Source organism: Bombyx mori, chromosome 12, assembly GCF_030269925.1.
Source record: "Bombyx mori chromosome 12, ASM3026992v2".
Classification (NCBI taxonomy): domain Eukaryota; kingdom Metazoa; phylum Arthropoda; class Insecta; order Lepidoptera; family Bombycidae; genus Bombyx; species Bombyx mori.
Genome location: NC_085118.1, coordinates 7,776,428 through 7,920,606, shown reverse-complemented (window position 1 = coordinate 7,920,606; position 144,179 = coordinate 7,776,428). Strand labels below are relative to the sequence as shown.

At 37.8% G+C, this 144,179-nt stretch overlaps 7 protein-coding genes and 2 long non-coding RNA genes across 36 annotated transcripts; 4 read left to right on the top strand and 5 right to left on the bottom strand.

Moving 5' to 3' along the window:
* Positions 1–24,698: 24,698 nt before the first annotated feature.
* On the bottom strand, positions 24,699–54,777 carry LOC101746257 (chitin deacetylase 1-like). Of its 2 annotated transcripts, none has more exons than XM_038014313.2 (12): positions 54,352–54,777; positions 52,093–52,199; positions 44,055–44,166; positions 42,441–42,568; positions 42,056–42,198; positions 41,349–41,391; positions 40,223–40,399; positions 37,581–37,719; positions 37,023–37,126; positions 26,861–27,003; positions 26,309–26,530; positions 24,699–25,517 (listed from the first exon to the last, which is right to left on the bottom strand). In XM_038014313.2, exons 1-12 carry the CDS (start codon positions 54,431–54,433, stop codon positions 25,436–25,438), a joined length of 1,482 nt encoding a protein of 493 aa, XP_037870241.1. In that variant the 5' UTR covers positions 54,434–54,777; the 3' UTR covers positions 24,699–25,435. The 2 variants fall into 2 exon arrangements, with proteins under 2 accessions (XP_037870241.1, XP_062527411.1); XM_062671427.1 differs by lacking the exon at positions 54,352–54,777 and adding an exon at positions 52,645–52,693.
* Positions 44,203–56,034, top strand: LOC134199838 (uncharacterized). The gene is made up of 3 exons (XR_009974481.1): positions 44,203–51,886; positions 52,112–52,344; positions 54,777–56,034. It is a non-coding gene; the product is annotated as an uncharacterized LOC134199838 (long non-coding RNA).
* An 854-nt stretch (positions 56,035–56,888) lies between these two features.
* LOC101744417 (protein sly1 homolog) lies at positions 56,889–67,702 on the top strand. Its single transcript, XM_004929442.4, has 11 exons — positions 56,889–57,062; positions 57,143–57,302; positions 57,868–58,169; positions 60,376–60,465; positions 61,024–61,282; positions 61,437–61,595; positions 63,556–63,731; positions 63,818–64,088; positions 65,063–65,192; positions 65,635–65,841; positions 67,481–67,702. The coding sequence occupies exons 1-11, from the start codon at positions 57,035–57,037 to the stop codon at positions 67,589–67,591; spliced, it is 1,893 nt and encodes a 630-aa protein (XP_004929499.2). The 5' UTR covers positions 56,889–57,034; the 3' UTR covers positions 67,592–67,702.
* LOC101744568 (calcium/calmodulin-dependent protein kinase type 1) lies at positions 67,693–72,695 on the bottom strand. Its single transcript, XM_004929443.5, has 2 exons — positions 71,637–72,695; positions 67,693–71,263 (listed from the first exon to the last, which is right to left on the bottom strand). Exons 1-2 carry the CDS (start codon positions 72,506–72,508, stop codon positions 71,053–71,055), a joined length of 1,083 nt encoding a protein of 360 aa, XP_004929500.1. The 5' UTR covers positions 72,509–72,695; the 3' UTR covers positions 67,693–71,052.
* Positions 72,696–75,124: 2,429 nt separating this feature from the next.
* On the top strand, positions 75,125–118,594 carry LOC101744274 (disks large 1 tumor suppressor protein). 26 transcript variants are annotated; one of them, XR_005245280.2, is made up of 23 exons: positions 75,209–75,378; positions 75,934–76,065; positions 91,381–91,496; positions 93,301–93,402; positions 94,573–94,617; positions 97,456–97,485; positions 98,482–98,727; positions 99,406–99,486; positions 100,489–100,737; positions 101,078–101,219; positions 101,734–101,999; positions 103,165–103,298; positions 103,857–103,976; positions 104,383–104,512; positions 105,268–105,376; positions 105,934–105,975; positions 107,147–107,215; positions 109,289–109,438; positions 110,335–110,507; positions 111,750–111,859; positions 111,966–112,057; positions 113,845–113,972; positions 115,523–115,661. XR_005245280.2 is itself a non-coding variant. In XM_038014340.2 (22 exons), exons 1-22 carry the CDS (start codon positions 75,360–75,362, stop codon positions 115,627–115,629), a joined length of 2,664 nt encoding a protein of 887 aa, XP_037870268.1. In that variant the 5' UTR covers positions 75,125–75,359; the 3' UTR covers positions 115,630–118,594. The 26 variants fall into 26 exon arrangements, 25 of the variants coding, with proteins under 25 accessions (XP_037870268.1, XP_062527391.1, XP_037870271.1 ...); XM_038014340.2 differs by lacking the exon at positions 113,845–113,972 and having other exon boundaries at positions 75,125–75,378; positions 115,523–118,594; XM_038014343.2 differs by lacking the exon at positions 113,845–113,972 and having other exon boundaries at positions 75,142–75,378; positions 98,500–98,727; positions 115,523–118,594.
* LOC134199833 (uncharacterized) lies at positions 76,087–77,852 on the bottom strand. The gene is made up of 2 exons (XR_009974475.1): positions 77,678–77,852; positions 76,087–76,366 (listed from the first exon to the last, which is right to left on the bottom strand). It is a non-coding gene; the product is annotated as an uncharacterized LOC134199833 (long non-coding RNA).
* Positions 118,595–123,236: 4,642 nt separating the features above from the next.
* RpL9 (ribosomal protein L9) lies at positions 123,237–125,809 on the bottom strand. Of its 2 annotated transcripts, none has more exons than XM_012693091.3 (3): positions 125,709–125,809; positions 125,260–125,508; positions 123,237–123,592 (listed from the first exon to the last, which is right to left on the bottom strand). In XM_012693091.3, the coding sequence occupies exons 2-3, from the start codon at positions 125,498–125,500 to the stop codon at positions 123,261–123,263; spliced, it is 573 nt and encodes a 190-aa protein (XP_012548545.1). In that variant the 5' UTR covers positions 125,501–125,508; positions 125,709–125,809; the 3' UTR covers positions 123,237–123,260.
* A 950-nt stretch (positions 125,810–126,759) lies between these two features.
* On the top strand, positions 126,760–134,221 carry LOC101744135 (kinesin-like protein costa). The gene is made up of 6 exons (XM_038014465.2): positions 126,760–127,212; positions 127,302–129,238; positions 129,685–129,903; positions 131,044–131,180; positions 132,413–132,554; positions 133,844–134,221. Exons 1-6 carry the CDS (start codon positions 126,936–126,938, stop codon positions 133,961–133,963), a joined length of 2,832 nt encoding a protein of 943 aa, XP_037870393.1. The 5' UTR covers positions 126,760–126,935; the 3' UTR covers positions 133,964–134,221.
* A 2,466-nt stretch (positions 134,222–136,687) lies between these two features.
* On the bottom strand, positions 136,688–143,978 carry LOC101743844 (T-cell activation inhibitor, mitochondrial). Its single transcript, XM_062671423.1, has 13 exons — positions 143,741–143,978; positions 143,546–143,666; positions 143,258–143,375; positions 142,957–143,095; positions 142,750–142,854; positions 141,537–141,654; positions 141,210–141,316; positions 141,033–141,120; positions 139,581–139,681; positions 139,070–139,216; positions 138,478–138,609; positions 137,390–137,534; positions 136,688–136,861 (listed from the first exon to the last, which is right to left on the bottom strand). The coding sequence occupies exons 1-13, from the start codon at positions 143,761–143,763 to the stop codon at positions 136,775–136,777; spliced, it is 1,431 nt and encodes a 476-aa protein (XP_062527407.1). The 5' UTR covers positions 143,764–143,978; the 3' UTR covers positions 136,688–136,774.
* Positions 143,979–144,179: the final 201 nt, after the last annotated feature.

Here is a 144,179-nt window from a genome sequence, read left to right as displayed (position 1 = left end):
GTATTTTTGATTAATATACAGACGTAAATGAACATCTTTTTCCTCTTGCGTTAGTTTATTGCCGTTTGAGCTTCGGAGTCCGGTACTGCTTTCGGGCCAGTATTGAAACGCTAATCTTCACATCTCAACGGGTAATTTTTTTTATATTCGTTAATCAACTGACCTTTTATTAAATTTTACATAAGACACCACTCATCGCCCGGATTCAATAATTGTTATCCAACCTTTAAAACTAGAATGCATCATAAGCATCACTGAAATATACGTTTTCAAACATAAAATCTAACAATCTCAGACAGCCCTGTTAAATGTAAAATTACTTAATAATTCTTCATTGCTTTAGTAAGATTTTTATCCAATAAACGCGAACAGTGAAATCTCATAAAAATATTTTTAAATTCAAGTCGTATTCACAAGCTCAGACAGAGCTAAGCGTTTGTTGAAGCTGATTCGCCGCGCGTGCCAGCTGTATGTCCGTGTACAGGACCGTCAGCTATTTGTCATTTTATTAGTCGAGAGCTCCGCAATATTCTGCAAAATAACTCGGTAGCCGGTACGGCGAGATTGCTTCCAAGTTTACTGCCTCGCTCGAGACGGGGAGTCGAGAAAAAGTTGTAAATTTGACGCCAAATCGCGCGTTTATACAACCCAACTGACCCCAAACTCCACTAGCTTTCGTAATCCGACCCAGCCAGAAATTGAAGTCACCTGCTTATGGAGCCACCGACAGTTTTAATAAAGTCCTCAGAATACCGTTATCATCCCGATTTGGACCACCCCAATCTGTACGTATTACAAGGAAAGTTTTTAAAATGCATTCATAATAAGATGTGTCGAACACACTATTATAGTTTTAACTAATTATTACATCAAACATCACATTAACTATTTTTATAGTGTCTAACACCACTATGGCTTAAAGAAGAAAGAAAACGGTCGCAAAAAAAATTCCAATATCCTCCTGAATACTTTTAAGCAATAAAAGTCGAGAAACAAATTATTATCCGTACCATAGCCATTAGCAAATTGTGTAATTTTCCTTTTTCAAGTTTCTGTTGGACCCGAACAAAATTACTTCAGCCTCGCAACCCGCCATTTACACAGAGAAAATGATGAAAATTGACTTTAATAATAATTACTCGATTCAAATTATTTCATTGAATTTTGCGCTTCTGGACTACGAGTATTAAAATAGATTATTTTAGATCGTCATTCTTTTGTTAACCTTTGTTGAATTTTATCAAATTAAAAAGCTATGTTGAGTTACTTTTCTTTTGAGCCCCAAACGATGTTTTTGATGGAAATGCTACGGTGTTCCCTTAATACTTCACTCTAAGCATTTCACATTGTAATAGATTAAAAAGATGCCCAAATTATGACTGCTTTTATCTTATTCAAGAAAATATGTTACTTTTCTCGACAGGCGAAGATAAGGTAAAGCTTTTTATTCATGAAATGCCGTCACATTGTTATAAGTCTAAAGAGTCACAAACACATATTCACTCAAAAAAAGTCTCTGATTTATAGTCATGTCAAGAGTTGATTTATATATAGAGAACACAACTCATTGAGCTTGTCGCTTAATATATTATATATACAGTCAAAATCTGTTATAACGACATCGAAGGGACTGCTCATATTCAGTCGTAAAAACCGATAGTCGTAACAACCGGTGATGTTTAATGTGTATCGTGCAAGTACAAACAAATCGATAGGGAATTATTGGAAAAATATATTTACATAATACGCGATTTTTCTTCAATATTAATTTGTTTTCTTTTTCTTTGCAACATTTTGAAAGTTTCACGAATAACTCCACAAAGTTTTGGTGCGTCTTTTGTATAGATAAGTAACAAACTAACTGAAGAGATATGAAGAAGCGGGCTTTGACTACCGCATGCACGTGTTTTGTTTCTAAGAATTAGAAAAGACCCTACACTAAACTGAATCCTATTGTTTTCTTTACTGATTTTAAAAGCCATTGAAGACAAATGTGGATACCTATTCAAATTGTTTACAATACAGCTTAGCCGGTCGTTCTAACAGATCTAATTCTCCGAAATATTAGTTAAATGTGGTCGTTTTATGAGGTATGTCGTTATTACCAATGTCGTAGAAAGCAATATTTTTAATAAGGCGGTCATATGGCATTCAGCCGGGACCTTTGTTCCAGGTTGTTATAACCGGCATGTTGTATTAAACGATGTCGCAGTAAACGGTTTTGACTGTATATGGTTTTTTTTATTGCCTTTGTAGGCAGACGACATACGGCCCACCTAATGGTAAGTGGTCACCGTCGCTCATGGACGTCAGCAATGCCAGGGGCAGAGCCAAGCCGCTGCCTACCATTAGTACTCTCCGCAAGCCTCGTTTGAAGAAAGACATGTCATAGCGCTCGGAAAACACCGTGGAGGGGAGTTCATTCCTAAGCCGGATGGTACGTGGCAAAAAATAATTTATAATATAATACAATATATAAAATAATATAAAAAATAATAATAATTAACCACTATTGGTAAATACAATTACGTGTTTATAAATTTGATATATAAATGTAACCGTTAGTTTATTTCAGCTGTATATTTTTAGTTTTTTACTCATACATTCCCGAACCAAATTCATAGGATTATCTTTAAATTCAGTATCAGTTTCTGTCAAATTACTTCCCTATTAATTTATAACAGTTTCCACATTAACTCCATAATTGGACAACTTTTGCGAAATGTGTCACAACCCGTTTCAACGTTGATTCATGGCTTAATCTTTTACATTCCGGACACTCCAACTACACAATAAAGTACTACACAAACTCCATATAATAACACTCCAATTCGACTGAGTCGAATGCGAGAGCATTTCCAAAAAGAGGCCCATAACTTGTTGCGAAGCCTGTAAAACGTGATGAAAACCGACGGTTTTGGAGCAAAGCCAACGGGTGGCGGTCACTCCTTTTTCTTTGGCAACTGTCGAAACTTTTACATACTTTGATTACGGCAAACGTGTGGCAAATATCTAACATGAGGTGCAAAAGTGATCGCGACGGCAAACGATTTCAGACTTTACCACAAAAGGGAGACGGAATATCTGCGTTTTCCTCATTTAAATTTTAATGGATTGCAAAAGCTATGTTATGAGAATTGCCTAACGACCTCATTAGGAAAAGGCGAATAAAAAAAAAAAAGTAACTATTCTGGAGTCTATTGAGTTTTACATTTGTGTTGATCTTACAAATATGATCGAAAGAGAAAAACACAGTTTATACAAACATTTGCTTACACACCCTTTACCAAACAAAGTTGTTTGTATCCAAACGTACAGAGCAACTGACATTTCTAATTATTCTAAGAAAATACATTCCGTAATAAACAACATCGTCCTAAATTTGCCGTAAATCAAAATTTAAGAAAGGTATTTTCCCTTATTTACTGAATATTTTAGTGGAGCGAAGTACAATACACAATGCGGCTTTCTAAAGTATTAAACCAAAGCGAGCTAAAGCATTTCGACAATAGGAGTAAAGGAATTCATATTTGCTACTGTTCTCTCTCACGGGCACGGAATTTAAATGAACTTTGGCCAACAACAATGACACTAGAGACTTTTGTTCCATGAACAATACATTTTACCGGTGAAATTAAAAACCGTGGACAAAAGAGTACAAATTCATAATGCAGCTACAGCCGGTTGCTTGCGTTGCATTGCAGGCATACTTTGTGGTGTTTGCTGTACGATATATTTATAAAGTTAACGATTTAAGAACATGTTAAATTTACAAGGGAGAGGACCATACGTGGTAATGTTTTATCCGATTATAAGTTCGAAAATATCCGCATAATTAATGTAAGTCCGGACGGATATGGACTGCTATCTGCGGCGAAGAAGTCATGCGATCCTATTTGAAGAACGGGGACAGCCGTCGTGCTATATAATTTAGACTTCGATCTCATGTCTCAATGTGGATAACAAACAGTATTCACGTTGTGATGTCGATGTATTTCAGTAATTACTTAAAATCAGTTCGGCCCATAGCGCGTTCATATTCCTCTTGTTTTTCTTCTTTTTCTCCACCTTATTCCACTAAGTGGGGTCGGCACAATTATTTTTTCTCTTTCATCCCTTCTATCAGCCGTCGTCTCAACACTCACTCCTCTCTCTTTCATATCGTCATTCACACACTCCATTTATGTCTTCTTTGGTCGACCTCTTCCCCCTCTACCTTGCACTCCTACACTCCTAGTCATATGCATATTTTCTCTACGTATCACATGCCCATACCACGCTAACCGTCCGCTCTTTAATCTGTTAATTACCGGGGCTTTCACACTTTCACACTTCCTCCGATATACAAAATTAAATCATCGAAAATACTGTACATAATTATGTACTACGCACGTAATAAGTTACATTTCTTAGACGTAATTCATTAATTGAACAATATGACATTCACAACATAATATTATATTATGTATTATAAAAAAATGAGCTACCTCGGCGCTATAAAATAAAAACGTGATTCCCAGACGCGTCAAAAGCAGAATAGCTTAAAAAATAAATATATTTGTATTACACGTGGTAATTTTATTTTCCTACCTAATTCCTCTCTTATTTCTGTTTTGAGTTTTTCAATGTAATTGGAACTTCAATACATCATGGCTCCAGTAACCCTAAACGCTTAACACAGGTGCTCATCAACCTACATCAGGATTAAATAGTAATATTAAAATTTAATAAATAAGCTATTTGGTGCAAAGCCTCCCCATACTTTACGATACGAATTGCGTGAAGATTCAATTTTATTATCTGAAATCGTAAATCTTAACGATCATTAACACAGTCGTACTAAGAATATTTATTATATATAACCCGAAATCAACAAAAGCGAACATGAGCGATAATGTACTTAATAACATTTTCTTATCCAAGCGCGCAAAGATAATAAGACTTTTAGAAATAAACACGCTTCCAAGACTTTCGCAATAAAAACAAAATGGAATAACATGAAATGTCCGCAAAGCGATTGGTTCCGCAGACAGACGAGCCGACGACAGCCTCTTATCAGATAACATGTTATTTATGTTAGGAAAAATACAAAACCGAGAGCCAAATGTCTTGGCTCGGACAGCTGAGAGCTTGCTATTTGCGCATACACAACCTTACCACGTAAACCCAAATAATTCAACAATGATTAACAAAGAACAAACAGTTTGATGAAATAAATTCAGAAATCCGAAATATGTATAGATATATTATAGATAGCCCTAGTAGATAGATGAGCATGCAGCCCACCTGATGGTGATTGGTTACAGCCGCTCATGGACGTCAGCAATGCCAGGTGCAGAACCAAACTGCTGCCTACCGTTGAGTACACACAAGCCTCGTTTGAAGAAGGACAAGTCATAGCAGTGGAGAAACACCGTGGAGGGGAGCTCATTCCAAAGCCGAATGGTACGTGGCAAAAAAGGCCTTTCGAAACGCACTGTCGATGAACGCAGCGGTTCCAGATAATATGGATGAACTCTGCTCCGATGGCGGAAGGTGCGATGATAAAAAGGAGATGAAGTGATCTCATCTCACACAATTCCTCAGAGCACTCCCCATGGAACATACGGTACAGAATGCAGAGAGAAGCGAAGTCCCTCCGCAGATCCAGAGGCTCCAAACGATCCGTGAGAATGGGATTATCGACAATCCGAACGGCCCTCTTGTGTATGGAGTCAAATGGAAGTAGCTGGTATTTGGGAGCCCCAGCCCGGAGGTGGGAACAGTACTCCACGCGAGGCCGAACTTGTGCTTTATAAAGCAAAAGTCTTTATCCAGGCTTGAAGTACCGCTTCGCTCTGTTGAGGACTCCCAGCATTTTGGACGCCAACTTGGCTTTGCCCTCCAAATGACTCCGAAACTGGAAATGAGATGGTAAGATATAATTGATGAAAAAATACTACGATTGATTTCATTTCCAAATACAGACTAACTCTTCAATATACCTAGTATTTCATTCAGTCATTATTGAACCCCGCATAAGAATAGCTTGCGCGAAGAGGTTTTTTTTAATGCTTTACAGGCTTCACAGAACACAAACATTCACGTAATATTAACGTCAAGTACTTAGCGGTAAGTAGTTTCATTATTGTGCCCTATGTACCCTCGTGTTTACCAATGTTAATTGGCGACAATAGCCAGGTATCATCAGATGAGCCATACATATTGATTGGCTCGATGATGGAGTATTTAGCGCCCCCTACTGCTACGCCGAAGGTCTTGGGTTCGATTCCTACGACGGGCCAACATTTATGTGATGAATACGCTTGATTGCTCTTTGTGTGGGTGTTTATTAACTACATATGTAAATATTTAAATGTGTGTATCAGTCTTTGGTTCCCATAACACAAGAAATCCTAATTTGGAGCCAGACGACCATGCCTGACTTGTTCCCGGTATTTATTTATTGTATCTAGAACGAAGACAAGAAATTTTCAAAGTTAGATTTGAATAAATTGCTTTAGATTTTCTTAGGTCTTTCGTGAACGAAACATGATCTCTTTTGAAATTGTCCTCCTGACATCTCTAGTTTCTCGTTACGATTTATGCTTCAAAGCTTGGGGACAAAACTTTTGTAAATACTGAAAGGCTTAAAATCAAAATGAAAATCAGGAATTCTAATACTGTAATAATTTTAGCATAGGCAACATCTGTCTGTGTGAGCACCTAAATCTTTGACGTTATAAAATAAATAGGGATGAGATGAATACAGAATGCCTGTAGCATATTGTAGATATGTAATTGGCTCCTAATATGTTTCATTACATTATTTATTATTAATACACAAAATATTATTTTAATAACCTAAAATTACATGTTATTATCCGCAACACGCTTCGTCAGATTACAGAAATAGAGTTATCAGCAACATACTTCGTCAAAAAGTACAATACTTACTTTCAGCTACAAGCGTCGTCATAAGTAAGCCTAATCTGTTATGTTTTTTGTCTTTTTATATTTATTTAGGCAATAATAAAGCTAAGCAGATAAACGGATGTAAAGAATGTTATGTTTTTATGTTAATGTCCAAAACATGAATATCAGTATCCACTTTGAAAGTTTTGAAACAAGAGGGGACTGTAATTGAAGTACATTCATACTGTTTTTTTTCAACAATTACTTATTACAAAAATTATTAGAATTTTAAAACGAGCAATAAAGCCTTTTTATTAAATAAGGAGTATACATTAATACGATTGAGTATACAAGACCAGCTCGGAATTTTTCAATGGCAGCCCCGCATAGAACTCCGAAGCACAATGACGAAGCAAGTCTGAATCCAATCTACCAAATGCGTTTTCCTGCATTTCGCAGTCCGTGTGTCCCTACCTCAAAGCCTTTGCCTTCGCATTCTTCTGTCATGCCAACTTCACTTACATACCTACCTATTTACCTACTGCCGACATTTTCGCAGTCACATTTCTTAGCGAAGAACATTGACTCTTATCTCACAGGCAATGGCTTGTTTATCGTCCAACACTCATTTATGACTTCGTTATTACCCTATTCTGACGACATAAAACGTCCATAAGAATAACTCGATGCTTTTATCTTTGTATGAACGTAGATAAAGGGAAAATAATGAGAAAACTACGCATCGATTGCGATTAGCTTGTTGTCTTGGTCAAGTTAATTTAGTTGTGTAATAGAGACGAAGAATATTTGAAATACAATAAAGTATAACCATACTTATGTTCAAAACGACATAAGACAAACTTTATTGCTATAAAATTTGGAACGTACCGACTATAATTTTACAATTGAAATAAAACCGCACATACAATATCTCATTTCAGCAATTTGTCACTTTATAAAGGTAATAGCGGTTCTGTAAGTAATTTTCTGTAATACGTGTCGTATCACAAGCCGTAAATTCCGTCGCGGTCTGTTTCCAATGTTTCCATTTACATATTCTTGAAGTCTTACTGTCGAATTTATAGTCGACAGATGAGAATCTGGATAATTTTCACATGAAATAAATCTTTGCTTAAGACAGCATGTCCCTTCAGGGGCACACCATTAGACATTCACTTTACATTTCACGCTCAACGCAAATCTTGGGATCATTACTATATTTCCATGTGGCTCTCAATCTTACAAACCTTTTTTTTTTTCTATTTTATTTAATGGAAGTACGTATTCGCAAACATTTAGTTAAAAAACTAAACAAACACCACGTATACTGAGAACCGCGAAAAAAACCTACGTTTCTCGAAGCTTCCATGTTGTGTTCCACGCGGTTGACCTGCTTTCATCATGCGGGTAATAGGGTAGTCTTATTATATTTTATGAAGCCTCTTGCATGCCTGAGGGGTCCTGTAATGTTCAGCACTCGGTGAAAACGCCCCCGGCTCTTATTACCACCTTGCTACATTACTGACTATTGTTGATGTTAACGTCCGTAGCCGTAACATAAGCCAAGTTACGCCTACATCAAATTATTTTGATAATTGACGTTGCTGTAGGCGTGTTCCTGATATTAGACTCTGTACGTTTATAACACACGCCATCGTAAATTTTGACACATATTATTGTGATTTGATAAGAACAAATTATCTGGGAAACAGATTTCAGTTTTTCAGAAATATGACTATAGAGAAATGAAAATCCCTAATAAACTTAGCTAGTTAGACTCGATGAAATAACACAAAAACGTGCAGCTCGATTGCTTAAACCAAATTGTAAATTGTATATAATAGTCAAAACTGTAAAATATTTAAACCGTCAGAAATAATACAATTACAATGAAAAACGCTAGATTAAATCGCCACAGTAGTTTTAATTATGTCTAGGACTGACGATAATCGTTGAAAATTATATGTTTATGTAAAAAATCAAGGGCCGACTCTGAAGTACTTGGTAGTACACTGCCTTCGCACTTATTTTTTCTGATTCAACCTAAAGACCTTTCACATAGGGTCTCTTTAATGAAACATACTTATCTATATTATATTATATAGTACACATTTATATTAATGTCTCGATCAGATTTTATTTAAATATTAAATGTATTAATATCATCTATGGTTTTTATAAAAGCCTTTTACATGTTTTTTTCTTCTTCCGTTGTTTTTATTTTTATCTTTCTTAATGGATACATTTTCATTCCTAAATATTAAGTGATTGTTAAATATAAATCTTATTTATTAGATTATATGTATTATCAATGATTTTCACTATGATTAACTTACTAAAACCCATAGAAACAAAAGTGATAGACATTTTCTGAAGCAACTTGTCATACACGTTCTCAGTAATAGGTCTCAAATATATTAAGTGTATAATCTATGGTAATAGGCATCTGTCATAGTAGATGCGACTTTTTGGCGGGAACGCGAGGAGTGAAGTTGTGTGATTTGTTTTATTTTGTCTATTTAGTGTTTCTTCAGGTTTAAATGTGTAATAATGGTGGTTTATTAACCGTTTAATATCTGTGAAAGTGCACAAATGTGGGAAAATGAAACAAAGCTGCTGGACGTAACTTCTCGTGTTCCTCCAAAAAGTCCACTGAAAAAATCTCAGTAAATGACCACCATTTTACTGCGATTATATTTCATCCCATATCATTTCGTTTCATTAAATTTCATCCCAGTTGATTAATGTCTCAAATTAATCATCTTCATTTCATTTCACTCCATATTATCATTTTTCATAAAATTAAGAATTTAAAGTAAAATAAGACATGACTTAAAGGTCTTAGATACCAGGTCATAAAATCTCTTAAAAAAAAAAAAAAACATAGTAGATGCAAAGAAATTTTATTATCAACGAAGCACATATTAACACTCAGCCAAATTTAGAAAACACACCAAAACGCCGTGTTGACATCCCGTGAACTACCATTGAGAATATTGGTTCTTGCGTGAGGATATTTCGAATAGGGCTATAACAATTCCGACGGCGTATAACAAAAGTCTCAGTAATAGAAGCTAATGCATGTGAATATGGAGAAAGTTACCAAGAACACATTCCCGGCGCAATCTCAAATTAAATCTACGCCGGCGGCCCGAGTCGCGAACTGCCAGACGTCCTCGTTATAAAACATGTATACTAGTATCTTTACGTGTTTTATTATGTAAAATGAAATGATTGTCGCGTTTTATTTTTGTTAGCTTCATTCATAAGAAATGATGGGAGTTACCGTTGATAGAGTCGATTAATAGTACGCTCATAATGCTGTAATTTTTATTTATTTATTAACTAAGTTGCACGTCATTACGGATCCTCCTGATCCATTAACGGTGCTTTTAGGTACCACAAGCACCGGTCACCGTCCTCGTCCAACCCGTCACTTGCGACAAAGGGCTCGACGAGTGAATTCACCCATAGACGCAGCCCACTGAGTTTCTCGCCAGATCTTCTGTGGGTCGCGTTTCCGATCCGGTGGTAGATTCTACGAAGCACTGCTCTTGCTAGGATCAGTGTTAGCAACACTCCGGTTTGAGCCCCGTGAGCTCACTTACACACGTTAGGGCGAAGTTGAATTAGCCTCTCAAGGCTATCAGCATAGGTAGTAAAAAAAAAAGCTAAGATGAGTAGACGAGCTCATGGCCCATAAGGTAATAGTGGTTACTGAAACCTACAACACGAATGCCAATGACTTCATTGGATTAAAGCTCGGTAGCTTCAATAAAACTAGCGTTCTACCACGCTATTAAACGTTAAACGGATGCGATTTTTATGTTTGTGAATGTCTCCACAAATAACTAACATCAATTATTTTAATTATTATCATATTACTACTTTCAGCTCAATAAGACGGTACATGTATGTACTTGGTCTGGCCATAAATACTGTTACAATTAAAAATAAACAAAATATTACATTTGAATTTGGAATCTGTCATTTTTATATGATTGCTCATTGAGTTTTCTCATTTTGGCGCCAATACATTGTACAATATTTTGCGATATTAAAATGGAGTGGGGTGATAAAGAAAACCGAATCGCTGTGATTGCATTACATAAAGTAGGTATGGAACCAAATGCAATTTTTAAAACTCTCCATACGCTTGGTATTAGTAAAATGTTTGTGTACCGGGCTATTTATAGGTGCAATGAGACCTCCTCTGTTTGTGACAGAATGAGATCTGTTCGTACGAAAAAGGTGGTCAAAGCAGTAAGAGAAAGAATTCTAAGAAATCCTGTCCGAAAACAAAATATTTTATCTCGGGAGATGAAGATAGCACCTAGAACCATGCTGCGTATTTTAAAAGATGACTTAGGACTGGCAGCCTATAAAAGACGTACTGGTAATTTCTTAACTGATAATTTAAAAGAGAATAGGGTGGTAAAATCGAAATAACTACTGAAGCGGTACATAGAAAATTTATGTTTAGAATGAGAAATTTTTTACAATTGAGCAACATTTTAACAAACAAAATGACCGTATTTATGCTCAAAGCTCTAAGGAAGCTTCCCAATTAGTCGACAGAGTGCAACGTGGGCACTATCCGACTTCAGTGATGGTTTAATGGGGTATTAGCTATGAAGGAGTGACTGAGCCATACTTTTGTGAAAAAGGTATCAAAACATCGGCACAAGTGTATCAAGATACCATTCTTGAGAAGGTAGTGAAGCCCCTTAACAACAACATGTTCAATAATCAAGAATGGTCCTTCCAGCAAGACGGCGCCAGGTCATAAAGCTCGGTCTACGCAGTCTTGATTGGAAACGAACGTTTCGGACTTCATCAGAGCTGAAGACTGGCCGTCGTCTAGTCCCGATCTTAATCCGCTGGATTATGATTTATGGTCAGTTTTAGAGAGTACGGCTTGCTCTAAACGCCATGATAATTGTTAGATATGAGGGATACACGAGTGAAACACTTGCCTGCTGTTAACACACTGTCCTATATTTGTTGAAATACCCCGTATGCGTAGGCACACGCACACATACTTAACATTCCTCCCCTTAGCTTAGATATAATATGTACATAACTACTCTAAACAAAACAAAAGATTATACTAAACTTAAAAAGAAACTTATACTAAAAAAACTGCTTATAGTTAACCCTAGGCCGATTGCGTTTATTCCTTGATGTAAACTCAGGTCTGCTGGCGTTTTGTCGTGCGGGTATGCCATCAGAGCCTTCTTCGACAGACGGGTCTGGTAGGGCCTCAAGAAATTCATCCTCCTCTTCTGCTAACTCGACACCTTGCCGCTGCGGCGACGGTGACGTGATGAGAGGTACTTCGACCGGTAAACTAATATCATCACAAGCGTTAGAATTGATAGCTTCCCCCCTTTCTGAGCTGCCCTCCATCCCAGACCTGTCCTCTTCCTCGTCCCCTGTGTCTATCGGAGTCACTTCATTCGAGGATGATTGTTCTTCTGCTGACAAATTGCCTCTCCATGAAACCGGTTCTACATCCACATCTTTGTATTCGTGAATACTGCAATCGGTACCCTTATAAGGTATTAGTTGATTTTGGTGTTTTTTAAATAACAAGGAAGACTTACAGTCTTTGACTAAGTACAACACCTTCCCAATTGTCTTTTCAATGCAGCCTTTGCACCAAATAAACTTTCCGTTGACCGTATGCTTTTTATATAGAATGAAATCTCCCTTGGTAAAACTTTGTTTTTTATTTACTTTGGTCTTATTTTGCGAACACTGTTTAAATTTAACGACATCAGCAAGGGCTGTGGATGAGGGCGATGACGACTCAGGTATAATTTGATCAAGACGCATTCTGAGTTTTCTACCGTAAACAAGCTCTGCGGGCGAAACCCCAGTCAGAGTGTGTACGGAATTCCTGCAATCAAATAAATATTTTAGTAGTTTTTTACTAAATAGACTCGCTCCACTTCCACTAAGCAAGGTCGTTTTTATACCCTTTTTAATAATTTTGACGAAGCTTTCAGCCTGTCCGTTGCTAGCGGGATGATAAGCCGGTGACTTCAAATGTGAAATTCCGTTCAATGTACAAAAATTTGCAAACTCATGTGATGTGAACGATGTACCATTGTCACTAACTAAAGTATGAGGAATACCAAACCTAGACATAAACTCACATAATCTTTCAATCGTGGCTGAAACAGATGTACTGGATTTCATATTGTAAACCTCCACCCACTTAGTATAAGCATCTACTATTATCAAAAAGGTTTGACCGTATCGGTCCCAAGAAATCCATATGCACTCTGTAAAACGGTTGTGGGGGGTGTTCCCAATGCGCGATCGGGCCCCGTGCTGGAGTCGGTCGCATTTGAATACATACGTCACACGAAGCTATCATGCACTCGAGCGCGGCGTCGATCCCGGGAAACCAGAACCGTGAACGTGCTTCAGCTTTAGTTTTAACAATTCCCAAGTGAGACTGATGTAATTCTGATAAAATATCCTTTTGTAATGACTCCGGAATTACAACCTTGTGTCCCCGCATCAGACAACCGTTTTCATAAGATAATTGCAACCTACACATGTGATATGGCTTTAACCGTTCATCAGACCATTTTTTTGGCCATCCCTTTAAGACATATAGAATAACTTTACGTAAAATTAAATCCTTATTTGTTTCGTCTTGTAATTTGACTAACGATACAGGTAAATTACCTTCCACAACAAAATTTATATAAGAAGCTCTATCCAAATCGGGTATCATAGCATCTACACTGTCCCTGCCCTCCGCGGCTGTCCCCGCCTCTCCTAGGCTGGCGCGCGATAAGAAGTCTGCGGTGTTGTCTGTGCTACGAACATATTCAATTCTATAATTATAGCTACTTAAAAACATCGCATACCTCTGAAGTCTGTTCGCAGAAACTTCTGATATACCTCGATAAAGGCCAAAAATCGATAAGAGTGGCTTATGGTCTGTGCGTAAGATAAAGGGAACCGTCCTGCCATATAGGTACTGGTGGTAACGCCTAACTCCAAAAATAATGGCGGTGGCTTCCTTTTGGATCTGAGAATAACGTTTCTCAGCAGCATTTAGGGTTCGCGACGCAAACGAGACCGGTCGCTCAGACCCGTTTGGTTCTATCTGAGATAAAATGGCCGAAAGACCTGACGGCGACGCATCGACAGTTAAAATGATGGTCGCGTTATGATTAAAATGAGCTAATACTTGATCCGACGCCAAACATTTTTTAATCGCGTTAAAAGCGTCCTCATGTTCATGTCCCCAGTACCATTTATTTCCTTTTTTTAAAAGCTCATATAACGGCTTTAAAATTGCAGACGCATTAGGAACAAAACTTCTGTAATAATTAATTAACCCTAAAAATGATTGCAACTGCTTAACATTAGTCGGAACCGGCGCATCAGTCATCGCCCTAATTTTCTCTGGCGACTTATGAAGGCCATCTTTATTGATTACATACCCTAAGTAATTGATATCGTCCTTGAAAAATTCACACTTTTCCCTTTGAAGGGTCAAACCCGCGTCTTGTAATCTCTGCAGTACTTGATGTAATCGTAGCAAATGTTCAGTTTTATTTTTCCCCGTTATTAAAATATCGTCTAACAGGCACAACGTGCCGGGCACGCCAGCCAGCACGCATTCGATAGCGCGTTGAAAAATAGCCGGTGAACTGGCCAAGCCAAAGCAAAGGCGGGTATGCTTGTTAACTCCCCTGTGAGTATTTATACAAGTTAATTCCTGTGATTCCTCATCTAACACGAGTTGATTGTACGCACTAGATAAATCCAGTTTACTAAACTGTTGTCCACCATACAACCTAGTAAAAAGTTCAGTTATCGTCGGCAAAGGGTACTGGTCAACAACTAACTGTTTGTTTACGCCCGTCGAATAATCTGCACAAATACGTACGGAACCATTCCGCTTTAATACCGGTACGATTGATGACGCATACCGCGCGTGGTCAACTTGTTTTAATACTCCGGCCGCCACCAAACGATCTATTTCCTTATAGCCCGAGAGCCCGTGGGATCTACCTGTATGTATTTGACCAGACCTGAATTTTCGTACATTGAGACCCCTATACCTACCATGCATGAGGTGGGGACTCATTAAGCTCAAAGTGGTCGACGCGCCGAGCGCTCAGGTAGGACAGGTACCGATTTTGACGGATTTTAAATCCATTTGACCACGTCTGCCGTTTTGAAATTTTGAAAATATATGATTATTATTATCGGAAAATAAGAATGGCAGACCATTATCGCGCATTTTACTTTGTGGCAGACCACTTTGAAAATGCTAAATTGCATTGAAAATGCAAAATTTTGAAAGTAATTGACTAGATCTGCCATTGATTTAATAATATGTTGTTTATTGTAGTCTTAAAAACTTATATTGATCACGGCAGACCTCTACATTGCGTACATACATCAACATATAATAAAATCTTAGCTACTACCCGGCCAGATGTATATTATGTTTTCCGTTCACTGTTTTAGAGGAATATAATTTACTTGCGATTTACTTTAGCAATGTATTTACCGAAATTAATATTTTTTTATATTCTATATACTAAACTTCATTAGTTAGACAATAAAGAAGTGAATTTTTTATGGAATAATTATAAATAATACGGTATAATGCTGATCAAAAAAGAATTCAATTCCTCATTTTTATTTCGTCAAGACAAAATTTAAAAGTGTTAAATCAGTTAAAAAATATATCATGCATGCATTACATATTATATATATATATATATCAATCTTCATTCATCATCATCATCATCGGAGTCATCTTTATCGTTAGGCGACTCGTCTTCATCAAGGCAGCGGCTTGGCTCTGCCCCTGGCATTGCTGAAGTCCATGGGCGACGGTAACCACTCACCATCAGGTGGGCCGTATGCTCGTCTGCCTACAAGGGCAATAAAAAAAAAAAAAAAAAAAAACCATTGAATCAAATACTGCAAAAATAAAACATAAATTGTAAAATGAACGTAAATTCATCTGAACATGTTCGAGAAAGTCACTCACAAAATATGGAAGTTGGTCACCTTCGAACCCTTTGAAGGCATATATGTTGTCCTGCTCAATCCAACCATACTCCAATGGGTCTAAAGTTGTGAGTTGCTTTTTTTGACTTAATCACCAATGTTCCTGGTAAGTTGATAACAATTCTTTCTCGAACATGTTCAGATAAACTTACGTTCATTTTACAATTTATGTTTTATTTTTGCAGTATTCGATTCAATGGTTGATGAAGACGAGTCGCCTAACGATAAAGATGACTCCGATGATGATGATGATGAATGAAGATTGATATATATATATATATATATAATATGTAATGCATGCATGATATATTTTTTTAATTGATTTAACACTTTTAAATTTTGTCTTGACGAAATAAAAATGAGGAATTGAATTCTTTTTTGATCAGCATTATACCGTATTATTTATAATTATTCCATAAAAAATTCACTTCTTTATTGTCTAACTAATGAAGTTTAGTATATAGAATATAAAAAAATATGAATTTCGGTAAATATATTGCTAAAGTAAATCGCAAGTAAATTATATTCCTCTAAAACAGTGAACGGAAAACATAATATACATCTGGCCGGGTAGTAGCTAAGATTTTATTATATGTTGATGTATGTACGCAATGTAGAGGTCTGCCGTGATCAATATAAGTTTTTAAGACTATAATAAACAACATATTATTAAATCAATGGCAGATCTAGTCAATTACTTTCAAAATTTTGCATTTTCAATGCAATTTAGCATTTTCAAAGTGGTCTGCCACAAAGTAAAATGCGCGATAATGGTCTGCCATTCTTATTTTCCGATAATAATAATCATATATTTTCAAAATTTCAAAACGGCAGACGTGGTCAAATGGATTTAAAATCCGTCAAAATCGGTACCTGTCCTACCTGAGCGCTCGGCGCGTCGACCACTTTGAGCTTAATGAGTCCCCACCTCATGCATGGTAGGTATAGGGGTCTCAATGTACGAAAATTCAGGTCTGGTCAAATACATACAGGTAGATCCCACGGGCTCTCGGGCTATTATCTACTTTGTCTTTTAAAGCGAAAGCTAATGGTCGCGCTCTAATAAAAACCGGTTTTGCATCTTCCTTTAAATGTAATTTAACTTTAAATTTGTTAAACGAACCTAATTTATCGGAAAAAACCATAGGATAACGAGATTGCAACGCGTTAATTATATTGTTTTCATCTACTTGTTTACAATATTGTATCGGCAATAATTCTAACTTAAACTTAGAAATGAAATCGCGACCGAGAATTGGCGGCCCTCCGTCTCGTATGACGCAAACATATAGTAAATGTGATTCATTCGCATAACTGACCTGTAATTGTGCTACTCCAATACAAATAATACTATTACCCGTATATGAAAATAATCGTTTTTTTGTTTTAGACAATGGTACATTGTTAAAATATTTTCTGTATGTCTGTTCAGAAATCGCAGTAACGGCCGACCCGCTATCTATTTCGAATTTTAATTCGACCCCCGAAATCGTCACCGTCTCTGTCATGGCTTCCCCTTTAACAGACCTAATATTAAAACATTCACCATCGTCATCGCCGTCATCCACCACATTTGCCTCCAGGTAATTAATTTTTTTGCACATCCTACGTAGGTGCCCCGTGACATTGCACTTTTTGCATTTTAATTTAGCGAACCGACACTGAGACGTATCATGATTACGATAACCGCACACTTGACACTGCACTTTATTGCCGCCATCCTTCAGCCGAAGCGCCCCCGACCGGCCTGCCGCCGTCGATTGCGTCATCTTGAACAGCTGATCGTGTGTTGCGACCTGTACTGCTGCAGTGGTTGCTCCGACTCGCGCGCTGCGCACGCTTTCTGCCATTTCAACCGCCTTAGCCAGCGATAGGGCCGTTAGATCCTGTGCAAATAACTTTTCTCGTTCAGGTCCTGGTAACATCCCCATAACGAATCGGTCTCTGAGAGCTTCCTCCACATTGGCAAACCCACAATGCCCGGTCAGCCCGCGCAACCTGGCCGCCCATTGAGGGTAGGTCTCGTCTTCTTGTTGTACCGCCACGTAAAATTTATAACGTTCGCCGAAACCACAACGCTTGGGAGTAAAATGATCGTCCAATAATCGGAGTATGTCTTCATATGGAACATCGGTCAACGTCTTCGGCACCGCGAGATCCGCCGCTAATTTGTACGTGGCGTCCGTGAGTGCGCTCAGCAATATCGCTCGTCTTTTTATCCCTGCAGGATCACTTGTTCTGCTAATGTCGTTAGCTACGAACCACTGAGAAATTCTGCATTTGTACGTTTCCCATGACTGCAGATTGTGGTCAAAACTGGATAATAATCCGAACATTGCACCGGACATTTTTTGTTAATTTGTACAAAACGGGGTAGGTTCGTATTTCGTCGCCACTGTTAGATATGAGGGATACACGAGTGAAACACTTGCCTGCTGTTAACACACTGTCCTATATTTGTTGAAATACCCCGTATGCGTAGGCACACGCACACATACTTAACAATAATTTGGAGTCCCTAAAACAAACCGTACGGATTGGCAGTGAAAATTTTTCCCATGGAAAGAGTGCGTGCTTCTATTGATAACTGGCCTCAACGTTTAAAGGACTGTATTGAAGCCAATGGAGACCACTTCGAATAAGCTTTTTATACTTTAAATTGTTTTATATTTATGTATTAAACTAACACACTGTAAAAGTAATAAATGTTATTTGCAATAGATTTTTTTTTCCTTTGTCTCAGTATTTATGGCAAGACTAGGTATATACTTACACTATTTCCTTGTTGCATTCAAATCCCATAAGGCGTATTGCGTTTTTCTGCCGCAAATAGTTATGAATTTCGATTTGAATAGTGGGATAGCCGTTATACAATACAAGAGATACTTGCACGTCACGTATCGAAGCCAGTGCGGCATTTATTTTTGAATGCTCTATGAACCTCGATGAGCACTTTACACCAGATAGGCCCTGAGCTCGTTTACCATTTAGCAAAACCAATATATTGGATAAATTACTAATAATTGGATAAATACTTGGATAAATTAATAACTCAATCTTAACACATATTCTCATTGTCAATAAAACAGATGGAACAATTGTTATAATTTAGATGCTTAAAATTTAAACGATAAATACAAAATATTATTGTATTGACTTAAATATAAAAAGAGTGTTTAAGTTGAGAGAAACTCAAAATTTACTTATAATATTTTATTTTACTCTAACAACATACCTTACAATTTTTCCTAAATAATCAACCAGCAATATTTTTGCAAAACATTTGTTTTCTGTCAATAAACCTATTTGTATTGCGTTACTATTTTTGTGACATCACAACTTTTTTTCTCTATATAGGGAGAAAGATTCTTTATACATACATCCGCAGATAAACATTAGTATTAGAGGTAATTATTTGTTTTGGTAGATACACACGCTACCCACATTTAAAAATTTATATATATTTTTACGAAAATACGTTCGAAATAAACTTTTGTTATCAAACAATGTTCATAGTTTTACAATTTTGAAAATCTTAATACAACTATGGTTACTTGACATAATAAATAAGTTTTATTTATTATATCGATTAACAGCAAAGATGCTACAGAGTATTACATTGCGACGACTAGTCATCGTTACCTTAATTTTTAACTTAAAAATAATAAAATTACACATACATAAATACATATACATATATGTTACACGCAGTACATTGATATTTGAGTACACAAACATCGCCACTAATATTTACAAATGGTGAAATTATAATCTATTCAGTATATTTATAGACACGAGAATAATATTCAAAACACTTGATGGATAACTTTTATTGATATAACATTAGAAATTGAGACAATCGTTCAAGCGATGATGCGATTTTTTTTTTTTTTTTTTTTTTTTTATGATTGAAAGTTTACTGGTGGCCCGAAGGCCTTTCCAGTTTCACCAGGACAGGTGGGCGAGCAAAGGCTCAGCCAAGAGGGGTGGGATTTGCTAACAACTGCCCGAGCGCCTCCGAAGGAGACCTAACAACTCAAGAGCAATTGTTTCGCGAATGAATCTACTACCGGATCGGAATCGCGACCCGCTGAGAAGATCCGGCGAGAAACTCAGCGGGCTGATGCATGGGTTAGGTTGCACGTCGACCTCTTTGTCGAGTTCGACGAGTACGGTTACCGGGGTCCCTAAGCCTGCCCCTCGTATTAGAGCTGAAGGCCTCTAATGCAAAGGTTATTGGATCTGATGAATCCGTAAGGACGTGTCTAGGGCGTCGACGGTGACTGGCTCCTGCATGATCAGGATTCGGGGAGTAGTCAGCGGCGGCAACGATAAGGCGATTATCATGACGCATAGCCTTATCGAAGTATCGTTCCGACGCTGACTTCATGTATTTCCGAATTGATTCGAGGCCCAGGTCGTCGTGTAGGTCAACGTTCCTTACGAACCACGGAGCCCCGACAGCTAACCTGCAAAAGCGGGATTGTAGGGATTGGAGGGTGTCTATGTGTGTGCGGGCCGCGTGAGCGAACACCACACTCGCGTAAGTCATGACGGGCCTTATGCAAGTTTTGTAAAGTGTCACCTTGTTCCGAAGGGACATTTTACTTCGCTTACAGATCATGGGGTAGAGTCTACCGAGAATAAACGCGGCACGGTCACGGACTGATTTTATATGCGGGCGGAATGTCATCGATGCATCCAGGGTAACGCCCAGGTACTTGACCTTCCTGGCCCAGGGTATGGGTTGTCTAAAAAGAGTAATCGGGGGTGTGAGATTCCTCCTCCTAATCCGGGAGGAAATCCGTGTGGAGCTTCCCCTCTGAAATAGCACCGCAGTACTTTTCGCTGGGTTGATGTCTATGCGCCATTTTCGGAACCACTGTCCTAGGGCTAGGGCTGCGCTCTGAAGCTTCTTCGCGATTAGGGACTTATTTCTACTAGAATAGTAAACAGTCGTGTCGTCGGCGAATAAAGCTAAATGGGTCGGCGGCGACCGGGGAATATCGTTGACGAATAAGCTAAATAGGAGGGGTGAGAGGACAGAGCCTTGCGGGACTCCAGCTGTGAGAGGTCGTGGGGAGGAGCGGGTTCCCTCGACTCGATATCGAAAAGAGCGGTTCGACAAGAAGTCCCGTATGATGAGCACGAGACTATCCGGCACGCCCATGTTGAATAGTTTGAAAATCAAACCGTTGTGCCAGACTTTGTCGAACGCTTTTGCGACGTCGAAGAAGAGAGCTCCCGTGTATAACGGTTTTGGTCGATTAAGCCCCACAAGAATGTGCTCCGTGAGGCGGTGCACCTGTTGAACGCATGAGTGATTTGTACGGAATCCGAATTGTTCATCGATGAGAATGCCCTTGGATGAGACGAAATCTCTGAGGCGCTTGTAGAGCAGACGCTCATACAGCTTGCCTAGAGACATGAGGAGGCTAATCGGGCGGTAACTCGTCGGATGATTTTTTGGTTTACCGGGTTTATGTATGCCGATAACGTCCGCTTCTTTCCACACCGCGGGAAAGATACAGTTCGCCATAGCGGCATTGAAAATAGATGCCAACATCACGATGAGTTGGACGGGTAGAAGTTTAATAACGCGGTTAGATATACCGTCGGAACCGGGAGCCTTGCGAGGACGTAGGTCTTTGATCAAGTCTTTAACTTCCATCGGGGTGACGGGTGGTAACGCATCCGAGGGTGGCAAGGAGGCTCTGCGTTCTACCTCACTGTCTACTAATTCTACATGAACAGGGTCCACGGATTGAGTGCTGGGCGTGCACTGGGTTTGCAATGTATCGGCCAGCAGCTCTGCTTTTTCCTCATCATCAAAGGCCGCGAGTCGGCCTGAGGGGCCTACGAGGGGGGGCATAGTTACTACCGTATCCGATTTGAGAGTACGAGCTAAGCGGTAGTAAGACCTTTGGGAGGGCGCGAGTCCTTCTAAGAAATCAGACCATCTGGCATCTCGGACTTCGGCGATGCGAGACTTTACGTCGCGTTGTAGGGCACGCATTCGAATACGTTTTTCCGCGGTAGGATACCTGTCGTAGGCGCGTATCGAGGCGTTCTTAGCTCTAAGGAGTTCCCTAATATCGTCGGACAATTTGAAGCGGTGAAGGAAGTCCTCCGCTACAACTTGTTTCGATGACCTATCTAATGTCGAGGTGATGTGTGATGTTAAGATGTCTATGGCTTCAGCGGTATCCTGAGGAGACGGGGTAGAGTCCGGGTTAAACGGGAGCGATGGTGGATCAGATTCAGCCAGACTGGTGCCCAGCGTGTGCCAATCCACCACAGTCCTCGTGACGGGAACGGAATCGGGAGCGCGACCGAGCTTCATAACGACGGGACGGTGGTCTGAATCTAACTCTGAAACTACTTCGATCGAGTGTAAGCGCAGAGTTACGTTTTTTAATAACGCTATGTCGAGTATATCCGGGCGATGCGCGATATTTAGCGGGTAGTGAGTCGGGGTTAACGGAGCGACGATATCGAAGGCGAGATCATCGACTAACGCGTCAAGCCGCCTGCCATTCGGGGTTGTGGTGTGTGAGTTCCACCTGATGTGTTTACAATTTAGGTCGCCCGCCAGAATGACAGAGCTCCCCATACCGAGCAGCGCCTCGATATCACTGCTTAGAACAATCTTATCCGGTGGAAGATAAACGGACGCGATAACGATTGGCGCGTGTCCCGTCAGTGAGATTCGGCACACTGATGCTTCGATATTAGCGAGCGCGGGAGGATCGAGCGGGACGCAATGCAGGGCTCTTCTATAGTAAATGACGGTACCACCACCACGGGCAGAGAGCCTGTCGTTCCTGACCATGTTATAGTTCGCGATTTTAGGGTCACGGCGCGCGGGCTTAAGTAGGGTCTCCTGCACTAAAAAGATATCAATTTGATGGTCACGCAAAAAGTCAGAAACCTGATCACGTTGATTTGCGAGACCGTAAGCGTTAAAAAATCCTATCGTCACGGATAGGGGCTTTATTCTACTTATATACGCCATTGATTACCGGCGGAGTGAGGGGAGGACGTACGTATTTAATGACGCGTATACGTCGGCGTATTCCTGCACAACGGCGATAAAGTGTTGTGCAGTGGAGGCAGCGCGAATGGCGTCGCCCAAAGCGTTAACGCGCTCAAAGTTGATCGACTGAAAGAAGTCGATCGCTAAAGCGAGATTTTCGGACGCGGTCGGAGGGCAAGTCGCGGGAGAGGGACGAGTCGCGGGGGCAGGACGAATCGCGGAGGAGGGAGTTGTAGCCGTGTTCGTGTACGGCAGCGGTTTCGCCCAGGCCGAGACACTGGGCACCGCCGCCGGAACGAACGCTGGCTTAGCCTGCGACGCAGAGGGTGCCGAGGCTTTGATGTCTGGGCCGGAAGCTCGAAGGCGGTTTTGGCGGGCGACGCGGCGATTTATTTTCGGGGCTCGGGGGCATCCGCGGTAATTTGCGGGGTGACCCTGTGTTCGACACAGGACGCAGCTAGGCGGTTCCGTCGCGGTTTTTTGATCGCGAGTGCATAGGGCCGTGGCGTGATCGCCTAAACATTTGACGCATCGGGGGCGCGCGTGACAGTTACGGGAAGAGTGCCCATACAATTGACAGTTATGGCACTGGCTAGGAGTGCCTTTTTTGTGGGGGGCTTCGACAGCGATACCAGAGAGCCTACAGACGGTCTGTGTGTTAAAGATTTTCTTACCCTCGGGGGTAGGCTGGAGAGCGACTAGAACCATATTATATGGCTCCCTACCGCGACCGGTGTGCATACGGTGCACAGAATTCACTGGTAGGCCTTGTTCTAACAGGTCGGCTTTTACGAGCTCTACATCTAACTCTTTAGGGATTCCGCGTATTACAACGCGGAGTTCGCGCTCCTCCTGAAGCGTATAAGTGTGGAAGCTTATACGCTCCTTACGGAGGTAAGAGGTGAGGGCCCTATGGTCATCAGATGAATGCACCTTTATTTGGATGCCGTTCGCGAGGTTACGGGCATTCGTGAAATTGATATTTTTGGCCTTAAGGGCCAGGGAAACTCGATCCCAAGCTGCCTTCTCTTGAAGGATTACCGGAGGAGGGGACTGGGTTTTATTTTGTGCCACCTGACGCGGCGACGGACTGGCACGGGCTGGAGGCGCAACGGGAGTCTGGGGGCGGGGGCGCGACGCGTTCGCGGCTTTGCTAATTTTAGCGGCCGCGGGAGCTCGAGACTCCGCGGCACGCTTCTTACCCTTTTGTACCAGGGTAAATCCATCCGTCGATGAGGCGGGGGCGAGGTCGACCTCCATCTCCGAGTCAGAGTCGGAGGACGAGGAGGCGGGCGCCGGTGACCTACAAGCAGGTGTTTTGGAGGGCGCGACGGAGGCCGCGGATGATCGCACAGCTGGAACAGTGGCCACGGCGGACGACGCAGCAGTTTTACTCGCCAGTATAGGCGACGCGGGAACGGCAGGCACGACGGAGGTTGCGGTGCTCGATGTAGAAGCTTTGCACGCAGGTACAGGCGACGCAGGAGCAGCGAGCACGGCGGAGTCTTCGAGAGAGCTCGCAGTGTGGTTGGCCTTGAAAGCCAGAAACTCTGAGGCGAGCTGTGGATGACGAAGTCGGAGGAATTCCGCGAACACAGCGTCCATGATCGCTGAGTGCCCAGGTGGGGCGGCCCCGGGTCTTGAAACCACTCGCCTTGCGGCGAGGCCCCAACTTCTCGGACCTGAGCGGTTCTATTGAACACAGGTGGCGATGCGGCACGATTACTACAGGACAAAGAAAAAACACAACAAAACGGAAATAACAAAAAGAAACAAAACAATTAAACACTTCCAGGAAAGCAGTTTGTCGGCAGATGTACCACGAACACAGAAATAACGAAAGGAAACAAAACAAATAAAAACTTCCAGGAAAAAACACTTGGTCGGCAGATGTACCACGAACACAGGCCGCGCGAACAATGGCCGGGCTAACAAAAGCCGGGCGAACAAAGACCGGGCGATCGAGTGGTCGATGGGCACGTCCGCACGTGACGGGTGCCTCTATCGGAATGGATGATGCGATGTGACAATGCTCGTTTGTTTTTCAACATTTCAATTTATTGTACAAAAAATAGTCTAAAATACCTAATATGTTAAAAAAAATCGACATGAAAACGACCGTATTCGTCAAATTAAAATACTAGTTTATGTTTAATGAATAAACATCCAACGCACAAATGTTCATTCTGTCTGTTCACAAGCCTCATTTTAATAGCAATATTTCTGTTCCTCTCAAAATACCTATTATATATTTTAATGGGATCGTATACGCAAAATATATTTTAAATTAATTTGAGGTGATTATTCGAAGCTTCCAGAACTTTGTCCACATAACGTTTGTGTTATGAGGGAGGACCCCTTTGGGTTCCGGAAGTGACGTAAAATTTCAAATATGCCGAATAGATTATAGTCGGTACATTTATAGAGGGCTATTATGCTAAAGGTCTCCTACTTCCTCTTAAGGTTCTCGGGTATATAATTATCCTTACCGGGTATTCCGGATCCACCAGAATCACCTAGCCACGGGTACCTGAGAATTAAGATTGCGAATTAAGTAGATTAAAGCTGGATGATAAGAATTATATTATCTGCGTAAAACTCCTTACAGTTTTAAACTAACTTCCAATTTTGTCACAGTGTTTTTGAAAATTTGCATAATTACGCACAGGTAGGGAGATACGAACTACGAATCAGTAATGCGTTCACATAATTGACACCTCGACCTCACGTCTCAAATGTGGCGGAATTCGGATTGTGGTGTCTATGTGCTTCAGTAACCACTTACCTCCTGAGCTCGTCCACGTATCTGGGAAAATGAAACGTGCTTAAAATATTTCAGGGCTCAGGTTGTGATGTATATGAACTCCTGTAGTCACTTATTAGCAGGTAGACAGTGAGCACTATCGTGATTCAAAGCTAGTATAAAAAAGATGTGTGGTGTCGTGGGACACCGGATAGGAACGAAGTTCCTTATTATAAAAATATTAATTTTAAGTTCTATTCGAGGTATCAATAAAATAAAACTGGAGGTTTCGCAACCCACGGTCATTCGGTAACGTGCGAAATTATTGTGGTACACTTCATTCACGGTTGTTTGCATAAGAGTTAGTGTATTGCGCAAACAAACGCTCTGAGATCGTGGTCAGTGAATGATAAAAAAATATGTAATTATTTGTACGTTATTACAAAATTAAGTCGTACACTGTGCGCATTACTAATAAAAATCTTACGTTACGGGCGTTTTTTCCCGGTTAGGGTACCCCTCCGCATCGTCCCATAAGGAACATCGTTCCAAAAATCTGCACAAAATAATATACTCACTGGTTAGGGCACTCGCTGCAAGTCTCCATGTACCTTGTATCAGTGAAATTGCTATCCGGTTGTTTGAACGAAAGAGCACACTTATTAGGCAAGTTGCAGGGAGCGGAAGGCAGCTCTTTGTTGTCACAACGCCACGCTTCGTAGTTGTTGAGCGCCTTCACTGGTCGTGGATCCGTCATCCATGTTAAACTTTGTGTCATTGTTACAAACCATACGTCTTCCCTGTAATAAAGTTTGCATTTATTTACGTTTACAAAAAAATATATCTTACGATGCAATAGTAATGTCAAATAGAAAGGAAATCATATTCAAATTCCAAGGAATCTCTTCCAACCGATCCTAACGAAATAAGAAACGAGTGTCGCTAAAGAAACTGAAATTAAGGATATATTTTAATGATTATCGTGTGATTATTCGATTCCGATTCACGAATACAACATTAAATATCACATTGGGAGATAAAGGAATTTTAAAACTCGCTTAGTTCTTTAAAATACGACAGATAAATTAAACAATGTGATGTTTGATAAAGAAAACGTAAAATTAACTTACAGATCTGCCGCCCATTTCAAGAACTTATGTAGACCAAGCTCAAGTTCTTTGATTTGGAACCAATTGGTGTGAAGCGGCATCATGTATGGGGCTCTGTTCTGCTCGTAATAACGACTGAAGTCTTCTTGTAACCATTCGAATACCTAAAGCATTACGTATATAAAGTTCCTTAATTATTTTTTATTGCATAGTTGTGTGGATGAGCTCACAGCCCACCTGGTGTTAAGTGGTTACTGGAGCCCATAGACATTTACAACGTAGACGCGCCACCCACCTTGAGATACAAGTTCTAAGGTCTCAGTATAGTTACAACGGCTGCCCCACCCTTCAAATCGAAACGCATTACTGCTTCACGGCAGAAACAGGCAGGGCGGTGGTACCTACCCGTGCGGACTCACAAGAGGTCCTACCACCAGTAAAAGTAATTTATATATCTAAATAGAATTGATCTGATTTATAAATAAAATCCTCTTTTTTATTAAAAAATTTATTGCCTCTACTAAGATCAGATTATTTGTATCTTTCGAAACGTTCTTTGTCTGCTTTCGCTAATTTCCGTATGCACTGGACCGATTATGACGAGAGTTTTATGGACAAGTAGCCTCACCCACCAGTCAGGATAAAGCTAGAACAGCACCTGGAGGCTACTGCCAGATAGTTAGACAAACAATACCATTAACTACAACTTGTCGTACGTGTCTTAAATACCGTTGATAAATTAACAAAAAATATATATGCGCGAACACATTATTCAATCCTTTACACTTTTTTTTTTATATTGCCTTTGTAGGCAGACGAGCATACGGCCCACCTGATGGTGAGTGGTTACCGTCGCCCATGGACTTCAGCAATGCCAAGGGCAGAGCCAAGCCGCTGCCTACCAGTGTAAATGCTTAACTTTTTTCTTTAAGTCACATAAATATCCCGAACCGCACGACACAAAACGGAAACTAACTTATATGAGTACATGCGCTCGCTCGCTGATACTGACACACGCCGAAAATACGTGAGTCGTAGCATCAAAGATGTCAAAGGGAAAGGTAAAGCATATTGCATACATACTCTTACGAATATTGGGAAATCTGATTCACGGAAAGGCGTCGAGTGTTGTACAGTGTTCAATTTCAGAAAGTTTTTTTTTTCCTACCTATGCTGATAGCCTTGAGAGGCTATTTCAGCTTCACCCTAACGTGTGTAGGTGAGCTCACGGGGCTCAAACCGGAGTGCTGCTAACACTGACCCTAGCAACAGCAGTGCTTGGCAGAATCTACCACCGGATCGGAAACGCGACCCACTGAGAAGATCCGGCGAGAAACTCAGTGGGCGAATGTTTTTAAAGAACTTATTTAATACTAGCTTTTGTCCGCGACTTCGTCCGTGCGGAATAGTTACTTTGGCATAACGCAAAATTTTACCCACGACTTCATTTACGTAGAAGGTGAAAATATTTTTGAATAATAGAATATTAAGGAGCTATTTAAGGTTCCGAAATCACGCTTTTTAACCGACTTTAAAAGAGGAGGTTATTAGTGCACCGCTCGTATTGGTCTTAGTGTGATGTTATATAGTCTATGGCCTTCCTCAATAAATAGGCTATCTAAAACTGAAATATTTTTTCAAATCGGACCAGTAGTTCCTGAGATTAGTGCGCTCAAACAAACAAACAAACTCTTCAGCTTTATAATATTGGTATAGATATGTATATATAATTTTAGCGGGACTGACTAACATATTAAATAAAAAAATAAGAACTACGACACAGATAATAAAACTTTACAGCGCAAATAATCTAAAATCCCTATTCCATGATAATTCTCATATTTCGTAAAAAGAAAGCCTCTATGGTTTGATTGGACATTAATGAGTAGGATTATAATGAATCGATTGTTTTATTTTAAGATGTTATCGTGAGCTCGGGCATTTTGTCCTGTAAACGTGTGAAAGAGGCCGAACAACGATAGTACTAAAACAAAAACTGTCCCTGAAGTGCCAATAAAAACGCTAATTTCAACTCAAACAAACAAAAGACATGCGAACTCAGAGATACAGTACCAGACAGAACATTTTTTTATTTTTATTTTATGACCTGGTGACAGAGACCTTTAGGTCATATCTTATTTGGAACCAGACAGTACAGCACTACTGTGTTCTACAGATACAATTATTTTTAGATTGATCACAATGTTTAAATATAGCGAATCTGCTGCCTTTTCTACTAACAAGATTAATGTATGATATAAACGGAAGATATATCTTTATAAGGTCCCGCATTTCAAAAACACGTACGTTAAAATGCTTAATGAAATTATGTCCTCAATTTTATTTTGTTTAATAATAAAATTATAAGGATACGTTTACACGGCACGCCGATTTAATTACTCAGAACGAACATGATATCATATTTCTAAATACATTTACAAAAGTTTATATTACCTATTGGTTCGTGAAATGTTAATAAAGAGTAAAAAAAACTATAGCAATTTTAATCGTAATTTTGCCTATCTAGATAACCGACTTTTTATTGTGCCACATAGACAATCGGACTCACAGCTCACCTAGTGTAAAGTGTCTGTTCGTGGCCAAAGACATTTCAGCGTGGATATGTCAGTTGTCCTGAGACAATTTTATAACTCTAGTCTTACTCTCACGAGTGCTACGCGGCAGAAATGCCCTTGAGATCATAAAAAATAGCTTAAATAAGATAATAAATAACACAAATCACACCCGAATTTTCTTAGAGAAATTCAGGATATTCTTTTTTTTCTTTATTGCTTAGGCGGGTAGACGAGCTCACGGCCCACCCGATGTTAAGTGGTTATCGGAGTCCATAGACATCTACAAAGAAAATGTCGCCACCTATCTTGAGATATGAGTTCTAAGGTCTCCGTTTTTTACACTAAAACAGATGCCTCACCCTTCAAACTGAAAGGCATTACTGCTTCACGGCAGGGTGGTGGTTCGTTTTTGCCGCAAAGCAATTAAGCATTCCAATTTAAAGACCTTCCTTCTTAACTACAGTTTATAAATAAACCTCAAGTTTTTTTTTTTTTTTTTTTTATGATTGAAAGTTTACTGGTGGCCCGAAGGCCTTTCCAGTTTCACCAGGACAGGTGGGCGAGCAAAGGCTCAGCCAAGAGGGGTGGGATTTGCTAACAACTGCCCGAGCGCCTCCGAAGGAGACCTAACAACTCAAGAGCAATTGTTTCGCGAATGAATCTACTACCGGATCGGAATCGCGACCCGCTGAGAAGATCCGGCGAGAAACTCAGCGGGCTGATGCATGGGTTAGGTTGCACGTCGACCTCTTTGTCGAGTTCGACGAGTACGGTTACCGGGGTCCCTAAGCCTGCCCCTAGTATTAGAGCTGAAGGCATCTAATGCAAAGGTTATTGGATCTGATGGATCCGTAAGGACGTGTCTAGGGCGTCGACGGTGACTGGCTCCTGCATGATCAGGATTCGGGGAGTAGTCAGCGGCGGCAACGATAAGGCGATTATCATGACGCATAGCCTTATCGAAGTATCGTTCCGACGCTGACTTCATGTATTTCCGAATTGATTCGAGGCCCAGGTCGTCGTGTAGGTCAACGTTCCTCACGAACCACGGAGCCCCGACAGCTAACCTGCAAAAGCGGGATTGTAGGGATTGGAGGGTGTCTATGTGTGTGCGGGCCGCGTGAGCGAACACCACACTCGCGTAAGTCATGACGGGCCTTATGCAAGTTTTGTAAAGTGTCACCTTGTTCCGAAGGGACATTTTACTCCGCTTACAGATCATGGGGTAGAGTCTACCGAGAATAAACGCGGCACGGTCACGGACTGATTTTATATGCGGGCGGAATGTCATCGATGCATCCAAGGTAACGCCCAGGTACTTGACCTTCCTGGCCCAGGGTATGGGTTGTCTAAAGAGAGTAATCGGGGGTGTGAGATTCCTCCTCCTAATCCGGGAGGAAATCCGTGTGGAGCTTCCCCTCTGAAATAGCACCGCAGTACTTTTCGCTGGGTTGATGTCTATGCGCCATTTTCGGAACCACTGTCCTAGGGCTAGGGCTGCGCTCTGAAGCTTCTTCGCGATTAGGGACTTATTTCTACTAGAATAGTAAACAGTCGTGTCGTCGGCGAATAAAGCTAAATGGGTCGGCGGCGACCGGGGAATATCGTTGACGAATAAGCTAAATAGGAGGGGTGAGAGGACAGAGCCTTGCGGGACTCCAGCTGTGAGAGGTCGTGGGGAGGAGCGGGTTCCCTCGACTCGATATCGAAAAGAGCGGTTCGACAAGAAGTCCCGTATGATGAGCACGAGACTATCCGGCACGCCCATGTTGAATAGTTTGAAAATCAAACCATTGTGCCAGACTTTGTCGAACGCTTTTGCGACGTCGAAGAAGAGAGCTCCCGTGTATAACGGTTTTGGTCGATTAAGCCCCACAAGAATGTGCTCCGTGAGGCGGTGCACCTGTTGAACGCATGAGTGATTTGTACGGAATCCGAATTGTTCATCGATAAGAATGCCCTTGGATGAGACGAAGTCTCTGAGGCGTTTGTAGAGCAGACGCTCATACAGTTTGCCTAGAGACATGAGGAGGCTAATCGGGCGGTAGCTCGTCGGATGATTTTTTGGTTTACCGGGTTTATGTATGCCGATAACGTCCGCTTCTTTCCACACCGCGGGAAAGATACAGTTCGCCATAGCGGCATTGAAAATAGATGCCAACATCACGATGAGTTGGACGGGTAGAAGTTTAATAACGCGGTTGGATATACCGTCGGAACCGGGAGCCTTGCGAGGACGTAGGTCTTTGATCAAGTCTTTAACTTCCATCGGGGTGACGGGTGGTAACGCATCAGAGGGTGGCAAGGAGGCTCTGCGTTCTACCTCACTGTCTACTAATTCTACATGAACAGGGTCCACGGATTGAGTGCTGGGCGTGCACTGGGTTTGCAATGTATCGGCCAGCAGCTCTGCTTTTTCGTCATCATCGAACGCCGCGAGTCGGCCTGAGGGGCCTACGAGGGGGGGCATAGTTACTACCGTATCCGATTTGAGAGTACGAGCTAAGCGGTAGTAAGACCTTTGAGAGGGCGCGAGTCCTTCTAAGAAATCAGACCATCTGGCATCTCGGACTTCGGTGATGCGAGACTTTACGTCGCGTTGTAGGGCACGCATTCGAATACGATTTTCCGCGGTAGGATACCTATCGTACGCACGGATCGAGGCGTTCTTAGCTCTAAGGAGTTCCCTAATATCGTCGGGCAATTTGAAGCGGTGAAGGAAGTCCTCCGCTACAACTTGCTTCGATGACCTATCTAATGTCGAGGTGATGTGTGACGTTACGATGTCTATGGCTTCAGCGGTATCCTGAGGAGACGGGATAGAGTCCGGACTAAACGGAAGCGATGGTGGATCAGATTCAGCCAGGCTGATGCCCAGCGTGTGCCAATCCACCACAGTCCTCGTGACGGGAACGGAATCGGGAGCGCGACCGAGCTTCATAACGACGGGACGGTGGTCTGAATCTAACTCTGAAACTACTTCGATCGAGTGTAAGCGCAGAGTTACGTTTTTTAGTAATGCTATGTCGAGTATATCCGGGCGATGCGCGACATTTAGCGGGTAGTGAGTCGGGGTTAGCGGAGCGACGATATCGAAGGCGAGATCATCGACTAACGCGTCAAGCCGCCTGCCATTCGGGGTTGTGGTGTGTGAGTTCCACCTGATGTGTTTACAATTTAGGTCGCCCGCCAGAATGACAGAGCTCCCCATACCGAGCAGCGCCTCGATATCACTGCTTAGAACGATCTTATCCGGTGGAAGATAAACGGACGCGATAACGATCGGCGCGTGTCCCGTCAGTGAGATTCGGCACACTGATGCTTCGATATTAGCGAGCGCGGGAGGATCGAGCGGGACGCAATGCAGGGCTCTTCTATAGTAAATGACGGTACCACCACCACGGGCAGAGAGCCTGTCGTTCCTGACCATGTTATAGTTCGCGATTTTAGGGTCACGGCGCGCGGGCTTAAGTAGGGTCTCCTGCACTAAAAAGATATCAATTTGGTGGTCACGCAAAAAGTCAGAAACCTGATCACGTTGATTTGCGAGACCGTAAGCGTTAAAAAATCCTATCGTTACGGATAGGGGCTTTATTCTACTTATATACGCCATTGATTACCGGCGGAGTGAGGGGAGGACGTACGTATTTAATGACGCGTATACGTCGGCGTATTCCTGCACAACGGCGATAAAGTGTTGTGCAGTGGAGGCAGCGCGAATGGCGTCGCCCAAAGCGTTAACGCGCTCAAAGTTGATCGACTGAAAGAAGTCGATCGCTAAAGCGAGATTGTCGGACGCGGTCGGAGGGCAAGTCGCGGGAGAGGGACGAGTCGCGGGGGCGGGACGAATCGCGGAGGAGGGAGTTGTAGCCGTGTTCGTGTACGGCAGCGGTTTTGCCCAGGCCGAGACACTGGGCACCGCCGCCGGAACGAACGCTGGCTTAGCCTGCGACGCAGAGGGTGCCGAGGCTTTGATGTCTGGGCCGGAAGCTCGGAGGCGGTTTTGGCGGGCGACGCGGCGATTTATTTTAGGGGCTCGGGGGCAACCACGGTAATTCGCGGGGTGACCCTGTGTTCGACACAGGACGCAGCTAGGCGGTTCCGTCGCGGTTTTTTGGTCGCGAGCGCAGAGGGCCGTGGCGTGATCGCCCAAACACTTAACACATCGGGGGCGCGCGTGACAGTTACGGGAAGAGTGCCCGTACAATTGACAGTTATGGCACTGGCTAGGAGTGCCTTTTTTATGGGGGGCTTCGACAGCGATACCAGAGAGCCTACAGACGGTCTGTGTGTTAAAGATTTTCTTACCCTCGGGGGTAGGCTGGAGAGCGACTAGAACCATATTATATGGCTCCCTACCGCGACCGGTGTGCATACGGTGCACAGAATTCACTGGTAGGCCTTGTTCTAACAGGTCGGCTTTTACGAGCTCTACATCTAACTCTTTAGGGATTCCGCGTATTACAACGCGGAGTTCGCGCTCCTCCTGGAGCGTATACGTATGGAAACTTATACGCTCCTTACGGAGGTAAGAAGAGAGGGCCCTATGGTCGTCGGGTGTTTGAACCTTAATTTGAATGCCGTTCGCGAGGTTACGGGCATTCGTGAAATTTATATTTTTGGCCTTAAGGGCCAGGCAAACTCGATCCCAAGCTGCCTTCTCCTGAAGGATAACCGGGGGAGGGGTCTGGGTTTTATTTTGTGCCACCGGACGCGGCGACGGAGTGGCACGGGCTGGGGGCGCAACGGGAGTCTGAGGGCGGGGGCGCGACGCGTTCACGGCTTTGCTAATTTTAGCGGCCGCGGGAGCTCGAGACTCCGCGGCACGCTTCTTACCCTTCTGTACCAGGGTGAATCCATCCGTCGATGAGGCGGGGGCGAGGTCGACCTCCATGTCCGAGTCAGAGTCGGAGCACGAGGAGGCGGGTGCAGGCGACCTACGAGCAAGTGTAGGTGTTTTAGAGGGCGCGACGGAGGCCGCGGATGATCGCTCAGCTGAAACGATGGTCACGGCGGACGACGCAGCAGCTTTTCTCGCCAGTATAGGCGACACGGGAGCGGCAGGCACGACAGAGGCTGCGGTGCTCAATGCAGAAGCTCTACACGCAGGTACAGGCGACGCAGGAGCAGCGAGCGCGGCGGAGTCCTCGAGAGGGCTCGCAGTGTGATTGGCCTTGAAGGCCAAAAACTCCGAGGCGAGCTGTGGGTGGCGAAGTCGGAGGAATTCCGCGAATACAGCGTCCATGATCGCTGAGTACCCAGGTGGGGCGGCCCCGGGTCTTGAAAACACTCGCCTTGCGGCGAGGCCCCAACTTCTCGGACCTGAGCGGTTCTATTGAACACAGGTGGCAATGCGGCGCGATTACTACAGGACAAAGAAAAAGCACAACAAAACAGAAATTACGAAAAGAAACAAAACAAATAAATACTTGCAGGAAACCACTTTGTCGGCAGATGTACCACGAACACAGAAACAACAAAAGGAAACAAAACAAATAAAAACTTCCAGAAAGAGCACTTAGTCGGCAGATGTACCACAAACACAGGCCGCGCGAACAATGGCCGGGCTAACAAAAGCCGGGCGAACAAAGACCGGGCGATCGAGTGGACGATGAGCACGTCCGCACGTGACGGGTGCCTCTATCGGAATGTGAAACCTCAAGTCTAAAATAGCGCTCTCTTACGATTCCACAAGCACTTCACAAAACCATATCAACCAAAGCAATTTTCTAAAATACAACAATATAACGTAAACAAATTTCAATGAAATCTAACTTAAGCGAAAATTGAAAATCCACTTTTCGTGGTCGTTTCCTGAATAGCCCGTAGTAAAGCCCGATATAAAGTAACATGATATCGTTAGGTGCACCGCTCGCTCTGCGGATATGAAATTATTTTCTGAGAGCACCTTCCGTTCCAGTTCTAACCTCGACTACGCCATTAATGTTGGATTAAATAAGTTATACGAACTAGATAAGTTTTTATGCATCGCTAACGGTACGACGAGAGACCTATCAGATGGATTCGAAAATCAAATTCCTTTCAAAAAGCATGAGCATGTTTTAATTAAAACTACTTTTACGATTTAATATTGCGTTTTCTTTTAAATGACATTATATTATAACTAAACGTTTCGAATACTTTATGTTACATTCTTTACACTTTACTTTTGTATACTTTACAGTATTTTACAGAATTTTACGTGTTCACGGGCGACAGTCGGTGAATTATACTTACTAGTGGTCCCGCAGTAGTCGAAATTCGACTATAATTAATTGGAATTCTAAGTTTGTACACTATTATGATTGTATTTTATACTTCTATAATCTCAAATTAATTATTAATAAATATTAATAAACACAAACAATATTTAATCTATTCTCAATTTGACCACAGACGTCAAGAACAAAAGTTTGACAATAAATAGTATGCATGCGTGTGTGCGTCAAATACATGGTATGTAGTGTGTGTAATGTTTTCTTTATTGATTTAATGTGCCTTTTATGCTTTATTTAAAAAAAATATTAGCATTGTGCACTTCTTCTCTACATTCTCTATAAGTGTAGAAAATTTCATACTCCTCCGTCCGCGCAATTTTCGTAAAAAGGGATGCAAAGTTTTTGCTTCACGTATTAATATATAGATATACTACGACTCGCAAAAACCAAAAATAATATTTTAGTATGTTACAATAAAACTTTTTCAGAGAATTAAAAACTACCTTATACATTACAAAGTCATCCGTGCTACTAAATGTAAATTTGTTTTCAATACTACATATTTTGTGTTACTGTGACAAAACGTTTCTTCCCTCAAAATTTTTGTTAAAAATACAATATTATTAATTTAGGCTATTATGGGCCTAATGAAAAGAAACTGCGGCAGTTGCTATGAGTTATTTTTTTTTTACAAAAATTCGAGTCTCGCTAGGATAACTAGATTCCCCCCTGAAGTGACGTCACCCTTAACGTGAATTGTTTTATATATAGGAATGTTTTGGTTTTAGTGAAATTAAATAACACAACATAAATTTTTTAATGTAAAATTAACTTTAACATTTCTAAATAACAGATTCACTTATGTCTTTTGATCGCCTAATGATTCAAGTGGTTAGTGACCCGGATCACTATACTCCGAGATCCTAGTTTGATTTCCGGCCGGAGTCAAAGTAAGGTTTAACGTCTGGGTGGGTGCACCTGTTCCTTGTGTGTTCCCGGTACCCAAAACACAAGAGAAAACTAAGCTTGGTGCTAATGATAATGGAACGATTATTTATTTTACTTTTGGTCTTAGTGAGCTAGAACAATAGGTTTTTTTGCCTACCTAATCCATGATAGCCTAAGGAGTTATTCTATTAAGGTAGGTGAGCTAACGAGACTCAATCTGAGAGAGTTTGCTAACACTAGCCCTAGCAAAGGCGATGCTACCACTGGATCGGTATCGCGACCCACTGTAAAGATCCGGCGAGAACCTCAGTGGGTTGTATCTATGGGTTACATGGCACATCGGTACTTGAAGTGGCTAATGCTTTTAGTGGATCAAGAAGAGTAACTATATTACGTAAACAATAACAAAAACTAAGATTTAAGTTTCCTTTATTCACTTACCTCGTTAGCATCGTGATTATGTAGAACGCATTGGTCCAAGTAAGGACAATGACCTCCCTCGAATGATTCCACGTAGTGAGCATTGAATGGTATCTCCCAAAGTCCTGTTATTTTCAAAACAAAATTGCATCGATTTCAATAGATAGCTTTTATTTATAATTTATTACTGTCTATGAAATTTAGAAATTCACTGTTATTTATCGTTAATGTTGCGAGTGAATCTGAGCCATAATAATATGTTATATACATATATCCCCCATATATGAAAATATATTCTCCATTTATTGTACTGACTTGCAAGCCACCTGTCGTAGACCAACGCTTCTATGACAGAAGTTCTTTGTAAATTTCAACCCAATAAGATAGCCGACATACATAGATCACGAATAATCAAACGTACAAACTATACATTTCTAAACACTACATTAGGTGCATTCGCTGCCTTTTAATAAATTTTGATACATAAATGTGGATCCCAAAAAAGCGAAGCACTATAATTGCTGTCTTTTTATTTCCTAAATAGTGATGTGAAAATTAATTTTGAAAATTCCATCTCACCCGGGAACGATTTAGTGGGGCATGTTCCGGACTTGCACTCGTGGGCGATCTTGTAGTCGAGCGTGTAAGGCCACACCGGAATCGGCAAAGGAGGCACGCCCACTGAACTGTCGTAGATGTATCCGAAGTCTTCTAACACCTGTTTAGAGATTAAATGGGTGAGAATCTGTACGGGTGAGTGTTGAAACTACATGGTACCTAACAAAACGTACAAAATAAATGAAATTTAAAAACTAAAAGTAATGCTGAAAAATATTTACGTGTAGGTATTTTATAAACTCAACTTATATAAAATTATGAATAAAGTCTTTATATGATTATAATCAATTTACATAATATGTAGGTATACGTCTTTACGGTAATTAACGACCTGAAACATACATACATACTTTCGAAACATTATGTAATAATTTATTTTCTTGTTAAAATCTCCAAAGTCCTAATTAGTACTAAAATATGTATAACTCCCTAGCTGGTGAAAGCCTTACAATATTTAATATAAATATTCAGACCGAAGATAAGTTCAAAAAGAAATATTTATAAATTATAATACATTTATCTACGCTAAGACTCGGAATAAGTATGTCCTGTTGTGATCATATGAAAAAGTTTTTTTATTATATATCTCTTGCATCGTATCTCATCTCTAAAATATATAAATTTAATATTTAATGGTCTATTTATTCGATAGTGTTGGTCCAATGGAGTTCAAAGTTGTTGTATAGTTGTTGTTGACACTTTAGAGAAGTTTTCTGGTATTGTTCCAAGAAAAAGCTGTATCTATAGGTATATAAACAGGCAATACAGTTAAGTGCCATTTTCTCCTCCGCTCGTCAATCGATTTTTCTTTTTGTTTAGAGAGTTATCAATAAAAATTTTGGAAATCTTTTTTTTACATAGCCATCCATTGGATTTAAATAGCATTTGAAATATTTCGTATAAATGTTTAAATTGTTGAAACTTGACATAGTTGAAGGTTGGTAACGGGTTGGTTATGCCCCTAACAATACTGATGGTCACGAACGACGATGCCAACTCACCAGATGGGCCTTGAGGTCGTCGGCCCAATCAGTCATCCTTACATCGAGAAGGATAAATTATACCTTGTAACCGCTTTTTAGATCTTACAATTTTATTTTATACGCGCCGCAAAAACCGAAAATAGAACTGTATTTTTTTTGTTTTTTTCACGCCGTCAAGGGAAATGCATCAATTGTCAAACAATCGTACACGTACAACGCCGGGTAACAAACCATTGACGTAACAAAGCTCCTTTTTATTTATCTGCGGTAAGTTTATCTATTAGGTTTCGAAATTGTACACATATACATACAGTTTTATGTAAATTTAATAAGCTAATCAAAAAAATATGGATCTAGCAAAACCGTTAATTTATAATGAATAGTAATTAGTGATGATTTCGACCTTTATACTAGTAATATATAGCATTATGTCCGATTTATCATACAATGTTAGAATGTATTGTATGTATCAAACGAAGTCCAATCAATAACTATGTTAGGTCTATGGCAGCCCGTATTGATAGGAATCGATCAAACGTGGAAGTGGTTGAAATCGAATGATGGATTTATTTACGTACCTACGACGTTTACATTGCGCTCAATCGATTTTCTTATATTCGTTTTGGATTGAAAAATAAACTCGACTTCAATTTGGATTCATCTTAATTCGTTTCTCGTAACAGCAAATCGTTAAACATTTTTCTTTTTCATAATTACAACAAATAACTTACGTCGATCCCGCACGACACCTACGGAGGTAATTATCGGTGTACAAGCCAAAATTTGGTTGTCAAGACAATATATTAATCGACGTAAGGAATCGGAAATAATTTTCTTGTATACTTTGTCGATATAATTTGTTTCCACTTCAAAAGGAAAACGTGACTTTTCCACCAGCATAATATTTCGAATTAATTATGTGAATTCCCTTGAAATTGGAGCTCATTTCATATAAATATTGGTCGTGCTTCAAATCATTTAGTTTTTTTTTTGTTAAGATCTTCGCAGTGGGACTAATTAGATTTCATTTAAAATTAATTGAAGTATATTCTAGTAATTTTTGTTTATTTGAATCAACATTGACAACAAATAGACAAAAAGCCAATAAACTGCACCTAAGGCAGATAAGTACACCTGAAAACGAATCGTAATCTTTCCTATATAATTTTCCTAAAGTTTCGTATTTTTAAAATAACCGAACCGATAAAAATCTAAAATCTCTACAAACTCTAAATTTTTTAAGCAAGGTTGTTATTTCCATTTTAAAAAATACGAATACTAAATAGCCTTCATTTATATAACGTTGTTTTTAAAGAACTATGATTACTTATTTGTTTTTACAGCACTGTCTTCACTCTGCGGCGGGCTGTCTTCAGAACATTGGATAGTATGTTAATCTAGTGATAAGTTTACTGTAGACGTCAAATTCAAATAAAATAAAACCTAGTTCATAAGAAGTATTTTGATTACACCGATTTCTCTAATTTAAGGATTTGGCAGTCATTACACGCATTCACGTTTTGATAATAATTATCAACGGTATCCATTTAAAACTGTGGGGACCGTGAACGAGTCTGCTCGTCTACAAGGGCATATATACATCGTATAATTTAAGCTTACTTTGAACTGCGTATTCCTGCCAGGCTTCAGAAACGGTGCTCGGGCTCCCACGATCTCCGACCGCGATATGTTCGCAAACTTCTTAAGGATCTCTCGCATGCCGATCATCTCACCGGCCCATTCCTCGTACCCTTTGTCTTGCAAGCCTTGCTGTTGCGAAACTGTACCTGTTGCTATCTGAAAAATGTTTAAACAATTTTATAAGCTTGTTTTTTAAAATTATCAAAAACGTTTTATATAAAACATCGTTCATACGAAAATAAACGGCCATTAAGCCACAATGCGATCCGCATTTTTGAGTCCAACTAATTATCGCAGTCACAGTTAATTTCACTAATTCATTGCCGGCAAACAGGTAAACCACAATATTGTCGTTAGCGCGTATTTACAGTGAAATATCAAAATGATCACCAAACACATAATTACAGCCATCAAACAATTGCCTCTCTTGTTTACTAAAACATAATTGGAATGGCAGATAGATAAGAACCTTACTAATTCTTACTAATTTCTACGATTCAGAATGCTATTCCTGTTGTTTTTTAAATCAACTAAAAAATCTCGATTTTTAAACAATTTCGAGTTGTCATAAAAGGGTGCAATTAAGTTTACATTGATAAATTTCGCGATTCATGTTAAAGCTCTTCTAGTAAATTGTTATACCTAAGAAATAAAATAATTATATTAAAATTGACCTTTAAAACGAATTAAAACAACTATCAATTACCCCTTGGTAAATTTTGTGAAAGTATTTTTATTAATTGAGGCATTTGTTTTATACAGTAGTCATTGAATTAAGGCTTTTTTTTGCATAGACATGCGAACGATCTGACGGCTCCCCCTAGTGCTAAGTTGTTACCGAAGCACGTAGACATCACAAGGTGAAAGCTGCAATCCACCCAAGCACAAATAGGCAGGACGGTGATACGTACTCATCTGGGCTCATAGGACGCCCTCTCTCCTCAATAAAATCACAAACTCTTGAGTGGTCAGTCAGGTTACTCAGATACCCTAAAATAGACTAACCTCTTTTCCGCCATAAAAATTATACCTTTTAAATTTAACAATTTAATGCATAATAAATTACAGGCTAACTGTAAAAGTAATGTTCTTAAAACAATCATACCTCATGTCCATCGTGTGCGAGAGCTTGTACCATCACGTAGTTACTGGAAATAATAATTAAGATTTACTATATAAGTGATCCCAAATTAATATGGAATACCCCACAACGAATGAACAATAAAAGACCTAATTGCGTGTTCTGTACCTAGTATAATAAGAAAACAACATTTAAAGCCCTTAATCTTTTTTTAAATTAATATTCTAAACAGTCTTATTTTAATACGCAAAACTGAACTATACTCTCTTCACTGAATGACAGACAGGAGAGGGAGTCTGTTTAAGAAAAATCTTTTTTTAAAACAAAAGAGTTTTAAAGGTTTTAAATGATAAAGGTTTTCTTTACAAGCACACTAATTAATTTATTATTATAGTTACAAAGCAAAATACACAATAGAATTTACGAAACATACAGAGAAAAATACGGTCTAGGTTCACGTAGAAGCTCACCTAAATAATGTTTCTAATGTAACGATAATTTATTATTTATAATGTTCACTGAACTCGTTATGTAATGTATTCCAGGATTAACTCAGTCTACTGATTATACAAAATACACAAATACAAACTAATCTCAATAATAGCTTAACCGATCTGTGGTTATCAGTAAGGTTTTAAGATAAGTTTGGATCAACATTGAGTGTTCGATCAATTCAAATTAGTTGAGAAAATAAAGCACGTAGTTTGATTTATATAAATGCTAATATATACCTGTATTCATGAGACAAGAAGAATGTCCCCTTTATAGGACATCCGTTTGGATTGTTAATCTTTCCTTTGAAGACTTTCTTGTACTTGTCGAAGTTGTTCAAATTTACGGCTCCATCGAAAGTCAACATTATCATTTGAGGTGTCTGAAGAGATTAGTATAGTGTTCATTGAATTATCAATTTCAAACAGAGAAAGAAAAGCAATTAGTCAAAAGGCAGGTATAATTATATTATACACCGGATCTCCGCCGGACAACCATTTTTTTATTACGGTGTACTACTATTAATAATATTCCGAGTGATCAATCAAAATTATCGTTAAAAGATTAAGTGTGTAAAGATCAAACAGAGCAATGTTCTACATTAATTTTCATTGATAAACTTACTTCTGCAGGGTCGAGGCCGCCAGGAATCAATGTACCATCTTTGGAACAGAAGCAGTACGGTAATTGGCATTCCGCAGGCTCGCACTTTGTAGCTAAATCGAGCGGTACTTCTGTTATAGGCGCCGGTGCTGTTGGAGAGATTGAATTCATTGTTTAGATACTTAATTTGTACCGATCGTGGGATGATTACTAAGATATCCGATATAGGAATATAATATAAATGCAATCAAAACTACATTGATATGTGTTAGCAAATTATAATAATGCGTAAGAAATACAGTGAAAGTAAATAATTAAAATATGTATTAATGTTGAAAATATAATGTGTTATCATATGATAATGGTTTTCAATTCGCTTAAATAATATTAGGCAGGCATCGCTTTAACTTTGACAATGTAAGTCCACTATTATAAACAATGGACTATGAATACTCGTTTCGTAACAAGGTATAATAAAATATATAAGAAATTGAGAATGTTAGAAAAATTAAATACATAATTTAAAATATTACAACTAATGTTTCTTATAATGTTTTGATGAATATTTTTAATACAGCCCTCGAGCAGATCGAGGGCGTACATTTAATTCTGTTGTAAATTTACAGAAAGAGGGATTTTTTTTTTGAAAAATTACTATGATAAATAGTTACTAAAATAAATTCAATGCCTAATGGAAAATTTACATCTCGTTATTTCTTTTGTGAAAAGTAGTTTTGGGAGATTCTTTAACTTAATTACCGAATATAAATCATTGTATTTTACTAAGAGTTACCGAATTAATTTTAATATTTGCTATCTCACAAGTACATTTTAACCTAACCTAACCTAACAAGTAAGTGAGCTCACAGGGCTCAAACCTGTCGAAGTTGCTATCACTAACCCTAGCAAGAGCAGTGCTTCGCAGAATCCACCACCGGATCGGAAACGCGATCCACTGAGAAGATCCAGCGAGAAACGCAATGGGCTGTGACTGTGAATTAATTTACTCGCCGAGCCCTTCATCGCAAGCGACGGGTTCGATGAGAACGACGATCGGGTTTTACCATAATATTACCCCTTTCTTACAAACTAGATCGACTAACTACTTCACGTCGGCTATAGCCTAATCAGCGATACTCACGCGGCCTCTGGGCTTGCTGGGCCTAGGATCGTAGATTCGATTCCCATATAGAGCAAATGTTCGTGTGACGAAAAGGATTATTTGCTCTTTGTCTCAGTGTATCCATATATGTACAAATATACATAAACGTATAAAAGGACCTACATATATCAGTCTCTTGTTCCCATAGTACCGGGAATCCTAGTTTGGGTGTAGATGACCATATGCCTTGTCCCCAACTATTAATTTCTTATATAGTATACTTGAGACCTTAGCACTTATATCTCAAGGTGGGTGGCGCATTTACGTTGTAGATGTCTATGGGCTCCAGTAACTACTTAACACCAGGTGGGCTGTGAGCTCGTCCACCCATCTAAGCAAAAAAAAAAATACTGCACATCAGCTAACTATAAATTTATTTCTTCAAAGACTTATTAATAGTGTGCGATGCTTTCCTGCTCATAAAGTAGTAAGCTTGTGGTGTTTTTTTTTTCAACAAAAAATATAACACTTACTAGTTGGTATGGGTCCACACCTCGCTTCTGCTTTGAAGGTGCAGTATTTGCTGATGTCATCAAAATATAATCCTGAAGGACATCTGTTTAAATACGGGTACCCGTCGACACACTGCAATCAAAGAATAAAAATGTCAAAAACAACCTAAAATTTATTGTCTTTCTTAATCTTCTTCTAATATATAAAATTCTCGTGTCACAGTTTTCGTTGCCATACTCCTCCGAAACGGCTTGACCGATTTTGATGAAATTTTTTGTGCTTATCCGGTATCTATGAGAATCGGCCAACATCTATTTTTCATCCCCCTAAATGTTAGGGGTAGTCCACCCCTAAATTTTTTTTTTATTTTTTAGACAAAATTTTTAATTTCTATTTTTTTATGATACAACATACAAAAATACATACAATCCTCAATTTTCACCCTTCTACGATCAACACTTATTTTTATTTGCTAATTAAAAACTAAATTTTTTTGCAAGAATTTTGTTTTTATTTTGTCATGACTTAGAATAAAAAAAATTATAGTACTCTGAAATTTTCACCCCTCTACGTTCAACCCCTATTTTTTATTTGTTAATTATAAATTTTACATTTTTTTGGCAAGATTTTATTTTTTATTTTGTCATGACTTAAAATAAAAATAAAATATATTACTCTCAATTTTCACTCTTATACGATCAACCCCTATTTTTCCATCCCGATTTTTATTTTTTTTATTCTATGCACAGATCCGCAATAAGGTTGCAAGATGGCAATCAAATATTATAATTGTAGTACGATAAATTCTTATTCTGAGTATAATTTCAAGTTCCTTTAATTATGATTTTTTTTTAAATTCAATCGATCAGTTATCCCCGCCAGGTGTCGCCTCTCATCCAGCAAACATCACGTAGTAGGGATGAGGACGAAGCCGGTCTCCTGTCTTACTCACTATACATTTTTCAGCCATGTTTCTTTGGTTTTATTTGTGTATCAATCGTAGCTTGCCAGCCATGTTTTTTTGGTTTTATTTGTGTATCAATAGTATGTTCAGTAGGTCTGAGAATCGGCTACTATCTATATTTCATACCCCTAAGTGATAAGGACTGTCCACCCCAAACATTTTTTATTTTTTTTCTTGGTTATAATGAGGTATAGTCCCCGGCACGTAACTTGGCAAGAGTCGCTAGATGCGCAGAAGTCGTTTTTTAGGTCTCTTTGGTTGTCAAGCGGGACGCGGGGACAGACGTAGCACCGTTGCGAGCGCGCGATTGGTAAGTCAGTCGACCCTCCCCTCCCGCACCGCGTCCACGTTCCGTTCGCTCCCGGTTACACATGCGCCTACTAAAGTTGTAGGAACCCTTTGTTTATATTGAGTTTTTGTTACGAGTTGTTGTTACTGTTTTAAATTTAGTTTTTGTTACGAGTGTTATTGTTTTAAATTTGCTTGCAATGGCAGGACCAAATACCAATGACCATAATTATTGTCGATTCAGTCACTGAGCGTTTTATTATTTACGCCAGTGACGACAGCGACTCTTCGTTATGTCGACGATGAGGACGAGGTCGAGGGAGCCAACTCCTTCCACCAGCTCAGGTGCTACCATAAATTTAATCCAAGGGGTAGCACTATTAGAAAATGATAGTGACGACGGCGACACATAATTGTTAATATTAAGTATATTTTTTTAAATAAAATTTTTAACTTTTAATTGTATTTTATTTATAACACCTAATACACTTCACGAATTCCTCTCTTTTCTTTAACTTTCTTCTAAACACAAAAACAAATTATGGCAAATAAAAAATTTAATAAAATAAAATTAACATATATGCGGGCAATAAAAGTGACCATTTTTTTGTTGCAATGTACACTATGCGCGACATTACCCCCACTACACCAAAACCTTGCCAACTTACGTGCCGTATATTATATGGTTGAATGAGGTTTGTGAGAATTTTATATATTAGACTAGAATTTCCCTAGAAATCTTATTTAAGGCAACACAACGTTTGCCGGGTCAGCTAGTAAATAAATAAAATTGAATCATTGAGTTATTTGGTTACCTTGAAACTACCCACATTTTCAGTTTCTATGAAACCGATTCCGTAAAGTCATCATACTTATATTTTTAAAAGTCACATAATTCTTCATTAAATTCGGTTAAATTTTACGTTGTCTATACTAATATTAACTAATCTTATAAAGAGGAAAGATTTGTTTGTTTGTGTTGAATAGGCTCCGAAACTACTGAACCGATTTGAATAATTCTTTCACTGTTTGGAACCTACACTATTCCCGAGTGACATAGGCATATTATAATCTTTTTTGAAAAAAATTACGTTTCCTTACTAAAACTCCAATAATGTAACCCAAAGTGTAAAAAAATACCTAAAATATTCTTTACATCGCGTGCCCTGCGAAAACTATTGATAATAGAATAAAATAATATACGACGACTTTGTAGAACACATTATTATTTACAAAAGTGTCGTGACAGCATATGTCTAACTATTATAGTTATGCCGCAATAAGTGTTCTTTTATTTTAAAAAATAAAACAACGTCGTTGAAATTTTTGTTAAAGACCCGAGCGGAGCCAGAGCGGCGGCTAGTCGTAAATATTTATTAAAAAAGTAAAAAAAAAAAAAAACGGATTAAGTACGGGAGTTATCTAAACGTCGTTTATTAATAAGGCCCTAATGTGTATTCAAACACATGAATTGCATCAACAACTTATATGTATACATATCTTTAAAAAATACTGTTTCATTAAAAAAAAAATAACCTTCAATTTCATATACAGTCGTGAGTTCTGGAATATACTCGCGTATTAGTAAGGACTTAGGCCGACCGTTTTTATTTTTGAATGCGCACAATTTCACAGACGTAACATAAACTCAGCTGTAATCCCACGGGAAGCAGTCACGCGGGGCTTACATTATTACATATCTACGTAAAAAATACCTACATTTTTTATGCGTAAATGTTCGCCGCTTGTTAGAAACAGTGTCCTACTTTTGCGAGAGAATAAACTGAAATTAACAACGAGTTTTGCGTATAATTTAATATATTTTTCGACTACGCAATTTCGATATTGATAATATAATCAATCTAGGAATAGTACACGGTATTTTCTTTTTTGCTTATATTTTTACTGCCGATATAAAAGATAAAACGTACTATAACAAATTCCTAATCTACACCATATTATAATGCATTAAATAATAACGTAGGTAATTATTGATTTGCCTCATTAAAATCAAGAAGAATATTAATAGTCTTTGTACTTCAACATAAGAACACATTCACTGCCTGATGCGTACCTATTAACGTTGTTAATATCATTAGTGGCACTTGTTTTTCAAGCAATCGCTTGCGAATACAAATTAATAAAAATAAAAACTAGTAATCGTACTGCTATGAACACTGTAAGACAGAAGTTCACCACGCAATATAAACAAGGTCTTGGGAAACCTATCCCGAAACCGAAGACTCGTGGTGGCTCTGAAGTATTGATGACATTGAGAAATATATTTTTTATTACACTAAGATACTGTACGCGATTAAACTCAAATTAACAACTCAGCAACGCACAATGAATGTTCACGGACACTCTCAGCAAAGGGCGTCCACTCGTTGTCTAATGTTTACAAAGCAGATTCACAACATATGAAATAAATAAAGGACAAATATTTATCATAACTAGAGGTCCCGCAGTAGTCGAAATTCGACTATAATTAATTGGAATTGTAAGTTTGTACACTATTATGATTGTATTTTATACTTCTATAATCACAAATTTCGCCAAGGCTACACTATAAAAAAATATTAATAAAGACAAACAATATTTAATCTATTCTCAATTTGATCACTGACGTCAAGAACAAAAGTTTGACAATAAATAGTATGCATGCGTGTGTGCGTCAAATACATGGTATGTAGTGTGTGTAATGTTTTCTTTATTGATTTAACGTATCTTTAATGCATTATTTAAAAAAAAATATTAGCATTGTGCACTTCTTCTCTATATTCTCTATAAGTGTGGAAAATTTCATACTCCTCCGTCTACGCAATTTTCGTAAAAAGGGATACAAAGTTTTTGCTTCACGTATTAATATATAGATAATATCTTAGTATAATATGATTTTTTTTTATTACTTAGATGGATGGACGAGCTCACAGTCCACCTGGTGTTAGTGGTCACTGGAGCCCATAGACATCTTCAAAGAAAATGCGCCATCCACCTTGGGATATAGTTCTAAGGTCTCAGCTAATACAACGGCTACCCCACCCCTCAAACCGAAACGCATCGCTGCTTCACGGCAGAAATAGGCGAGGTGGTGGTACCTACACGTGCGAACTCACAAGAGGTCCTACCACCAGTAAAAATGAAATATGAACATAATATATACAAACAAAAAAACTGACTGCAACTATTTAAAATAAGAATATCGTCAATCTAGTCGAAGTTAATTAAAAATGCATTATTACGCGAGTCTTGTGCTCGTTCTACTTAATATATTTATAAATAAATAAAAACGTATATCAGTAAACCTAATCACGTATCCCACATATTGCTTAAAACATAAATTCTTAAACACATTAATAAAGCTATAGTTTTTAAAAACGCACATAACATAGTATTCGAAAAATATATTTATTTTACAAACACACTACGCAGTGGTAAAGGCATTAACATTAAACAGACATTGATAATAAGGACACGTTTGTGTGAATAACAAAAAGCTTAATAAATTCGATCACATCCTCGTTGACTAAATACCTGTTACTCGAGTAATAAGGTCGAATTCTTTTGGTGAATAATACAGAAGTACGTATTCGTTGTGTGATTATCAACATTTAGTCTCAAAAGATACTAAAATATTTAACTATGGAGTCATGTATTTTGATTTATGAGATGATATCTAGCGTACAACTAATCGACTTAATTGAAAAAGATCAACGGCAAAATCCAGCCTCGGGATCCATGAAGAATTTTTAAATCTTGAACAAGAACATATCACAGTGTACACGTGCATGATAATAACTGAAAGGGCGTTAGTATGTCGTATGTAATGTCGAGTGTTAGTATGCCGTCAGCTCCGATAGTCATCGCTGCTATGGTTAGATGATACAAAAATCAACGAGATCTCAAATATTTATCTAGAATACCCTATGGTTAATGCGGTACAACATACAGACAAAAAAAACCTTTACCAGTAGCTCCATTCCAGTGAAGTTCCATTGAACGCTCAACAGTCTAACATGTTTTTTTTTTAATACCTAGAATGCATAATGAAATATTTGGACACGACGAAATCGGAATTTAAAAGTCATAGTGACCTAGCAATTGAACTTTTATTAATGGTGTATTTATTTCCACAGCAATAGAAAAGAACAAAAAAAAAACAAACATAAAGTCTAATGTACAAAAATGCATTTTGCGTCTTTATTGGTTCGTGCCCTGTGCTGTCGCGCATCGTTTATATTGTTACGCCGGTAAGAGTACGCCATATAGATGGCGTTACTCTTACCGGCGTAACAGCGATAGCGCCGAAAGTCTAACGAATATCGAAGGGTAAAGTAGCACCTAGAACGCTCGAGAAGTACAACGCCATCTATTGTCAGATAGCGGAAACATAATACTCGAAATGTATGGAATATTCTCGATAATTCTAGGGATGTGGTATCGGCTCTAAAAGCGTTACAGAGATAGCACGCAGTTAGTCAGTAATCGGAACTACTCGAAGCGAAACAAACGAAACCTGAAGCGAAGCGGAAGAAGCGAATTGAGAATTTTAAAGTGTTTGTGAAGTGTTTTAAGTGTTGAATACAGTTTTGAGTTATACTTCGGTGGAATTTTATTTATTCCGAACCCCAGCGCGTAACAATATTATGAAGTTGAAGTTTTGGACACTTCTGCTCTTGGTTACATGGTAAAGGCTTCCGGAATAATACCATCAACGAACAAAAGGTGGCACGTGACCAATAAAAAAACCTACGCATTTCGCTTCGTATTTCTCGATAGCAAATAAAGCACAAGCAGGTATCACTTGTTTAAATTAAATCAAGTTATATTGGTTTCATACCAGTCTATCCTTGAAAATGTCAATATTTGTGCCAGGCAACAACTACTACAAACATTTATGTCTACTGAGTACTGACCGACCAGTGATGACGGTATTATTTAAATTTTGGAATGTAATAATTATACTATACAAATAAATTTATTCAACATTATGCATTTATATATATTCATCTGTATGCACAAATAGTACAGCGGTGAATCAAAGATGGTGTAGACAGTACACTGAGATGTGCTTTGCTTTATTGTTACTTATTAAAGAGGAAATAAGAACAAATAAAAACTATATACCTACTCAAAATGTATACTATAATCGACATAAATATACATATATCTATTATAAAATACATATATAAGACAAAACAAAAACTACAGTACCTACATTTCACAGAATATATTTACACAATGAACAAATACTTCGTTGAAAAAAAAAAGACAATTAATTAAAGCAGTTCAGGAACTGAACTAAACGAGTGCAAAATTGATAGTCATATTAGCATTACACTTATACAGTTTTTAATTTATTAGCCGGCTGTCTGACAAGCTGCTTATGAGAAGGGGTGACCCACAGCCGAGTCACTCGAGCTATGCTTGATACTTCTTCAACATCTGTTTGTTTCTTTCAATAACTAAAACTCTCTAAGTCAACATGACCTACCTATTTCTATCGGGAGCAATCCTACTATCCCGTTCGACTGGTAGTAGAACTATTATTCTAATGCAATTGATAATTCAAGAACATATTTCTGGTGGTGTGACCTCTTGTGAGTCCGCGTGGGTGGGTACCACCACCCTGCCTATTTCTGCCGTGAAGCAGTAATGCGTTTCGGTTTGAAGGGTGGGGCAGCCGTTGTAACTATACTTGAGACCTTAGAACTTATATCTCAAGGTGGGTGGCGCATTTCCGTTGTGGATGTCTATGGGCTCCAGTAACCACTTAACACCAGATGGGCTGTGAGATCGTCCACCCAACTAAGCAAAAAAAAAAGATTAGAAGTATCCCATCATCACGGTGAAATCTTTAACAAAGCGCCGCGTCGTGCTAAACGTCTTACGTCAATATTCAATTGGGAATATTTTCCAAAATTTATTATTCGATGTTCCGATACATGATTTATAATACAAGATGACGAGGTCGACCACCCAGAGCGTGTATTGCCGACGCAAGATGAAATCGATGAGTATGTCCAAGGATAAACCTAAACAAAAAACTTGTTTCACATCAATTTAAATGACAAGACAATATGCGTAATACCCTATTATCCAATAACATAATAATATAAAGGCTCGTTCAAGAGATTCGAGCGATAGCTCGGAAATAATAATAAGTAAGATATAAATTAGATTTCTGTGATTGGTAGTGTTCTCGAAAATGAACACGAATTGTAAGGCCTTTTTTGCTTGATGCAATACCTAACAGAATAATTATCTTTTACCAGTGCTTTACACAGTGCACGCAATTTAACACAAGTATTCTTTAATCTTTGACGCGCGGCATCAGCCACTTCGTGGGAACGCAGGGGCCATTCTCAAACCTTCAATAAGATTTTATAAGCACAACTTACTCAAACAACCAGTATTTATCAATAACAATATAAAATGATTTGTTTGTGTGGGTAGATTGATATCTTGCTTATTTCTGTCACAGGACATTTGAAGGGTGGGACAACCGTTATACAACACAATTAAAAATTTGGCCTCATGTCTCAATGTTGATGGTGGTATTCCTATTGTCTAGTGGTTCCCGTAATTACTTAATACAAGGTAAGCTCTAAACTAGTTCAATTATTCGAACATCTTTGATTCCATTTCCAAGTGCATTGATTTCGCACAAAAACATTCATAAAATGTCAGAAAATAAGAAGATTAAACGTAGCTTGCATCGTTCAATCCTTTTAATACTAAATAAACACGTTAAATAAGGAAAATAAAGAAGCTTTACAAGTAAATATCTAAATTGCGAATCTTACTTGATAAAAACGTCTGCAGGTGGCTGGGTCGGCGAAATTCCCATTACCCTGTGTTCCTTCGGGACAAACAAACTGCTCTTCCTCCTTATCTTTCTGTTGATGTGTACCTGGAAACGAAATTGAAGCGAACTTCGATGAATTCAAATAAATAAGAAACCACGAACCTGAGAGCCAATTTACGATGCTTCTAAAAATAATTCAACGTGAAATTTAAATGCTCTGTGACCAGGAAACTGCTCGAGAATTTAGTCGGTAAATCTTTGTTCAAACATATTATTTATTTTTAGTGCATTCTCACAATATGTCACTTAACGAACTTGGTTATATAAAATATCAGGGTAATATTTTGACACACCTAAATAACCGGTGATATTAAACGAATGCGTAATATCTTCACAAAAACTCCGTAATAAATTTAAGCGTTAAAATTCCAAGTCCAATGGCTACATTTTGACCAACTGGACCCCGTCGAATATTTTTTAACTCTTTTACCCCCAATTATGTAATAAAATAAAAAGGCGAACAAAATTAAGTAGGCACGGGTTTTTTTACGTTTTCTCAATAATAAAAGTTCCGCAGAGATCATCCTCGAAGCCGGAAACTATCTTAAAGACTTAATTACTCAATTGATTAACCAAATGTTTGCCTTTTTTTAGTCTTCTCGAGACGGTAAACGTCGCGCCTGTATATACTGTACTATATTGTACTATGACGTCAACGTTGAAGAACAGAATACAAATTTTGTAATCAACAACTTTAAGGATATCAGAACATTATTAATCGATATTAATTATTTCTTAAAATAATTTTTACGTTTTTTTTTTCTATATTCCTCCCCAAGAATACCTACCTAATATTCTATTATGCAATAATGTGCCCTATTAACTCAAACACTTAAAACATATAATATTTTATTTAATTAAAACAGCTTGGTTTTCATTTCCGGTAACATTACGCCATTAAACTACTGGACAGCAAAAAGTAAAACGTTCACGGATGTATGATAGATAATATTGTCTACAAGCAATTGTAGTCGCACTAATACAATCCAAACGTTTCAACATTCATTAACACCTATTGTTTCATCAAGAAAAGAGAAAGCCGCTTACATAATAAAATATATGCATGGCTTAAATATAATTTGCCTCGGTATGCTTAGATATATTTCGCAAAATAAAAAACTATATACATAATTTTTACAAACGGATTACGTTCGACTATGTTCCGCACTTATAAATGTTCCGAGCATTTTCGTATTTTGTACCCTTTAAGCACAATAAATACCTCAGCTATTTTTATTATTTTAATCTAAATTATTAAGATTTCTAAGTTTTAAATGTTTTCTAATTTTAAAATTTTGAAGAAATCCTTTCTGGTAGGTACTAAAATAGATATTGAGCATTATAGGTAGATAGTATCGTGATGTATCTGTCCATCCGAATACATTGATTGCGTGCTAAATAAATAATTAAGAATGTCTGGCGTCAGTGCAAGTAGGTCTGCTGGCCTCGTACTAAAAAATCTTTAGTGACTTACTATGCGGCAACTTACAAAATCGTTTTTAAATGTCGATATTACTTACGAACACGAATCATTTCTGCGAATCAAAGAGTGTGTCTAACTTTAGTCTATGTACCGAGCAAAATGCAGTTTTTAGACGTAGCTGCGGACGAGTTGTTGTTGAATAATATTTTGCATTAAGTCTAAAAATTAATTTCTCACTACTAAAATTACTTTATTATTCTTTTTTTAATTGAAACACAAAATATAGCTTAGGTTATCATACAAAAAAAAAAACAAGTTTTGACTGCCAAAAAGTTTTGTATCGTTGGTTAAATATTTATTTAAAAAAATTGATGGCCTAAATCAATCGAACGCTCACAGAAAGAAGTGAAAAAAATATCCCTAATCCTAATTCGATAAATTTTACGCTTTCGAACTTTTGTACAGATTAATTAGTATCTGTTTCTAAATAGTCTCTTACAACATTAGATATAAAAAAAAGATTTAGAACTCATGACATAATAATTTTAAGTTGCACAATAAATAAAAATCCTAGAAAATATACATACAGCTAATATAAAATAGCTTTCACCGTATAGTTTTGCCGTAAGAGTTACGTCGCTAGTTAAATTGATGAGAGTTTTGCTTGCATAAGATGACAGGGTCGATTTTTACGAGAACCTAAATATTTGTGCAGAACAAAAAGTCGTATGTTCACTTACACACATCGAAATAACAAAAATATATTTAACTAACCGTTGATTAAAAGCACACAAACAAGGAGTACTCGCAAACTGGTCATAGTTCTTGATCGCGCTACGTACGCGCGAGTCGACATGGTCCCTTTCACCGTCGCGTGGGCACTGAGGAGTGCGAGGTGCAACGCTGCCTGCCATCCACCAGCCGACCTCCGCAGACAGCTTTCTCCTTAGACCCCTTAACACTCGTCACTCAACAAATAAAAACACTACCGCATGTACGTCACGGAAACACTAACTGCCACGTATACCTACATCTTGTGAAGGAACCACACTATTCATTGATTTATTTCGTTTTAGTAACTTTATATTTGTAAATTATATCGAAAGTGTAAGGTTTCGCAGTTAACGCACGCATTTCTAACAGCTACGTACATTTTTAATTTTTTATTTGATGAAGGAATGATTACTCGTATCCCGCAGGTCTTCCCAGTTTTAGCAGGACAGTTGGGCGAGCAAAGGCTCAGCCAGGAGCGGTGGGATTTGCTACCATCTGCCCGAGCGCACGAGCGCCCGAGCGACAAGGAAGACCTAACAACTTAAGAGCAGCTGCTTTGCAAATAAATCTACTACCGGATCGGAATCGTGACCCGCTGAAAAGATCCAGCGAGAAACTCAGCGGGCTGATGCGTGGGTTAGGTTGTAACTCGGCAAAGAATTCGGGGTCCCTAAACTTGCTCTTTGTCTTAGAGCTGAAGACATCTAGTGCTGAGGATAACGAATTTGTTGGATCCGTAATGACCTGTCCAGGGCGTCAACGTAGACTGGCTCCTTCGTAAGTAGGGTATGGGTAGTAATCAGCGGCGGCAACGATAAGGCGATTATCATAACGCATAGCCTTATCGAAGTACCTAAGCTACGCATATTCGTGGGTAGTTTTCTACTGAGACGGTAGAACAACTGTTATTCAATACAATTGAGACGTCGACCTCAAGTCGCAGGGACCTTCACCTTGTTATGGCTCCAGTAGCCACTTAGCACAAGGTGGACTGTTGGCTGAAACATAGTTTTGTGTACAAATGATTTCTAGCATAAAAATGTCCACATTAATTTTCTTAAGTTTTCGTAAGTTGTTGACATAATTTAAACTACTTTACAGTTTAATTTCCCTTTTTTTATTGTTACAAACGTCAGTCATCCGTGACCACTAAAACCGTAAAAGTAAAATAGAAACGTCGAAAATGATATAATGATAATAAAAAGTGCGAGCAAATTAAATCCTAAATGTAGTTTTAATAATGTCCGTATTCACTTATTCTGTAAACCATCCGCTTAGTTTCAGTAGTAATTATTTCAATTATAGGTAGATTAGCTATACGATTGCAAACCAAAAGTCAACGTTTATATTATTTTCAATCATATGAATAAACACTTCGCCGTCCAACGTCTGCGCTTCAGGGCAATCACTTCCGTTGTTTAATTTTCATCCTCTCACTTCTAGACATACACTACGCACAAGGCTGTTTTATTTCTATTCATATGTTTCTTTTTATTAACTTACGCTAGCAATATTAGCAGATGTTATGTTGTTTTATGCTATGTTATGTATAGATACAAACGTTTGTTAGCAGATAAGCATTCTCCTACAAGGCAAGCATCGCCCATTTGATTTTATAATAATAAATAATAATAAAAAATTTATAAATAATAAATAAATAAATAAATATAAATACGAAGCTAACAGGAGTTTCAATTTTCCAACAGTTTTCAAAGGATGACCTTTCAGCGGGATAGCAAGTGCACATATATACATTGTCCGGACTATCGTACAGTTAACTCAAAGCCGAATACATTTTTAATCAAAGAACACAATTCTAACAAATGTGGATTACTACTCTAATAGTAGGTATCTTAAATCTGTGGTATGTGAATAAAACATATGAGGGTTCCTACGTCGATATAATATATATTTTTGAAAGCTAAAATGACGCTACGAAATCTAAGTAATTAGCATAGCATCAGAATTAACATCAAAATGAATGTGATGGTGGAACAGGGATGACGATCAGGACCTATGTATATTTATTTTCATTTCACTACGTAATATATAAAAATGTAACGAATTTCCAAAACCACTCAGCCACAACCTGTCTTATGTTCCTTGTACTAAGTACTTCAAAACATTCCATAAAATATCAAAAATAACTAGACCTAATAGAACGCGTTGTAGTAATTCTGTAATTACTTAAACAATTGGTACCTTTATCTGTACAAAATTTTAACTCAAATGAAATTGGGAAATCAGTATTAATATTTTATTATCATTTCCTGTCACGAAAATCACGTCCTTAGATATTTATGAACGATTATTCGACGGAACAGCACATTGGCAATGCTTCCATAAATTTTGAATACATATTGTTATGATTTATTGCATCAATAAAAGACGAAAAAAAATTGGGATTCATATAAATCGAAAATCGATAAACTACTAATAAACAAAGTAGCGAAAATATGTAGTTCCAATTTTTTTTTTATTAGTAACTACCCTAAAGGTATGAAATGCCTAAATTCCGAACGGATGTGCGACGTGTAAACTGAAATGTCATTGTGACATGTGTCAAAGTAACATGTTGATTGTAATTGTAGGTTTTCAGCTACGTGAATAATTGATTATTTTCAGAATCTAAAATAAAAAAATACTAATTTATGAAACAAAATTCATATGTAAAAAATAAGAAATGTCTACGCTAAGAGAACGCCAACTTAGTACGAACTGAGAATTCTTAAGTAGTGTCGTTTTAAAAAATAATTATGTACAATTTCATTTTGTTTATATATTTTCACAGATGCCTTGAAACAGATGCTTAATTTAAATCAGCCGCTTACAAAGAATATAGCCAATGAACCGACGTGGAAAATCTTAATATATGATAGAGTTGGACAAGATATTATCTCACCATTGGTATCTGTAAAAGATTTGCGTGAACTAGGAGTGACTCTTCATTTGTAAGTATTTGAAATCAATGGTTAGCTGTTCCTCTAGCATTATTTCTGCATTTCTCAGTAATTCAGTCCCAAAACCGCCTCTTTAATATTTCAAGCAACAATGTTTTAAAACTAAAATGCTTTTTACTGGCAGTGAGCTATACCAAAGCCCAAATTGTAATAAACTAAGGACGCCAATCAAAAACATATGATATTGTAATATAAACATAAATGTTTGCCAATTTTGTATGTTTGTATATAAAATCTATATTGTAATGGTAGCCAACAGATGATCCCTATGATTCCTTAAGACTAGATCCTGTAGTTCAGCTGATTATAATTAATTGTGTTGGATTATTTTCAAACCCAGAAGACATTAGTAAAACATAATATAAATGTTTTTGTATTAAATATCATAAGCTCTGCTTTTGTTTTAGTTTGTAAAAGAATTTCTAAATTCAGAAGAAATATAATAAATTATTGCGAGACTGTACTGGTTAAAAGTACTTTTAAGCTGTTGACTCTATATTACTTGATATTTCTTCTCCCTTAAGAATATTTTTAAATGTAAACTATATATTTCCAGACAACTACATTCAGATCGAGATTCGATACCAGAAGTACCTGCTGTTTATTTCTGTTCTCCTTCTGATGAAAATCTGGATCGCATTTGCCAAGATCTCGATAATGGGATCTATGATCAATACCATTTAAACTTTATATCACCAATCACAAGACACAAACTTGAAGACTTAGCTGCATCAGCTATCCAGTCAAATTCTGCTGTCAATATACATAAAGTTTTCGATCAGTATTTGAACTTTATTTGTTTGGAAGATGATCTTTTTATAATGAAGCACCAGCAATCTGATTCATTGTCATATTATGGTAAGATTGTTCACAATATTATTTATACTTTCTGTGTAGGCTACTCACAGTATGGGGTAAATTATTAGTGATGTTGTAAATTCACTTAAATGTAAATAGACATGCTTTAACAAAAACCGCCTTTCAATAGACAAAAGAATATATTCCAAAACAAATTAATATACACTAAAAACAATAATCATCGAAATCAGTTGGTGTGATATTGAGTTATTAAGTTATTCATCTATTTGTCGCGCACATACTTAATGCAAATTTAAGACTGATATGGTTTTCTCCTGGATACCATTATTAGAACTGGACTAAATTGAAATGGGAACACACGGGAAGCGTCAGCTTTTTAATAAAAAAAGAATCATCAAAATCAATCACCCAGTCCAAAGCTAAGAGGTAACAAACATTAAAAAAAAATACAGTCGAATTGAGAACCTCCTTTTGAAGTCAGTTAAAAAGACAAATTAAATGAAAAATAGGGAATGGCTCTGTCCCGTCATGTTGACAATACTGTGCATGTTATACAAGAAACTTTTCTCTTCTCTACAAATTTTTCTTTAACGTCATTAAAATCAATTCTTTGTGAAGCATACCTAATGCACAGTACTATGCATCATAACTAACCAGACTCTGTACAAATATCATTCACGAAAACACTATAAAGTCCATCTAAACATTTAAACCTGAACCTGGATAATTAAATTTTAAATTTTTTTTTTTTTTTTTTTTTTTTTTTTTTTTTTTTTTTTTTTTTTTTTTTTTTTTTTTTTTTTTTTTTTTTTTTTTTTTTTTTTTTTTTTTTTTTTTTATTGCTTAGATGCGTGGACGAGCTCACAGCCCACCTGGTGTTAAGTGGTTACTGGAGCCCATAGACACCTACAACGTAAATGCGCCACACACCTTGAGATATAGTTCTAAGGTCTCAGTATAGTCACAACGGCTGCCCCACTCTTCAAACCGAAACGCATTACTGCTTCACGGCAGAAATAGGCGGGGCGGTGGTACCTACCCGTGCGGACTCACAAGAGGTCCTACCACCAGTAATTACGCAAATTATAATTTTGCGGGTTTGATTTTTATTGCACGATGTTATTCCTTCACCGTGGAAGTCAATCGTGAACATTTGCTGAGTACGTATTTCATTAGAAAAATTGGTACCCGCCAGCGGGATTCGAACACCGGTGCATCGCTCGATACGAATGCACCGGACGTCTTATCCTTTAGGCCACGACGACTTCATTATATAATCTAAATTATAAATTTTATTTTATTACAATTTATAAAGTAAAAGGTAAAAGCGGGGTATATGTTCCGTAAACATGCCTCAATAAAGAAACCGTGAATATGGAATGATAAATAACTTACATATTTGGGATTACAGAAAATACCTATTGAATGACAAGGTTGATTTCATTCTGTTTCCTTACATTCTTAAAAACGTCGACCGCGGCTAAAGCGGCTTTAGTCAAAGGCGGAACCAATACAGCGACGATATCATTTAATTTTATTATCATACTTTCAGTAGAGGTGTAATAAGGTCTATTTTACTTTAGCCCATTTAACGACGCGCTTACAAAGTATATTCGTTTCGATACCTTCATAATGGAATCCTTTTTATCAATGTGTATGTACCGATGCACTGATTAGATCCGCGAATAGTGAAAACGCGAATGAGGCAAACACTGTACTGTAAATTAATTATGATCAATAATAGTGTGGCAGGCAGCCATCATACAACACAAGATATTTGATATATGCCTGAATCTCGTTTACGACATTTTCAAGATAAGCTTGCATACAAGTACCGAACAACAACATTCAGACCGTCGGTCTACTGAGTAATATCACCAGCCTGATGAAAGATCTTCCCTTTCATCATTATTCCCACAATAGTAAAATAATTTTATGACTGATCTAGTGGCATAGCTAAATTTGGTCAGCAGCAAGCACTGTTTCTTTAGTGCTACCAACCAGTTCACGGTCCACCTGATAAGTGCTTACCGGAGCTCATTGACAACATAAAGAAAACTGCTCTCAAAGTCGAGGTTTCAATTATATTGTATAATGCAGACCCACTCTTCTGACAGGGATATGTGACTGCTTTGCAACAGAAGTAGAAGTAACAGACAGAAATGCAACAGAAGTAACAGTACAGAGTAATAGGAAATAGTGGTATTATTTTCTTCGACTTTAAATTGCTTATTTTGTCTTTCAGCAATAAACAAAGCTGATACTAAGGACACTGAAATGGAAGTGATCATGGACAACATTGTTGAAAGCCTGTTCTCTGTGTTTGTGACAATGGGTAAGCTGTAGGTATAATATTGTTTACTATTATAGCTGTTTATGAGATAATGAACTGATGTCTCTGTTATATCTGATATATCTGTTACCTAAATTATTAAGAGACACACAGACATTACTACATAAATGCTATGACCCAATATCAAATATGAGTTTGAACTCAGCATTGTATTGTAGAATGATTGTTTTTAGGAAATGAATTATACAATTTTTATCAATTTAATACATTTTTTTTATTCTAAGAAGACTGTAAAATTATGTAGACAGCTCTGCCAAACTGATTATTACTGGTGGTAGGACCACTTGTGAGTCCGCGCGGGTGGGTACCACCACCCTGCCTATTTCTGCCGTGAAGCAGTAATGCGTTTCGGTTTGAAGGGTGGGGCAGCCGTTGTAACTATTCTTGAGACCTTAGAACTTGTATCTCAAGGTGGGTGGCGCATTTACGTTGTGGATGTCTATGGGCTCCAGTAACCACTTAACACCAGGTGGGCCGTGAGCACGTCCACCCTTCTAAGCAATAAAAAAACTGACAAATGTTAATTTACTTAAATTTTAGGCAATGTACCTTTTATACGAAGTACTAAAGGTAATGCTGCTGAGATGGTTGCTAAAAAGCTTGATAAAAAATTGAGAGAAAATCTTTGGGATGCCCGAAACAATCTCTTCCATGGCAACACTGGACAAGGTGGTGCATTCAGTTTTACGAGACCCATGTTGATTCTACTGGATAGAAATATTGACATGGCAACACCTCTCCATCACACATGGACCTATCAAGCACTTGCACATGATGTATTGGATTTATCACTGAATAGGTACCCTTTTTTATTTTATTCTTTATCAAAAATAATCAATTAAGTGTTCAATTAAGTGTGTTCATTATAATTATAATACAGGTTTCTTCCTTCCACTTAACTATAATTAAAGATAATAATTGAGTGGAAACTAAGTTTTCATTTTGTTATTCAGAGCAGTTGTCCCAGAAAACACAAATGCTACAGTACCGATTCAGAAATCAAACACGAGGATATGTGACCTTGATTCGAAAGATCCATTATGGTCAGAGCACAAAGGTAGCCCCTTTCCAACTGTTGCTGAGGCTATACAAGAGGATTTAGATAAATACAGGTACAAATTATTGACTAATAGTTTAACCCTAATAACTTTCCACTTCACCTTTTTTTTTTTTTTTTTTTTTATAACAACTAAGAGGCAAACGAGCAAGACGGGTCACCTGATGGTAAGTGATTCACCGCCGCCCACGGTCACCAGCATTTGCGCCAGTGCGTTGCCTACCCTTCAGATAAGAATATGCTCTTTTCTTAAATAACCCAATGTCGCAGTTGTTGGGGAAGACCGCTGATGGCAACGAATTCCAGAGATTTACTGTGCGTGGCAGAAAACTGTTTTTAAAACGCATTGTAGTGGAACGCCAACCATCCAGATGGTGCGGATGATAGTTCCGGCGAGACGATCGGTTGCGAAAATCAGCGGCTTCTATTAAATTGAACAACTCCTCGGAACACTCCCCATTGTAGATTCTGTAAAGTATGCATAGGGAAGATAGATCCCTACGCAGTGCCAAAGGATCTAGCCGATCGGCAAGTTCAGGATCGTCGACAATCCGAGATGCCCTACGTTGGATTCTGTCAAATGGAGATAGCTGATAACCCGGAGCCCCGGCCCAAAGGTGGCAACAATACTCCATGTGAGGCCTCACCTGCGCCTTATACAGCTTAAGGCGGTGAGCCGGCTTGAAGTACTGTTTGGCCCTGTTGAGTACTCCGAGTTTTTTGGAGGCCATTTTAGCCTTGCTCTCCAAATGACCGCCAAACTGGACAACACTCGAAATGTCTACGCCCAGAATCCCCATGTTCGGCTTGGCACAAAGGTGAGTGTTTCCGAAGAGTGGCGATGCGACAAAGGGGGCTTTTTTAGCGGTAAACGCGCAAACTTGAGTCTTAGAAGGGTTAAACTGGACTAGATTTAGTCCCCCCCAATCGGAAATCTTCATAAGGGATGATTCGATTTCAGACACAAGTTTGTTCCGACACTCATCGACGTGATCCCGAGAGATATTGCTGCGGCCGAAATACAGTGCATCCACGGTACTGTCATCCGCATAGCAATGAATGCCACTGGTATGCAATAAATCATTGATATGCAGAATGAACAATGTCGGGGATAACACGCAGCCTTGGGGAACACCAGCATTTACGGTCCGGGGGTCCGAGCATGAGCCGTCTACGACGACTTTAACTCTCCGTTCCGCAAGGAAACTGCCGATCCACCTACAAAGTCTCTCAGGAAGCCCATAGGAAGGAAGCTTCGATAGTAGGGCTTTATGCCAAACCCGATCGAAGGCTTTCGCAATGTCCAAACTAACGCCTAGTGCCTCACCCCTACTCTCAACCGCCTGCGCCCAACGGTGAGTTAGTAAAGCCAAAAGATCACCAGCTGATCGGCCTTTGCGGAAGCCATATTGGCGGTCGCTGATCAGCTGGTGCTCTTCCAGGTAGCCCATGAGCTGGCGGTTGATTATGGATTCCATAATTTTGGAGAGTAAGGAGGTGATAGCGATAGGCCTGTAGTTGGACGGATCTGAGCGATCGCCTTTTTTAGGGATCGGGTGTACTAGAGCCGACCTAATAAATTGATCGTAGCTGGTGTTTAACTTCAGTTGATGGATGGAAATATAGCATTGACGAAACTGGTGATAGGACTTCTTGTGGGTCCGCACGGGTAATTACCACCACCCTGCCTATTTCTGCCGTGAAGCAGTATTGCGTTTCGGTTTGAAAGGTGGGGCAGCCGTTGTAACTATACTGATTTCTGCCGTGAAGCAGTAATGCGTTTCGGTTTGAAGGGTGAGGCAACCGTTGTAACTATACTGAGACCCTTACAACTCATGTCTCAAGGTGGGTGGCGGCATTCACGTTGTAGATGTCTATGGGCTTCAGTAACCTTCAGTAACACCAGGTGGGCCGTGAGTATGTCCACCTAACTAAGCAATAAAAAAATTACATTTTAATATACCATGTAATAAAATATGGGAATAAACCAATTAAATTAACCAATAATTCCAAAGGAGTTCAGAAGCCGAAGTAAAGAAACTGAAGAGCTCTATGGGTCTCGATGCAGAAAGTGACTTGGCCCTGAGCATGGTCAGTGACAATACTCAACGGCTTACCAACGCGGTGAACTCATTACCTCAACTCATGGAAAAGAAACGGCTGATTGATATGCACACTACTATCGCCACAGGTAAACAGATTCGTTATCTCAAAGAAATTCTGATTGATTTGACACAAAATAAACTGTTCAATATTATTTCTCCAATATTCTTACAGCAATTCTTAATGCCATTAAGTCCAGAAGACTAGATTCATTTTTCGAATTAGAGGAAAAAATAATGAGTAAAAGCACCGCCGTGGAAACCAAAGCGGTTATGGATCTTATAACTGATCCCAGTGCGGGTACACCCGAGGACAAAATGAGGCTGTTCATTATTTACTATCTGTGCACGTCGCAATTCACTGACGATGAATATGAAAAGTTTGAAGGAGCTCTAGTGGCGGCCAACTGCGATGTCAAAGCCCTATCTTACATGAAACGGTGGAAGTAAGTCTACAAAAAATTTTTTTCCCCTCTAAGCTGTTGGTCTGGAGAGACCATTTCAGCGTAGCCTTAACTAGTAAGTGAAGTCACGAGGCTCAAACCTGACAATGTTGCTAACACTAGTCCTAACAAGAGCCGTGCTTCGCAGAATCCACCACCGGATCGGAAACGCGACCCACTGAGAAGATCCGGCGAGAAACTCAGTGGGCTGTCTGTGGGTTAATTTACTTGCAGAGCCCTTCGTCTATCGAGCCCTTCATGACCGGCGATGAATTTTTTGCTTATATAATCCAGGCTACTTAACTATGCACTAAACGTCTTTTAGGCACAAATGTTTTATCCTAGATTTTCCGCTTCCAGCGTTATTTTAAAATCTGAAAATACTTCTACTGCAGCTTATGTCTTGCTCATAATACTTTAACACATTCATCCTCGTTGGATTAAGCTTGTAAAAAATTTTCAAGTGTATAAAATCATTCAAAATTCGGTTGTGTTCAGACTGTATTTGTAGAATATTTCCCATTATCCTAACTTTCTTATTATATGGAATATTTAATAAAATATACAAACATTTTTGGTTGAAACGTTGAAGCCTTAAAATTCTGGGACACCTGACCGGCGTTATCTAGTATATATTTTCAAAAAAACACACTGCTGTAATTTTTCTACTGTAGATATACTTATAATTTAAACGGCCGTCTGGTGTAGTGTTAAGTGACATGGTCACTACACAAGGGGGTCGCGGGTTCGAATCCCGCCAAGGGATGATATTTGTATGATAAATATAAATGTCTTTTGCGGGGTTATGGATGTATATTAAATATATGTATGTTTATAATAAAAATCTTACATTTATATCCGCTATCTGGTACCTGTAACACAAGATCTGTACGAACTTATCACGGGACCAGTTAACGTGGCGTGATTGTTAGTAAATATTTATTTATTTATTATTATTTATTATAATACTTTTACAGGGGTTTCACAAAAATGTCAAATCAGTACGAAGGCGGCGGCACCAAAACAGTATCCATGTTCTCTAAACTTGTATCCCAAGGCTCATCCTTTGTAATGGAGGGCGTCAAAAATTTAGTTGTCAAAAAACACGTGAGTACTATACAGGGTGTAGCAAAAATTCTTTGCAATAAATTAAGAAAAATCTAAAATTAAGTAACCTCAAGTCAGAGCTTTTGAAAACAGCTGAAAACTGTTTAGTGAATACTCAGAATGGTGGACCTCGTGTTTGAAATTCTACACGCATAGATCTATCATGCTTCGATGCTTCGATGTGTGAACGAGCTTACAGCCCACCTGGTGTTAAGTGGTTACTGGAGCTTATAGACATCCACAACGTAAATGCGCCACCCACCTTGAGATATAAGTTCTAAGGTCTCAAGTATAGTTACAACGGCTGCCCCACCCTTCAAACCGAAACGCATTACTGCTTCACGGCATAAAAAGTCAGGGTGGTGGTACCCACCCGCGCGGACTCACAAGAGGTCCTACCACCAGTAATAAATGCATATTCAAATGTAACGAATGAATGCAGAAACTTCCCGTGAGCCGCATAGTGGAGAGCGCTCTGAGTGGCAGCGAGAGCGCCGCCGAGCTCACGTGGCTGGACCCCCGCGCGGCGCGCACGGACTCGGCCGGTCGCGCGCGCTCCGCACGACAACAGCCGCCCACCGACGCTGTGGTCTTCCTCGTCGGCGGCGGGAATTACATCGAATACCACAACCTGATCGACTTCGCTAAGGTTTTGTTGCGCAAATACTGATATAATGTCAAATTAAATCAAAAAAAATTATTCAACATTAATGAAAGTACATACTTACTTGTTGAACGTCAAAAAGAACTACCGCCAATTCACAAAAACTAGCCTCCGTCCTGAGAAGAACTGGCAAGAAACTCAGTGGGCACGTCTTTTTTTTTTTAATATTAGATTATTTTTTTAAATATTAAGTTTTACAATGAGTATTATAAGGTAACAATTATTGCAATATTGAAATGCCCGGAGCGAGCAACTCATTCCCACTTTGTGCAATCTTCTAGATAATCATTGACTTTATAGGATAGCTTTATTGCACAGACGTACTGTCACTGGTTATCTTCTTCTATGTCATTCCCTCACTGCTGAAGATCGCGACCACATGTGATGTTTCTCCACAATGTTCGATCATGAGTGGCACGGAGCGCACGGTACTGACTACCACCAATTGCTTCCCTTACTAGATCTGACCATCAGGCTGGTGTTCTGTCCCACAGCGCGCTTACTCTCTATGCGACCCGCAATTATCAAGTCTATTTATAGAATCAAACGCAGCAGAGTTGAAAAAAACAATAAATTATATGAAGTACCTGAAGCCATCGCCTTATAATAATTTGCTTTACAAAAAAAGAACCATATTAAAAAATCCGTGATAGAAACAAATGTACCTACATACAAGTATAACCGTACCATTTGTGGATTGACGTTAAAAAAGTGCTCACGAACGTAGCTGTTTGCGTCTTTAAGCCTTCAACGTTACGTAATAGACGAGTGATAAGCATAGATACCACAGCGGCAATACCGCTACCAGTCTTTTTTTTTTGCAATGGTGAAGGCGTGATTAACTTTTAAAGACTTCTTTCCTTGTACGCTCCAAAACTATATTGTGATAGTTCAACCTCTCAACACTCAATAGGAACCTTTCAATAAATGGAGCTTGATTTGTAGACTAATTTGATTTTAGTAACCTACCCAAAGACTTTCAATATACAAATGAAAAGAGACACTCTTTAATTTACAGTGAGACGTCATTCACTAAAATCTGTTGGTAAAATGGAATTTTCCGTATCAAGAGAATGAAGGGCATGTTATGTTTCGCTAGATTCAACACAACCGTGTAACTAAGAAATGTGATAGACTGATGCCCCCTTCGACAATGAGAATCCTCTCATCGTGACCGCCGAAAACTACATAGCCGATCCTGCGGATCAAATGGTAAACAGTCGACGTCGCCCAAAACACTTCATTTCGGATCCTCCCGATCCACTAACGGTGCTTTTAGGTACCCCAAGCACTGGTTCTCGTCGAACCTGTCGCTTGCGACGAAGGGCTCGGCCAGTAAATTAACAGACACAGCCCACTGAGTTTTCGTGTTTCCGATCCGGTGGTAGATTCTGCGAAGCACGGGTCTTTCTAGGGTTCGTGTTAGCAATGTCATCAGGTTTGAGCCCCGTGAGCTCACCTACTAGTTAAGGTTACGCTGACATGATCTCTCTAGACCATCAGCTTAGGTAGGAAAAAAACTTATAATATTTCCATAACTAATGAAGCAAGAAATTAGTCATTGGTAGTTAAGGATAAGTTTGTTAAGAATTTTAATATGAAATAATACTGTTCTCTTTTACAGCAACAAGCAGCAAATGGCATACCTAGAAAACTGATTTATGGTGCTACAACTTTGCCAAACGGGTCCCAATTTTTAAAACAGTTGTCGCTACTCGGAGAAGAGATTCAATGAACATTCCTGATGTAATTCCAATGTAAAATATATTAAGTGAAATAAATTATAATAATATGCACTATTTAATCGTAATTGGGTTGTTAGACAATGAAAAGTAATTCTCAACAAGTTGGCTTTTTATTTACAATGACATTGAAAATATAGCTAACATCTAATAGACTACTAATAAATTTTGATTGTTTTAAACAAGAAGTATAAAATCTAAATCACAAGATAGTTTCCTCATTACTATTCAGATCTTTAGACCATACATTTTGTAAAGAGAATAAACTACATGACAAAGTTCAAGAAAACAAAAAACAAAACATACAATATTGCAATAAAAATAAACTTGTTGATTTTATATCCCATCCCCTACACTATTGTGCTTAACAGTAAAAACTAAAAAAAGTACATATTTGAAACATACTCAATAGCCCTCGAAAAATAGCTTCTTATGAGTTAATCTCATTTTATTTATGTATATTAAGTATATTAATAAACAAATAGGTATGAATAAGGAACATCTTGGTAAGTAATTAGTAGGTACTTCTGAAACAACCGAATTAAAATTGAAAGAGAAATATTAGTTTTTTTTATGTATTGAACAATATTCTAAAACGTGTAATATATTTTATATAATTATCACCGAGTACGATATGATTTTTGGCACAGCGAAACACAACTATACAACGTTCACCAAGATAGTTTTTAGAGAGCAAAATTATTTATCTCTAACAAGAAATAACTGACCAAAGCCTCCTTCGTATATTTAAATCTTCCGCTAATGTTTTGTGCTAACAATGAAAACAAACATCGGCAACAGATGATAACCTATTGAAAAACAATCTATTGCCACAATTGTTAAAAAAATATGTTTTAGGTTGGTACATTAAATCTGTTTGTTAGTAGGTATTGTGCGATAACTTTTATAACGATGGAACCAGACAAACTTGAGTTAAAATTAACATTGATGGCACTTTTAAATTCGTTTTTGAAATCATTACTGATCTTTAAGTTGCGTTGAACAAATACTATCAAAATATTTTTAAATATGTTTTCAACTCATAATAGAATAGATCCCATAATTGATATTAGACAATGCATTAATCAGTGATATCTATAAAAGCTAAACATTGATCTTATAATTACAGTAACTACGACATGGAGAAGACAGAACCACTATAGTTACACAAGTTATTAAGGCAGGCGCGTCTTATTCAAAACTACTTAAAATATTAAGACTTAAGCAGTGCAATACTTATTAATAAAGCAATATATTTATTTTATTATGGCGATCAATATTATGTTTCACAAAGCATTTAATAAGACATAAATTAAATCCTACACATACCTTCACTCTCATGAGTGATATTTAGAGGAAAAGTAGTTATGATACAATGTTCAAAGCCAGAAATTTCATGATATTAGTAACTTTGAATTCCCTTTCATTAAGTACATAATGATGTTTGAAATACTTGCAGCATAACATCTGCATGAACTGGGGCTATTCATTTAAAACAAACAAAAAATGGACGGAACTGAAATTGATAATTATTTCAAGGATACAACAGTATGTCTATTTATCAGAAATTACAGCTTAAAGTATAGAACCTACGCTTACATTCTAGATGGAATGTTTAAAATCAATTCAAATTTTCAAAAAAGGTCAATTATAATTGTTAATGTTAACAAAAAATATGAGTAATGATCTGCATAAGTTTAATTTTTATGTAGGTTCAATACTTCAATAATGGAATGTTAGGAGAAGAATAAAGAGCTGATTTTTCAATCAACAGTTAAAAGTTATCCCAAGACATAAATATAAGTAGATCCTATATAAAATTAAATAAATCAGCATTTCAAATGTTTTTGTTATATTTTATCCTATTTATAACTTTTATCTGACAATTAAAAATCGTATCTAAAGTAAGTCAGTTCATAGGAATAGAAAATTCCAAACGGAATGGAAAAAAATATAGAGAGACTATTAGAGATTCAGAATTATAGAAATACATCCAGGGGTCAGTTTCACTTGAGACAGTAAAGATCTAAATTTTCTCATTTTTTTAACAATACACAAATATATTTCATTATATGAATCAACACTAAACCTTTAATAGGCCAAACGTGTGTCTAGTATACTTTCTCTTCCCAACACTTTCAGTCTTGCATATAGAGCAGATCTCTTTCTTAGTTAAACAAGGAGGGCAAGCTATAATGTTTAAGAAGTAATGAGAGAATCCAGTAAAAGTAGCATCAGTAATGTGGTACCACTATAAAACAACAAGGCTACGAAGTTATTACAACAAATGATATATGCAAGATTTCCAAGTCAATTACACCACCATGCAGATAAGGGTGGCACTATAATCATTAAAATTAATAGTAGAAAAGGCAAATACATACAATATTATTATCATCAGTACTATTATTGAAGTTGGTGGATTAATTACTATGGACTTATTTTAAAATTTAGCAAGAAACTTACACTAGGCTAAATATGTCATTAACAAAGTTTTGAACAACTACTTCAAGGATTAAATTTTAATGTAATAAGATAATATGCAAGTGCATTTTTTTCAACAATTATCCAAAGATTTCTACAAAGTGTTAATTATTTCAGATCATCTTAAAATTCAAGGTATATAAATTATTTAGGTACCTACATAATTTTGTCAAGAAATTTCTACAAGCAAAATCTCATATTTTTATTTGGGAGATTAAGTTAAGGTTTTTTATCAATTTTAACAGGCCTATTCTAAGAGTGATTGTTATCACTATAGCTAAGTAACAGCTTTTATTTAGTAACTTTAAGAACTTTTTGCCCTATCTAATTATTTTTAATTGAATAAGAATAATTTTTAAAGAACAAATATATTCTTATCAACAGTCAAATGGTCATAATGTAAATTTAAATTATCACTTTGAATTGTCATGAAAAGTTTTGGAGTGACAAATTGTCATTCAGATTATTTTTGAGATTCCAAGTGCAACATTATTAAAGAACTATATATATACTTTAAACAGTGGTTCAAAGCTATAATTGAAATATAATATATATGTATGTAACTATAACTGTGTAATAGCTAGTTTGTAAATGAGCTTCATAACATAATAAAATGTAAACATCTTCCCTTTTGTGTAAGCATATCTAACTGACTAGACATAATGTCTTGTACAAATCATTAATTTTCCTTCTGTAAGATACTGAATTAACTGCACACTTAAAAGTACCTAGTTATATGTTATCGAGTAGTAACACAGTTTATAAAGTGGTGACAATAAATGTGCTTTGGCATTGAACTCAAATAATTTTAAACAAGTGCTGATTTGCAAAAGTAGATATCACACAAGGTATTTAAAGGTTGTTAGACAAATAGTATCCCAATTGAGGCGTAGCAAACTTACTATTAAGTACATATCATAAGCAGCGTTGTAACATGGCAATTTATAGGTGGGCATCGAACCCAAAACAACTATTGTTTTGGCTGAGATTGACTGGCAGAACGACTTGAACCACTGCTGTTCAAAATCATCTTCTGCATCTGTCTAATGACTGTTGTAGCATGGTAGGCTTGTTTCCAGCGGGACTTTGCAAAGTTCTTCTTCAGTTGTTCCGAAACTGTACCGTGAATGTTCTTATTGCTAGCAGCATTACCAGAAATCCATGGATGAGCCAAGGCTTGCCTGTACAAAATGGACATTTATGTGTTAATACAGTGTTTAGTTAGAGTATAACAAATAGTCAAGTATTCCACTGAATTGAAATGTCTAAATGGAATGCCAATATGGATTTAAGCAATATTACAAGTAATATATTTTAAAACATGTTTTTGTTTAATTTTATTTACAAAAATCAAAATAGTTTAGGTATGACATTATGTTATACAAGAAAACAAATACCAGTCAACATTATCATATTTGTTAATTGTTTTAACATAAAAAAAATAATCTTATACATTAAGGGCATTTCTAATTAGACCAAAAATAGATTTTAAGTGATGCAATAGTTTGTAACTTTTCAAACTACTATTCCCATATTTTTATATATTAAACTTACTTGCAAGTGTATCTCTTTTCTACATCAACACACATAAGATGTCGGATAAAATCTTTAGCTGAATCGCTTATATCATCCCAATAAGGAGAATCAAATTCAAAATCGCCTTTTAGAATCTGGGCAAATAAGTTTGCATCATTCTCGTCATAAAATGGAGGATATCCACACAGCAAAATGTATGATATGACTCCTATACTCCAGACATCAACAGCCTTACCATATGGCTTCTGTGCCAATACTTCAGGTGCTACATAGCCTGGTGTACCACATGCTGTGGCCATTATGCCAGAATCCTCAATCTTAGATAACCCAAAATCACTAATCATTATCTTACTGTCTTCCTCAGTGCTGTAGTAAAGAAGATTTTCAGGCTTCAAATCTCTGTGCACAACTCCCTGAGAATGCATATAATCAACAGCTTCCAACACCTGTCTAATCAAATTGGACGCATCTTTTTCAGTATAGGAACCCTTTTCAACAATTCTATCAAATAATTCACCACCTGTTACTAGCTCCATGACAAGGTAAACTTTATTTTTGTCCTCGTATGTTTCGAGTAGCTGTACTATATTCGGATGAGAAAAAACTTTCTTTTCCCCACCTTCACCCTTACCTTGTTCACTAAATCGCTTTAATACCCTAATTTCATTTTCAAGGGAATCTTCTTTACCTTTAAGGGCTTTTTTATCAATGATTTTGCAAGCAAACAGCTGGCCGCTTTCTTTGCTCTCTATCAAACGCACCTCAGAAAAGGCCCCCGTACCCAAAAGGTCCTTTACAATGTATTTGTCTTCAATAGACGGTTGTTTTTCAGAGTCTTTTCCATCTTTTTTAGATTTCCTTCCGAAATCTTTTTTACCGAAAAGAGGCATTTTTGCGCCCCACGTTCACTAATTTCGACCTACACTACTGTTATCTAAAAATCCTACGTACACACAGTGAAGTATATTATGCAGAGGCTATGTATGTACCACTATGTAGCTCACAGAAAATAATATTAATCTCACTTCAACTCCGTGTTGCGCTGCGCAGCGGCCAAGGTTAGAGAATAATTTGTCAAATTCAGTACGTTTCATTTTACCCTATCGTTATTAATTAATTAAATTATGTAGATTTACGAAAAAGTTCATTGAATATTTGGCTAACATTGTACTAGTTAGATTGTATTTGTGTGTGAAATTATTTCAAAAAGGAAAAATTTAAAGGTGAGAATCCACTTGACTACGTTCATAAAAAAAATTATATCGTTAAACGAAACGTTTCAAGAAAGAAGCAAAATGAAGGTAGACTCAATATTGGAAAATGAGAGGTATTTAAAATTGTACAAGGCCGTTATAATATTGTGTATACCTCCTATAAATAATAAATAAATGGATACCGACTGTTCCTGTAGTATAAATTTAATTTTACAAAACAGTATAAGTACATCATCAATATACATAATCAGTTTATTAATACTTTGTTTAGATAACATAGGACAAATTACCGCAACATTAGCTCTAGCGAGAGGTCCAGACGAGAAACTGTGTTGGCTAAATCATACGATATGAGTACATCAGACGTTTTATCCTATAGGCCAGGAAGTTTTTTTTAGTATAGACGGGTGACCAAGATTACGGCCCACCTGATGTTCAGCTTCTAGACATTACCGTGTGATTTCCGTCCACTTCGATAAAGCGGCACGGCACGAGAACCCACTCATCGTGGCCGCCGGTAACTACATTCCCGATCCTGCGGAAAGAATGGAAAGCAGTCGACGTCGCCCAAACCACGTAATTTCCCTCCCGATCCACTAACGGTGCTTTTAGGTAATTCAAGCACCGGTCACCGTTCTCGTCGAACCCGTCGCTTGCGATTAACCCTCAGACACAGCCCACTGAGTTTCTCGCCGGATCTTTTCAGTGGGTCGCGTTTCCGATCCGGTGGTAGATTCTGCAAAGCACGGCTCTTGCTAGAGTTCGTGTTAGCAACGTCGTCAGGTTTGAGCCCCGTGAGCTCACCTACTAGTTAAGGTTACGCTGGAATGGCCTCTCAAGGCTACCAGCCAGGTTACCAGCTTACCAGCTTAGGTAGGAAAAAAAAGTGAATTCTGCTGTCTATCTTGAGGTAAGAGGTGAAGTCTCAATTGTACTTTGTAATGATTACTCATTCTTTAACGAACTCATTACTCGCAACAGACATAAAGAGGATGGTAATACACACGGTGCAGGTATGGACCACATATATACATACATGTAATAAAATTGAAGGCTCGCTTTTTATAGGGAAAACCTTTGTTTCGTAATTAGTTACGTACGTTATTGACACGTTCGCCATATTTTTAAAAATGTATCGCGAATCAGTAGTTCACATAACAGTTTCACTTGGAATTACTTATAACCTGTACACCTGTCCGTTTTCGGCAGTGTTTCGTTAATCCTAGAATAAATCGCATACCGACTAACAACACAAAGACTACGCAGCATGTCGTTGAAACCTATATCCTATTAATTATTAAAATTATAACTGCTAATTTAAGTTGTAAAACTTACAAGTCTTCAGATTTTACATCATACAATTGAAAAATTAAGAGTGCCAATATATATATTTTTAACTGGAGCTGTTCGTTTAAATAAAGATAAAAAATCTTTAGTTATTTAAGTCCCGTCCAAATATAGGTACTCCACATACCTACGTACACTTGGATTTGAATACCCCAATCACTCGTAGGATTATTTGGTTTTCATAATTTCGCAAAATCAGCAGCACATACCATTTAATTTCAAAATCATTTATTTGAATTTGTGTGTATGTCACTGGACATATTTATCTTTAGTTGAAGATACAAGAAGAGCCACAGTAGTGAAAACATAAAGTCAGCAAAACATAAACTCTGGTGGTAGGACCTCTTGTGAGTCCGCGCGGGTAGGTACCACCGCCTTATCTATTTCTGCCGTGAAGCAGTAACGTGTTTCGGTCTGAAGGGTAGGGCAGCCGTTGTAACTATACTTAGAACTTATATCTCAAGGTGGGTGGCGCATTTACGTTATAGATGTCTATGGGCTCCAGTAACCACTTAACACCAGGTGGGCTGTGAGCTCGTCCACCCATCCAAGCAATAAAAAAAAAATAAAAAAAAAACTGCGGATCAAACTTTCCGAATACGCTTAGCGACAGTAACTATAGCATCTGAGTAGCCTGGCTGAGACCAACGGACAGTCATGAGTAACGAAACTGCCGAAGTCCAAATTTTTTTGGACGCACATAACCCAAATAAGTTTTTTAAAGTTCCAAACTAGACGAAATATTTTAGACTTTATTGGACGCCTGATATTAAGATAATGAAGTTGCCCTTGTACTCGGAAGGAAAAGAAAGACACGCAGAATTTCAATACGTGCTATGCTAATTGTAGAGTAAGCCGCCACTAAAGAAACTCCTACCCTTGTTTTTCCTTGTCTATGCTTGCACCCTCTGACGTCACAATGAAAATCGACCAATCCCATCAGACGCAGTATTCGATGGCCCTTATATGCGGCTCTATTTGTGCGCACAGTTTTCTGCCTTATCCGCTAATGTTTTTGTTGAGCGACAATATGTGCGATATAAAAATTATTCCATATGTGATCAAAATTGTTTAGAATGCATAGTGTCGTCGTGGTGTCGCTGTGAATATTATTTTCGTTTATTTACATTCAATTTCTATATTAGGTTTCTAAAATATCTACGTTAGGGGTGGTTCCGTGATGCCAGTTCGTAAGCAAGGTGAGTTAAATTATGGGAAGTGATATTTTTTTAATGTAACGTTGCAGCATTCGTTCATGCAGCAAAGTTTACGCAACGTTTGGAGGGTTACATGCACCCATAAACGCACCCTTTTGTTGATTGATATCGATATTAGAGGGTTGCCAGGCACTCTACTTGCGTGTTCTACTTTTCGTAAGCAATCATGTACCCTAGTTTTACATTTTTATGTGTTCTCAATAAGCATTTAAGTCAAAACTAAACTACCTATCTAACACATGCTTAGACTCATATGGTTGGTACCGAAAATACTATTGTTTATGTTTTCTAATTTCTAATTTATTGATAATCGACGGTTGCATTGTATTCTGTTTGTGTATATAACAGCAAAATTTATTAAGGTAACTAAAAAATGGATATGTTAAATTAAGCCTGTGATACACGTAATTTAATGGAAACAAGAGTCTTCACGTGACCACTACTAATCAGTGGGCGTAGGTTACAAGCTACCAGCCAAGACCTTGATAAAAATCGCCGATTTAAAATAATTATTTCTTATAATATATCAATTTTCAGAGGCGCATCGAGCTCTAGAATTACTTGAAGATTATCATAGCAAGCTAATAAAGCCACAAGACCGGCAGTTGAGGCTTGCTATCGAAAGAGTCATCAGAATTTTTAAATCAAGATTATTTCAAGCATTACTCGGTAAGTTAATTGAAAACGTACTTTTGCCATTTGCCTTTTTATTTGGGGAACTTTAATTAAAAATACAGATATACATCGAAAATATTTTTAGGGAGTCGCTAAGTAAATTTAATGTATCAATGAGCCTATAGGTAATCTATAAATAGATGATAGAATAGAACAGACGCGCGTGACCGTAGCTCACGTCACCGGCGATCTTGAGTCTTCTTTGACCACGACACTGCTATTGTAATCCGTATTATATTTTTAGACGACTGCGAATGCAATGAGCATTTGTCGACTTGAACTGAATTGAACGATTCTGAAATTTGAAAAGCCGAACTTCATTTAGGGTAACGGTTTTTAGGACTTTGACCTGAGGTCTTTAGAGGTGGGGGGCGACAATCCCGGTGACATATCCATGGATGCCGTAAACTAAACTTATCTACATAACTAAATCTACTTTACGGTTTAATCTTACGTTTTTTATTATCACTAATATTAATTCCGACATTCCGAATAATTAATAATTTTCGTGGCGACGGACCATCGTGACCGTGTCCGTCAGATGAAACCCTAAAAGTAGTTTTTATTCGTCTACGACTCGCGAAAGTCCAACACACTATGTACTACGTCGAAAATAAGAACGTATGAGGGTTCATAAAACTTTAAACTGAGCCATGTTCCTGTTAATATTTTTTTTTGTTTCTAAAATGCTTTAATAAAAAAAGTTACTGCGTTTATTGATCGATCAGTATTAATTTAACCTTGTCCTGATGTTGATATAAACCAGATTGCATCTTATTTATTATGCGTTTAAATGCGTCACCTCCAACATTATTTACGTCATAATCTATGGCTTCACACAGTTCAAACGTATGCAGTGAAGTAAACCTTTAGTGCTTAAAAACAGTACCGTGATTAATTGTTTTACATATATGAAATTATATTATATGAAACGCATTTAAAGAAACAAATACCTAAAGGGGTAAAGGTGTGATAAAGCATACCTAAATGTTTGAAATGACTAATTTAGTTTTACCATTTCCTAACTAAACTGCAAAAAATTGAACATTTATAGTTTTTTGACTGCATGTGATTTTTTTACTTATACAGCTATAGAAATTTAGGGAATAAATATCTAAGTGATGATTGTATTACTACGTAATGGTGTATCTAATTTATAAAAAAAAACTAGGGATAAACTCCGTACGTGTAAATATTCTTTTAATCAGTCATCTCTGATAAGTTGTAAAAATAACAAATACAAAGGTTTCTAAATGAATATTTTAGGTGAAAACTATTACGTAAAGTCGTGAAATTGATTTGAACAACATTACATATATTTATATTATAGTTTTTTAAATATGGTACATTTTACTACTACTGTGTCACATGTAAAGATATGTATAAATTAGTTGACACGATAATCGTTGTCCTGTCCTAATTTCAATAAATATTCTAAATCGTTTTAATAATTTGTAAATTCTACTATTGTTCGATCTATTTTCCTTAACTATCTCATACCGACTGTTACGAGCATTACAAATATCAAATCGTTTCATTTTATGAATACTATAACTTTAATAATATAGTAACTACAATACTTATACAAAATCGTAGTATAGCTCACACCACTGTATAGTGGCCTAGTATTCCAAAGACGTAAAAGACGACTGAGGGATCCACCGGAAGATGGGCAGACGCCTTCCCTAAGTACCTATTCGTACTGTGAACGCTATCTGAACGGTCGGTTCGTTCTTTGCCGTCCAATGCCAGTGTACGGTCGTCTTCGTTCCTTTTCTTTTGTTTCTTTTCGAATGACACCTGTCAACTCTCTCTCTCTCTTAGTTTATGCCCAATCATGGTAGGTCGTATGTTCTGTCAAAGAGGTTGCACGCCACGACATTATCACTGATGGTAAGATGTATCGCGAGCCTGCGTCTATAGGTACAACCTGTGTATTTTTATTGTGAAACAATCATAAGTTTCTGTCCGTATCGTAACACAGTCGATCTAAAAAAATATTGAGATTACGACTACGTATCCCAAAGTGGATGGATCTTATTACGTTTGACACAAATATATAGCTCAGGCACTCCTTGGCAACTAACACCCCACAAAATCATCTCTGAAGCCAGATAATACCCTCACTGTTCCCTACGGACTAATTGAGAAGCTTCTATAGAGATGTGTGCATAAGCTTAGTCATCTGCGTATTAAAATGTTGTTAAATTTTAGTTTAAAAAAAATCATTTCAGTAATTTTTTGTGCCCGTCTTTGGATACTAAGCCTAAGAAGTTTTTTTATTTTACCATCCTATTAAAATTTAAGAGTGCGTTTGGTTGAAATGTCGCCGCACGCACAAGACATTGTGTAACTAACAAGTCTCCAAGACTAAGCTTTCGCAATAGCTATAATAAAATAGAAGATATTTGACAAAAAAAACTGTGTTCAAGATCTTCATAGCGTGAAACGAAACGCTCGTAATAAAAATATATATCACTTCCACAAAACCGACTTATTAATCGTCCCGAGCGTGGACAACCTGAATTGTGTTAACATACTATTTAGAAATATACAACTATACAAGCTCATCCTGTCTCTCGAACGACATTCAAACCTCGTCGCGTCGGCCCCCTTCCAAATACATCCGATTTGTGGAAGGTTTTCTCTTTGAAGCTTATCGACAAAAAGGAATAACTGGTGTTCATGGGATAAGACACCACTTTCCCGATTATGCGGCATAACTATAAGTTTTTTGGCCTAAATGGAGGAAAAATATATTACGATTATGAAGAATTCTATCTCTCGTCCCAAAGTTATTAGCAGTATTCATATGACGATATCTATTGACACCGATAAGCATTTAAATACGTGTGGGCCGTGAGCTCCTACTCCGAATCGTATCTGGAACAAGAAATATAAAAAGAAAATAGGATTTAAAAACGATTCTTAAACCAATAGGTAGGCTAATAAAAATTTTAATGAAATATACGTGTACTAAAGTTAAATAAAGTAAAAGGGAAACGTAAAATGTCTTTTTTAAAAAAAACAACCTATCATAAAAGAAAAATAACTTTCATGACAACAAATAAAGTTGACGGAGTACCGTACAGATGCGATCTTCTGAGTCCATAAGATCGAACTACAAAAGAATAAATACTTTTTTTTTTATTGCTTAAATGGGTGGACGAGCTCACAGCCCACCTGGTGTGAAGTGATTACTGGAGCCCATAGACATCCACAACGTAAATGCGCAACCCACCTCGAGATATAAGTTCTAAGATCTCAGTATAGTTACAACGGCTGCCCTACCCTTCAGACCGAAACGCATTACTGCTTCACTGCAGAAATAGGCAGGGCGGTGGTACCTACCCGCGCGGACTCACAAGAGGTCCTACCACCAATAAAAACAACACTATTTTAATATATACCTAACCGTTGCCTCGTAAATTTTTATTTTTCACTATTGCTGTAGACTACTGTAGAGTATTAAGCCCTATACTAGTAACTAATAATGCGTATACAATATCATTCCTATCTATTTTTCTCAACCGAATTAATTTTACTTTTTATTTAGTAGCTATTGACGAGCTGAAGCCATATAACATTCTGTGAAAATCGACAAGTTTCTTCTTTGCAATGTCAATACCAAATAATTAATAAAATTAAACTAAATCCTAAGGTGTTAGTAATTATGAGTTATTAAAAATATAAATAACTGTGAACAAATTACGCACGGTCATCCGGCCCCAAAGTAGGATTCCCTGTATTATGGGTACCAGTAACTGACATGAATATGATGAAAGGCGATTGCATGTAGCAGAGATGCGAATGTTGCGATGGATGTGTGGAGTAACGAGAATGGATAGAATAAGGAATGAATATGTTAGAGGAAGTCTGAAAGTGATACCTGTGACAGAGAAGCGGAAAAGTGCGCGTTTGGGATGGTATGGATTTGTGATGAGACGAAATGAAAATGAGGTTGGTAAGAGAGTGCTAACTATGAATGTGGAAGGATATAGAGAAAGAGGTAGACCTAAGAAGAAATTGATGAATTGCGTGAAAGACGATATGTGTAAAAGGGGAGTGAGCAAATAAATGGTATAGGATAGATAAGTATGGAAGGAGAAAACATGTTGCGCCGACCCCAGGTGACTGGGAGAAGGGCAAGAGATTGATGATAACTGACATACATACTTATATACTTTAAAAAATATACATATGTATATAGATAATAAGCACCCAGACGAAGAGCAAACACCTGTTCATCACACGAATGTTTGCCCGATGTGGGAATTGAACCCATGAACCTCGACGCAACACTCGGGAGCACTAACCACTGCACTACCGAGTCAGTCGATCAGTAATTGTGGTCGAATTTAGACGATTGGGCCGGCATAATGTTAGAATTACTAGAAACGATCAAATTATTAAATGTAACTTTTTAATAAGCTTTTTTAATGAATATCGTATACGTAACTTCGTCGAGTCGAGTTAGTTAGTTAGTAAACTAAAATCAGTGTCAATATAACAACAGTGGTTAATACGTTTACTAATTTATCTTTTAACACAACATCCTATTACAAATTACGTACGTTGAGACAAACAAAACATTGCGTCATTGTTGAGAAAATAATTAATTAAATACTATCAATATTGTGACGTTCTTATCAGTTTAAAGGGCTTTGATTAAAAATTGAAGATAGTAAAACTGAGAGATTCAGCAAAGTCCGTAACGATTTTGTTGGTTACCCTCGGTTACTCGGCTTTAAAAAGGTCCCTAATATATGAGACACATTACTTTGGTTTTATGCTGCTTCTCTTGAACTACAGATAAAGAAAACGTTTCGAAGAAGAAAAAAACACTTGACATTGGTTATCAAGAGTTTGTACAGCACGTAGTTCAATCATTATCTACTTTAAGCAATGATTGCACATACTCATAATAATAAGAGCTAATATTATTTCTTACCCTTAATATATAGGTACGTTAAAATAATCATTATATATTTTAATATGTTAACATCGAAATAAAACTTTACATGTTTCCTTAGCATTTTTTACTAATAAAAAAGAGAAATAGAGCTTAGAGTATAATTAATTCTAAAGGTACTGTGCAGAAGAGATGAACATAAATATATTTATGTAAATTTTTCGTTTTCGTTAAAATTTGTAAAAAAACAAATTCGCCAAATACCCCATACAAATTGACCGAATCTCGACTAAAAGCAATAACAGTTTAAATGATAATGACAAATCGTATAAGCTACAAGGATGTGGCTATTGACTGACAATATTGATTTATGTGGTTGGCAACTATCAACACGAACATTATTTGCAATGAGATAATATTGGAATGAAACTGTTAGTTCGGATGATACGTAATTCGATTTGAGCACGCGTTTGTTTGATCTACAATAGTAATGATACTGGAGAGGCGTTTCCGAACATTCACATGTGCGACTGACCCAGATCACGAATCGAGGAGACACAGGTCATCGGGCACATCGTACACGTTCATGACAGCTCGACGTCATGTTGTGATTGTTTTAAATTTATCTCTAAATTACATTCAATATGTATAAATTTTGAATTTAGAAACTTTAAATATAATATTTTTTTCCTACCTAAGCTGAGAGCCTTGAGAGGCTATTTCAGCGTAACCTTAATCAGTCGTTGAGTTTACGGGGCTGAAACCTGACGACGTTACTAACACGAACCCTAGCAAGAGCCGTGCTTCGCAGAATCTACCACCGGATCGGAAACGCGACCCACTGAGAAGATCTGGCGAGAAACTCAATGGGCTGTGTCTGAGGGTTAATTTACTCGACGAGCCCTTCGTCGCAAGCGACGGGTTCGACGGGAACGATGACCGGATTTTATATATGACTTATGTTAAAAGTATTTCTTTTTGTATCACGGGGTCTTAAATTTAGATCGACACTTATAGGTCTGTTCTATTTTAAAGTCGTCATAAAGATCTACGTCCCTTACATACCATTTTTTTATGAATGAGGTTTTACTGGTGGCCCAGAGGCATTTCCAGTTTCACCAGGGCGAGCATAGGCTCAGCCAAGAGGGACATACCTTCTTCGTACCTTACATAACACTCCGACGGCTAACCTGTAAGACCATAATTGAATAACTCATAGGGTGTTTAGATGGGTGGGAGTCTTGTGAATAAACACTATACTTGCATAAATCATGAGCGTAAGCTTGGAAAAATGGATATCGATGATACCTTGATAGGATATCATTAGACATAAAAATCACCGTACACCTCCAACTCTTTCGAAGAGTCGAATACAGACGAGTTTGACGTGCACATAGGATCTTCTGAGTGAGTTGGTAATTCCAGTTCGGTGGTAGATGCATTCGCAAGCAGTTGATAGGTCTTCTCCAGTGGCGCTCGGGCAGTTGTTGGCAAAACTTCCCCTCCAGGCTGAGTCCTTCAGTTCGCCCATCCGTCATAGCTAAGCGACAACGTTTCTGGATCAGCCGCGATCTTTCCATCGTAAAAAATATATAGAAAGTATAAATATTTTAACAATATTTACACAGCGCTGGCTGGTACGCGGCACCCTAAATATCGACATTAAGCTGGAGAGATCGCGTATGGTAAAGTCTAGCTTGCGACCAACTAGGCAACAAATCTTGGAGCCCCCAGATAACTTCCAATTGGAAGTCAAAAACAGGTTTGACGTGTTGGAAACTAACTGCGACGTGGATAAGCGCACCAACGAAATGGTGAAAATTCTAAGAGAAGTGGGCAATAAATACTTTCAGCATAGAAGAAAAGGCCAAGACACTAAACTCTCCAACGAGACCCTGCTATTGATGAAACAGCGAAGGGAAACTGCAGATGCTACTCCGTCAGATGGAAAAACTATAAACACTAAAATCAGAAAGCTGATTAGGCGTGACCTTCGCCAATTCAACATAATAAAGATTAAAGAGGCAATACAACAAAACAAAGGCACCAAAGTGTTTATACGGCAACAGCAACTAGGCCGAAGCCATCTGACGAAGCTCAAAACTGCCGATGGAAGAATTGTTGAATCAAGATCCGAAGTCCTCACTGAAGTGGAGAGCTACTATCGTGGTCTCTATGCCTCACAGGCTCCCAAGCCCTTTGCCCGCCCAGAGAATGATCACCGAGCCCCCTTAGTCCGCCACTATACGGAAGACATACCCGACGTCAGTATAGAGGAGATAAGGGCTGCTTTGGAACAGCTTAGAAATAACAGAGCTACAGGGGATGATGGAATCAGTGCAGAATTGTTGAAGGCAAGTGGTACATCAGTTCTCAACCAATTATGCACAACGTTCGACACTGTCATTAAAAAAACTACTACACCGGAAGCCTGGAGCAAGGGTACTGTCATTCTTTTCTTTAAGAAGGGAGACCGTGCTCTGCTCAAGAACTACAGGCCTATTTCACTTCTTAGCCATATTTATAAGCTGTACTCGAGAGTCCTTACAAATCGCTTGGCCTCTTGACTTGACGAGTTCCAACCTCCGGAGCAGGCTGGGTTTCGCAAAGGCTATAGTACGGTAGACCACATCCACACGCTGAGACAGGTTATTCAGAAGACTGAAGAATACAATCGTCCTCTGTGTCTCGCATTTGTGGACTACGAAAAAGCCTTCGACTCCGTCGAAACTTGGGCTGTTCTGGAATCCTTACAGCGATGCCTAGTCGATTATCGGTACGTTGAGGTGTTGAAGAGTTTATACAAAGCCGCCAAAATGACAGTCCAGATCCAAAACCAGCAGACAAACCCGATTGAGCTTCACAGAGGGGTGCGACAGGGTGACGTTATATCGCCGAAACTGTTCACTGCTGCTCTCGAGGATGTCTTCAAGACTCTGGACTGGAGTAAGCTCGGCATCAATGTCAATGGCGAGTATCTCTCACACCTCCGATTTGCAGACGATATCGTTATAATGGCAGAGTCGCTGGAGGATCTCAGCTGTATGCTGGGTGAGCTGAATGCCGCGTCACGACGTGTTGGTCTGGGAATGAATCTGGACAAAACTAAGGTCATGTTCAACGACCATATTATTCCTGGACCGGTAATAGTCGAATCCGCGGTACTCGAAGTTGTGTCTGAATACACTTATCTAGGCCAAATTATTCAGCTAGGCAGGGCCAACTTCGAGAAAGAAGCTGATAGACGCATACAGTTGGGTTAGGCTGCGTATGGAAAACTCCATCATATCTTGAACTCAGCAATCCCGCAATGCCTAAAAACAAAAGTCTTCAACGCTTGCGTGCTGCCGGTCATGACATATGGCGCCGAAACGTGGACATTGACCGTAGGTCTAGTCCGTAAGTTCAAAGTCGCTCAGCGTGCTATGGAAAGGTGTGTGCTCGGAGTTTCTTTGATGGATCGACTTAGAAATGAGGATATCCGTCAAAGAACCAAAGTAACCGACATAGCCCTAAAGATTAGCAAGCTGAAATGGCAATGGGCCGGACATACGTGTCGCAGAACCGATGGCCGATGGAGCAGACGTGTTCTGGACTGGAGACCGCGTACCGGTAAGCGCAGCGTTGGGCGTCCCCCTGCCCGTTGGACCGATGACTTGCGGCGATATGCTGGGAGAGATTGGATGCGGAGGGCGGAGGATCGTTCATTGTGGCGGACTATGGGAGAGGCCTACATCCAGCAGTGGATAGATACAGGCTGATGATGATGATGATGACACAGCGCACGAAACCTAAATATAATTCAAAGGATCTATGATATTTTATTTTATTACTCTAGATCATGATTCACTGGATTAACTTGCCGCAGAAAACAAATCTGGAGTAACGCGGCTGAAGTCACAATTGTATTGAATTTATAATGGTTTCCTACCGTAAATAACAATTGTAAGGGTTTTTACATTTTATTGCATAAAGCTATTCCTTAATAATAGAAGAAATATGGAAACAAACAATCTTAACTAATATTTTCTACTAACAATGAATATTCATTCTCATCAGCAAAACCGAAATATAATGTTAAGGTAACCTCCCAATGCGGAGAGATAATGATGCACTTTGCTTAGTGGCTCTTATTTTCTCTATTAACTTTGTTCAAAATAATTTTCCTCTATAAATTGTTACAATGACCTAATTAGAAACACCATTCACCCCTTCAAAGTTAACACGCACAATACGTACTCCACTGAAATTTTGAAGCTTTGAACGGCCTCTATTTTAAATTTCATTTCGCGGTTTTAGGGGTAAATTAAAACAGATAAGTATTCTATGGAACTATGAACTGTGACGCCTTGAAATTACAGAATCTATTACAGATTATGAATACTTTAATTTGATTAAACTTGTATCCAAAAATGTGCATGATACATTTCCAAAGAGATCATACACATTGACTTTATTTTTTTATTTTTTCCTACCTATGCTGTTAGACTTAGATGTATATGATATAGCTAGCCCTAGCGTGTAGGTGAGCTCTCGGGGCTCGAACCGGAGGTGTTGCTAACACTGGCTCTAGCAAGAACAGTGCTTCGCAGAATCTACCACCGGATCGGAAACGCGACCCACTGAGAAGATTCGGCGAGAAACTCAGTGGGCTGTGTCTATGGGTGAATTTACTCGCCGAACCCCCGCAAGCGACGGGATCGGCGAGGACGGTGGCCGGTACTTGAAGTACCTAAAATCACCTGTTTTTAGTACTGATGGGAACATCAAACAAAATTTAAACTGTCAACACCAATTCACTTTCACGTTCCATTTTTGTGTACATATATACATCCGAGATGTCCATAATTGCTGAATATTGAAAAGGTTTGTTAAAATCTATAAAAGCGTATTTTTTTAGTTTTTTAAACTATTATTTATTTTTCCTTTTTTAGTTGAATTTAAATTTTTTAAATTTTTCAAAAATTTCATCTGAATCAGTTTTTTTTTTTTTTTTTTTTGTCAGGAGGAAATCGCCGGACTCCCACCCTCCACTGGGGATGGAGGGTGGGGCATGTCGGAGTCGAACCGACTAAAACCTCCTGTCGCTCAACAACCAACGTCCAACCCTCGCATGAGACAGAACTCATGAAAAGGCAAGGGGAGGAGAGTGAAGCGTTTAGTGCGGAGCACATCTCTCCCATCACCCTCCCCCTCGGGACGCCGGGCCAGCGATCGTCGGCGCCACGACCACCAGCCCTCTCGGTCGGCAGGCTGTCCGAAGCCCGCCTAGATGGCGCCGGTTTGAATTGGTTATCCTACGAAATACCCCGCTGGGTCAGAACCAGCGTGGGTCGAGGATAGCCGGCCTTCCATCACCCGGATGCTCTTGCGTAAAACGCGTGCAGAGCAGCTTGCACGTCGTCTTCTTAGGCCCCCTTCGCCGGGCCCCAGACCGACATATGAGGGGGACCCGAAACACTTAGAGGGCCAGGGCTAGGGCGAGATCCGCCTCCCTGGCCCCCGCTCGACGGCGGCGGGCTTGTGCGTCTCTCACGCGCCCCGCCGCCTCCTTCTGCGAGATGGTGCACTCGCAGAAGTCGAGCATCGCCTTCCACGACTCGTCGTTGCCGAGCATCGATGCCACAACACTCGGCAACGACAAGTCGTTTCCTATTTTTGCGACAAGGACACGGCGCCACCCCTCCCATGCGGGGCAGGCAACGAGCGTGTGCTCCGCCGTGTCCAAGTCGCAACCACAATGGTAACACTCTGCCGTCGGCTCGGCTCCGATCCGGTGCAGGAACTCACCGAAGCAACCATGCCCAGTGAGCACCTGCGTGAGCCGGAAAGTGAGGCGTCCTCTGTCACGATTCACCCAATCCACAAGAATCGGGCGAATCGCCTCGACGGTCCTACGACCAGCCGAAGGATCGGCCAGCCGCCTGGACCATGACTCCAGCACGGACCGCCGAGATTGGGCCCTCCGCGCTCTGACCACACTGGGGCTGGGACGCGCCACGCCCCGGGCACGAAGGTTAGCCCGCCACTGATAGTCAGCGGCGAGCGCCTCCGCCTCCAGGACCCAAGGCGGCGTCCCAGCCAGTACACACGCCGCCTCAAAAGAGATGGTGCGATAACCACGGATGACCCTGACCGCGATGGTGCGTTGCGGCCGTTGCAGCAACTTCGCTACCCCCACGGCCAGGGACTGGCCCCACACGGGTGCTCCGTATAGGGCCATTGACCGCACCACCCCCGTATAGAGACGGCGCGTCACCTGGTCAGGCCCCCCGATGTTGGGAAGAAGCCGGCTTAACGCGCCGGCCACCCCCAACAAACGAGGGACCAGGTGCTGAAAGTGAGCACGGAAGGTCCAACGACTGTCCAGAATGAGGCCGAGGTACTTTAACTGCACCCCGACCCCGATCCGGACGCCTCCAACCACGATATGGGCATCGACAGGTGGCACTCTCCGGGGCCTGTGGAACCACATGGCCTCGGATTTACTGAGCGCCACGTCGAGGCCCAATCTCCTGATTATCTGAATCAGTTAGTAACTTCTCCGACAAATAGGTGATCGACGCGCCTGGTATGTAGTTTCCCTTCTTGGTCTTGACACAGACACTACGGGTCTCAGGAAAACAAAAAAAAAAAAATCGCTAATCCTGATTATCCTAGCAAAGATAACGGATCAAACTGCTTAAAATATTGAATTGTCATCGGTCTTTAATAAGTATGCCAAATGTCGAGTTAATCCGACGTTTTGAAGGGGGTCAAAATCATGTTCAAAGATTTCGTTACATACTAACATACATACTAAAATAACATACGTATGAAGCTAATAAAAGCGTATTAAAAAAATGGGATCACATGAAAAGCACCAGCTTTCAAATGATAAAGATTCACCCGAATCGCTTCACCTAGAAAAAGGTACTGAAATAAAACACCTAAAAAAAAAACTGGGGCTCCATAGCCCCCTATTTTTTTTTTTTTTTTTTTTTTTTTTTTTTTTTTTTTTTTTTTTTTTTTTTTTTTTTTTTTTTTTTTTTTTTTTTTTTTTTTTTTTTTTTAAAATCGATGAAAATATTGATCACCGCTAAGATGTATACATAATTGGGTAGTAAGAAATAATTGCGGTTTTTCAGCAAACGGACGTTTAACCGCTTATACTCATTAGTTAATATTCAAGCTTTTAACACAACGCTGGTTAATGCAATTTACAAAGAAAGCAAATATTCACTGAACCGCAACTGACGAGCCTTTGTATTATGTATATTAGCTAAAAGGTATATAACCGTTGTATCCCTTTGATGTAGCCCAGGTCCTGATAGAGATATAACTATCACATAATCTAATCTTCACACTTCGAACTGAAATGAACCAACAAATCTATATAAATAAATAAAACTGAAGTGTCTATTTGTAATATTAAAATAACCGCTTTTTACTACATGCATATGAATTTATATACGTTACATATACCAAAATAACATTTATTACAATTTTTGCCTGTCTGTCTGTCTGTTTGATCCGGCTAATCTCTGGAACGGCTAGACCGATTTTAACGGGACTTTCGCTGGCAGATAGCTGATGTAATAAGTAGTAACTTAAGCTACTTATATCTTAGAAAAAAAAAAACAAAAATAATGTTCAAATAAAGTAACGTTTTGTTAAATTCCACGCGAACTAAGTGGCGGGCACAGCTAGCTTACAATACAATCATAAATCTATAATCATTTTTACTGGTGGTAAGGATTCTTGTGAACCCGTACGGGTAATTAGCACCAATCTGCCTATCTCTGTAATAATGCTTTTCTGTCTGAAGGGTGGGACAGGTGTACCTACTATAGAACTGAGACTTAGAACTCATGTCCCAATTTTGGTGGCGGCATTTACGTTGTTTTCGTCTTTGGACTGGACTCTGATAACCACAATACTTCGGGTGCGCCATCAGTACCTTCTCCGTAAGAGCCAAATTAAAAAACATAGCTTCAAATCTTTTGGTATGTGGCTAGCCTTATTTTTTACTACGAATCATATTATGGGACCTTCTCTATTTTAAAATGTGATTCAAAGGTAGAAGAATAGCTTATTCGGTATGTTTAAATAATCTTTACTTCATAAATATATACTTGTGGCCTTTTTTTATTTTTTTCGTCGAATCGATTGTTCTAACAAAACAGTATCTACAGGCTTAGGCTTAGCATATTCTTTGTGAGACACCCTGCATAATACTAATATATTCTTAAAATGACTAATAGGCAGACAGATGTGGCCCGTGTTGCCAAGATTTCCTAATTTTATAAAATCCGTATCTGTTATAAAGGTTCCACTATCGTTATTCTCGTGTCAAATTTAGTAATAATTTTTAAACGACTGTAAAGTTCGTTTTTTTTGGCTTCTATTTCGAACAAAGTTTCTTAATATTTTTCATAATCTGAATCTAGAATAAGTGAAAGATAAAGATCTTTTTTTTCTCCACTTTATCCCACTAGGTGGGGTCGGCACAGCGGATTTTTCTATTCTCTATTCTATTCTATCAGGCGTCATCTCAACACTCACTCCTCTTACTCTCATATCGTTATTCACACACTCCACCCATATCTTCTTGGGTCGACCTCTTCCCCCTCTACCTTGCACTACCATTTCCATACATCTCCTAGTCACATACACCATCTCTCTACGCATCACATGTCCATACCACGCTAATCGTCCGCTCTTTAATTTGTTAATTACCGGGGCTACTTTCACACTTCCTCTGAAATAAACATTCCTTATCTTGTCCATTCGTGTCGCTCCACACATCCATCTCAACATTCGCATCTCTGCCGCATGCACTCCTCTTTCATGCTTTACTTTCGTCGCCAACATTCAGATCCACAGATCCATCTTTGTTTATTTAATTTAAATGCTATTACCGACCAAACTTTTGATGAAACTTTAATTAATATTTAGGATCAAAGTCCATATACTACGTGTGCTATTAATGTTTACATTTCGTTTTCAGTATCAAATACTAGTACCTATATGGAAAATTCGTCTGGCATTAATAATATAGTGTAGTATTTTTACAAAGCTATGGGGTCGCCGGCCGCGCGTCCGGTCGCTCGGTATCGATCCAGCTAGAACGACTCGCACTACAGTTACCACAACCTATTTCTTATTAATCAACTCTATTCAACCAATTCGCAGTCTTCATATTATTGTATTCGTATTTTATTCTGTAACAACCGCGAAGTTATAACGTTTTTAGGGGTACATTTAGTTATGTTGGTAGGCAGCGGCTTGGCTCTGCCCCTGGCATTGCTGAAGTCCATGGGCAACGGTTAGCACTCACCATCAGGTGGGTCGTATGCTCATCTGCTTACAAGGGCAATAAAAAAAAAAGTTTATTACACAGCTCCTCTAGTATCACGCGTACCGGAACCCTTTGAGACCGCGAGGTAAATAATTGTACCTCACTCACATCCACGTTTAAGTACATGGGAAGGATTAGGGGGAAAGTTAACTACTAATACTGACGAAAGCACTAACTGAAGGTGGGCTGTCACATAAACACCTATCCTATAATATTAACTTTAGTATTCTTGTTAAAATATATATGTTTTTCCCGGGCTATTGCAATTCGTATATCTACATGCTTATGTGCACTTGTAGAGTTTAATCTCGATCATCAACGATTATCAATTTTTGAAAATTGCAATATTAACATCAAGTAAAAACACATGCAACTTAAAAATAGGTCTTACTGACATAATTTCAATTTGAAATAAACATAAATTTAATTAAATACCCCTCTTTCTCGGTACTTACTAATTATACTGATAAAACGAAATAAAAAAATAAAATGAAGATTTCAAGTCACAAAATCTAGTTAAGGCATTCTTTTTTTTATTGCTTTGGAACAGAGACTATGTATGTATGTTCGTTCCACTTGTATTGAGTGGTCACTATCGCTTATGAATATTCAAATTGATAGATTCCTCATCAGTTTAACATAAAATCGATATTATAAAAAGTACATTCTATATAAAATATTCAGCGACGATGATTACTTAGGAACAGGTAGACCTACTTCGTCTGCCTTCGCTAGCAACTTTTTTTTTTGCTTAGTTGGGTTAGCGAGCTCACAGCCCACCTGGTGTTAAGTGGTTACTGGATCCCATAGACATCTACAGCGTAAATGCGCCACCCACCTTGAGATATAAGTTCTAAGGTCTCAAGTATAGTTACAGCGGCTGCCCCACCCTTCAAACCGAAATGCATTACTGCTTCACGGCAGAAATAGGCAGGGTGGTGGTACCTAGCCGCGCGGACTCTCAAGAGGTCCTACCACCAGCAACTTAAAAAACGTCGAATGTCATTTCAGACAAATCAATTTTAAATTCATTAGTGTGTTGGTGCTTTCTTCACAGATATCCAAGAGTTCTATGAGCTCACTCTCCTCGATGATACGAAGTCAGTACAACAGAAAACTGCAGAAACAATCCGTATCGCTAACAAGTGGGAATTGGACAGCAACAGACGAGAGGTAATAGCAGCATTCGTCTTGAAATTTACAAAAATGTTTTCGAATAATTATTCTTACGGTGTACTTTTACGAAACAAATTTGCTCAGAAAAATTTTTTAACCACTGTATCGCATTGTGAGCTCATACGGGTGGGTAGGTTATGAAATACAATTTTTTTTTTTTTTTAATATATTTTTTTATATTTACTAACAATCACGCCACGTTAACTGGTCCCGTGGTAAGTTCGTAAAGAACTTGTGTTACAGGTACCAGATAACGGAAATAAATGTAATATTTTTATTATACACATACATATTATATTTAATATACATCCATAACCCTGGAAAAGACATTTTTATATTTATCATACAAATATCCTCCCTTGGCGGGATTCGAACCCGCGACCCCCTTGTGTAGTGACCATGTCACTTACCACTACACCAGACGGCCGTTGAAATGATGACCTTATGTCTCAAGGTGGATGACCGTATTCATGTTGTCTATGCCCCTAGGCCCAGGAACCTGTTATCACCGATTAGGCCGTGACCTTCGTTTGTTCATAGACTGTAATGAAAAAAAAAACCGTATTAGGAAGATTATTAGAATAAGCAAAAAATTCACTAAGAATGCAGTTTACCTTTTCATTGCCATTTTAGGTAAACGAGCATACGGTCCTGCTGATGCTAAGTAATCACCGTCGCCCATGGACATCAGCAATGCCAGGGGCATAACCGCTGTCTTCCGCTGAGGATTCTCTTCAAACCTCGTTTGAAGAAGGACAAGACCTAAGTAACTGATTTTAGAAAAAAAATGTATTTAACTTGATTAATTTATTTTTTTGGAAAATGAATCTAGGTTCGTTACTACTCGTATACATAACAAATAAACATTGTACCACATTTAATTTTTACATTGAGAATTATATTTCCACTCTATATTCAAACGGAAACCGCCTTACATTTACGAGTACATCTCCGTAAGGTAAGGTTACCCTTGTAGTGGCAGCGTCCTACGGAAATGATACTTATGATTTAATACCAGTTTGATTTGTTTACGTGTTTACACTTTACAAGAACTACTTTAATCGATTAGTAAAGAGGTTGAGCCAGATGAGTACCTAGTGATTATTTGTTTTTATTGAAATTCATATCCTGTTCCATCAGCAAAATAAATTGTTACTGTTGAAATTCAACAATATTTAACTTTCGGTACCAAAATTACAATCGTAGAAAAATATCAATAAAATAGAAGTAGGTATACTTTAAAGATGTTCTGTATATCGTGACAGAGGGATATAGGTCATAGATTTAGACTTGACGCCTATTATAAATATATTATGATCTCAGTTTTTTCCCGATGTTACAAGCTCTAATCATATCTTCCTCTAACAAGATCCTTAAAATAAACGTGATATGAATCCCGAAAGATGCACATGTTACACAATTTCGAAACTGTCCCCTTAAATATGTAGAAGTTTAAAAATGTGAACATCTTTATTCAACAGTTCAAACACATTTGCTATTAAAGTGCTGCAAAGGAGATATAACTATCCATCCATCCACTTGGTTACTCTGTTTTCCCTGTTAGGTCCACGGTATTAGACGTGTTTGTAATTTATTTAATAGTCAATGCTACGTATATTATATTAGTCAAAATTACTCAGCATGTCAAAACATATTTTGTAACAGTTCCGTTATTCAGATTAGTTCACTATCCGCCACCTAAATTACATTTAGCCAGTTGTGCAAAAAATAAAAACATATTATCTATAATAAAAAATATATATCTTGTTATATCATTCATATTATAAGTTTCTTTAAACAGATATCAACGGATGAAATTGAATATAGATCGGTATCAAATGCATTTCTACACGACAACAATAAGAAGTCTGAATCACGTAATGAGACACCAGACTCGGGTAAGGTGAGTATCATAACTGTGTCTATATGGATTATGTTATGTAAAAAAAGGTATATGTTTAATATAATCAATATAAGAGTGTAGTTTAGGTGTTTGTATTTTTATAACTAACAAAAGCGTATTTGCCTTCTGAAGATAATCCCGTCTTCTGTATAACGTGAAATCAATGTCGCCTTAGAATGATCAAAGGGCTACGTCTCTTCCATGATACTCGTTTATCTTTTGACGCGTTGTGAGGATTATTTCGATTCTCAGCTCACACGCTGAAGGCGGTGGGATGATGAAGGAGTTCATCTCTACTATCCCTGCCGGCAATATAGAAGTGTAGCAAGATGCACATCTTATTTCATGGTTTCGCTTTATGGAAATGGCTGTCTTTGGAAAAACCAAAGTATGCCCTAGTCGACGGACTGTCTAAGCTCGTCTTCTCTAATTGATGTCACCGGCATCTATATTAAATCCCTCTGGATTGACCAGCGTGTTGAGATTACAGTTCTCCGTGCTCTGCATTGGCATTTAATTTATCGACACTTTAACTAAAGACTACAATGAGTATGCACGGGCATAGTAGTACCTACATAAATTCAATCGATATCTCAGTCATGTAGGTAAAGAAAACTGGTGTGACTTTTATCAAGATATTAAATATTGGACAACGTCATTACAGAAATGTAAATAACAAAACAATGTTTTGTTAGACAATTTGCTTATTTTATTCCTGTATTTTTGAGGTCATAGCAATAGCTATCGTAGTAAAGAAGTAAATAGTATAAAAATCTGAACGTACAGGTACCAAAGACATTTCAATTTAATATATTTAGCAAGTTTCAAACTTTAACATTAGATCTGCCGTCTGCGGAGCAAAGACACCAACTCGATGGAATACCTTTTGTTTGTCGTATAACGATATTACATCCCAAGAGAGTCATGGACAGAGAAACATTTAAACTGTTTCAAGGCCATGACCACGACCCTCAGTAATGAGGAAACCGACGCAAGGAGGAGGATAACGATATACTCCTAGTTTCAGCCAAGCTACCTAGAATAATTAGGCAAATGACTTTTGAAAATTTGTAAAAATATTTATCAAGGTAACTACTGACCCCGTTTAGGTACTTTACAGTGTAAAATATACAAAAAACCTTACAATGCATATTATTTCTATATTTACAGGTGCGTTCTGTCGTATCACCAAGTGATGAAGTTGAAGAAAAGAAAGTGAGTTTATTAATGAGTTCTGTTTGTTTTTCTAAAATTTTGTTATGAATTAGTCTCCAAACATATCGTTATAGTATCGAGTAAAATAGAGTACACATTGATTCGCCTACTGCATCCTGAATGAAACTGCTGTTGACGGTGCTGGTACTGTGGTAAAGCCTCAGAAGTGAGTACAAAACACATTCCAGTGTCTTTAGTGCGAGTTTTTTAACGTTCTCGATAGCGTAAAAGTTAAGTCAAATTTGTATGGAGTTGGAACGTTTGCCTACGTTTGCCGCTAGGGGCACTGTTCTAGCTGCATACAAATTTCAGGTAACTTTTACGCTATCGAGGACGTGAAAAAACTCGCACTAAGCACACGGTGCCCTCTCAACGACAAAACGTAGTCGCGGCTACGCACCTTTGCCGCACCTACGGAGGAGGCAGATACGCAAGATAATCCGATACAGAAAAAGAGTAGAGTACCCATATCTTATTTTAGTTTCGCCAAATTAAAATAAATTACAAAAAATATTCTAACACTAAAATAAAATATTCCTATATTTGTTTACATAATGAAAGCATTTTATACAGCAAAAGCTATTCTAGTTTCTATTAGCTCTTAACCAGATAATTATTAAAAATATTATTCTATAATTACACTTTGAATAATTATAACATGTTAAAATTTATCAATCAATCAATATGGATTTCATTTTATGACAGGTTCGTAAAAGTCTTCCATAGTTACCATTGTATTGGACAGGCAACTCCATAGAAAAATTAGTAACCGTTTAAGGTCTAGATATCAGGCCATAAACTCAAAAAAAAAAAATAGTAGCCGTTCAAAAGTCAAACCATATTTTAGTCAATTGTTATCGAAAGTATCTACATAAAAGGGTAGTAGACAATGGGTAAATCAAAATTTAAAATGGAATATCTAAATATCAAATCTGATATGCAACGGTTTAAAAATATTCTCGCTCAGGCTATATCCTATCGACGGATATTTCTTTGCGGTTTGTGGTGGTGCGTGTCTCTTTTTGGTGTTACTTTGCAAGTCTCATTTTCGTTTCTTTGAGTTCTCATTTCGGTGTCAAATCATATCGGTTCCAAAAAAAATTAACCTAATAATTATGTACACAATATAAGTTTGTATTTTTTTTTTTTAATGAACTTGAAGACCTTCACCTCCTAAAATCAATAATGAATCACAACTAGTAGTGCCATCTCTGGAGTAAACGTTAAAGTTTTACAAATATCTTTTTCATATTGATGACGTGACGAAAGTGATTGAACGAAACGACGTATACACAACAAGTGGTTGGTAATGGCGGAAAGTTGGTGTTTCGCGTCCCGTAGTACTATTTATAACCTAAAATATAGTACAAGTTTTCGGCGATATGTGCGCTAACGTTTCTTCATTCTGTGGATTGGTGCTGTTAAATTTCACAATAGTGCCAATGACGTACGAATATTACTGAAAGTATACTGCTCGTTATTGATAATCAGTGAAATGATATTGCATACAAAATTTTGACATTCAAACTGCTGCTATTTCGTTTTCGTCACAAGTAAGGCCATTTAATAAACACTAATCTATTTATAAACGTTTAGTAATTTCTTTATACTCTGGGAACGATTTCAAATCTTGGTGAAATCACGATTTTAAAGTCAGATATGCTTATAACAATTTAGAGTTTTGGTTCAATGTTACATACTGCAACATCCATGATATTATGAAATTTATGTTTTCTTAATTGCACACTAATAACGTAACACCGACATTCTAATTAAGGTTCATCGCTTTGACATTCATACAATACTATACCATCAACGAAGACGAGTTGGTAACACGCTTATTTACCAAACCATACATTACCTACCTACTTAACTCGCTATCAAAAGGGCTCGGTTCGATTTGTTACATTCATTAGATAAGGTCCGCTGCAATTTAAAACCCAGCTAACATGATAATGAGCTTAAATGTTATGGGATTACCTGTCTACATAAAAAGAGGTCACATTCTTACTTGTTGTTTGAAAAGGCTACATACCTTTGAAATGTTTTGGTGCAAGTTAGTTGTGGGTTCTAGGTAGACAATGGTGCATGCTGAACATCATCAAGTAAAGTGCTGAAAGTGGACACGAGTGTAACTAACAATGCATGCAGTGTACATAGCGTAGTATGGACACCTGTTTATAATTGACCTGAGGGATATGCGAAATATCTATAAAAAATGACAGAGAGAAGGAAGAAAAAGTCTCATAATGGATTTCTTCGGAAAGTCTCTTCACTATTTAATCTTGATACGGTGAGTAGGTAACATGTTGGCCTTCAATAAAATCCAATACAAACTATGTGAGTCAATAAAATTTTAAATTAGCTTCATGAGGCTATCTTTGATTGTTGAACAAATAATAAAATTTCATTCAAACATGTAATAAAATAATTGATTGCTTTCATTATGTAATCATTTAATGAAATATACAAAATCATAATTTAGTATATTATTCAAAGAAAAGTGCTAGAATATTTAGTAACTAAATATTTATAGTTTTAAAATAATAAATTAGTTAGTTGACAAGTCCCACTTTAAAATATATTTTCTTGTGTTAATAGGTTTAATAATTTATGGTTTATAGTTTTATAGTATCAGGCATCAATTATCATTCACAATATCAAAATTAAGGAACTAACAAATGTTATCGAAATGTAACTAAAACTGTTTTTTTGTCTAAACACTTTTACTTTCCAAAGCAAGTAATGTTTGATTATTATTTTTTAGTTACTATTGGGTTTGTTAAAAAATTATACTGTTTAGGTTTAAAAATAAAAACCTTGCAATATTGCTTACAGGCTCACGTCGCATCATCTGAAATGAAGCAGGTAATAATCTTTATTAATTTTCAAAAAGTATATTTTCGGTACAATGTAATGTCAAAAAAGACAATTAACTTATTAAAATAATATTCTCAATGAGCGTGAATATTAGGCCATAATATTAAAAATTCACTATATTATGTAGATAAGATTTAAAAACTTAACCTAATTGAAACATTACTTTACACATGTAAAGTGCTTGTCACTGATAAACATGATTGTGTAATACATACTATGTTATAAAATTTTATAAGGATGACTATGGGTTTGGGTTTCCTTTATTTTTTTAAATAGTTTCTGATATTTGAAGAATATTTATGCAAATTATCAGATACTGGTGGATTGATAATCCTTGCAGTAACAATGCAGATAACACTTCAGTAAGCAGCGGCTTGGCTCTGCCCCTGGCATTGCTGAAGTCCACGGGCGACGATAACCACTCAACATCAGGTGGGCCGTGTGCCTGCCTACAAGGGCAATAAAAAAAAAATTGTATAATGAAGATGGAGCTGAAGTTAACTTCTTGCCTGCATAGTCAAATTTTTTTTGCATAGTGAATATTTGCTAAAATAAAAATTAAGCAGCTATTTGCCTGGCTTCCTTAAAAGTTCTGGCACACTTCAATATTTTATCAGCACCGTATAAAATGATAAGAATGCTCAAAGACAGAGAAAGTTACATAGAGATGTATAATTTTGCTAACTAAGTTTGTTATAGAAGTTCTCAATCTTAATAAGTTAACAAATCAAATTGAATATATGACTGATATTGCGATTTTATCATAGTATGTCACAAGAAAGAGTCTCTGCTGTATTTAATATGCCGTGAATATCCCTTGAAAAAATATAAAGCCAGAAGATTGTATGTTGATGATGTACACCAAAAGATTGTATGTTGATGATGTACACCAATGTGCATACAATAAAATATTTGTTGAATCTTGTATAGTTTTACTTATAAGTCATTTGAAACAATTTAATATAATACTAACCAATTGTAAAGAATGAAATAAAGTTACAGGTTAATGGCATAGAAGGTGGAGCAAATGAAAGAACACAGGGTGAGGATGGCTACATTTACCTCTCGGTGGCACTGTCTCGAGCTGGTGGTGCTGGCTTGGGCTTCAGCATTGCAGGAGGGTCTGACAATCCCCATGTGGCAGATGACCCTCATATCTATGTCACAAAGCTCATACCTGGTGGTGCTGCTGCAGCCAGTCAGTTACTGATTAATGATGCTATTTTACAGGTAAGTTTATTTTACATATATATTTTTACACACTTTTACTGGAGTAGTATTTATTCCAAATGTGAGAAAAAACTTCTGGGAATGTGTAAAGCAAAGAAACATTGATGTGTTCTCAAATTGTTAGGATATTCTAAAATATAGTGTAATTTCTTTAAGATAAAAATAATCTAAAGTACCCATCATCTACTAAGACAGCTACTTTCAACATAAAATAAATCCTAAATTACCATCCTATTCATTATACAATTTTATCATATATGAGTCGACTATTATCAAAGGCGGCAATCTGACTTTTGGACAATGATTGGTAAATCAGAAAAGCGAATTATTGACTTTGTATTCCATTGGCAGTCACAAAACTCTTCGGAACGACATCTTAGATAAATAACAGGTTAACTATTAACCTTTATTTAATGCAGGTTTTGAACCGTATTCTTTGAAGGAGACGATTATATTCAAATAAATCTGTATTGACATATCAATAAATTTTTTTTGTCCAAATGCACAGATTGCCGCCTTTGATAATAGACGACTCATATATACATTACCTTGTAGAAATAAAAACTAATGACTGCTTTTTAAACAAGAACACACAACGGCTTTGCTGCAGAAGCTGGCCAAATTATTATGACATAGGTATAATAGTAAAATAATGACCAATTTAAGTTCTTTTTATAGGTGAATGATGTGAATGTAGAAAATGTGACACATGCTGAAGCGGTTGATGCACTGAAAAAGGCTGGTAGTACTGTGAGATTGGTAAGTAATTATTATTACTAACCTTAGAATCATGCCTATTCTTAGAAATCACCTACATGAATGCTATGCCGGAACCATATTGATAAGAAAAGCGGTTTCCATAAATGAGCTTCCTAGAATTGTTGCTGGCAACTGATGAAGGTCAGGTCAGGTCTTGTGAAATGACCTCTGTGACCAAGGACATTCTTGTTCTTACATACAGTGGTGGTAATAGGGTATATTAAAATGCCAGACAGGTTGGTCCCACCATTGTATACAAACTGTTCCCATAGTTAAAATGGCAATAATATATCATCTACCAGAACAATAATGTACAGAAATATTCATAATAATTTCCTAAGCATATGCCTTGAATGTTATAAGTAGTATGAATTCTTATGTATTCTGATATATTCAGTCAGGCAGGTGTCAGGAAACGTTTTCCTCCAGATTGAACCTTCGATCTTCATCTGTTCTGATGAAGCTAAGGGCCTGTGCACACCACGTTTTTTAAGCGCGCGTTTCCAAAACGAGCGTCGACGGCGCGCTTTTATCCTACAGAGCGGTTTGTTGTCGTCTGTATCGATACAAACACGCGTTAGCATCGCGTCTGTATCGATTCAAACGTCTATTTTAATTTATACAGGTGTGCAAAGGTCTACAGGCTGCGTCTGACTTGCGTGCGTATCGCGCCTGTATCGCTACGAAAGAGCGTCGACGGCGCGTTTAAAATACGTGGTGTGCACAGGCCCTAAAAAGGGCTGCAGACTAACTGCAATGTTTCCCACTTAAAAAAATCCAGTAAATCATAAAAACGTTAATGACACGTCATCATTCACAAGGAATTTCATATCATTAAATTCTTGCACCTGTATTGCATTTCTGAATACTTCAAATGAACATTCATATACTTAAAAATATTTTTGAAAATTAAAATTATTGTTTATTATAGCTTTTATGTGTTTCTTTATTGATGATTAATTACGTGAATACATAGGTATTTACACTGCTTACAATTTACAGAAAGTGCGACGTCGAGCTATAGAAGATACCCTAAACGTGTCACAAGTGTCAAACAAAGAGGAATCTGTGGAAATAGAACTTATAAAAGGTGGCTCTGGCTTGGGCTTCAGTATAGCAGGCGGACTCGGTAACCAACACATACCCGGTGACAACGGCATTTACGTTACCAAAATCATGGCCGGCGGCGCTGCGCATCAAGATGGACGTTTAAGAGTTGGTGATAAATTGCTTATGGTCAAAAACACTTCTGTAAGTAATCCAGCCTGTTTTATTAAACTGCATTTTTTTTTTATTGCTTATATGGGGGGACGAGCTCAAAGCCCACCTGGTGTTAAGTTGTTACTGGAGCCCGTAGACATCTACAACGTAAATGCGCCACCCACCTTGAGATATAAGTTCTAAGATCTCAAGTATAGTTACAACGGCTACCCCACCCTTCAAACCGAAACGCATTACTGCTTCACGGTAGAAATAGGTAGGGTGGTGGTACCTACTCGCGCGGACTCACAAGTGGTCCTACCACCAGTTAAATAAAAAACAACACATCTAATTATTGTTGTCGATTATAATATTGGAAATAAATAAACAGAACGGAGATGTCAATTTGGATAACGTGACACACGAGGATGCCGTGGCCGCTCTAAAGGCAACAGGAGAACGCGTGTTGCTAGTTTTGGTACCAGGGCCGAGACACGGACAACCCTCGCCGCGCACTTCTCGAGCTAACACACGTAAGACATCATTAAATTACTATTAGTACCTATATAATCTAACGATATAAATATTAAAAATCTATCAAACATCGGACACGATTGATTTACTTATTCAGCTATAATTAACTGGTTACGATTGGCACCACAGTAACAATTTTTTTTAATAAATAAACTATTTGAGTCGTCTATTATCAAAGGTGGCAATCTGTGCATTAAAATTTGGACAAAATATTTTTATTGATATGTCAATACAGATTGATTTGAATATAATCGTATCCTTCAAAGAATACGGTTCAAAACCTTCACTAAATAAAGGTTAATAGTTAACCTGTTATTTATCTTAGATTTCGTTCCGAAGAGTTTTGTGACAGCCAATGGAATACAAAGTCAATAATTCGTTTTTCTGATTTACCAATCATTGTCCAAAAGTCAGATTGCCGGCTTTGATAATAGTCGACTCATTTTAAGTTTTAGACATTGTAAAAAAAATGTACACATTTAACAAGGAATTTAATAATAAAAATAAAAACAGCGTCGAGCGCAGCAAATTCTCTCCGACGCGAAGACGCAACGGACGGCGGCGAGGAGGTACGCGTGGTGGAGCTGGAGAAAGGTCCCTCGGGCCTGGGGTTCAACATCGTCGGTGGCGAAGACGGGCACGGCATCTACGTTTCTTTCCTGTTGGCCGGCGGACCTGCGGAGAGGTCCGGCGCTCTACGGAGAGGAGACCGTCTGCTCGCAGTCAACGATCTTGACATATCGCACGCCACACACGAACAGGCCGCCAAAGCCCTGAAGGTACTGTTCCGTCCATGTCTTATTCATAGACATAAGGTAAACGTCGCTGCCCACATCAAGACATCAGGTACTGGTGGTAGGACCTCTTGCGAGTCCGCAGGGGTAGGTACCACCACCCTGCCTATTTCTGCCGTGAAGCAGTAATGCGTTTCGGTTTGAAGAGCGGGGTAGCTGTTGTAACTATACTGAGACCTTAGAACTGATATCTCAAGGTGGGTGGCGCATTTGCATTACATTATAGATGTCTATGGGCCTCAGTAACCACTTAACACCAGGTGGTCCGTGAGCTCGTCCACCCATCCAAGCTGTAAAAAAAAAACGCGTGATTACTATACACCAGAAAAAAACAGGACTGGTATCATGCAACTAGTACTCAAGATAGATAAGTCTAGGAAAACTGCACTAGTATGCATATTTTTGCATGATCAATAGTTCAATATACTGCTATTGTGGCCCATTTCGAATTTTTTCAATTAAAACATTAATTGTTTTAAACTTTCTCCATCTCACTATACACACTATTATTTAACGTGTTCTTGGAATGATTGCATTTTTTCCTACCCAATCGTTTGTAGCTTAAGAGACTATTCCAATTACGCGTGGACCGGTACGTGATCTTCACGGGCTCAACCCGCAAGAATTGCTAACATTGACCCTATCAAGAGTAGTACTTCGCTGAATCTACCACCGAATTGGAATCGCGGTCCACTGAGAAGGTCCGGAGAGATTTTCAGTGGCTTGTGTCTATGGGCTAGTTAGCCGACGACGATGCCTGTTGCTTGGAGAGCCTAAAAGCACCGAGAGCGGATTCGGAGTATCCGACAAGACATGATAAGTAATTAGATGACTACGATAAAAAAGTTATCGTGTCGTGCCGCTTTATCAAAGTAGCGTTCTGATGCATCCTTAAGATACTCACACATCATTTCTAGATTTTGGCTGTCGTTAAGATGACCTGGAGATTGTGTGCACGAGCCGCGTGAACGAACATTACACTTGCATAGGTCATGGCGGAATGATTTCACATTTCTTGAGTTCTCAACACTTAATTTACCCGTGATCATGCAACAGCGCCGTAAATTAATAACTTTTTTAACTATGTGTTTTGTATGATACTAGAATGCAGAGCAAAATATTAATAAGAGATATGTAATTATTTTTCTAGAGCACGGGTCAAATTGTTAAATTGACTGTTGTGTATCGTCCACAAGAATACAATAAGTTTGAAGCACGAATCAATGAATTGAAACAACATCATACGCTATTACGGACATCTCAAAAACGATCCTTGTATGTAAGGTAGGTTATGAAAAAAATAACGAAAACCATGTAATAAAATTGTGTAATGTGTGTGATCATACTTATATTGTTAATAGCATAGAAACTCTGTGGTTGTGGGCCTTTTGAGGTAAAAACTTTCTGAGTTTACGGGAGAGTAATGGGAAAACGTGCAGTAGAAAAGTCAATCATATGTGCCTATTTAATACACTTTTAACTGGTAGTTTTATTGAGATAAAGAATGAGTTAGATCAATAATTTTATTTACTTTTAATTTTAGATATGATATGTTTTCTGAAGAGAAGCTTTTCCATTTTCCTGTTCTATGGATCTGCAGGCCGTGTATCTAACTAACTTTTGTATTTTTGTACCCACTTCAGGGAATTTGTTAGCATAGTACACTATTTGTTACAATAAATGGATGTATTTCAAACATATCACATTTATCCACAAGGGATCATGACAGATCCATCTGTAATATAGGTTGATAAGTGGTCTTCGTGGTTTTCATAAAGTTTCATAGTGTTAGTGCTTTCATTGTGTCCACGCTTTTTTAATTATGTTTGTTATCGTTTACAGAGCATTATTTGACTACGACCCCATTCGAGACGATGGTCTACCTTCGAGAGGATTGCCGTTTCGATATGGCGATATATTGCATGTTACAAATGCGTCCGATGACGAATGGTGGCAAGCCAGGTACGCTGGTTTCTTGTATAATATAGCCTAACCGATGGACTAATAAGCATCATCGCACATATTACTTATGTCATTAACTCTGTCACATTGACAACAATCCAAACTTTAAACTTTCAAACTATGTATAAAGTCAAAATACTCAGACCTTCGGAATCATGTCTCAAGGCGGGTGGTGGCATTTGTGTTGTAGATGTCTATGGGTTCCGATAGCCACTTAATACCAGGAGGGCCGTGAGTTCGTCCACCCTTTTTTTTTAATTTAGTCTGGAAATGCGTGAATGCTACACAGCAACACATACCAACTTGATTATAAATTTTAGTTTCATTTTAGAGATAGTTGTTTCAGCATCACACAAAGTCAGATGTCAATGTCACTGTTTTGCAAATTTATAAATCAATGTTCCAGAAGGCTGGGTCAGGATAAAGTGGACACCGATGCTATCGGTATAATTCCTTCGAAACGTCGATGGGAAAGAAAACAGCGGGCACGCGATCGACAAGTTAAATTCCAGGGACAGGGTACACCGGTCAGTACGGTGAGTATTTTTTGTTTTATCCTCATCCAACTCACTAGGTTGGGGTCAATGTAAATCAGTATTATATATTTTATTTATTTATTTATTAAGTTGCACCAACAAAGTGATCATCAATACAAAACATTGACAAATTGAGAAAAGTTCATGGCAGATGTCACCACAATTATAGGTGCAATCGACAGTGCATTAAAAAATTATAAAACTAAGATTTGATTACATTTGATTGATTGCTTAAGATCAATTTATATTTAATTGGGACATGATCCGCGACAGATTTTGTGAGACAATTAGAAAAAACATCTATTTCACTTAAAATTAGTTCAGCGCAATTGGATAACTCCGAAGGAACGTTGACGGAGACCGCCGCGCTACCGTGGACATTATTGTAGTCCCAAAGGATTCTGTTTAAGGGAGAGTAAGCCCCTAAATTCGAACGAGCGTTATAGTTTTATTAACTTACACTACTGGTACCTTCAAAGGTTAAATCGACGCCCAGTGGTGGATCACATACTGAAAACATACCATTTTAGCAAACCACTTGGTATGAATACACCAACAAGTAGTGTCGTTTTTAGGTCACGATTACCTCAAAATTATATTAAATTTAAAAGCAACAGAGCATGTGTTTCCTGATAGTGCAACTTGTTTAATAAAACCTATTTTATGTATTTTCTTAAGAGACACCTTGGCTGGCACGATATTCGAACTTTGTAATTTCCCAAAAATACTAATCATCAAATGATTTCTTTTTCAAGAGCCAATCCACTCTGGAAAGGAAAAAGAAAACTTTATCTTTCAGTAGAAAATTCCCATTCATGAAGAGTCGAGAAGACGGCAAATCTGAAGATGGTTCCGATCAAGAACGTAAGTCGTTTTTAAAGTATTTTCAACACATTCATATTTTTGACGGTATGAAGTTTTCATAATTATTTTTATATAAACACATTTTTTAGTCAAGAGCACAGCATTTTAAGAGAAACTATGATACATGCAACAAGTTTGTTAATTTGATGGTCAAATTAATTAATTGAAGCTTAGAAACTATAGAGCTTTATACTATAAAAACCATGTACAATTTTGCACTACTAACATGGGATTTCGACTCATCGGCTCCCACTTATAATCGCTTGGGTACACTAATTTATACTCTCACTGTGAAAATTTGGCAAGGAAAATTTTAAATTTTATGTGAACGCGAATTAAAAATTATTGAAATTAAATTTCCTAATGTAAGTTAAAAACATCTAAACAACTAAAAATAGTTAATAGATCGTTCATCAACGAAGCTGTTTAGCTCGTGCCGCATATTATACGACCTGTACCGTTCGTCCTCTTCTAACGTTCGCGCGAGAAAGAGAAAGTATTATACTTTATAATATGCGACGGGCTAAAAAAAAAACTAATAATACAATTTGTTACAGCTTTCATGCTTTGTTACACGCAGGAGGACGCTAACGCTGACGGTAAGTGCACCATGTCCGCCCTCGATCATATATATATTTGCCATTTTGCTATTAAATGTATGTAGGTCATTACGCAGTTTTTATTTCGTGCGGCCGCTAACAACCAATCTGTCTGAAGTTGGGTTGTCTTTACATTAAAGCTATGCTTTACCTAACAACGATTGAGTCTTAAAAGACGAACTGTTTTAGTCAAATGTATTTTCTTATTTTATTTCAATTAATTTACATTTAACTCTTCGTACAACTCACAATTATATTATTATGGCTAATGTTAAATAAAATTATTATTATTTTTGGTTTATCGAAACGATTCAGCGTGTAGGTACTATTTACAATACTCGGTATTCTTAAACCGTACCGGATAAGTGTGAGTAAACTGTTGCTTTGTAGTATTCGTGGAAGAGCATGGTGTCGCCTAACAAAAAAAAAAAAAAAGAAATCTTGGCAATGTTTTTCATTTCCCGCCGTAACTTTGTCGCTTGTCGTTGTTTTCTGACAACGGCCCGGCGGCTAATTAATTATCTGTGTTTTAGTTAGTTTTTGTATTTTACAAAGAGCTCTTCCCATGCGGTCGGTCTTGTACTTTTGATTCATTCGAAAGTATCCGATGTTAATAATAAGTTTTCGGAATTCCCAAGCTACTGATAAACATTTAATTCGGTATGTTTATATTGTAGTTATAGCGAAGAAATAATTAAAAAAATATATGTAATGATGCCATTTTTAATTGGTTGTGTTAAAAAAATCGTGTCAGATTCCGAAAATTCGTGTGAACACGGTTTGCTTGGGAAGAGCTCAGTGAATATAATGGATGTTGAACACGTAGTTAATGTCGGCATTACGAACGGGTCGCAGCGAGCACGCGGGTTGGTTTGAGACTCGTCCGGCCTCAGTCCCGTGCTTCTAGTTGCCTAACCCGATACCGATACGGACACGACTTCAATCACTCATTCGACAAACGTATTTTGAGTTGCTATTTATTTTATTGGGCGCTATTCACGATTCTGTATAAATATATTTTCGAATCGAGATGTTTCGGACAATTAGAGCGAGTCTGTGGCTCCGTAGTATTTTTTTTCTTCCGGTTCGCCCCCCCCCCCCCCCCCCCCCTCCGTAAAACGGTGTACGTACATGTTTGAAGTATATGTAACATTAATTTTTGTACGTATAGGAGAAATCTTGTATCGAGTGGAACTTCCCATGATGGAGGAGATAACGCTCATATATCTCGAGGACGAGAGTAAGTTTTGGGAGTGAGGCGTAGCTTGCGAGTGCAGTAGCCGATACCTTACCTCCCGCATTCTGGTTATGATCATCAATTAGAAATGTAGTTTTCATTCAAATAACACTCCAATTTTATTTTGTTTATTTGACATTTCTTTCGTTCAGTTGTTTTACCTTTTTTTGATTTCATAAAACGCGATTATATCTAATAGCCTCTCCGCACTCGAAACTCTGACCATCGTGCTCACGAGATTGTTTGGATCATTAGAATGGTGTTAGGGGGGCGCAGGCTCGGTCTGAGTGAGCGGGCAGCGCGCGGGCCACTGGAAGCACACGGGGACACGCTACACGCGTCGTGCTTAGCTTTGTCCGTCGGAACGCACAACGCAGCGTTGTGCGGTATCTGACGCCCGATTGTGCGAAAACGTCACTCATCGCTGACGTTATCGTCTTCTCGCATTAAAACTGTATAATCTCAAAACTAACTAATTTTACAGGAGAGTGTTTTAAAGGTGTAACATGTGATATTTTTAATATTAATCATCTTTGCAACATTTATTTCTTATTTTTTACCAGTTAAGTTATCTGTCTTTTAAAGTAAGATAAAATTATTTATTAATTTTGTTAATAGCAGTCAATACATAAGTAAACTAAAAAAAAAAACTAAAACTAAACTACGCTCTTTTGATAGTATTTATGAGAAAAATACTGGTGATACCAAATGATTCCGCATATTAACTCAATTTCGAATATTTTTGGAAATTGTACACTTTTAATGCGAAAAGACGATATGCGATGACGGAATCGATTACAAGACGCTTTCGCATAATGAATATAGTCCGACACGACACAATACGTTCGGTTGTGCGTTCCGATTGAACAGTGTGCTTAGTGCGAGTTTTTTAACGTTCTCGATAGCGTAAAGTTAACTCAAATTTGTATGCAGTTCGGAACAGCGCCCCTAGCGGCAAACGTAGGCAAACGTTCCAACTCCATACAAATTCAAATTAACTGTTACGCTATCGAGGGCGTTAAAGAACTCTCACTAAGCACACAGACCTTAGCTTGGCGCGTCACGCGCATGCTCACTCCACGCACGCATGTCGCTCACTAGTTACGAGTCACGGTACGCGAGACGCGACATTCTCATGCGAGCTTTGTTTACAGTTTGTCAAATACGCTCTGCTGGTTTATTTATAGATTTAGTTTTTTGTCGCTTCAAAACGTAATAGGGGACGCTGTAAATTTTTTCAAAGCCTTATGTTACTTTATGTTCGTCTTCAGCTGTGATATATGACATACTACATTGCTTTTTAATGTGTTTAATTATTTTTTATTGAATTACATTGATTACATTGATTTTTGTATTCAAGCCAGACCACTGTAATGATGAATGGATTTAATTGTCGAACTTAAAGTATCGTAGAAAATTGTTACATAAATATTTCTTCTTTTATATTTCTGGCTTCAATATGACAATGTTCTAAATTACGTTTTACGATTTTACGAAAAAGCATGTACTTATAAATGATTTTAAATCAGTTTCTAAATGAATAGCAAAAGTTATTGCTTTGCCAAATAAGGTTTTTCGTGAAGTGTTTTTTTTTCTCTCTCAATACAATACATATTGTACGAAATAAGTTTGTAGTGAAACCATTCGAGTTAGTCTAGAGAATGCTTGTGAACTAGATACCAGTAAAACGAAATATTTAATAATTTAGGTAGTTTCCATTGAATAGATGAAATTATATCATAGAATAATTTTCATAACTATAAATACACATTTATATTATATATATATATCAAACAAATATCGCTGTGATACGCTGATCTCTGTGAATAACCATAATCATTTGAAATGGTTTTTGATGTAGAAAAAAAATATATATAAATTTGTATGGCACGGGTATGGCACGGATTTGCTACATACAACACGGGTAGCACGAAATTGAAATCTACAAATAATTCCTGGTTGGTTTCAAGGGAACAGTTTAGTGATGCCACGTAATGACTACTTTAGTGATACCACGTAATGATTACACGTTAAATGTGATTAAAACTGATGTGTACTGCGCGTGAATGTTTACAGGTCAAGACGAGACGGTGTTGTCTTACGAAACAGTTCAGCAATTGACGATCGCGTACACTCGGCCCGTGATAATATTGGGCCCATTGAAAGATAGAATAAACGACGACCTCATTTCCGAGTTCCCTGACAAGTTTGGAAGCTGCGTGCCTCGTGAGTAATATAAAGAGAGAGAGAATACACTTTATTGCACACCAAACACAATTCACATTCAAAAAACAGTCAAAAAGCAGATACATTTGTACAATAGGCGGTCTTATCGCTAAAAGCGATCTCTTCCAGACAACCATTTAATTTACAGAAATTTTGGAAAATATAAAAATATAGCAGGTATGTTGCGGTGTACTATAGACATTAAACAAAGATTGTGAAGAAGAAGAATTTTTTCTTAACGATTATGAATAATAAAGCAATGCTGTATAGAACATTTTATTTATTTATTGCTTAGGTGGATGGACGAGCTCACGGCCCACCTGGTGTTAAGTGGTTACCGGGGCCAGTAGATATCTACAACGTAAATGCCGCCACCCACCCAGCTTGAGATAAGAGTTCTAAGGTCTCAGTATAGTTACAACGGCTGCCCCGCCCTTCAAATCGAAACGCGTTACCGCTTCACGGCAGAAACAGGCAGGGTGGTGGTACCTACCCGTGCGGACTCAAAAATTTGAACATGACAATTATACGATTTTTATTGAATTTGTAATAATATGTACACGCCGATCCACTAACGGTGCTTTTAGTTACCTCAAGTACCGGTCATCGGTCTCGTCGAACCCGTCGCTTGCGACGAAGTGCTCGACGAGTAAATGAACCCACAGACACAGCCCACTGAGTTTCTCGCCGGATCTTCTCATTGGGTCGCGTTTCCGATCTGCTGGTAGATTCTGCGAAGCACGGCTCTTGCTAGGGTTCGTGTTAGCGACGTCCTCAGGTTTGAGCCCCGCAAGCTCACCTCCTAGTTAAGGTTACGCTGAAATAGCCTCTCAAGGCTATCAGCTTAGGTAGGAATATATATATATATATATATATATATATATATATGTTAATAGATACGACACGGCCAAGACGCGACTACGAGGTGGACGGGCGGGACTACCACTTCGTGGCCAGCCGCGAGCAGATGGAGCGCGACATACAGAATCACCTGTTCATCGAGGCCGGCCAGTACAACGACAATCTGTACGGAACGTCCGTGGCATCCGTGCGAGAAGTCGCCGAGAAGGTATATCTATCTATGTATTTATACGTGAACCAAAAACTTTGTACCACTTTTTTACGAAAATTACGCGGACGGAGGAGTATGAAATTTCCTACATTTAAAGACAATATAGAGAAAGACAGTACAGAATGTAAATATTTATTTAAATTATGCTTAAAAAACTACATTACATCAATAAAAAATAACATTACACACATTTGCAAAAACAAAGCAAAAACTTGCATCGCGCTAAGAACATTTTCAAAATAAGTTTTAATATTTTTACTGGTGGTAGGACCACTTATGAGTCCGCGCGGGTAGGTGCCACCACCCTGCCTATTTCTGCCGTGAAGCAGTAATGCGTTTCGGTTTGAAGGGCGATGCAGCCGTTTTAACTATTCTGAGACCTTACAACTTGTATCTCAAGGTGGGTGGCGCATTTACGTTGTAGATGTCTACGGGCTCCGGTAACCACTTAATAACAGGTGGGCTGTGAGCTCGTCCACCCATCTAAGTCTATCTACCTCTTTTTACGAAAATCACGCGGACGGATGAGTATGAAACTTCCCACACATAAAGAAAATATATACAAGGAGAATGCAGAATGTAAATATTTCTTTAAATTATGCATAAAAAATAAATTACATCAATAAAAAAACATTACACACACTACCATGTATTTGACACACACACACGCGTGCATACTATTAGCATAGTCTGTGGTCAAATTGAGAATGTTTGTCTTTATTAATATAAATAATTGTCTAAAGTGTAGTCTTGGCGAAATCTGTGATTCCAGAATAAATAGTCTTTGACAATATAATCATTATAGTGTACAAACTTATAATTTCAAATAATTTAGTCTAATTTCCGGGGGAACAACTAGTATGTTTTAAAAGCTTGAACTTATGAGATTACTGGTTATAAAATGCAAGTGATATCTGCTGTCCACATTGAATAATCGCTTCGAACCCTACATCTCGATAGATAAACCGAAATAGTAATTCGAAGAGCTTACGGAAGACGCCGTATTTTCTCGTGTCTATTGCATCATTTTGTACTGTCCCGACAAGAGTTTGACGCGAGTAAACTAGACACTGGAGCGCTTAGTTCAGATTCGATACCGAAAAAACCATTATCTCAGAAACTTAGAAACTTATCCAACCTGGCGTGTTCGCTTCATGCACGTTGTCATTGAAATCATTGTTAAAAGTTAATTTTCTTGAATTCATCTCATACGTAAAATAATGTGGTTTTTTTTTGCAGGGCAAGCATTGCATTTTGGACGTCAGCGGTAACGCAATCAAGAGATTGCAAGTAGCACAACTATTCCCTATTGCCATATTTATCAAACCAAAGAGTGTAGAGTCTATAATGTAAGTATATTTTTTTGGGTACCTACAGAAAAACATACAAAACTGGATGTAGATGAAATGATCTTTTTGTATTTTGTATGATGATATCACGTTACAAAATTCGCAGGGAAATGAACAAGAGAATGACAGAAGAACAAGCGAAGAAAACTTATGAACGTGCCCTTAAAATGGAGCAAGAATTCGCTGAATATTTTACTGGTTAGTTTCTTTTTTTTGTGCCCTTGTAGGCAGTCGAGCGCACGGCCCACCTGATGGTGAGTGGTTACCGTCGCCCATGTACTTCAGCAATGCCAGGGGCAGAGCCAAGCCGCTGCCTACCGCTGAAGTTTTACGCAGTATCATTTCTGAGTCCCGGTATTAATACCAGCAGCTTAATAATAACAGCTTCAAGCTATAGAATAAAAAGTTTTAAGATCTGATAGAGCAAGACCGGTGTTGACGTGCAATTAGAGAAAGTAAATATGAAATTTAAAAAAGATTACGGAGGGTACAAGTTTATGATACCTAAGGATAAATTATCGATATTTATGGATGAGAATTTATGGCCTTGTGGGGTATCTTACCGCAGGTTTGTACAGTATAATAAATATGAGAAAACAAGTGATGAACAAAAATTAATTACTTAAAATGGATAAAGATAACCACAAGACATATAAAATTATGAGCTTCAACTGTATGAGCCTAAAGAGGTCTATGGATTGCATACGGCTACTGAGTAAGAAGGTGGATGTAATGGCACTCCAAGAAACATGGTTATTACCAACCGAAGTACCTGATCTGGGGTTGTTAAACAAAGACTTTTCTTATTTTGGTAAATCAGCGATGGACAATAGCAGTGGGTTATTGCGCGGCCGTCCTTACGGTGGCGTAGGCCTATTATGGAGAAATGATTCATTTCAATCGGTGTCTGTGATCCCCTGTGCGAGTGAGCGTATTGTCGCGATCAAAGTGTGTGTCGCGGATCGGTCTATGTTATTTTTTAGTGTATATATGCCTACTAACGAACTTGATCATTTATGTGAATTTGTTGAATGCCTCAGTGAAATATCTGCTATAGTTGAGAATGAACATGTTGAATCTATATATGTGTTAGGAGATTTTAATGCCCATCCTGGCAAATTATTTGGAAATGAAATGTTAAGTTTTTGTGCGGAGCAGAATTGGCTATGTGCGGACATTGAGAGACTAGGTATTGACTCTCAATCATATACTTACACTAGCGTTGCGCATGGTACCTGTTCGTGGCTCGACCATTGTTTAACTAGTGTGGCCGCGTGGCGGACAGTAGTAAACGTAAAAATACATTATGATGTTTTCTGGTCAGATCATTTTCCATTGGAGGTCGAATGTAATCTTGAAAGAGTTAGATCCATGACTATTCCGCCTAATATTAGTAATGTAAATAAAATTATATGGGGTGAACGCACAGGAGATCAAATTGATATGTATTTTAAATATTGTAATGATAAATTGAAATTAATAGATTTTCCTCTAGAATTGAACAAATGTTGTGATAAAATGTGTACTAATGTGAATCATCAATCTGTTATAAATAATTTTTATATGTGTATTATTAATGTTTTAACTGAAGCCTCTATTAACTGTTATGATAATTTTAGTAATAAGTGTGAAATAACCCATAGGGGTATTCGACCATTGATTGGGTGGAACAAGCACGTCCGCAGTGCTCACCGGGTGGCTAGACAAACTTTTCTTTGCTGGGTGTGGAACGGGAAACCTCGGAAAGGAACTGTGTATAGGGATATGGTGGAATCGAGAAAAATATTCAAAAAACAGCTTAAATTTTGTCAAAACCATCAGGAACAAATAAAAATGAATATTCTTGCCACAAAACACGAACAAAAAGACTTCCGAGGTTTCTGGAAACAAACAAGGAGATTGAGTCCAAAAGCTGGTATCCCGGTGAGCATTGATGGCGAGTGTGAGCCTGTGAGGATTGCTAATCTGTTTAGAAACCATTTCAGGGTACAATCACCCGGTCAGTTAAGTAGAGGTGCTGATGCTGGGGTGGTGGACCCGAGTCGACCCTCGCATGTACCACCTCGGATAACAACGAAGGAAATAACTAAAATTATAATGAATATGACTAAGGGTAAGTCTCCCGGTCATGACCACCTCAGCATTGAGCACTTTCAACACGCCGGTCCGCATTTACCTAGATTGCTAGCGCTCTTATATACCTTCTGTATCAGACATTCGTATCTGCCCGGGGCGTTAATGAGAACGGTCGTTGTCCCGATTTTAAAAAATAAAACAGGCGACGTATCGGATCGTAACAACTATCGGCCGATCTCCCTGGCAACCATAACTGCTAAGGTACTCGATGCAGTGCTCGAGCGGCAGGTGAGTGATCATCTTACATTAAGTGATGCTCAGTTCGGTTTTAGACCGATGTTATCTACCGAGTGTGCAATCCTGTCGCTAAAGCATGTGGTGGGATACTACACGGAGAGGAATACGCCTGTTTATGCAGTGTTTCTCGATCTTTCGAAGGCTTTCGACCTAGTCAGGTACGACTTGTTGTGGGGTAAGTTGAGGCAGACGGGCGTACCGGGACCTTACGTGGACTTGTTCTCCCATTGGTACGAGTATCAGACCAATCAGGTAAGATGGTCAAACACACTTTCGGAGGAGTACAGGTTGGAATGCGGGGTGAGGCAGGGGGGCTTAACCTCACCGGCGCTTTTCAACCTGTATATTAATGAGTTGATCGAGGCACTCGGTGAGGCACGTGTCGGCTGCTCGATTGATGGTCACTGTGTGAACAGCATCAGTTACGCTGACGACATGGTGCTGTTGAGCCCATCGATCGGTGCTCTCCGGCGGTTGTTGTCCATCTGTGAGAGGTACGCGGAATCTCACGGGCTCCGCTATAATGTTAAAAAAAGTGAACTGCTCGTCTTTAAGGCAGCAAAGACAAAACCGAGTTATGTGCCACCAGTGACGCTCGGAGGTACTCCACTGAAGAGGGTTACTGAGTTCAAATACCTTGGCCATATTGTAACTGAGCACCTTAAAGATGATGCAGATATTGAAAGGGAACGGAGAGCGTTGGCTGTCCGCTGCAGTATGCTGGCCCGCAGGTTCTACCGTTGTACCGCACAGGTTAAGGTAACCTTGTTCAAGGCGTTTTGCCAGTCCTTATATACCTGTACCCTGTGGGTTCGATATGCGCGGCGGGCATACAATGCTCTCCGAGTGCAATATAATAATGCTTTCAGGATGTTGTTGGGGCTCCCGCGGTACTGTAGCGCATCAGGTATGTTTGCGGATGCTCACGTGGATGATTTTTCATCAATCATCCGCAAACGAACGGCCTCACTGATGCGTGGGGTTCGTGCGAGTACTAATAATATCCTGATGGTTATAGGTAATAAACCCGAATGTGCTGTTTTGAGACACTGGGTTCATATACATACCCATATACCAGGTGCCTCAAAGCAGCGCAGATTTATGAATTAAATGTTTAAATGTTTTAATTGCTAATTTTAATTTTAATTTTAATTTTACTAACCATAGTTCTAAGTATTATTCAACTTACAACATATGGACTTGAGAGGGTCTGAATTAAATGAATTTTATTTTATTTATTTATTTTTTTTATTTTATTTGATATGTTATTCCGGTGCGTGTGATTCACAGCCGTGGTGACGGGCGACACGCCGGAAGAGATATACTCGAAGGTGAAGGCGGTGATCGCGGCGGAGAGCGGCCCGTCCGTGTGGGTGCCGCGCCGCGAGCCCCTGTGAGCCCCCGTGAGCCCCGACCGACCGCCCGGTACACTTTACTACTTATCATAGTGCCTCGAGTATCACTCGCCATTGTTAGCACGCAATGTGCGACTCCCTTGTTGTTTGTGCGTCCCTAGTGGTGTTGCCGGCGCTCTGCGAGTCGCAGTCGTCGGCCGCGTTTTATAATTAATGACAACAGCTAGTTCACATTAGTCGTTAGAAACAAGCGCCATGGAAACGCGCATATTAAGAACCGAAAGGTCCGAATTACGTAATAGTACGCGCGTAGACGCACGCACCTCGGTAAGCGCGTTTTATTGCTTTTAGCTACAGCTCGTACACATTAGGCGTCTCGGAACACGAGTTTTATGAGCACGGTTTAATTTACACACGCGAAGTGCTTTTCCGAACTTTGAAAATGAACTGATCTGATTTATTGTTTATCGAAATAAAAAACAAACGCTACAAGCCGTTTAATGTCAGGCGATTCCTCCTTAGTAAGGATTTTTTTTGTAATATTGATTGAAGCACCAAAATTCTCTTGTCTCTGTTTCTATCGTCTTTAATAGTAACAGCAGAGAAGCCTCTCGAAAGAAATCAGTCAACTTCCAGATTGAGCCAATGCTCTTAGTGCAAGTGTGTCAAATACTAATGATACAAACGCCTAATGTGTACAATCTTTAGGTTCACGTGAGAGACAAATGCGTCAATACGATGCTATGCGACGCGACACAGAGCCGTTTATATTTTATGGACCGAGATACGTTCACAAAGTGGTTTTGAATGATTCATCAAAATTGATACAGTATGAAAAAGGTGAGATAAAAGTAATATAATAACAGCCTGTTGAAACGTTCAAACCAAAATTGCAAACGTTTATGGTCTTATTAATGACTAGCGACCCGCCCTCGCTTCGCTTCGGAAACATTAAAACACACATGAAACCAAAAAAAAAAAAAAAAATTTAAAAAAGTAGCCTATGTTCATCAGGGACAATGTCGGCATCTAATGGAAAAAGAATTTTTCAAATCGCTCCAGTAGTTTCGGAGCCTATTCGAAACAAACAAACAAACAAATCTTACCTCTTTATAATATTAGTATAGACGAGTTACCGAAGCTTTATAAGTATAAATAATAGAATTGACAAAGTGTTATTCGTACGGTCTGATTCAATTTTAACAGTTTTCTTTAAACTGGCTTGTAAAGGTACGCTAAGTCATGAGTAAGATGATTATTATTTAGTTCATATAGATATTTTAGTACAAAGATTAAAAACACTACTGCTTAATTTCGCGTTTATTTCCGTTATTTCGATAACTTCACTTACAGTGTTCTGATAGACAACTAACTATTAGTCATATAATAAAAAGACTAAATTAAACCACAAGTAATTCCAATAATGTATAAAACACATTATAATTTAAATATATTATGTGTGTCAACGTTTACAATTTTTTATACTGTATAAGGTGCGGTCGAATCATTTTTTTTTCTAGAAACCACGCATTATATAAAACAAAAATGCAGTGACATCGCGTCTCGCTCATAGTAGGTATAGGCGCTTTGTGTCGCATCGCGAACTGTCGTTCGCCTGGGATGGTATGTGAGCTAAGATGCCCATTCTACATCCCGGTCGTATGATTCAAAGGTGTTTTTGTAGATTTTCAACACATTTCCCGATCTCACGGCTTCGTAGAAACTTCCCCACTTTTTCTAATTAATTGTTTCCGATAAACGTGTAAATTATCACTTGTGCATAAAATTGTTGACCAATCATTCGTTATCGACTAGCAGTTTTAGGAAACGATCGTGCTTTATTTGATCGAGCGTAATATATATTTTATTGACTATGGCTATTATTCGAATTCAATGTTTGTATCGAGTTTTAGATTATTGTATAATTTATTTTATTTGACAAAGTCTTATATAAATGTGCTTCAATTAACAATGTAAATTGTATATTAATTATAAAACGTATACTAAATGTTATTTTACTCAGGTTGCTAGATACATTGAATTTTCATCATGTTAAAAGTGAATTATTTATAGTAATCATGAACAGAGTTGCCCACATGAAAAATATCACGTGCACAAATAATTGTTGCATCGCTATGTTGTATCTTACTAAATAGTGTACTGTTACGCTGAGTAGTCGATCCCACCTCACGCATGGCTAGGCTAAGACATCAGGATTATTTGCTCAAAGCGGCAATCTGTATCGTAACTATTGAATCTCATGACATATTATATTTCTGCACTATTATGACCCCCTTGACCCCTTAGGCGAGGTGCAAAGTTGTTTGTTGATCATTTTTATAGTAAGAGATTGTGTTAAAAACGGTGTGTAACATCTCACCTTTTTAAGTAGTATTCGTCATTTATTTATTGAGAATTTTATTTTCTTACGGAATATTAAATAGTCATCTGCAAATATGGGCATTGACGCGAGCAAATGATACTAAGCTGCAATAATGTATTTAAAATAAATTTATGATTTAATTATGACATGTACTTCATTTTAATTTATATACGCAGTCTCAAATTCTTATAAAACGGTACTTAAATAGTTTTTAATTATGAATATCGAATGACAACAAATTCTGTTTTGTTAAATTTTACTGCCAAGGAATTATGACATATATTAAAAATTTTAATAATCAACTAACAACAATTGTTTGTTCTAATTCCTAAAATAACTTGTAAATATATTTTATTTTAATTTTAAGGTAACTAATGTATTAATTAATAATAATTTATCTTTATTACATAGTAGAGAATATATTATGAGTATTTATTTTGTCACTTAAGATAATTTTATTGATGTGAATGTGTAAATTGATTAATTTTACTGTAATTAACTTCTTACTTTTATTGGTTTTGACTAATATCCAACAAAACTATCCATATTTGCAGATGTACAATGTTCATGAGTTAGTGATGTTCAATAGAATAGTTTGAATAAAATTATTTACGTTGAAAATTCTATTCTTGTTTTCTTTCCAAATACCCAATTATCAAGTTCGTTTATTAGATATCCAAGACCTATAGGTATATAGTAAATAGAAGTATATATATTTTTTGGAATAGCTGAGCCATTCCCTGGGTAGGCGATAACGCCCCCTTATCGGCGCTGCAGGTCTAAAGGGGGCGGGGCGGTAAGAGACCCAGAAAAAAAGGGGGCGTCGTGTAGAGGCTTTGGAGGCGATTTGTAATTTAATCTAGGACTCTTACTGAGCTATAGTAGTTTTTAAGTAGGTGAAAAAATGGGGGCCCTAAAAATAATTTAAGGCAGTAGACAAAATAAGCTTGGGAACCCTTGCTTTAGCTTAATCAGCACTGCCAGGGATAGAGCCAAGCCTCTACCTACCAGTAAATATTCTCCAGAAGCAAGAAGAAAAATTCCTTAGAGTACTCCCCATGGAACATACGGTACAAAATACAGAGAGAAGCGAAGTCTCTCCGCAGACCCAGAAGGTTCCAAGCGATCCGTGAGAATAGAACTATCGACAATCCGAACGGCCCTCTTCTGTATGGAGTGAAATGGAAGTAGGTAGCTGGTATTTGGGAGTCCCGGCCCAGAGGTGTGAGCAGTACTCCATGCGAGGCCGGACCTGTGCTTTATAAAGCAAAAGTCTTTGTCCAGGTATGAAGAACCGGATCGCTCTAATTTCGCCAGTATTTTGATCGCCAACCTGGCTTTGCCCTCCAAATGACTCCGAAACGACATCGCTTGAAATGTCGACCCCAAGTACTCCATACTCGTACCCCATACTCGTGGAATGTTACAGGGATACTCCTTGGAATTGCGGCACCATGACAAAAGGATCCTTCTTCGCAGTGAACGCGCAAGCTTGTGTCTTCGACGGGTTGAATTGAACTAAGTTCCATTCGCCCCAGAGAGTTCTCCACTTCAGACATAGCATGACATTGATATACAGGATGAAAAGCGTGGGGAGAGCACCGAGCCATGTGGAACGCGGGCGTAATAGTCATAGTATCGGAGCAGCAACCGTCTACGACAGTGATGCTCCGTCCATCCAAAAAGCTAGCGATCATCATACAGTCTCTCGGGGATTCCGTAAGACGGTAACTTCGACAGAAGTGGCCTATGCCAGACCCTGTCGAACGCCTTCGCGATATCTAGGCTCACCGCGAGAGCCTCGCCCTTGCTCTCCAATGCTTCAGTCCACTTGTAAGTAAGGTATACAAGAAGATCGCCAGCTGAGCGACCATGACGGAAACCTTAAGTGTCGGTTACTGATCAGCTGGCGATCCTCAAGATACTTTAGGAGTTGAGTATTTATTATTCGCTCCATCACCTTGGAAGGCAAGGAAGTTATCGCGATAGGTCTATAGACTATGGGTCCGACCAGTCGCCCTTCTTGGGGATAGGGTGGATATGGGCAGTGTTTTGCCGAATGCTTGTCTTTCATGAAGACGGAACCCGGCTTGTACTATATCAGAGGTGATACAAACGCGTTAGCGCAGATGTCAACTCAGGGGCGTACGTTTCCAAAACCACTGCAGGTATGCAATCTGGCCCACTCCACTTATGGACGTCCAGGAGTCGCGAGCTTCCGCCGGACTGCACACTGTGTGAAGCAGATCTCTGGCAGGGAACTATCACACCAGGGGATGTTAGGTGGTGTGGCACCCCCGTCGTCCAGTCGAGTTCGAGGCGAAGAGTTTGACCAGAAGGTCAGCCTTCTCTTTCGCACTATGGGCCAAATTGTCATCGGTCTTGCGTAGTGGTGGGACACTAGACCTGCAATAATTTCCTTCTGCAGCTTTGGCGAGCCACCAAAAAGCACGGCTCCCGGAGAGATAGCACTTAAGTAGCTCTCCAATTCTGGAAACGTGCTCCGACTTCGATTCGGCAATATTTGTATTGTACGTCCGGGAAGCGACGTTATATTTCCGCCTTTCCTCTAAGACTTTCGGATCTCGAGGTCTCCTTGCATCGTTCCAGGCCGCGTATGCAAACGGCTAGAACGTGTGCAGCATCCCTACTGGGATTATTATACCAGGATTTACTCCGACTCTCAACGGGCACATCAGAGGAGAGAATAAACAATTCCATCCCCTGGACCCTGGAGCACCACGTCTTTAAGACGGTCCATACAGACTTCAGGATAACCAGAGGAAAAGCAGAACCCCCATGGGTAGGATGTATAAAATTCAGGCAATCCATCGCAATCTGCTGAGATAAACCGCCAAACTCTTCGATACCCGGTCGTTGTTCGACGATCAGGACGAGAGTGGTATGGCAGTGATCAGACGATCTTAGCGGAACGTCGACCGCCAAACTGTATTCGGCTGGATGGGTGGTCAGCAAAAAGTCCAACACAGAAGGCTTGTGCTCGTCAATATCGGGGACACGGGTGGTTCCCTCTTGTACATGCTCAAACAGAATTAAAGATAGATCTACACTCGCGAGCAAAAGTTTGGAATCACTTACTTGAAATTAGTTACGCGCGATCTCTTGTACTAAATTTTTTTTTAATAATCATAAAAATGACATCGTTTTAAAGGTTCAATTCTTAACTTTAAACTGATACTAAATTCATTAAAATCAAGCCAGTATTTAAGAAGCTATCCCGGATTAAGTGAAGGAATAACGTGTTTCAATAACGGAATAACGAAAAAGACGTGTTTCAATTGCTTGATACGTCGCGAGTTGCGACTTATTGACCCCTATAAAAGCACCTGTTATCGGATTTTCTTTATCAGTTGACTTTCACACGTTGACCGATACACATCTGCGCTAACTTTGATCCATTACCTTTTACGACAATGGAGACAACACCTACAGAAGCAGCACAAATCGTAGACCTATTGCAAGAAGGGCTCAGCCTGCGGGTTGACGCTCGTTGACTCCACATAAGCCAGTCCTGTGTTTCGAAAGCTTACAAGCGCTTTCAGGAGACTGGTGGCTTTATCCCGAGACCAAGATCTGGACAGCGCCGGTGCACATCGGAGAAGGATGACCGTTTTATCGTGTTAACCTCTCTCCGAAATCGGCATTTACATGGTGTCGACGTCCAACAGGAGCTCCGAGATATTCGTGGGGTAGCAGCCAGCGAGTGGACACTTTGTCGATGACTCAAGCTAGCGAATCTGACTCCAAAAAGGCCTCCCACAAGCACGAAACTCACGGTAGCTCACCGACAAGCTCTCCTTCAATTTGCTCGCACCCATCTTGATTGGGAGGTTGAGCAATAGAGGCAAGCCTTTTTCTCCGACGAGAGCAAGATGTGTTTGCACGGTAGCGACCGAAGAGGTCGGGTCTACAGGCGGCCTGGGGAGCGATTTTCGCAGTGCTGTTTCGCTGAAACAGTGGCTTATGGGGGCGCCATTGTATGTGGGCCGGTATTTCCTTCGATGGTAAAACCGAGCTTGTTTTCGTGCCTGGCGGGGGACGAGGAGGCGGTCTAACTTCGGACTGGTACATTTCCAATATTCTGCTGGAACATGTCTTTACCTATGCTGGATATATCGGTGATCACTTCCTCCTTATGCACGATAACGCTCGTTGTCACACTACCCGTGTAACAACTGTATACCTCGAAGAAGTCGGTATCGCCACATTGCACTGGCCATCACTCAGCCCTGACTTTAATCCCATTGAGCACGTGTGGAATGAACCGAAGAGGAAGTTTCGTTCCAGAACTCCTGCTCCTTCATGTCTGAATGAGCTGAAATGAGTCGTCTATTATCAAAGGTGGCAATCTGTGCATTTGGACAAAAAAAAATTATTGATATGTCAATACAGATTGATTTGAATATAATCGTCTCCTTCAAAGAATACGGTTCAAAACCTGCATTAAATAAAGGTTAATTACTTAACCTGTTATTTATCTAAGATGTCGTTCCGAAGAGTTTTGTGACTGCCAATGGAATACAAAGTCAATAATTCGTTTTTCTGATTTACCAATCATTGTCCAAAAGTCAGATTGCCGGCTTTGATAATAGTCGACTCAAATAGGCGTTGATTTACGAGTGGGAAGGTATCCCACAAGAATCAATTCAGAAGCTGATCATGTCTATGAAGAATCGTCTTCGAGCAGTTATTAGGGCGAGGGAAGGGAACACAAAGTACTGATACTTAATTTTAAGGCTAAATAATTTCTTTTACTTATTAATTTTTGTTGTTTTGTTCATTCATTATTTTTCCATATTTCCTTGTTTTCCTACCTCCTTCACTTAATCCGGGATAGCTCCTTAACTACTGGCCCGCTTTAAATGAATTTGGTATCAATTTAAAGTTGACAGCTGAACCTTTAAAATTATGTAATTTTTATGATAATTAAAAATTTATTTAGTAACCAAGATCGCGCGGAACCAATTTCAAGTAAGTGATTCCAAACTTATGCTCGCGTGTATAGTTGAAAAGACAGTTCCAAAGGCGAAATCACTAAATTCATCCAGCATTAGGTAAAACAGACTGGCAGAATCACTAACTGTTTTTGGCTATATATCAATGGGAAGATGGAACAAATCTATGTCAGGGATGTCAGTGATCAGGATGGGAAAAAGTTATCTGGAGTAGACATGCTATCTTCATATTCCTACTGTTTTTTAATTATTTTAAAGGTCTAAATTTAGTTAAAATAAATAAACAAATATATTATTATACTTATTTAATGTTTTTATATGTCATCTAGCACAACAGTTGTTTTCTCAGATACATAAAGACCATCCAAGAACTTTCTGATATCCTTATTCTTGACTGTAGTAGATTGCTGGATGAGAGCAGCAGAGCTAGAGACATCTTCCAAAGAGTTGCCTTCAATGATTAGTTCATCCTTTTGTTTTGGAGAGTTAACGACAGTCACACCAGGTGCCATCTTTACCCTTCTGATGTATTTCTCACCCAAGAAGTTACGTATCTCAATAATTGAATTACCCTCAGTGGTGACACAGTTAATGGGGAAGTGAGCATACACAGCACGCATCTTGTATTGGAAGCCTTTAGTTACTCCTGAAATAAAAAGCAAATCTAATCTTAGTATAAGGATAGAGTACATTACATTTGTGTTTATTTTACATTAGATTATACCCTAAACTATTATTTTGAATTTATTTAACACACTACAAACTACAAAGTGGGTGCCACCCAATTTTTCACTTAATGATCTATGGGCTCTGGTAACCACACTAGAAAAGGGCTAGCTATTAGATCATTCATCCATCTATGCAACATACAAAAAGTTTCAAAAAATTAATTTCATAATATTAATTTCATAATATTAAAAAATAAATATTTTGGCAAATGAATTTACAGTTTCCATGGTCACAGTTTTACACAAAACTTTTTAAAAATTAAATGTGGTTTGTGTTTCGTTTCCCCCTTTTTTTCCTACCTAATCTGATGGTCTATAGAAACCAAGTCAGCGTAGCCGGGCTAGTAGGTGAGCTCACGGGGCTCAAGCCTGACGATGTTGCTAACACAAACCCTAGCAAGAGCCATGCTTCGTAGAATCTACCACTGGATGGGAAACGCGACCCACTAAGAAGATCCGTGAGAAACTCAGTGGGCTGCGCCTGTGGGTTAATTTACTCGCCGAGCCCTTCTGTCACAAGCGACGGGTTCGACGAGAACGATGACCTGTGCTTGGGGTACTAAAAGCACCGTTAGTGGATCAGGAGGATTCGAGATGACGTCTTTTGGGCGACTGTTTGCCATTTAGTCTGCTGGATCGACTATGTAGTTACTGGAGGTCACGATGAAAGGGTTCTCATGTCGTGCCACTTTATAGAAATGGGAATTTCTCCAATGGTATAGTCTAAAATTGAAAAACTCAGGTAAAATTGGTTAAAATATTTATTAAACACCCAAGTTTAAAATAATTTTATGAAGTAAATTTTACTTATTTAAATTAAAAATGATTAGCTTTGTTTTTCTGGTGGCCATTGTAGGCAGACGAACATACAGCCTACCACATTGACAACAGCAATACCAGAGGCACAGAGAAGCCACTGCTTATCACAACTTGCTTTAGCTAAATTACCTTACAAAGTTGATTGTAATGTTTCTATATTTGAAATAACAAGCAAATAATAAAATTATACAACTGTGCATTTTATCCACACACTTTGTATTATATGCTAAGTCAGAGCATCATATTACATATATGGATATGTTTGAAACCATTAACATAAAAGATTTTTCACTTTTCCAAAACTCTAGACTTCAACCTTATAATTTGAACTTAATATAACATGCAATTTAATTCGCTAGAATCATTAATGACACTCAGCTTTACTCGTGATTTTGCAAGGTCTAAAATGGTTTCTGTATTTGTATGAAAATAAAAAAATAACAAAAATTAAAGAAAATGTTTAAAATAGTAAATTATTTTCAAAACAAAATCGCGGGGCTCTTGAGAAAGCGTATAACAGCATAGAAAAATTTTACTATCTACTTTTAAAAGTCCATGTAAAATTTTTGTTCACACAAAAATCCATTCAATTTGGAACTTGCAGTGATACACCTATTGTTTACATGTTACAATGTTTATTACCAACATTTTGTCAATTTAAACTAAGAATCACTACGATATTTTGTCTTGATTGTGTGCTCCAGTTTCTGATTCTTAGTCTATTATTAATCTACATTAATGATGTTCTAGTAGTAGTGTTACTTACCTTTAATCATGTTCTCTACATGTGAACAGACTGTCCTCACGGCGGCAAGCTCCTTTTTGGATCCGAACCATTTCTCAACCTTCAGGAGACGAGGGTTTACCATGCGAATGTCAACAGCCAAGTGTTTGAAGTTCCTTTTGAGAACTCCGCGGGGCCCTTTAACTGTCACCAGACGCGATTTCACATGGACCGTAAGCCCGTCTGGGATTTTGACTTTCTGATTTGCTACAATTTGCTTCATGTTTGGGCCTAAAAACAAGAGCAAGTATGAAACATAACCTCACAGATGTTTACCAAATTTTTTGACACTTTTTCTCAATTTATTACTAAAATATCAGTTATAACGCATTTCAGGTCGTTAAACATAATTTAAAAAATAATTGTGGCGAATTTTAATTATGTAGGATGCGAGATTTATTTAGATTTTTTTCGAAATAACACATATTCACCTACTTTGTTTGACACAAGAGCCGGAAAAAGATCGTTTAGACACGAAAAGATTGCCACTTGCCACTTGCCGAATACTAACTTATTGCCAGCTGTCAGTTGAACTCTGAAGTTGGTGATAAGATATTTTGTGAGTAATTTATTAATTGTCTAACTCGAAAACATTATGAAATTCAAGCAGTTCTAACCAATTAAATGATTACAAAATTTATAAAAAAATCTAAATTTCGTAATAATACGACTTTTAGTGATCGGTCACCGGTGATTTTGGTGATCGTCATGGTAGATTCCAATTACTGTTAGTGATTGGAATTGAATCTTATTATCTCAGACCATCAGCAATGCTTCGATATGAAAGAGGTTTTAAGAGGCTGGAAGAATCGGCAAAAAAAAATAGAACCGGACCGTCTATTGATTCTGCAATAATTACATTTTTAGTATTTTTTAGTTTCGTCACTTGTTCATTCTGATATCCACTTTAGTGAATACATCAAAAAATCTTTCTAGTATTTCTGGTTAAAAATCTAACGACGCACCTATTTTCGAAAATCAAGGCTAAATACAATTTATTGGGTACCCAAACATCGGCATTGTCGTTCACATTTATTAATTTACTCATAGACCTATATGGGTTTCATACTTTAATAAATTTACTCAATGATTTAAGGCAGTGGTCGACAACCTTGTCATCCAAAACAGCTAACTAGATAGATAACACACAATTGAAATTTATTAAAAGAGCATTTTTTAACACAATTATGCTTTGCTTTAGTAATCACGGATAATATTAGGGAAATGATAAAATGAAAATTAAATACCGAAACCTTTCGCGGAAGAACCCTAGCTGAGGGGACAAATAGGTTGCATGCGGCTCATGAGCAGCGGGCTGCCGGCCACTGGTGTAAGGGGTCTAATCTAATCTAAAGGAATGGGCTATAATTTTTTTTTGTAGAATCATTTTAAAATGAAAGAATTTTAAAATATTTGGCCTATAAGATTATAATCCAAGATCAATTTTAAAAGAAAAGAAATTTTGGTCAATGTCAAAAAGTACAGTTTGTCAATGTCATCATAAACTTGTAACTAATACAAATAAATGTATTTCGACATTTTCATTGCCTGTCTTTTTGGGATTTTTCTGCTAAAATATGGTTTTTAGACAGTAACGTATTCAGCTACGTAGTAAATACGAATGTACGGATTAGTATTATTATCAAACATCCTCAGTTATGGATATTCCAGTACAAATCGCCATTCGTTTGAAGCCCCCGAGCTTGGCAGATTCTACTCAATGCATATTCAGTAATCCTGTAACCCAAATTGTTATTACGGAAAGTGGACAGACGTTTCATGTGAATCGAGCTTTGCCTGTTGATTGTAGTCAGGCTCATCTGTTCAATTCGTTTATGATACCTCAAATAAACTGTTTCCTCGATGGCTGTGATACATCTGTTGTTGTTTTTGGTCAGAGTCAGACTGGCAAAACTTACACGCTCTTTGGTCCAGGTAATAAGCCTATAATGATAGCCTCGCACTGGTTTGACAGGAACATTAAGTAGTTTTTTTTGTTTGTTAAAAAATTGATTTTATTTCAGGCTTCGAGTGCATTCACAGTGAATGTGATCAAGGAATCGTTCCAAGATTTTTAACTGAAATATTTCACAAACTGAATCAAATGTCTGAGAGAGAATTTATACTTCACATAACATGGATGCAAGTTGTCACCAATAATATATTTGATGTTCTTGGAGTCGGTTTAGTTAGGTGTTGTAATGTGGAGGAAGCTTTCCAGTATTTACAGCTAGGTTGGAGACAGCAATGCCAGGGGAATTACCATACAGTGTTTACTGTGACTGTTGAACAAAAGTGGGTTGGAACTAATGGCACCTTGAATCATAGAATGTCCACTGCTAGTTTTTGTGAACTTGCAGCATATCCTGATCCTGGTCTTTATACTTTAGAAAATATATTGAAAGAACTATTAGCTGGAAATCCTTCTAAACAGGTTAATTATGATCAGTGCATATTGACAGCAATGCTGCGTGATTCATTTGGAGGCAGAGCATTCACATGGGTCATTGGATGTATTAGTACAGAACCTGAAGACTACCAGGACACATTAAAGATACTGAACCTCTGCCTTTGCTGTAGAGGAATCAAAAACTTTGTAACAGTGAATTTATTTGCTGATAATAATACACCAGTTTACTCTGAGAAGGCAATCAATAGTGCTGATAACAATTTCAATTTACAATTTGCAACTTCACAATGGATTAAGTTGGTTTCGAACGCTGAAGGTCTTTTCAATAAGATCCTTCAATCAAAATCACTTTCAGAAACTGATATCAATCAAGTTAGCGAATGGCTATTTTTGAAAGCTGAATGTGATGAATGTTTAAATGCAGATGGAACTTTAGATAACAAAGATGTAACAATAAAACAAGGCTTACCAAGAATAGCAGAAGATACAGAGCCTAGTGAACTAAGTGAATCTGATGTAGATTCTGGTTCTGAGGAAGATACTCATTCTGACACAGTATTTCAAGATAAAGTCGAAAAATTTATGGAATATTTTAGGGAAAAGAATGATGAACTCTTTGCAGATAGATGTGAAGAATACTTGAATCATATTGACTCTGATGATATCACAATTTCAGAAACAAGTGGGTCTCAATCATTACCTGTCATGACATCACATTCCAATTCTGGACGTAGAAGAACTATACAACCTGGTGAAAGCTTGTCAGGGGCAGAGCTGGAGTTGTTAAGGAAAGTTGCAGCAAAAGCAATCTCACCAGAAACTCAAAAGATACTAATAGAATCTCATAAAAAAGACATGGATCCGGAACCAAAATTAATTGAAAGGGAGTTACTCAAAATGATAGATTCTCCAAAGACTGAAGAGATTTGTAAAAAGTATAAGATAACAAAAGAAAAATATACACAAAAACAGATATTAACTAGAAAACTATCTAAAGAAATAAGTAGTAGTCAAACACAGCTAAAAGAATTGATAAACCTCTGTATTGCAAAAGAGAGGCTTATAGATGATCTCACTAAAGCTATGTCTCAGAATACTCAGAACAAATCTTATGATAAAAATTCAGACTCTAATTTTGTTGAACAAGATACTGTGAAGGAAATCAAGAGACATGAAATTAATTTAAAGACTTATAAAAAACAAATTGATCAAATAAAAAGACAAATCAAGAAAGATGAAAAACGTAAAAATACCTTAGATGTAGAACTTGTAAAAGATAAATTAAAACTGGATGATTTGTCAGACACTTCAATTGAAGTCAAAGATAAGAAAGTTAATTCACTGAAACATTTCACTAACAGAATCACGCAATTAGACAGTATACTAAAGGAGAAAACTAATGATTTAGCCAGTTCAGAGCACTCCAAAGAGAAAGAAGTGATATTAAGAAAAGAAATTAAAAACTTGAGAAAAACCAGAGAATGTTTACACGATCAAAGATGTAGTTTAGGTCATAAGAGAAAAATTTACAAGTCCCTGTCTGATTCTGAAGTGAGTGACCATTTTCGTAATACACAATATTTATTGGCTTTCATTAATTATTGTTTATATTTTTAATTTTTGTTCATGATTGACTTCCATGGTGAAGAAATAACATCGTTTAATAAAAATCAAACCAGCAAAATTATAATTTGCGTAATTACTGGTGGTAGGACCTCTTGTGAGTCCGCGCGGCTAGGTACCACCACCCGCCTATTTCTGCCGCGAAGCAGTAATGCGTTTCGGTTTGAATGGTGGGGCAGCCGTTATAACTATACTTGAGACCTTAGAACTTATATCTCAAGGTGGGTGGCGCATTTACGCTGTAGATGTCTATGAGCTCCAGTAACCACTTAACACCAGGTGGGCTGTGAGCTCGTCCACCCATCATAGCAATGAAAAAAAAAAATTATAATTATTTTCTTTTTGTATAAAATGTTGTGGTTGATGTTGTATAGGAACGCAAATTACTCGAATGTGAAGAAGCTATAGAAGCAATAGACACAGCAATTGAGTACAAGAACAATTTAATATGTGGCAAATCACCATCTGCATCTTTGTCTGATTCATTCGACAACAAGGACTCAAGAAGTAGAGGAGAACAGATGTTGATGGCTAGACTGGATAAACTTTCACATGATGAAATTAAGACATTGTTATATAGATATTTTCAAAAGGTACAGCATTTTCTTTTTTTTTCTATCTATTTTAGTAACCTCGAGGGATTATTCTAGATTCACCGAGCTAGTAGGTGAGCTCACAGGGCTCAAGCCGAGAGTGTTGCTAACAATGGCGATAGCAAGAGCAGTGCTTTGCAGAATCTACCACCGGATCGGAAATGCGACCCACTGAGAAGATCCGGCGAGAAACTCAGTGGGCTGTGTCTATGGCTTAATTTACTCGTCGAACCCTTTGTCTCAAGCGACGGGTTTGGCGAGGACGGTGACCGGTGCTTGAGGTACCTAAAAACACCGTTAATGGATCTGGAGGATCCGTAATGACGTGTTTAGGGCGACGTCGACTGTTTACCATTCGGTCCACCGGATCGGGTATGTAATTACTGGCGGCCACGACAAGAGGGTTTTCATGTCGTGCCGCCTTCTCAAAGTGGTGCAATGATGCCGACTGTAAAGCTGAACTCAGTCAGTAAGTACTGACTAAGTCAAGCTCCAGGTCATAATTGAAATCCAGGTTCTTTAGGAGCCATGTTGCTTCGACGGCTATCCTGCCAAAACGGAATTGAATGACTTGAAAGGGTTTCAACTTGGTGCGAGCCGCGTAAGCGAATAATACACTTGCATAGGTCATGACGGGGCGTATAGGTACAAGTTTTGTAGTGTCACCTTATTACGAAGATTTTGTCATGTTATACTCGATATAAAGAAATAATGTAGAAGCAATTTTCTCCATTGCGTTCCTACTTTCATTCCTAATTTCATGAGTCCTCTGGAACACTTCGTTGTGCTTTTGATCACCTCAATAAATTATGCCAGTGGAATCTAATCTTCATAATAAAGCTAATAATTATGTTTTATGCATGATAAAGCTTTGTTTTATTTGAAATATGTATCCAAAAAGATAGTATCTCGAGTCACAATAAAACTATTTTGTAAGGGAATTTGATGGATTCGAATTTAAACTTCAATGGGTTTTTTTTTCTTAATCTTCTGTTTTATTATCTTGATCGTTTTGATTCTCGTTAGAGATTTATATGTGTAATAATAAATGTAATAATAGTTAATTTGTTTCTCTTATTTGGTATGTTTTCTGGCAGATCGCTATTTGATACGTTTAATTGAACTTCAATGGTTATTAAGGTAGTGGATTTACGTGGCGCATGTGCTGCCTTAGAAGCCGGTGTAGCGGCTGCCAGTGAAGAGGCTACTATTTGGCGAGCCCGAGCTGCTGCGGCTTGGAGACACGCGCAACGGGTTCGATCACATGCTCACACGAGGTAATGATTTGCACAACTTAGGTTATTTTTATTAGCTACACATTTATTTACGACTAGCGACCCGCCCTCGCTTCGCTACGGAAACATTAAATTTTATTATTGATAGTTGAGTCCCGCGACGTTACCCGCGCTTATTGTCGTACCGCGGGTGACGCCGCGGGGCGAAGCTAGTCTAAAAAAAGTAGCCTAAGTTACTCCTTATATCATCAGCTACCTGTCAGTGAAAGTCCCGTCAAAATTGGTCCAGCCGTTCCAGAGATTGCAGAACATTATTTACGGATTACGGAACAAACAAAAATTGTAAAAAATGTTATTTTGGTGTCTATATATATTCATATGCATGTAGTAAAAAGCGGTTATTTCAATATTACAAACAGACACTCCAATTTTATTTATATGTATAGATTTTAATTACCAGAAAATTCACGTTCTTTAGTAGTTTTGAAAATTGATATGTAATTTAGTTATAGATAAATGAATTTCTTTTTTACAAAAGAATCACGATCAGAGTCAGATAGAGACATTAAAACATGAATGTGTCAGTTGCGTTGCAATAACGACAAACCTGCCCTTAGGACTTAGAAACCACGTTCCTTCGAGACAGAAGTGGGCCAAAGGATTTCATTATTTTCTTTTTTTTGGGTTCATGACGCGACCTTCCTCCATTCCTTACTGTAAGAAATAGGGCGAAATAAGATATAGATGTAATTGAAAAATGATGTAGACACATTACTTACAATTATTAGCACCTAGTAGTACTTAGAGAAGGTCAGTGTAGTAAATATAACCAGATCTTCAGATTAATCATGTAAAGTCGTTAATTATATCAGAAGAGCAGGACGTTATTCAGATTTTCTTAAAGAGATACCCTAAGAATTATAACTAATCTGAATATGCAAAACTAAAAATATTCGTACATTAAAATTAAAATTCTAATCCTAAAATGAATGTTTATGGTAAGAAATATGTAGATATTGATTTTGAACATGCTTTTATTAGTGTGATATACGTATATATGTAAAGGAATATTGAATGCATTTTTCTAATCACCATTTTTATTTATAACACTTATAGAGATTTATTTTCTTCTTTTTAGATAAGCTAGCTACAAAAGCGTTTTTATTTATAGTTTTAAACAATTATTTTTTCAACACTTGCCTGAATATTTACTATATAAGTATTTTTGTGACTTATGCGTCGGTTATGAATGCTTATGTTAAATTGTCCTCTAGACATTTCCAATCGTTTCATCGATGTTTGGACGGAGGAAACCCAGAGAGGGCCCTGTCTCTCGGCATGACAACAGATTCGGAAACATCGGATGATGCCATGCGCCTGGTCGACCGAATGAAACAGCTTGCAAGATGCAATCCGGTATGTATAGAACAGCACCAAATTCTGGGTTTCCAAACCTTTTTCACTCATGAACCATTCTTCAGTTTATTTTATTAGCTAAAACTAAAATGCCACTGGAGCGATGAAGCGGAGGAGATGCTAATGACGTCGACTATGAACGCGTCAATCAGGTCAAAGTCCCAATTAAAGTAATCTTAAAATCTTCCAACCGAAACTCATAACTCTTAGTGGTGGTAGGACCTCTTGTGAGTCCGCACGGGTAGGTAGCACCGCCCTGCCTATTTCTGCCGTGAAACAGTAATGCGTTTCGGTTTGAAGGGTGGGACAGCCGTTGTAACAATACTGAGACCTTAGAACTTATATCTCAAGGTGAGTAGCGCATTTACGTTGTAGATGTCTATGGGCTCCAGTAACCACTTAACACTAGGTGGACTGCGAGCTCGTCCACCCAGCCAAGCAATTAAAAAAAAAAAATTGTTGCAGTTTACTTTGGGAGCGAACAGTGCTGCTCGGTTTTATAATGTCATCTGTCTTTTTTTTTTGCCAGCGTATCCCATACAAGGTGTAGAAATTAGAAATGTTTGTTGTTCAATGCATTGTTAATTATATCGAGCGGACGAGTAATTTCAATAAAACACTGGCCCCAACTAGGATTATCGGTACTACGGGAACTGACAACCTATGTACTCTTATATATGTACAAATAAAGATATCAACCAATCAGACTGAAAGCAAACAAACCTATTCCTTCCAGAAATCTTTGCCCAATGTGGGAATCAAACCCACGTCTATTTGCCTTGGTACCACCCTGTCAGTCAAAACCTAACTATAAACTTAAACCTAACTAACGTAAAATTAAACTTTTAACTAAATTAACTTAAATTTAAATCAGAAGGTTGCGTGTTCATATCACGTCGGGGTCACCACTGTGGTTTGTCATTTTTCTCCGTATTCGCGGGAAATTTTCACTCGGAATAATATATCAAAGTTAAACACACTATTTCAATAATACTTCTAATTTTCAGATGTATGTACATACAATATTAAAATATAAACAAAAATGAGTAAACGACGCTAGACGATACTAAATTAACTAAAATCTCGATTTTATATTTAAGTTAAATCGGCGCACGAATCTTGTTGTGATGACGTCACGGGACAGCTGCGCGTTCGGGAATTCCGATCGCGCCCGATGATACCCGAGTGCGACTCGATATTTCAATGTTCCACGCTACAAACTTAAAATTTAAAAAAAACATGAAATAATTGTGAAAAAAATAATAATACATAAATACATTTGTTTTCAGCCTCCCATCATACCTAGTCAGAACCTGCGTCAGTTGATGCCCGCAACAAATTTACCAGTAGCAAAAGTCACGAAAGAGAAGAACAAACTTGTTATTGTACAGCAAAGCAAGAAACACTGACATTTAATTATGTTTTTATTTGTATTTAATGTTACTTTATTTTGTATTTTCATGTATATTCTTATTTTAATTTTAAAACTATTGATGCACAAAGAATCAATGCAATTATAAAGTAATTATGTACTTTCATTTTTATGCCTCATGTAAATATATTTATGCATATTGTAAGACTGTTTAATAAAATTAACATTAACAATTTTGATGTTTTCGAGGTTAATAAGGCGTATTGTAATTCAAAATAAATTCGATTAGGAAAGACGTTTTGTTGGATTTTTTTTCTTCCCATACCGATAATAAGTATTTTTTAACTTACAGTTATTACCAGCAACACGCGTAAGGTTAGTAAACATTTTTTTCCAATAATGTCTACATTCTATCTGATTCAACTAATCTATATATTAATACGTGAAGCAAAAACTTTGTATCCCTTTTTACGAAAATTGCACGGACGGAGGAGTATGAAATTTTCCACACTTCTAGAGAATATAGAGAAGAAGTGCACAATGCTAATATTTTTTTAAAATAATGCCTAAAAGATACATTACATCAGTAAAAAAACGTTACACACACTACATATAGTAATCGGCAAACTTCTTGAGCAAATGACCTTGACTGCGCAGAACCGAATTTTAGGTCACTTTGGTGGTGAGGGTGAGGCGGGCGGGTGACGGCAGGGGAAATCGTATCGAGCGCGTTATTGGTAGATCAGTCGAACCTTTCGTCCCGCACCGCGCCTTCATTCCGCTTGCTCCCAAAAGTACGCTTGCGTACAGTGGAAAGTCTATCGTTATTAATCGTTAAGTTATTTGTTATAATTGCTTGTGGACTTTGTTGCCATTGCTATTTGTTGAGTGTTTGTTGATTTTTTATAAAACATACACTATGCCGTGACAAACTGGTGTAGTACTTAAAAGAAAGGGTAGAAAATTTGTGTACGACGTATATTGCTTCATTATAAAACAGGGGAAGAATGATATGGAAAAATTAAAACAGACTTCGGAAGCAACAAAAACATCAGTGAGTGTTAGGTGCATTATTAACGAAGCTAAAGGCTCTGGCTTGCTCGCCGTGTTTCGGACTCCGGGTAAGAAAAGATCAGGGAAGAAGAAAGTTACCGGAATGGATAGTTTCGTTCAGTCTGTAATAAAAAGATGTAATCATAATAACTACATAACAAGCAGCGAAACTCCGTACCGTAGAAAGGCTTGGAAAAATTTAAAGAAGATATAAATTTTAATGGCTCGGAATGAAGCTTACGACGAATTATGAAAGAGCTAGGCTTCAGATGGAAAAAAAGAACAGAAAATAATCGGAAGCTGGTAAATGAAAAAAGTAACATTCGATTACTACGAATCGAATATCTTCAAAAAATAATTAATTATAGACAAAAAAGAAGACCGAATCGACCGAGTTGTAAACTACGCCGATGAGCCCTATGTCGACTCATCACGATGATAGCGACTCGGGTGATGAAAACAGTGATGATGATGATGGTCAAGATTATGATAACGAAAAAAAAATTACAAATACCAGCTTCGCTTTAACTGAACCAAGACCTGGCAACAGCTCTAGTTTTGACTTAATAGAAGGAATATCTATTTTACCCCAAGATTAAATTATTACAATTATTAACCTATATGTTTTGTTGATGTTCTAATAAATATATAAATAAATACATATGTTGATTTTAATAATTTAATAGCATTATGACGCAGAGTAAGTAATGTTTTTGCACGTGAGTGTACCATGCGCAAACTTACCCCCACTACGTCAACAAATGCTCAAGAAGTTTGCCGGTTATTATACCATATATTTGACGCACACACGCATGCATACTATTTATTGTCAAACTTTTGTTCTTGACGTCTGTTGTCAAATTGAGAATAGATTAAATATTGTTTGTCTTTGTTAATATTTTTTACATGTTGCGTTCCACTAAGCACCCACAACGATCGAAATGCTCCTTTAGTCGTTCCACATAACGACCGCGGTCGTTGTGGTCGCGGCGAAAACGTCACTTATGACGTCATAACTAACGCTCACGCGAAGCTCCCGACGACCTATCTAAAAAGGTGGGTCGAAGTGATCGTTGAGAAAATTAGCGGCCTTTTCAAAACTCAAAGCATCAAAAATGGCGACCGTTAAGCTTACCTACGTTATTTCATGCGGAAAAAGATACTATCTGGAGCATTATTGCGACCTCTTACCAAATATCCAAGTGCCACCGCAAAAGACATTTTAATTACATTTGAAAGTAAATTAATTAAATACACCACTAGTATTAAATATAAAAAATTAAATTATATTTTTTTTCAATATAAATCGATTTAAACAATAACTAAGTTTATTTTCAAGGCTTACAGATTATAACCTAACCTCTTAAATCTTTTTGTTAACTCACTTTTTGTATTATTTACCTCCACGCTCAAAACGCTCTTTAATCCATTCCACTTGAGTTTACGACAGTAACGTTCACAAGCAAGTGGAACGGGAAAAATTGCGGTCGTGAGTATGTTCGTTGTGAACGCTTAGTGGAACGCACCCATAGTGTAGTCTTGGCGAAATTTGTGATTATAGAAGTATAAAATACAATCATAATAGTGTACAAACTTACAACTCCAATTAATTATAGTCAAATTTCGACTACTGCGGGACCTCTAGTTATATTTAAACTATAAGTACTTATTTGTACGCAAGTTCATGTCTAAAATAACAGAGAATATGTTTTCTTAAAAATAAATTTAATTCATTTAAACTACGTACATTGAATTGATATCATTATATTGATGTAATAATTATGTATATATTCGATTATTTAAAATTCCACGGTATACATAAAATGCCTTCAGTTAACACAGAGTAATAATGTGTTACGTACAATATGTTACCTCGTAGATTCTGAAACAAAAATGTTGTTAAAACTTAAACTGAAATACTACGAAATATGGGATGCAAGAAATTAATCAACAAAAATACGAATAAATTTTTCAACTTATATATTAAAACGCGTCTATGTTTGGCCGTCAACCCGTTGTAAAGTGCTCCTCTCATGAAGCGAACGAATATTCGTTGGAAATTAAATAAGGACAACAGCTGTTGATTAGTTATGACCCGAGTAACATAAATGCTATTTACTTGTTTATGTTGTGTTTAACAGCAATTTTCATCTAACGAATTACAGTGAATTATTATATAGTGCGCTTATTGCTACCAGCGGTTATGTGTTGCGAGCTCGCGCGGGTAGACTGGACCGCCGTCTTTACTATTCATTACCGCTCCGCGAGAGGGTCATGCAATCCGGTCGGTTCATTGAGAGCCGTTGTACAATAAAATATAGATTTTGGTTATGTCTGAAGGCGCCGTATGCGTTTTCTATCCTATGATTCATCTAGCGTAAGTTAATGTACAAAAAAACTTGAAACATACCGCATTAAGTTTATCCGTTCTAGTCAATAGACGTTGACAACACGAAATCATTAGTCCTGGAGTTATACTATCGTCCTTGTGTAGTTCTAGTAGTCCAAATCTTTCTTTTACCTCTTTGTGTAATGCTTTCTCGACGTGTTTATTTCTGCAAACAAAAAATATATATATTTAGGTATCTATAATTTTTTTCTTAACGTTGCTTTCTGCTTGTTCGAGAAAATAAATATATATTCTACTAGCGACCTGCCCTCGCTTCGCTTCGGAAACATTAAAACACACATGAAACAAAAAAAAAATTATTTTTTTTAAAAAAAGTAGCCTATGTTCATCAGGGACAATGTCGGCTTCTAATGGAAAAAGAATTTTTCAAATCGGTCCAGTAGTTTCGGAGCCTATTCGAAACAAACAAACAAACAAATCTTTCCTCTTTATAATATTAAGTATAGATGAGACGAAAAATTTAGTCCTTTTTTAAACTAAAAGACATGAGGAAACTACCAGACAGTTCAAGTGAAACTCGTATAAGCTAATTTTATCAAGATTCAAAATTGATTACGTGAGACCCTTTACAGCTCATGTCCCAAAATTTACGTTGTAGATGTCTACGGGCTTCGTTAATCATTTAACACCAGGTGGGCCGTGATCTCGACCATTCATTTAAGCAATAAAAAATATATATAAGGCAAGTTCAGACGAGACCACTACTTGTAGCTGCCTAGTATTAATCTGCTGGTGAAAAGTAGCCGTGAAAACGTTGGTATTAGGGAAAGTGTATTAGCATTATTTAGATCAACTAGATTCAATCTTTTTTTTTTTTATTGCTTAGATGGGTGGACGAGCTCACAGCCAACCTGGTGTTAATTAGTTACTGGAGCCCATAGACATCTACAACGTAAATGCGCCACCCACTTTGAGATATAAGTTCTAAGGTCTCAAGTATAGTTCAACGGCTGCCCCCCCTTCAAACCGAAACGCAATACTCCTTCACGGCAGAAATAGGCCGGGTAGTACCTAGCCGCGCGGACTCACTACAGGTCCTACCACCAGTAAAAATTCAATCATGGTGGTTCAAATTGTAGGAAACTTACATGCTATATTCGGTTAGAAGTAAAGTCGCTTCGTCTAAATGATTATTTATGTATGCTATTAGCTCGTCAGCTGGACACGACGACGGAGTGATGAACTGTCCAGTCGGCGACACCATCAGAGGGCCTGCCTCCCTGAAACGACAAGTATACATTAAATTTAACTTCGAATTGTTTTTTTTATATTTCTTGAAATAAATATTTAAAAAAAAGATGTGTGGTGTCGTGGGACACCGGATAGGAACGAAGTTCCTTATTATAAAAATATTAATTTTAAGTTCTATTCGAGGTATGATGAAAATAATTATTCGGGTATACATTTTTTATTATGATTTTTTTATTGATAAAAATAAATAAATAAACTACTTTACAAAGTTATCAACTTTACTTTATTCACAATGATTTATAAAAAATATATAATAAAAATATGTTATTTTTTGTACGTTATTACGAAATTAAGTCGTACTGTGCATTACTAATAAAAATCTTACGTTACGGACGTTTTTCCCGGTTAAACCTCTCCGCATCATCCCATAAGGAACTTCGTTTCAAAAAAAATCATCGTGCTGTATATTATATAGACAGACATACTAACGGTTCAACGACGATTTCGTATTTGCTAAGAGATTCCGGTACAGACGGAGGAAATTTGTTTCCCCGTCCGTAAAAATCGCCTATGGACGTTATTAGCTGTCTCAGATGACTACAATATAGCGCCGCCGAAACCTTCGGCATGAATTTTCTGCAAATTAAACAACTTTATAAATAAATGAAGTTAAATATATAAGACGGGAATTTGAATTAGAACTGTGTCAGGTCGTTGACCGATTTTTATTTTTTTTATTTTAGACAGAAAAACATTCGTCCTATCTTATGTTGTTTGATCTCCGTGGCTTATGATCATTAGCAAAGCCAACGGCTTAGCCAAGTTGCTGCCTACCGCTGGTATTCTCCTCAAACCTCGTTTGAAGAAGGAAAAAGTCGGGTGGAACGTGGAAAAGTGATCTGGAAACTAAATGTACGCAGTTGTTCTAAGTACTATGGCTGAACTCTAATCCGGTGGCTAGCGGTGCGATGTTAAAAGATGGAATAACCAAAAGATGTACCTTCTTCGTATATGAATATCACGTAAGATACTGGATAAAGCCTTCTCATAACTAGGTATCATAGTCAGCGCGCTGTCTTCTTGCCTTACTTTCTTTATTAACTAAAAGAAAAACAGAGGAATTTTTATTGTTATTTGTAAATTGCATGGTCACTCACACGAATCAGACTAAAATTAGTAGGTACCAAAAAAGATTCTTAACAAAAAAAAAATGCATTTTACTAGTTTGACCGAAATCTTGGATTTGGAAAAACAGAATGAAATTATATAATCTAATAGTAATAGATTACTTTATTGTGTTCAATTTGACTGAAAACAGTTTGTATGGAAACTGCAGGAGCTACACAAGGGGCAATATAGATTAGAGTAGTCTGTATGATTACATGAATATAGCCATGTTAGTTGTGGCATTTCGGTTGTGACCTCCAGTGAGGACAACTCCTCTTCAGTAGGTCATATGCACTTATGATACGATGTCCCTTCCTTTTAGAGAGAGAGAGAGATAGAGAATACACTTTATTGCACACCAACACAATTTACATTCAAAAATTTAACTGTTTAGTATAGTTTTGTATCTCCACAGCCAATTCATTTGGATTGAATGTCCCCTCACTCTTCCCTGATATGTCTCTGATGTATTATGGATTTCCTCTTTTACAGCAGTAACACTTAGATGGTGGTGTATTTCCACATTAAGAAACCACGGGACCTTTCATAAATTTCTCAATATTGTATTCGTTGTATGTTGTATGTTGTATTCGTTGTTTTATTGGGATATTGGAGTCACAAGCTCTCCTCCCGAGTTGTATACCAAATATACAGACAGATTTCAATCGCTACATAGTATAAAACCAAGTCGCTTTCTCTGTCCCTATATCCCTATGTATGCTTGAATTTTTAAAACTACGCAACGGATTTTGATACGGTTTTTTTAAATAGATAATGATTAAGAGGGAGGTTTATATGTATAATAACATCCATTAAATAGTAGAGATATCAATAATAAATTACAGTTTCAGAAGCGAAGCGAGTGCGGGTCGCTAGTCCAAGATAAATGAGTATAGTCAATTTTGTGTTTGTGTCTTTTAATTTTCAAATGTTATTTCTATATCAAGCTTCGTTCCAAATGTAGTATAGAGATATCGTGCGCTCTCGTTATGAAGGAGTCTTGTATCTTGAAGTTGAACAGCAGGGCAGTTTCCCAGACGCAGTCTAAAGTTAACTGGTCAACTTTTATATTTTAATATTGAGGGGGACGGCTGGTATAGTTGCTTGCAAGAATAAATAACAATAAAAGAATAGCAGCATTACTGACTTATTGTATTTATACTGTATAAAGAAAGGTCTTGTTCGTGTCATAAAACAGACCTTTCAATAATAAACAACAAAAACGCAGATGCGTTCACATAACATTACTTCTCTGACGTCAATTGATAAGAAACAAATAACTTACTGATAACCACTCATTTCTGACATCTATAATGTTAAGATATACATCTCCATCCAAGCTCACTCCGGTGAATTGACCCAGTGCAATTGTCCTGCCTGAAGTAAAAACAGTAATTATTGTTATTAATTCTCAAAATGATTATGTTCAAAACTCAAGTTAATTAACACACTTGAAACAGACTTGCCTTGTAAATTATCCATAATATTGGAATGTTGCGTAGCAAGTGAAACTAGACTCTGCAAAGCTCCTCTGATATGACTGATATTCCAGCCATTATCATATTTCACCTTCGAAAATAAAATTTAATTTTGTAGTAAACATAAGAGTGAATCACATAAAATACCTAATTTTACATGGACAATGTGCTTAAATTGTAATGGTAAAGATTTCTTACTGTTATGCTTGTTGTACATCGTTTATGAAGCAGAGGGTAAATCTATATTAATGATCTACCAGTTTATTAAGATGTCGCGCATTTGCAAATTTTGTTACTTAGTGTTTACCAACTTCTTTAATACCGTAAGTTTTGCATAGGTGATCAATCAGGCTCTTCACTTGGTCTCTTGTTGCGCTCATCAGCTCATATTTTTCACGGGCCACAGCACTGTTCTCGTAGACCCAGTCTCTAATATATAAAAAATATGTTAACCATTCAACTATTTTTTATTTATATTAATTATTTCATTTCACATTATTCACTTGATTGCATATACAGTAATACCTCCTATAAGACGGTAGATTGGTTTTTCATTATATGAAATGCGTTGTAGAAGTATCGCGCTTGTATGACCCCATATAATGCATTATGTACAAATATAATACTTATACAAATACAATAGAATATAACAAATATTTTTACAATACAAAAACTAGGAACACAATTTTAATAAATTAATTTAATTTAATTTTAGAACAACAAAATTTACATAATGTACAAAGGTATGTGAACATAATTATGAACTGTACAAATAATTATAAATTTCACAGTACAGAAATATGTATAATGTGTGAAATCCCTGTGTTATATGAGAGACTGAAATTGCATAATATGAAAATGTATTATTAGAGGACCGTGTTATAAGGACGATTACTGTAATAACTTCTTCTTATGTCAGCAATAATAGGTACACAGTCAAGTCACAAGCCAGTGGTTATTAGAACCTATGGATTTGAATAATAAATGCCACCACCTCAAGACATAAGGTCCTAGTTTTAATTTACTGGTGGTAGGACCTCTTGTGAGTCCGCACGGGTAGGTACCACCACCCTGCCTATTTCTGCCGTGAAGCAGTAATGCGTTTCGGTTTGAAGGGCGGGGCAGCCGTCGTAACTTTACTTGAGACCTTAGAACTTATATCTCGAGGTGGGTGGCGCATTTACGTCGTAGATGTCTATGAGCTCCAGTAACCACTTGACACCGGGTGGGCTGTGAGCTCGTCCATCCAACTAAGCAATAAAAAAAAATAAAAAAACAGCTTTGCCGTCCTGCAATCTGGAGTGCACAGTTGTGGTTAAAATATAAAACGGTAACTACCAGTGTCATAACACAAAAAATATTTTGTATGAATATGATGGTGTTGATTTACTCATACAAATAAAGAGGGTCCTGAAATCTTCACAGATCCTAAATTTGAAACATGTTTAGACCACATTGTGAAGAATATGTTTGCATATTTACTATTTTATGTAAAAAATGTCATAATCAATAACAAAAAATTACACAATATTGTCGATTGCTTTCTTTTCTTCTACTTTCTTTTTTATTTCAGTTGCATTTTCAAATTCTGTACTATAGCGTTGGTATGCCTTCATGAAATCAGGTTTGCTGCAATAAGAAATTTTTTAATAGTTCAAAAATCAAGTTCACATCACTATTGCCATACATAAATAAAAGAAAAAAACATTTGTATCACATTAAAATTGTTACCTAAATGAATCTTCTTTTAGAGGAGCTTGAGGTATCTTGTCCACATAGCTTGTTGATATATTACATGCGTTCAGTACTTTAACAACTGTGTCCCTTGTATCGCTGCCATTTAATTGGATTTGTACTAATTTAAATTCACCTGTTCAAAAACATTTTAATCAAACAGAATATAGTCACAGTGAAATAATTTGCACAATATTTCTGTAACTGAGAAGATAAAAAAATTCTCTCCTTTCTGAGTCTAGTAATTTTCACTTCTGAGAAGTTGCATTGCCTAATTTTAAATAACAATGTATTTTACCTTCTGCTGTGTTTTTTTGTCGCAAATAGAATGGCAAAGGCGGTACAACCATTCTCCTTCTAGATTGTTGAGCTTCTAAAAAAGCACTCAGCTGTTGCAGTGACTGTTCGTTTATTTTCTGCAAGTAATTAATAACATTTTGTTAAATTTACTTTAAAAAAATTTCTTCATCTTTAAAATTTTTAAAATTATATAATTGTAATCATTATCCATTTTGCCCATATTTAAATATTATAAGTCCTCTTTTTCATTCATAGAAATAAAAATATAACATTTAATAACAGGTACCCTTTGTTCTGGATATTTTCCAAAAAGATCTGGATGTACACTGAAGTAAAATGGTCGAAGTGCTGTAGAGATTTCTGCTGTACTGAGAAATCTGCTGGTTACTCCATTTGCGCAAATACATCTGAAAGATCGGATAAAAATATGTAGTTGCATCAAAGTATGTAATGTTTCAGAGTAATAAATACACCTAATTACCTTATATTTAGTCTACAATACATTTTGTAGTGTCGAAAACAAGTTTTGGCCACGAATTTTAAAATAAATACTTTTGCGGTATAAAATTGGAACACTAAATTAACTTTATGAGAATCATATTGAATTATTGAACCGTCACAATATTTGGTCAATCAAAACCACTGATCAAAACCAAATCAAAACTAATTTACTAATTTAACGTCAGCTGTCATGGACTTCACATTTTCTTTATTAAACTGGATCAGCAAAGGGAACAAGCCCATATATCGAAATAGTGAATTTCAATTTTGATGTGAAAGAGTTCCTCTCTTTTATTCATAATGTAAAATAATTGTAGTAGTAGTGGAGCTGTTTAAAATGCATTACATTAAAGTAGTGGATTATAGATTAAGAATAAAAAAGATAATTAAAAAAGATAAAGATAAAAATAAATATTTAA

Bases quoted from the DNA above. Each gene is read 5' to 3' on its own strand.
- LOC101746257 (XM_038014313.2), bottom strand. From the start codon at position 54,433: ATGTCGACTCGCGCGTACGTAGCGCGATCAAGAACTATGACCAGTTTG. The intron at 52,200-54,351 runs GTTAGTTAAATA...TTTCGTTTCCAG, and splicing joins TTGTGTGCTTTTAATCAACG to GTACACATCAACAGAAAGAT. The intron at 44,167-52,092 runs GTAAGATTCGCA...CTTTGATTGCAG, and splicing joins CCTGCAGACGTTTTTATCAA to TGTGTCGACGGGTACCCGTA.
- LOC101744417 (XM_004929442.4), top strand. From the start codon at position 57,035: ATGTCTACGCTAAGAGAACGCCAACTTA. The intron at 61,596-63,555 runs GTACAAATTATT...ATAATTCCAAAG, and splicing joins GAGGATTTAGATAAATACAG to GAGTTCAGAAGCCGAAGTAA. The intron at 65,842-67,480 runs GTTTTGTTGCGC...TCTCTTTTACAG, and splicing joins ACCTGATCGACTTCGCTAAG to CAACAAGCAGCAAATGGCAT.
- LOC101744568 (XM_004929443.5), bottom strand. From the start codon at position 72,508: ATGCCTCTTTTCGGTAAAAAAGATTTCGGAAGGAAATCTAAAAAAGAT. The intron at 71,264-71,636 runs GTAAGTTTAATA...CATTTTGTACAG, and splicing joins GAAAAGAGATACACTTGCAA to GCAAGCCTTGGCTCATCCAT.
- LOC101744274 (XM_038014340.2), top strand. The intron at 105,976-107,146 runs GTAAGTGCACCA...TTGTACGTATAG, and splicing joins GGAGGACGCTAACGCTGACG to GAGAAATCTTGTATCGAGTG. The intron at 107,216-109,288 runs GTAAGTTTTGGG...GAATGTTTACAG, and splicing joins CATATATCTCGAGGACGAGA to GTCAAGACGAGACGGTGTTG.
- RpL9 (XM_012693091.3), bottom strand. From the start codon at position 125,500: ATGAAGCAAATTGTAGCAAATCAGAAAGTCAAAATCCCAGACGGGCTT. The intron at 123,593-125,259 runs GTAAGTAACACT...TTTTTATTTCAG, and splicing joins TGTAGAGAACATGATTAAAG to GAGTAACTAAAGGCTTCCAA.
- LOC101744135 (XM_038014465.2), top strand. From the start codon at position 126,936: ATGGATATTCCAGTACAAATCGCCATTCGTTTGAAGCCCCCGAGCTTG. The intron at 129,239-129,684 runs GTGAGTGACCAT...GATGTTGTATAG, and splicing joins AGTCCCTGTCTGATTCTGAA to GAACGCAAATTACTCGAATG. The intron at 129,904-131,043 runs GTACAGCATTTT...ATGGTTATTAAG, and splicing joins TATATAGATATTTTCAAAAG to GTAGTGGATTTACGTGGCGC.
- LOC101743844 (XM_062671423.1), bottom strand. From the start codon at position 143,763: ATGTATTGTAGACTAAATATAAG. The intron at 143,376-143,545 runs GTACCTGTTATT...AATTACTTGCAG, and splicing joins GAAAATATCCAGAACAAAGG to AAAATAAACGAACAGTCACT. The intron at 139,682-141,032 runs GTAAGTTATTTG...TTTTTCTTTTAG, and splicing joins TCAGAAATGAGTGGTTATCA to TTAATAAAGAAAGTAAGGCA.